Raw genomic sequence first — 143,032 nt, forward strand, 5'->3', positions numbered from 1 at the left:
TTAATAGACGTTAGTTTTTAGAGCAGTTTTAGGTTCACAGAAAGATCAAGTGGGAAATACAGAGATTTCCCTCTACCCCCAGCCCACCTACATGCACCCTTCCCCGACCAGAGGGGCACATTGGTTACAATCAGTTGACTTACACTGACACGTCACTATCACCCAGAGTCCAGAGCTGACATCAGTGTAACTCGTGGTGCCATACATTCTATGGGTTTGGACAAATGTACAATGACATGAATCTACCACTGCAGTATCATACAGAGTAGTTTCAGTGCCCTAAAAATCCTCTGTGCTCTGCCAATTCATCCTCCCTCCTCGCCCCAAACCCCTGCCAAACACTGATCCTTTTACTGTCTCCATAGCTTTGCCTTTTCCAGGAGGCTATAGGATTGGAATCATACCACACGCAGCCTTTCCAGATTGGCCTCTTTCATCCTTCCCCTCTCGTGAGTGGAACTGTTCATAATCTCATCCTCTTTCCCAGGTTACAAATGAGGACACCACGGCACAGAGCACTCAGGTGGCCTGTCCAGTGTCGCAGAGCCAGTAAGTGACAGAGCTCAGATTTGAGCCCGGGGCCCCTGCACCTGAGCAAAGCTCCTGGCATCAGGGACTACTGTCACCATCCAGGAACAAACAGCCCTTCCAACCCTGTCCCGGAGGCCAGATCAAGAGCCACCCGTAGTTCAGGGCAGGAGAAAGGGTGGGTCCCCATCCTGCCCATCCCTTGAGGCTCGCTTAACCTGTCCCCAGGCCACTGATGGGCAGACAGAAGAAAGCAGATTCAGGCCCTCTCTCCACAGCTCCTGGCAGCAATCCCAGACCCCATGAGGAAGCAGGAGGTGCACACAAGCAGGGAGGCTGGCCAGGGCCACGGTGCTGGCTCCCCAGCCGAGCAGGTGAAAGCCCTAGTGGACCTGCTGGCCGGGAAGGGCAGTCAGGGCTCCCAGGCCCTGCAGCCCCCTGACAGGACACCAGAGTCCCCGCTGAGGCCCCACGGCAATGGTAAGCAGACAGACAGGGATCCTTGGGCCCTCTTCCCCTCCCCCACCCTCCCCTCCCCCACCCTCCCCCATCCCTCCCCTCTGGCTTCTGTCCAGCAGACTTGAGGATACAGAGGCACCGAGAGGCCCTTCTGAACAGGATGGGAGGCAGCCCTGAGCTGGGCAGCCCCTCCCCCAGGTTGACCAGCCTCCTGCTGGTGGAGGGCCTGATGGACCTGCAGCTGAGGGAACACGACTTCACGCAGGTGGAGGCCACGCGTGGGGGCTGGTGCTCCGCCAGGACCATCGCCCTGGACAGGCTCTTCCTGCCTCTGTCGCGGGTGTCCATCCCGCCTCGCATCTCCATCACCATTGGGGTGGCTGGCGTGGGCAAGACCACCCTGGTGAGGAACTTTGTCCACCTCTGGGCCCGGGGGCAGGTGGGCAAGGACTTCTCGCTGGTGCTGCCTTTGACCTTCCGGGATCTCAACACCCATGAGAAGCTGTCTGCAGACAGACTTGTCCACTCTGTCTTCCCACACGCGGGGGAGACTGGCCTGGCGTCAGCAGCCCTAACCAAAGTCCTCCTCGTCCTGGACGGCCTGGATGAGTGTAAGACGCCCCTGGACTTCTCCAACACCGTGCCCTGCACAGACTCCAAGAAGGAGATCCAAGTGGACCAACTGATCACCAACATCATCCGGGGCAACCTCTTCCCAGGTGTTTCTGTCTGGGTCACCTCCCGCCCCAGCGCAGCTGGCCAGATCCCGGGGGGCCTGGTGGACCGGATGACCGAGATCCGGGGCTTCAATGAGGAGGAGATCAAGATGTGTCTGGGGCAGATGTTCCCTGAGGACCAGGTCCTCTCGGGCTGGGTCCTGAGCCAGATGCAGGCTGACAGGGCCCTGTATCTGATGTGCGCCGTCCCAGCCTTCTGCCGGCTGGTGGGGTTGGTGCTGGGCCACCTGCACCGCAACAGGCCAGGGCCCCACGATGCAGAGCTGTGGCCTCCGAGGACCCTGTGTGAACTCTACTCATGGTACTTCAGAATGGCCCTCAGCAGGGAGGGGCAGGAGAAGTGCAAGGCGAGCCCCCGTATTGAGCAGCTGGCCCACGGCTGCCGCAAGATGGTGGGGACACTGGGCCGGCTGGCCTTCCACGGGCTGGTCAGGAAGAAGTATGTGTTCTACGAACCAGACCTCAAGGTGTTCGGCGTGGACCTTGCTCTGCTGCAGACCGCCCCGTGCAGCTGCTTCCTGCAGCGGGAGGAGACCCTGGCCTCCTCGGCAGCCTACTACTTCACCCACCTGTCCCTGCAGGAGTTTGTGGCAGCTGCCTACTACTACAGCGCGTCCAAGAGGGCCATCTTCGACCTCTTCACCGAGGGCGGCATGTCCTGGCCCCGGCTTGGCTTCCTCACGCACTTCAGGAGTGCGGCCCAGAGGGCCATGCAGGCCGAGGATGGGCGGCTCGACGTCTTCCTGCGCTTCCTCTCAGGCCTCTTGTCTCCGAGGGTCAACGCGCTGCTGGCCGGCTCCCTGCTGACCCAGGGTGAGCACCAGGGCTACCGGGCCCAGGTGGCCGAGCTCCTGCAGGGCTGCCTGCGCCCCAACATGGTGGTCTGCGCCCGGGCCATCAACGTCCTGCACTGCCTGCGCGAGCTGCAGCACACGGAGCTGGCCCACAGCGTGGAGGAGGCCATGGCAAGCGGGGGCCTGGCTGGGCTGACCAGCCCCCCACACCGCGCTGCCCTGGCCTACCTCCTGCAGGTGTCCGATGTCTGCGCCCAGGAGGCCAACCTGCCCCTGTACCTCAGCCAGGGGGTCCTCCAGAGCCTGCTGCCCCAGCTGCTCTACTGCCGGAGTCTGAGGTGGGCGCCAGGGTGGGGCTGTGTGGGGCGTGTGGGCAGAGGAGAGAGCGGGGACCTGGAGGGCTCCTCCCCTCCACCACGTCCCTCTGTGTCCATGTCCTGGGGCTGCTGTAACAAAGGACCACAGCCTGGGTGGCTTAAAATGACATGTTATTCTCTCCCAGTTCTGGAGGCTAGAGTCTAAGATCAAGGTGTCAGAAGGGCTGTGTTCCCTCTGAAACCTGTAGGGGAGGATCCTTGGGTCATTCCTGGCCTCTCCAGCCTTCAGTGTTTGCTGGCAATACTTGGCTTGTAGACGTATCACCACAGTCTCTGCCTCCGAGGTCACACGGCCACCTTCTCCGTGTCTGTCTTCATGTAGAGCTCTCCTCTCTTGTGAGGACACCAGTCACACTGGGTTACAGGCCACCCCACTCCACCTCATCTTAACTCATTACCCTGCAATGACCCTATTTCCAAATAAGGTCACATTCTTGAGGCACTGGGGGGGTTATGACACCAACATATCTTATAGGGGGACACAATTCAACCTACAATACCCTGTAAACCATCCCAATGCTGACAGGCCACACCCATTCACTCCACTCTCAGCCCATCACCCTCTGTCCACTCTCTGGACCTTGGCGGAGGGAGGGGAAGGCTTAGGACAAGGGTCATTCAGGACCTCAGAGTAGCTTCTACATCCTCAGAAGGAGGAGAGCTAGCAACTGGTGTCCTGCACACGCATACAGACTGCGGGGCTGCTGGGAAGACATCCCTGTGGGTAGGAAACCCAGGGTTTACACCACTGAGCCTCCCAAGTCACTCTTGTAGGAAAACTCTGAGCATGTGGGTGTGCTGGCACGGATCTCCGAGCCTCACAGTGGGGGCTGCACTGGGATGGAGAGGAGGGGGAGGGAAAGGATCTCAGCCTGGGTGTCTGTGTAGCGCCCCCTCTGCTGCCTTGATGCCAGCCCTCTGCCAGGGGCCTCATCCCACCTGCCCATGGGCGGTGGGACTGTTCATTATTGCTGTTCCTCCTGACCAGGCTGGACACCAACCAGTTCCAGGACCCCATGATGGAGCTGCTGGGCAGTGTGCTGAGTGGGAAGGACTGCCGCATTCAGAGGATCAGGTAACACCGACCCAGGAGACCCTGCCCAGGCTGCCCACCTGTCTCTTGGTGTCCGGGGCTCTTTTCACATCCTCCTCTCTGCTCAAATGGCCAGGGGTGCTTTCAAAGTGAGGTGTCTTTGAGGCGTGTGGCTCAGGATGCAGGCTGCTTGTTTCTGCTCATTCCGGAAAGTTCCAGAGGCTCAGGTACCTCATCTGTAAGAAGAGGGAAAGGATACGGTATGGGTCAGATGCTATCGTGGATACAGAACCATTTCTCCAGATGCTGTCTGTGCAGACATACCGCCAAGCCTGATTTACTCTAAATGCCTCACAAAGTTTGCCCTCAAATGGTATTTTGAGCACAGGATTGCATCTTTAAACAACACCCAAATTTTTAAATTAAAAAAATTAATATTAATTAAAACAATTTTAAATTTAAACATTGCATCTTTAATAACATAATCAGATAGAGTTTATATGCTGACTGCAGAACAGATCTATGTGCTAATGAAATCACTCCTACACTGGGTTGGCCAAAAAGTTCATTTGAGTTTTTCTACATCATCTTATGAAAAACCCGAACAAACTTTTTGGCCAACCCAATAACATCCAAGTGTGAGTTAACACTCTGATTCGTAGTTGAATCGATGTGATGACCTGAGGGTGGCTTTAGGAGAACTAGGGAGGTGAGTTTAGAGAACAGGACCCAGAGAGTAATTTTTCATCCTCACACATCCTCCAGCTTTTGAAATAATCTTTATCTGAGGAGACAAGAATATAGCATGAGTCCGGAGCAAAAGTAAGTCTTTGAGGATAGTGGTTAGAGTAGTGGTGAGCTCCACGTGACCTTGGACAGACACCTCTGTGCCTAAGAAGGGTAAACGGTATGGGTTCAGGGGTCCCCATGACCACCCTCAGGTTCAGTGAACTCACAGAACTCAGAAAAGCCACTATACCCACAGTTATACGGTTCATTACACTGAAAGGATACACATTAAAATCTGCAAAGGGAACGGCCCTTGGGGCAGGGTCCCAGAGACCAGGCCAAGCTTCCAGCCGCCCTCTCCCAGCAGAGTTGAACAGAGAGCGCTTCCTACTCCCAGAGACCATGTGTGACAACACACATACGGAGCATTCCAACCAGGGAAGCTCACCCAAGCCTTGGTGTCCAGGGTTGTTACTGGGGGTTGGTCGTGAAGACACACCTGCCCACCGCATGCTGACCTTAGTCTCCAGCCCCTCCAGAGGTCAAGCTGACACTGCATGACCATAAATCCCATTGTGAGATAGACTATCCATCAAGGCCCAAGGCCCCCAGGTAAACAGAGACATTCCTACCAGGCAGGACATTCCAAGGGCTTAGAGGTCACCTCTCAGGAGCAGGAGCCAAAGTTAATCCTTTACTGCACACTGCCTCTTAGGGTTGCCACGAGGCTACATGAGTTAATTCACAGAAAGTTCTCAGGACAGGACAGCCACAGAGGAAGCACCGTGTAAGAGCCAGCTGTTAACTAGCAGGATCCTCTGGTTAGCCAGAAATGTAAATGCAATCTCTTGGAAAGAAACAAAATAATGACAATTTCTCATTATGAATATAGCTTCCTTCATGAGAACCTTCAGCAAAATAGCCAACTTTCAGTGTTTTGCTTAAAGGAATCTAGATAGTACTCAGAGATTTTTCTGAACAAAGCCCAAAACTTCTCTGGCCACACGCTCTCCTTCACCTCTCTATAGTTGGTCCTCAGTGCCACAGCCCTGTTTGAAACGTCCAAGGCATCCTTCATAAAATATTTTTTATAAAATGTTATAAAAGTCCTGGGGGTAGGGGATGGGGACAGAGGCTCTCTAGAAGCTGAGAACAGTTATATAGAAGGTGGTGGTCTGGATGAACAGTCTTCAAACTTTTTTTAAGCGACAGAACACTTTTTAAAAGTGGCATATGAGGGACTTCCCTGGTGGCACAGTGGTTAAGAATCCGCCTGCCAATGCACGGGACATGGGTTCGAGCCCTGGTCCGGGAAGATCCCACATGCCGCGGAGCAGCTAAGCCTGGGCACCACAACTACTGAGCCTGCGCTCTAGAGCCCGCAAGCCACAACTACTGAGCCCACGTGCCACAACTACTGAAGCCCGCGTGCCTAGAGCCCGTGCTCTGCAATGAGAAGCCACTGCAACGAGAAGCCCGTGCACTGCAACGAAGAGTAGCCCCTGCTCGCTTCAACTAGAGAAAGCCCACGCGCAGCAACGAAGACCCAACGCCGCCAAATATAATTAATTTAAAAAAAAAGTGGCATATGAGGCAGAATCCCAATTAGGCAGACAAAAGGGGGGCTGCTGGGATTGAAAGAAGTGGGGGGCAGAGCCTAGGCACTTGGTTTCCCCTCAGCCTCCTGAAGCTTTTCTGAAGAAACTTAGGGGCCGTTGAAACATAGCTTGAAAAGCACTGGGGATTCCAATTGTATCCCATGGGGCTGCCTCACATGTTAAAATGCCTAAGAAACTGTAAAGAACCTCAACAGATATCATTTCTGAAACTGGGTGTATGAAGCAACATTAAGTGGATCCCCAGCGTGTTCCTGGAATGCCTTTTTTTTTTTTTTTGGCCACACCACGTGTCTTGCGGGATCTTAGTTCCTTGACCAGGGATCAAACCCACGCCCTTGGCAATGAAAGCACAGAGTCTTAACCACTGGACCACCGGGGAATTCCCTGGAATGCCCTTTCAAGGCAGACACAGATGTACATTTTGTTACTTAAAAGTTAATTTTATAATAACTCTACCATTTTCGTTTCTTGGATTAGAGAAAGGGCTGGGGTCAGGGGTGTGCTGGAACCGACTTCAGCCACCAGTTCATGAGAGCTGATTGTTACATTTTCAGAATTTTTACAAGCTGAGAGTGCTTGAAATTGGCCATGATGGGAGTATTTACACCATGGAAATTAGCCAACCCAACAAATCATGATTTTTGTATTTTGTTTTTTCCTGACAGCTGGTTTTCCAGCACACCCCTGGCTGGGAATCCCATGGTAGTCTTCAGTAATTGCCCGTACCCTCTGCTGCGCTGTTGGGGTAGAAGCTGTTGTGCTGGATTCTGAGCATACTTTCCCCTGGGACCCTCTGCTGGTGTGAGGGTCTGTCCGCCCACTCTGGCCCTACCTTGCCCATCTCAGAGGCTTTCCTGGGCCTGGCTTACCTGATCTCCACCTGAGTCCAGGCCCTGATGATGCTACGGTGGCTGACGGGTTTGGATCCCAGGCCTCGTGTTGCAGGATAGGTGGCAAGATTTACAGACCTTCATTAACCACTCCTCTCCCTCTCTTTGGGCAGCTTGGCTGAGAACCAGATCAGTAACAAAGGGGCGAAAGCTCTGGCCAGATCCCTCCTCGTCAACAGAAGTCTGACCACTCTGGAGTAAGTAGGACCCTTCACCCCTGGGACAGGGAGAGAGTGTGAGCCATCCTGTGAAGTCCCCTAGACCACACTCTTCTCAGCATGGGTTGGAAGGACAGCTGAGCAAGCAAAGTCTTGACTCCTGCTCAGCTGCTGGGACTCACCCAGTGAAGCGCCAGAATTTTGGCCTTGAACCTGGTGTTACCATCTCCTCTTCACACTTGGCCCAAGCCCACTAGTCCATCAGATCCTGCTTTCTTCTCCCCATCACACGGGGCCATCTTGGGGAACTCCTTCCTTGATCGCCTAAATAAGGATCTCTGCCCCAGTTCTACCGAATGTGAAATCCTAAACCCTGATGCATTCTTTTCGAGGAGCATGGATTTAAAGGTCCATGTAACTTCTGTTCCTCCTTCCCTCCCTGGGAATTGGCTAAAAGAGAATGGTTCTTCCTCTCTCTTCCTCTGCCAGCCTCCACAGTAACTCCATCGGACCTCAAGGGGCCAAGGCACTGGCAGATGCTCTGAAGATCAACCGCACTCTGGCCTCTCTGAGGTAGGTGTCACCCGCTCCCTGTCTCTCTGCCCCCAGGAGGCGGCCCAGAGAACCCTCTCATCAGGTGCCACTCATGGAGTGGGAGGTAATTCAAAATGGCGGCCATGAGATACTGGCTTCCACCCAGTGGATGCCAGGGGATCTTGTATCCTAAGCAAGTTTCTAAGTTCAGCTCTTCCCTGGTCATTGTGCCTGTGTTTATGGCCTGAACAGGGGATGGAGGAGAAGAGGGGAGGAGGTATATGGAGGTTTGAAGGACAAAATAATCTATGAGGAAAAGCTCTTGTCCTCCATTGAGTAGGAAATCCCCAAGGCCATGGCATCAGAATGATCCCCTGCGGTGTTTTCCAAGACACTGAAATCCCATCTTCCAGATGGTTCCTATGGTGTGGTGTGGTTTGCTGGGCTCCTTTTAGGGGCCAGTGGTTGTATCCATCCTTAGCGGAGTGTGTCCTGTCATTTTGTTTTGTTTTGTTCATTTATGTATTTATTTTTATTGAGGCGAAATTCACATAAAATTCACCATTTTTTTTAACAATCATCTTTTTTTTTTTTAAACACCACTATTTTATTTATTATTTTTTAATTTTTTTGGCTGTGTTGGGTCTTCGCTTCTGTGCGAGGGCTTTCTCTAGTTGTGGCAAGCGGGGGCCACTCTTCATCGCGGTACGCGGGCCTTTTCACTGTCGCGGCCTCTCTTGTTGCTGGGCACAGGCTCCAGACGCACAGGCTCAGTAGTTGTGGCTCACGGGCCTAGTTGCTCCGCGGCATGTGGGATCTTCCCAGACCAGGGCTCGAACCCGTGTCCCCTGCATTGGCAGGCAGATTCTCAACCACTGCGCCACCAGGGAAGCCCAAAATTCACCATTTTAAAGTGTACAATTCAATGGCATTTAGTACATTCACAGTTGTGCAACCAACACCTCTATCTAGTTCCAAAATATTTGCATCACCCTAAAAGGAGACACTATACCCATTAGCAATCACTTCCCATTCTCCCCTCCCCTCAGCCCCTGGCAACCACCAATCTGCTTTCTGTCTGTATGTTTACCTATTCTGGATATTTCATATAAATGGAATCAAACAATAAGACTTTTTGTGTCTATCTTCTTTCACTTAGTATAATGTTTTCAAGGTTCATCCACATTGTAGCACGTGCCAGTATTTCATTCCATTTCATGGCTGAATAATATTCCATTACATGGACAGACCACAATTTGTTTATCCATTCATCAGCTGATGGACACTTGGGTTGTTTCCACCTAGTGGCTATTGTGCTGTACACATCTCTGTACAAGTATTTGAAGACTTTTTTTCAATCCTTTTGGGTAGATATACGTAGGAGTGGAATTTGCTGGGTCACCTGGTAACCCTATGTTTAACCTTTTGAGTAACTGTCAGACTGCTTTCCTCAAAGGCCATACCATTTGACATTCCCACCAGCAGCCGATGAGGGTTCCAATTTCTCCACATCCTCACCAACACCTGGGTGCTGTGGCTTTTAGCTGTAATTGGGACTATCGATGACCTTGTCATTATGATCTAGATACCATGGGCACCTTGTCCCCAGTCAGCAGGCAAGTGCTTAGAGACCCAGAGGAAAACCTAAGGCCAAAGCAGCAGTGGGAAGGGCCAGTTGTTTCCCCACTTCCTGGGTAGTGAGGGTGAGGGCATGCCAGGCACCCTCCTATGCTCCATCAGTGATGCACCTCTTTGCTTCCACAGCCTCCAGAGCAACAGGATCAGGGATGACGGTGCCAGGTCCATGGCTGAGGCCTTGGCTGCCAACCGGACCCTCTCCGTGCTGCAGTGAGTGGGCATGCTGGCTGGCAGAGAACGTTTCCTCTTCTCTCTTCTCCTCCAAGGGCCTGTCTGTTTTCTGCATGGAGGGATGGATGGGACAAAGCCCTGAGGCTTTCTGATCCATCTGGATGGCCCCTGGAAAACCTGATGTCCACTGCTTTTCCAGAGAACAGGTGTGGGGGAAATAATTAAAAATAAAGCCTCCTGCCAACCCAGAAAATCCTCTCCACAAATGTAGAAAAGTACGAAACAGCTTAATTCCTGGAATAAGCATTCAGCTAGCCTGCAATGAGCATCAAAGGCAATCCACCAATGGGATGGCAAAGACAGAAAAGAATCTCACCCTTTCCTACAGTCGAGCAGATACAACCCATTACATAAGCGTTTTCAAGAAAAACCACAACTTGCCCTCAAATGAGAGGACTGGACAGAACCATTTGTCACACTTACCTTATACTAAATTTGCCTGTTATTTGGGGGTAGCCATCTGTGTTTGCTACCTGCCTTTATCCCAAGGAAAATGAAACTTCTCACATCTTTATGACCAGCAGGTACTTACAGCTTGGAGCAGGTGTTCTCTTACTTGATGTGCACAGTTCAAAGAGATGGCTCCAAGGCCCTTACAAAAGATATTCCTAGGCTATAAACTTGCCAAGAGGTTTACTTCTAGCTCTTAAAAAGATTTACATACTCTCAAAGGGACAAGGAAAGGATTTACAATCCCAAGTTTTCTCAAGGAAATACTCTAAGGGAGGGGAGGGGAGGGTTTTTTTTCCCTTTGTAACCAGGGAAAATTCCATTTTGTTTAGAGTGTACTTAGCCTCACACAGAAGAGGTCCTGCCCTGCCTGTCCTTCTAGGATGAGTACAGGGGTTCTCCTGTAACATCTCCCTCCTCCAGATTTAGTATAAGAGGAAGAAGCTTTTGAAGACGAGGCACCTAAGTGAGGGTCTGCCCTTGGGAGGACTGTAGGGTTGCAGGACAGGCTGCTGGCTGGTCTGGATGCAGGCAGACTGCTGAGTGTTGAGAAGGCTGGTCAGGTGAGGGGCCAGTGGGACTTGTACGTGGAAATCTCCAGTTTGGAGGTTGCTGGATATTAATAGTGTCCGCTGGTCACTGCTTTCTGGCCCCTGAAGGGAAGGCCCAACGGTTCTTGTCTCTTAACTCTTCACATAAGTCTATTAGCAACACTTTGGCAACAATCCACAGACCTTTCCTGGAGACCCCTCCCCCCATGCTGCGATAAACAGAGACGGCACTTGAGTAGTCTCTGACCTCTCACCTTGAACCAGACTGTCCTTGGCCTGGGAATGGTTGTGACCAGCTTTGCTGAAGGACCCCTCTCCTACAGCCTGCAGAAGAACAGCATCGGGCCAGTGGGAACCCAGCAGATGGCAGATGCCCTGAAGCAGAACAGGAGTCTGAAGGAGCTCATGTGAGAAATGCAGAAGGGCCAAACTGGTATCCTCCATGCCTGCCACAATGCCCAGCCCGTCACAAATATTTGTGAACAAGGGGTTGGATGGATGGGTAGATGGATGGATGAGTGGGCAGATGAGTGGGTGGGTGAGTGCATGGATGGATGAATGGATGAGTGAGTGGGTGAGTTGATGGATGAATGAATGTGTGGGCGCAAGATAGCTGGCTTTGGACTCCAAAGCCCTGGACCAGGAGAATGGAGATCCAGATTCCCAGGAATGAGTGAGCCCCAACTGTCTCAGACTCACATTTACTGTCTTCCCAGCTGGTAGAAGAAAACACCATCCCAGCCACCTTCACATAAAGTATCACAAATACCCCTCACTAAAGAGTTGGCCCTGCCAACCCTGTCAAGGAATCAAGAAAGACTTTGCTACCTTGATCTCTTACGGAGGCTACCCACCAACCAGCCTCAGGCAGAAGAAACTGTGCCCTGGGCACCCTTGAGACAACAGAGACAGTCCTTCCCTGGAGGGCTTCCTGGACTCTGATCCCCCAGCCTCGCCCTACCAGGCTGCTCCACCCATGTCCCATCTCTTGCAGGTTCTCCAGTAACAGCATTGGCGATGGAGGTGCCAAGGCCCTGGCGGAGGCCCTGAAGGTGAACCAGGGCCTGAAGAGCCTGGAGTGAGTCTCCAGGGGTGGCTGTGGGCAGAGGGTGACTCCCCACCTGGGTTCCCATCCAGCAGGTGGGTGGGTCCTGGAGGAGGGCTGTCAGTCAGGACCACTTCCCTGTCAGAACCCAACCAACCACCGACCCTGGGCATACTGTGATCTTAGTGTCTCTCCCTCCAGCCCACCCCAGTGGACAGTCAGGGTCGGCGCTGGTTCTGGAATTTTCAGTGACAAGCACTGAGTGTACTTTAGAAGCTGGCACAGGTGGCTGCAGAGGGGGCTGGCTCCAAGGGCCTTGGTGGGGAGTGGGGAGCTCAGTGCTGTCCCCATAATGGGAACACTCAGCTGCACCACTTTCTCTGGGGGCTGCAGACACATGTCCCCCCCAGAAGCCATGTGCAGCCACTCAAATCAAGGCAGCGTGTAAACTTTGGCACTGGTTGTGCTAGACCCACCTGCCCTGACCTAGCAGGAGCCGGAATGCGGAGAACGGGATGAGAAGGGCCGTGGGGGCAGCACAGGTTTCCCCCAACTCCCTGCTGAACTCAGTGCCTGCAGCCCCAGGCTGGACTCCCTCCGCGTCCTGAGACAGCCACGCCAAAGTGCACCCTGTCCTCTGTCTGCAGCCTGCAAAGCAATTCCATCAGTGACCTGGGAGTGGCAGCGCTGATGGAAGCCCTCTGCACCAACCAGACGCTCCTCAGCCTCAAGTAAGTCCCTGCCTCCCTCTCCATCTGAGGGCGTCCCTTTGGCCAGGGGGTCTGAAGGGACTTTGGGACGTGGAAGGAAAGGCTGGTGCTGAGAAGCCCACACCCCCACCCCCAGGGGCCTGTGACGGGGAAGACCTATGGTTGGGCAGCTTGGCTCTGAAGCCTGGCATCCTGCGCTCCCCCTGCTCGCTGGGGAGGCAGGGGCAGCTCTGGCCCTCAGCTGGCCATATCTGCAGCTCCCTTCCTACGGGCAAGCCTGTAGGCCCCCAAGCATGCTGGCCCGCCCCTCCTTTCACACTTCTGAGGTCCTGTCATCTTATCCTCTTCCTCCTGGACTGTCTGTCCAACTGCTGACAGTCCTGGGGGGGGGGGTGTGGGGACATCTGGCTGGTGAGCCGTTGGAGGGGGACTTCCTAGAGCAGGCTCTTCCCACCTTGGCCCAGGTCCCACCTGGGGCTCTCAGCTTCTCACAGCCTGAGCACCTGGCAGGCCTCCCCTGTCAGTCAGCAGTTCAGGGTCCTCTCTTTCCTCAGCCTTCGAGAAAACTCCATCAGCCCGGAGGGAGCCCAGGATCTGGCTCGCGCTCTCCGCACCAACAGCACCCTGAAGAGCCTGGAGTACGTGAGGGGGGGCAGGCTGTACTTCCTAAGGCTCTTTATGCCACCCAGGGCCTCACTCACCCAGAGCTGGGAGCTGACAGCAGACCCTCGGCGCCCCCGCCATTGTGAGAGAAGGACCTGATTGGTGGGGGGGACTGGGAGACCTGTTGCCCGGTGGCTACCCTGACACAAGTCCCCCCTCTATGTCGTAAATTACAGGAGGATGAAGTGAGTGGCGACACTCTCCCTGCCCTGACCCCCTGACCCCCACTCCCTGGCAACAATATATGAGCAAGTGGGAGGGGCTCCCAGCACAGGGATCAGGAATGAGTGAGTCCCCGGGCGGCTCCGCCACCTCCTGGCAGGTGACCTCTCATGGAAGCTCACTGAGCAGAGCCTGCCCCCTGCCCCCCACCCCCCGTGGGGTTGCCAGGATGCAGTTCAATGGTCCAGGACACGTGCTGGGCACAGCACCTGGCACATTCAAGTGCCTCAAGAGCGTGAGCCAGGCAATCCCAGGAGACGCGATGCAGTCCTGGGGTGGGGGGTTGGGGACAACACGGCAGTGGTCTGGATCCCCCAGTGAGCAAGAACGGGGGTTGCACTGCCAGCTCCCACTCACTTGCCCCTGTTCACCTCCTCCCAGCCTGACAGCCAACCTGCTCCATGACCAGGGCGCCCAGGCCATCGCAGCAGCACTGAGAGAAAACCGCGCCCTCACATCCCTTCAGTGAGTCTTCGACGCACCCTCCCTGCCCTGTCCATTTGTCTGCTCACAGAGCTGCAGGACCACACTCAAACCAGGGGGAGGCAGAAGGCCAAGTTCGGCTTAGGGCGCCCCCCACCCCCGCCAGCAACATGGCCTCAGGGCCTCTAGGCTGTGCCCTGCCCCTGTGCTCTGCTCCCTGGGGCCGATCCACGGAGAGAGGCCAATGGTGGGAGGTGTGTGCCCACGCTGTGCTTCTGTCACATGCTTCATGCAGGGCCACCTGGAGTCTATGTGAGCCTGCCCCTGTGCCCTCCACTAACCAGAGTGCACATAGGCCCCTTGGGACTAGCCTGAGGGGGGCTGCAGGCGTTCTGCCCACCTTGGTCAGGAACCCCATTCCCTGCAGTCACTCTCCCAGGAGAAGCCCCTTCTTTCTGGAGCCCCTAGGACCTCCTGGGCTCTGCCCTGGGCCACGCAGTCATGTGTGTGTGTCTGCCCAGCCTGCAGTGGAACTTTATCCAGGCCGGCGCCGCCAAGGCCCTGGGACAAGCACTACAGCTCAACACGAGCCTGACCAGCCTTGAGTAAGTGGGGCCTCCGCAGGGGGGGAGAGGGGGCAGGGAAATCTGCAACCTCGGTGCCCACCAGGTGCAGGGCTCGCACCCTCAGCACACAGCCTCCTCTGCTCTACGGCCAGCAGGCAGGTTTCCATCTCATCTGCTATTAAATAAAAAACAGCTTTGTTGAGATATAATCCACCCATTTAAGGTGTACACGTCGCTGGTTTCTAGTATATTCACAGAGTTGTGCAATATCACTGCAATCAAATTTAGGACCTTTCAATCACCCCAAAAGAAACTTCATACTCATTAGCAGTCACTCCCCATTCCCCCCCGCCCCCACAACCAAGTCCCCCAGTTCCCTAATCTACTGTCTCTATGGATTTACCTGTTTTGGACATTTCATGTAAATGAAGTCTTTCATGACTCACGTCTTTCATTTAGTATAATGTTTTCAAGGTTCATCTGCATTGCAGCATGTATCAGTACTTCATTCCTTTTTATGAGTAAATAATATTCCACTGCATGGACAGACATTATGTTTATCCACTCACCCACTGATGGACACTTGGGTTGTTTCCACTTTTTGGCTATTATGAATAATGCTGCTATGAACATTCATGCACAAGTTTCCGTGTGGACACATGCTTTTAATTCTCTTGTGTGTACACCTGGGAGCAGAAATGCTGGGTCAGATGGTCACTCCGTGTTTAACCTTTGAGCCTCATCTGCTTTTCATGCCGAATACTTCTCCCTCAACTTTCAAGATATCCCTTCTCTGGCTGGTCCTTCTGTTTGACTCTGAATATGGTACTCCTCAAGGTTCTGTCCTGGGTCATCTTCCCTTGAATGATGTCTCCTTCTAGAAGCTCCTCCTCACCCAGGGCTCCAATTCCCTTCAAAGTCCTGGTGGCCCCCAGGTCTATAGCTCAGATCTCTCTCCTGAGCTCCAGACCCACGTGTCCACTGCCCACTCCACTTCCCACTGGGTGGACCTGACTTATCTCCCCCACAAGTCTGCTTCTTGGTTCCTCACCTTGTGAGGGGATCCAGCAACCAACTGTGCAAGCTAGAAACATCGCCTTCATTCTCACTTCCCACCTGCACCCCATCTCCAGATCCTGTCAATTCTTCTCCCAATGTTCCACCCACCCACCCTCTACCCTCACGGCCGCTGTCCAGGCCGCCAGCAGCACTCACCTGCATCACTGCCGCAGCCTCCACATCCGTCCATCCTCATACTGCTGGCCGAAGATCTTTCCCAAACGTAAATCTGTTCCCATCCTAGATAAGATGTTTTAATGGCTGCCTGGTGCCTGCAGAGTGAAGTCCAACCCTTAGCGTGGCTTCCAAGGCCCCTAAAGATCTGCTTCCTTTGTACCCCCTCAGCCTCATTACACACTCCAGCAACTCAACTCGATTTCTTTGGGTTTCTTAGATGTGCCAGGCCCTCCCCCCTCTCTCACCTGCAGGTTTGGTTTAGACCTATTTCTGCTGGGCAGCCTCTGTGACCACACTGGGGAAGGAAACTCCACAGGGCCCTCCCAGCACCCTGCAGTTGGTAACTCTCATCTCATAGGTCTCCCCACCTGAGTTCCAAGAAGCTGGAACTGGGCTTGCTGGCACCCAACATACTCAAATGTCTGTTAAAATTATCATTGTTGGGGCTTCCCTGGTGGCGCAGTGGTTGAGAATCTGCCTGCTAATGCAGGAGACACGGGTTCGAGCCCTGGTCTGGGAAGATCCCACATGCCACGGAGCAGCTGGGCCCGTGAGCCACAGCTGCTGAGCCTGCGCGTCTGGAGCCTGTGCCCCGCAACGGGAGGGGCCGCGATAGTGAAAGGCCCGCGCACCGCGATGAAGAGCGGTCCCCGCACCGCGATGAAGAGTGGCCCCCACTTGCCGCAACTAGAGAAAGCCCTCGCACGAACCGAAGACCCAGCACAGCCAAAAATAAATAAATAAATAAAATTATCATTGCAAACTGCTCCCTCAAACATACCAACGTCCACTTGAACTAAACTCTTAATCATTTATTGCTCCAGGGCCTGCCACTTTCCTCCAATGTGGAAGGAAAGGGGGGGAAAAAAGATGTAAAACACTGACCAGCAAGAATGGCCCGAGGATTGAGCGCTTTGATTTTCTGGATGGCTTTGCAAAGCACACCAAGCTCTTATTGACAGTATGTCCACGTGTCCCTTTTCTGGTTTGGCTCTGACAGTCCAGACTCATGCAGACCCCAGACCCCTGAGCACGTGCATTAGGTGGCCATGGGGCTGCAGTGGCCACACAGGAGGCACAGTGATCCCCAGGGTGACCCCAGGAAGATGGTCTGCTATGGTGTGTGTGGTCTGATTTAAATCTAGAAGGTCCATGCTCAGCATGTCCCGCCACAGCATTGGTCCCTGTTCCGTGCACCCAGAGTTCAGGCTCTATGTTCAGTTTACAGGAAAATGCCATCGGGGACGAAGGCGCTTCTGCAGTGGCCAGTGCGCTAAAGGCGAACACAGCCCTCACTGCTCTCTAGTAAGTCCTGATATGCACAGCAGCCCAGGAAGCTAGCTCTTAATCATCCTTTCACATTAACCGTCATTTTTGTTTCCTAGTCAAGGAAGGTGGGTTTGATTTTCCTAATATTAGCAATTGGGTCACCAGACATCTAGAAAAAACTAGGGGTGCAGGGAGTATTACCCCCCAAACTCTCCAGGAGACCACCTCTACTTCCTATATCCATAGCATCCAGATCTCTGTCAGGCATCAGTGCAGGCAGGAGATGCAGCATTCTCTGGACAGACCAGGGCCAACAACTTTCAGTGCTATTTCACCACTTTCAGCCCTAAGTCAAGGGGTAGTGGAAATGAAGGGCGAGTATGGATGCAGTTGGGCCCGGGTGGGTGTGAGGGCCGGAGAGGCTGCCTGTCTGTGTTGACTGCATCTCCTTTTACAGTCTCCAGGTGGCCTCCATTGGTGCCCCTGGGGCCCAGGCACTCGGGGAGGCCCTGGCTGTAAACAGAACCTTGGAGATTCTTGAGTAAGTATTCCAGTCTCTGGCTACAGCCTCTTGCCCAAAGAAACCAAGCTGTTGACTCACAATGAATAGATATGGAAGGGGGAAATGTACATGGAAACTCCCAAATCATTTAAATATCTTCACGTAGATCGGGAAGGACCCAGCTTCCCCAACCCCATGTCACCCCTTTTCCTGGGAGTCACTCGCTGGTCCTCTCCTTGGCCTTGCCCAGGCTGAACATGTCCCCGGGCCTGGGGTGGCCAGTGGCCACTGACCCGGTCTGCGAGAAGATCAAACCTGGGGCCCCAATCTCTGTGGGGCTCTCAGGATGTCTGGGTCATCCCTGCTCCTGCAGTTCTGTGGCTCCGAGCACACGGGCACCTCTGGATGGAGGGTTGCCGCTCCGGTCTCGGCCCAGCTCTTTCTTTGGAATGAAAATGGAGGATAAGAGTTCCAACAAACCACCAGGTTGGGCCGGCCTCACCCCTCCCAGTGTCCTGCTCCCCAGAGCCAATTTCCGTTCTGTGCCCAGGAGTGAGGAAGGAGCAACCTCACCGCACCCGCCACCCCTGTTGTTGCTAAGTAACTCATGGTCACCTGAAGAGGTACCGTGTTCACCTCTCAGCTGTCACTGTGCCTTAGGGTTCCTGTCTTTCCCAACAGCTTAAGAGGAAATGCCATTGGGGTGGCCGGAGCCAAAGCCCTGGCGAATGCTCTGAAGGTCAACTCAAGTCTCCGAAGACTCAAGTGAGTGGTTGTATAGACCTACCTGCATCTTAGAGCAGCAGATTTCTTCTCTTCTGGAACCTCCCCCGTGGCATAAGACGCTCTTGATTTCCTCTGTAGCTGCTTCCTTCCGAGTACAAATAGCTGACACTATTCTGATTACTACAGTCCATATTGTGGATGGGTTTGTTCACTTCTGCATTTTTGGTCTTATGTCCTCCATGGCACCTGGACGAGACAACCTGGCAGCCTGCAGACACAGGTCTCAGGGTTAAATGCCACTTCGCTGTTGCTATGGCGCCTGTGGACAAATCAGTCTCAGACTTGTCCCCCCAAGATAGTGCAGTGCTGCTTCCTGCGGAGTGTTCTTCTGTCCTGAATGGCTCACTGTGGTGTCTCCATCTTTTCTCTGCCTAGTCTCCAAGAGAATTCCTTGGGAATGGACGGGGCAATATGTGTTGCCACCGCACTGTCTGGAAACCACGGGCTACAGCACATCAAGTGAGTGGGGCTCGACAGCATCTGCCCGTTCCTGCCATCCTTGCTCACCCTTAGAATTTGCTCCCAGGGCAGACCCTGCCTTCCGCCTGAGTCTCGGAGCAGGCTGACTCCCAGGCCCCTTAGCAGCTCTGCAAGGGAACTCAGTATGAGGGAGCCATGCTGAGCCTTGTCCACGGGAGGAATCCTGGAAGCACAAAGGTTTCACACTGGGTTCTGCATTTTATGTAGTGACCATCTGCTCTTTACTAATGAGAATCTTCAGGCCTCCAGCCCTTCAGTCAATTTCTCAAGCCCTGTCCTAATCCTCTCTTCTAGTCTCCAGGGAAATCACATTGGAGAACCTGGTGCCAGGATGATCTCAGAGGCTATCAAGACAAATGCTTCCTCATGCACTGTTGAAATGTGAGCAAAACAAGTTCCTGGTGGACCAGGCAGAAGAACGGCAGAGACACAGCTGGGAGCTTTCCAACAAAAAGACCACTTTCCAGGTGCCTTCCTGTGTTCTGGGAATGATGCTGACCTGCAGGAGAGCTGGTCTCCTGCAAGGAGGCAGGAGTGGTGCTGCCAGAGGAGGACACAAGCACCTCTCCTGGTCCAGGGTCAGTCCAGGCAGGGGAGCGATGAACACTGTGCTACAGCACAAGGAAAGGAGGGTCTTCCTCCAAGGGGATCAGGAACAGGCCTCAGAACTCAGCAAGTAAGAAGCCAGTCGGAGCTATTTATATCCTGAGGTCTTCATGTGCCCCTACTTTTTCTTATCATTACTGCCCTTTTCCACTGACCTGGCTAAAATCATCCCCCTCACTCCGAAATGAGTTGCCATCTTCAAGCCCATGAAGAGTACCAATTTGGCATCCGTGACAGAGGGGACCTCTCTTTCTTTTCTCAAGACGAAAAAAAGGTTTTAGGAGTATGATCCTTAGAGTCATATGGAAAAATTATGAAAAAATTTTAAAGAGAAATGAAGGCTTTGATTATAGGATTCTGGAGACAGAGACAAGAAAAGTTCTCCAAGGTTTTTGCCATCTTTTATCCATTACAAAATCTCTGATTTTGGCTGCCATATGTCATTTGGAATCTGGTATAGTGGTTATCAATGGCACATTAAATGTCAATGCCATAATATCATTCTATATTAGGCTTCCCAAAGCACTATGTGGCTACAGCTTCCCTGTAAGGGCAAGAAAGCCGAGCTTCCATGTGGCATAAATTCCCTCAGACGTGTGTCTGTGTTGAAAGGAAAAACATTTCAAATGGACATCACAGCTCTCATCAACTAAATAACCAAGGAAAATGCTTATGAAAATTATAAAGTAATTATCACTTTTAAATGTGAATAGGAACTACGTTCCAAATGTTCCTTTAAAAATGAGTATTTGGGCAAGAATCATCATTGGATGATAAAACCATGGATGAAAGCCTATTAAGGAAGAAAATCACACAGTCTCCAAGTATCACCCCACAGAGGGGTATTTACAAAGGCTCCTTAAAAATGGAGACATTTTGGGACTTCCCTGGTGGCACAGTGGTTAAGAATCTGCCTGCCAATGCAAGGGACACAGGTTTGAGCCCTGGCCGGGGAAGATCCCACATGCCGCAGAGCAACTAAGCCTGTGTGCCACAACTACTGAGCCTGAGCTCTAGAGCCCGCGAGACACAACTACTGAGCCCACGTGCCACAACTACTGAAGCCCACATGCCTAGAGCCTGTGCTCCGCAACAAGAGAAGCCACCGCAATGAGAAGCCCGTGCACCGCAACGAAGAGTAGCCCCCGCTCGCCATAACTAGAGAAAGCCTGCACGCAGCAATGAAGACCCAACACAGCCAAAAATAAATAAATTTATATAAAAAAAAAGGAGACATTTTGCAAATGCTGCCTTAGCAAAGTGATTGAACTTAACATCACTGATAATGGGACAAATGGACATCATGTGCCCCCAATGTGATGCGCTGAGGAGGACACATCACTGATGTATTTTATTCTTGCCAAAAATGTCTACTTGAATCTAATCATGAATGAACAGTCAGACAAAATCCAAATGGAGGGGCATTCTGGGGAAAAAAAAGGAAAAACTAGCCTGACCTCTTAAAAAATGTCAACATCATGAAAAATACAAAAGGCTGGGGACTATTTTAAATGAAAGGATATTATTAAAGAGTCATAACAACTTAAGATCTTTGATTGGATCCTAGACTAGAGGGAAAAAATCAGCTATAAAGAACATTATTTGGAAGTTGGGGACATTTGAACATAGGTCTAGTTATAGTCTTTACTGGATTACTGGTTTTGAAAGATATTTTTGCTGGGTATAGAATTCCAGGGTGACAGTTTTTTCTTTCAGCACTTTCAAGATGTTGCTATACTGTCTTCTGGTTTGCACTGTTTCTGGCTAAGTTGAGAATGTGACAGACAGTAGTTGCAGTAGCCAAATGCTAGAGGAAGCTGTGCCTTTGCAGGAACCTAGCACTGGAGAAAACTCAGGGGCCAAAGCAGTAGAGAAAAAAGTGTGCTCTCCAGGAACTTTGAAAGCCAGCCACACTGGGAATTGGAAGTAAAGGCCCCTCTTCTCTCCTTCAAAGTCTCTCTAGCACCCTACTGACGAGGCTTAACATTTTGCTGGCTAGCAAAGGAGAGATATTTACTACGAATAGCTCCACTATCACAGAGCAGGCCAAAAGGTGAATTTGGAGCTGAGGCAATAAATTGATAATCAACACAATGGGATTTTGGAGGTCTTTTTTGTATTCCATTTTGGACAAACATGCCCTGAGTCTTCAGGATCAGTAATGTTTTCTTCTGCAGTGTCTAATCTGATCTTAATCTGAGCTTGCACAGTTGTCCTCTCATTTTTTTTAAATCTCTACCAGTACTGTGTGAGACTTTCTTTCCATCTTCCGTATCTCACAACCTGCTCATGCTTTCCTCTACTGTCTGAATATATGGAATATAGTTATAACTGTTTGAATGTCTCTTTCTACTAATTCTATCAACTGTCATTTTTGCATCATTTCTTGGTCTGCTTCTTGACTTTTCTTATTATACCTGGTAATTTTTGATTTGATCCCAGACATTGAAAATTTTATATTGTTGGGTATTGACTATTTTCATATTCCTTAAAATATTCTTGAGCTTTATTCTGGGACACAATTACCTAGAAACAGTTGGATCCTTTCAAAACTTGCTTTGAAGATTTGCTAGTCAGGATCAGCCATCCTTTAGTCTAGGGCTACTTTGACTCAACTTCTAAGGCAATGTCTCAGTATTCTGGGTACTCTACCTGATGCCCAAGTCAAGAGAACTGTTTTGGGCCGTATCTACAATAGACACTATAGAAATCCAGGTGTAAAAGACCATGAAATCAGCCTTAGCCTTCTTACCCCAAATAGCAGCATCAACCCAAATGGTTATCTGGTGTATATGTTTTCAATATACAATACATATTTAAGCAGAATGGCTCCTAATGCAAACTTTGCTTCATCATTACACACACGGTCACTCCCTCCCTCTCTCTCTCCCATAGATTCAACCCCTCTCATTCCAAAAGCTAGTTCCCTTCAGTTAAAAAGCTATGTTCATTTTCCTCTTAAAAAAAAAAGGCCCTCTGCCCCTCCAAAATGTTCAAAATGTTCTTTGATCCCACTTTTCCCTGGCTCTGCCTTCTCTTTTTACTTATGACCACCCACTTTCTAAACAGTCATCAATACTCACTTCAAATCCCAACCTCTCTTCAACCCTCACCTGCTATCTTGCTTTTCCTTGTTGAGGTCACCAGAGATTTCCTAACTGTCCATTTCAGTGACTTCTCTGACTCAAGCTCACTTACAGCAAGGACCTCACATTGTTCACCTCTCCCTTCTTGGGAAATTCTCCCCTGCCCTGGATTCCATAACATTACCATCTTCCAATCCTTCCACCTTCTCATTACCACTCTTTGAAAAACTAAACGTATTTCTCCTGATTATTAAAGGAAAAATATATTCACTTTAGAAAATCCAGAAAATACTTTCCCAGTCTCTCCTGGCTCCTTGTGGACTCTCCCCTTAGACACAGGCGTTTCTCAGGCTTCCACCCTTAGCTCTCTTCTCATCCCACATGTTCTCCCCTGAGGAATCTTATACACAAATGATTCTCAAACCTGAATCTCCAGCCCTCACCCCTTTCCTGCCTGTACATTTACCTTTTTAAAAAATTCATTTTCATCAGGACAAAATGTGTAGTAATACACAGTTTAAAAAGTCAGAGTACTAGGCTTATAATGGGAAAGAACAATCTCTTGTCCTATTCCTCCCCTCCCTGAATACCTCTCCACCCAAAGCTAAATGTCATACATACACTAGTTCTTGTTTTATCATTTTAGAGATTATCTATTGACTTTCTATTATGGGAAATGGCACTTGTACGTATATCACCGTATGACCCCACTTTCTGTTTCTCCATCCTTCCAATACAGTTACAGCATGATTCTTGGGTAAATCATTATTTAGTGTTTATTTTATGATTTTATTAGTACTGATGATCACTGCTGAGCCATTTTCTTCCTATATAATTTATTGTTCTTTCTAGAATTAAAAGTTGCATCATTTTAAACTTTCTATGTCACTACTAATTAATTTTTCCAAACTATCTAATAGAAAAGTAAAATCTGAATACTGTTTCCTACAGACATATCGGTTATCCTGTCAGTTCCATTTTCCCCTAATGACATTACTTCTTGAGCCCTTTGTCTTCCTGCTCCAGTGTGTCCTTATAGAAAGGACTTCTGTTCTGGGTAGGAGGCAGAAGCTTTTAGTTCACTTCCAATTCAACCAGTCCTGTGTTCTAGCACACATGAGTCCCCTGGGCCAATCTAACAGTTGTGATATTTAAGCAGTATGTTGCTAACCTAAAGGGACACACCTTCCTTTCAGACATTTGACACTGATGTTACAGTTTAAAATACTAGTGAAAGAGATCTTGTATTTCTTCTTCCTGCCCCAGATAAAAGCGAAACAGTTCTTCAGAATTCCCAATGGACATCCTTGATGGTTATCACCACCAATAAAAACTGAGGACTTAAAAAGTTCCTTTAAATTTTCTGCCAATATATGTATTTTAAAGCATTTTAAGAGGTCCTTTGATTACACAGCAAAAAACAAAAAACAAAACCAAAAAAAGCTGTCAGCAATGATCTAAAAGCTAGTTTTTCACTGACCTAATCACACAATCTTCTCTGGGTCCTAAGTCCGCTCTGCTGCTTGACCAAAACCAAATGACACCAAATCATAAGACACCGCATAGCACAGGGAGATCAGCTCGGTGCTTTGTGACCACCTAGAGGGGTGGGATGGGGAGGGTGGGAGGGAGGGAGATGCAAGAGGGAAGAGATATGGGAACATATTGTATATGTATAACTGATTCAGTTTGTTATAAAGCAGAAGCTAACACACCATTGTAAGGCAATTATACTTCAATAAAGATGTTTAAAAGAAGAAATGTTATAGGATGAAGAGTTGAAACTACAGAAATAGCATAGAAAATGTTAAATATTTTAATAAATATAATTTTAAAATTAAAAAAAAAAATCATAAGGCACCTGCACACATCTGACTCCCGGATCTGTCAGAGCAACAGAAGTACATTAATAATTACAATCCATACTTGAAGCTCCTTTGTTGAAAGATGCTGCTGAAGTAAGGAAACATCAGACCACGCAAGACTCTGCACAAAGTCAGTTAATCAAGGGATGAGGGATGACAAGAAGCAGGTGAGGGGCTTCCCTGGTGGCGCAGTGGTTGAGAATTTGCCTGCCAGTGCAGGGGACACGGGTTCGAGCCCTGGTCTGGGAAGATCCCACATGCCGTGGAGCAACTGGGCCCGTGAGCCACAATTACTGAGCCTGCGCGTCTGGAGCCTGTGCTCTGCAACATGAGAGGCTGCGATAGTGAGAGGCCCGTGCACCGCGATGAAGAGTGGCCCCCACTTGCCGCAACTAGAGAAAGCCCTTGCACAGAAACGAAGACCCAACACAGCCATAAATAAATAAATAAACAAATACATCGTAAAAAAAAAAAAAAGAAGCAGGTGAGACAATGACTAGCCGCTGAAGCTCTTGCCTCTACCTGTGGACGTGTTATCTGTGGTTTGGGTTGGGCTCCCATGTTAATGCCCATTAGAAGAAAGCATCACATAAGGGAAACAGAAATACAGTTTTTGTTTTTTAAAATAAAAGTCAGGTCAGACTCAGGTAAACCAAAGCTATGTCATCCAAGGAGATGCAATGACTCTCTTGTGCCTTAAAAGCCATGGCATCTGAGGAGGTAATGTGGCTCCCGATACACCTCTTCCCTGTTAGCTTATCGATTCAAAGATGGCACATCTCAAATTACTGGTGAATTGACTTAATGCTGAATGTTTTTTTAAAAAAAGGGAGTAATCTCTTATGTAAAATTGAGGGAAAGACAGAAAAAAGCAAAGATAGAAATAACTGTCACATAGTCTCCTGAAATTCACATGTAATATAATAACCCATGAACTCTTCTTAAATAAGTATTTATGTTATGGTACAAATAAATAATTATACTTTCAAATAAAACAATAATATAAAAATATGGTATTAAATAAATTTATTGAGAGAACTTCACAAGTCTTCTGACTTTATAATTGAAAATAAATGAAAACTCCTCTGTGCTTTCCATATTAACAAGACAAAACCAAACTCCACCTATCTGTCAATTCTCCTTTCACAGAAGGGAAATTCTTCTAGTGCTATTCTATCAAATTCAATTCCGGTTTATTTTTTTAGTTCAGAAACATGAATCCGTACCAAAACTTTTTCCTTAATTTGCTCCTTCCTAAGGAGGAATGTCAGCCTTCTGAGAGAAAATGGAGTAAGTATGATCTGGAGCATCTCTCTGTTGCCTGATTTTCAAGGAAAGCTAGTTTTCATCAGAGTTAGCTGACTTTCTTTCAGAAAATTTTAGTTAGTAAAATACATTTAAAGCTTGGTATTGTGAGCATGCAGAAGAAAGAAAATAAAGGCTAGAATCAAAAGCTGATCTAAAATAAACATTCTGAACTGTATGTGATGAATAGTCAGACACTCCCCCACAACTCCTGAAATGAGTCCTATGCCCAGTTCTAGCCCCAGGTTTGGACTTGAAGGTCCTGCTGACTTTTAGAGGAAAAGTGTAACAAAAATAACAGGCAAGACTTACACAGCGTTGGCTGTTATTTCTCAAGTTTTTGTCCTGTGGATGTGAATCACTAAGAACACATGCATTTCCCAAGTTTTAGGAGATAGATAAGGGAAAAAAAATCATCTTTGAGGTTTGCTCCGGTTCTTGTTTAAGCTTTGGAGTGTGTAGAGTAACACATAGGAGGCTAAAGCTGAAATGGGTTTTGCTTCATTAACAATGAGTCCTGCTGGCTTATCCAACAAAATGTCTATTTCCTTCTGACCCTTTAATTTCCCCTTTACCTACAAATCTGAGGGTTTTAATCTGCCTGGGTCCCTTGGCAAGAAGGTCAGAAGTCATTGTCACTCTCATCCAGGGGCTCAGGTTTCCGGACTCTTTGACTGGGCTTAGCTGGTGAGAGAGCAATGCTCTCGTCCTCCAAATCGTCGTCGTCTTCATCATCCTCCATGTCAATCTCACTGTCCTCTGAGTCTTCCTACAGGAAAAGACAGCAAATACAGCTGAGGGTCCCGTCCTGCTACTGACATCATGTCAGCAGAGACCCTACCTTGCTTTTTTACTAGTAGCTCAATAACCAGCAACACCCACATGAAGGAAGAGCTTGCCAGAGCAGCAGTCAGGCTGTGGGGGCATAAGAACGGGGCCAGTGTCTATATATTGCTGGCTGAAATACATATATTAATGTGTCTTCCAACCAGTAACCCTCAAACACCAACGGGCAAGCCAAGGCTGGAGCTGCAAGGTGGCTTTCCCGCCACCGTCTCAGGAGCACCACTGGATGTGCACGGAGGCTCACTGGAGGCCCAGAGACCCACCAGTGGACAGCAAGAAGGGCAGGGGCTTGGTGGGGGTTGCTTATTTGGGCTTCTGGATGGAAAGCCACTCAGCAAATGGGTGTAAGGAGCAAAATAAAAGACATTCTCTCTTTCATCATCTAGATCAAGGTGACCAACTCAACAAGCTTTTTCATACTGCAAGTCCTGTAGCCCCAGTAAACCAGGATGGTCGGTCACTCTATATAGACCATTCCCACCAGCACACATACATGCTGCAATCTCCTTCTTAAAAACACAAAATAAAAAACCCTAAAATGTAACCCCACCTTCCTCTGCAGCTACTCTGCCCTGTTCTCCTGTGGCCTCACAGCAAACCCCCTGAATGAGCTTGCACTCACGCTATCCCTGCTGGCTCCCCTCTCGCTGCCCTCTAAGCACCACTAGCCAGGCTCTCACCCCCCCGACAAGTCCCCCAAGACTGAAACATTCAATGGACTCAGATCCTATGGGTAATTCTCCGTGCTCCTGTTTGACCCATGGCTGCATCTGACAGGACTGCTCCTCCTCCCCCGGAACCCCCTTCCTGTGCTCCAGGCCCCCTCCTCTCAGGTGCTCGCCCCACTTCACTTCCTCGTCTTCTTGGTAGAGCTTGCCTGACCTGCTTCCTCACCCTGACCTCTGCAATACAGGGTCGGCCTTAGGCCTCCTCTCTTCCCTTTCTATTCTCTCTCCCCGAGCAATCACATCTATCCTCATGGTGGTCTTTGGGTGGCTCCCCCAAATTCAATCTCCAGCTCAGACCTGACCCTTGAAGTCCTCAACACCAGCATGTGGACATCTAGCAGGCAGCTCACACTGAGAATGTCCAAAACCAGACTCTTGATCTGCTCTCAAGTCCCTTCCTCAGGTCTGCCCCCCTCAGGAAATGAAAACTATGCTTTCAGCCAATTAAGCCACAACCAGGGCATTTCTCTCTTTCTCTAACACCTCATGTCCAATTAACAAAACCTAATGGTCCTCACCTTAGAAACATCCAGAATCTGACCACTTCTCACCAGTCTGCTGCTACCGCCACCCTCGCTTCTGAACCAGACCCCTGCAAATGCCCCCCACCTGGTTCCTCTGAAACTCAGGTCAGCTCTCCTGGGTCTCCAGCACCTCCCCGCTGCACTCAGAGAGCGCAAGTCCTCGTCACATCCTGCAAAGCTGTGCGTGGCCCCTGCTGCCTCTCCTGCTGCTCCTGCCCCAGTTCACTCACTCCCAGTCACGCTGCCGCCTCCAGCCCTCGAATTCAGGAACCACGTTTCCTAGGCCTCATTGCCCCACCACATCACCTTCCTCCTACCACTCAGCCCCCTGCCCAATGTCACCTAATCAGAGACCTTCCCCGACCAATCAGAAGACATCGACCTCCTCCCTCATCCCTGTCACTCTGTCCCCTGAACCTGCTTTATTTTTCTTAGCACCATGACCCCTGATGTATCTGCTTGATGACCGTTGGAATGTAAGCCTCAAGAAGGCAGGGGCTTTGTTCTGTTCACTGCTGTATTCCCCAAACCCCTAACGGTGCCTGGTACGTAACAGGCACTCAACAAGGACCTGGCAAGTGAATGAGTGAACAGGTGAAGGGCAAGCCCCTATGCCCAGGGGGATGTGTGGAAACAGCCTCCTTGAGATAAATAAGTGGCAACAGGCACAGAGGAGATTTTAAGCTACAAATAAGGCATTTACTCAGAAAAGTAGAAAGCTATACAAATGATCAAGCAAATCATAAGAAAAGAGGCCAGACAGTGTCATGAGTTTCCCCACCAGACTTTCCCTAATTCTGTCTCAGATGGGTAAGATGGATGGATAGAAGCTATTTAGCCATCCATCCCCTACTTTGTTAAAAAAATTTTTGAGGTAGTCTCTCTGCTTCTCTATAGACTGTCTTCTATGAATTCAAGGCCCTATCTTCTCTGTGCATCTTGCCCAGCAAATCTGAGTGACCTCTCCCCTCCCGTGAATTTCTCTAAAAGTATTCACCATCGGTACCTAATAAACGGAACTGTTGTACAAGAATATCAGCCCATGCTATGTGCATGCACTAGTGCCATGCTCCAGACACGCATGGCATTCAGCCTGATGGGAGGTCTGTGATCTCCATCAGTCCAGTCACCTTTGCCTCTTGGGCCTCACAGCCCTGCCAGGGACTCAACAAAGAAGGCATGCCCAGAGCGATGGACGGTGCGGCCCCAATAACCGGACCCCAGCAAGGATGCCTTGGTTCCCCATTCCATTGGTTTCCCAGTCAGTTATCCACTCAACAGTGCTCAAGGCATCAGCAACCTGATGTAACACTCCGGGCCCTGGTCTCGAGAGAGCCTGCCTTTCAGGTTCCCTCCCCAGAATGGAGCTGAAGAAAAGCCTGGACTTGACCCCAGCCCTCAGCAGAATCCCTTCTCTTCTAGGTTACAGTTCAGGGGCCTGATAACCTTCCTTGTTTCTTGGCTCAGTGTTCATCCCGCCTCCTCATTAGCACAGGGACCTCTAGGTAACTTCACCACTCACTGTGGAACCCATCTGAGTGGCTTCTTGCCCCAGACACAAGGCATCACTCTTGGGGAAGGCTCTCTGCTGACCCTAAGTCGCTCACACACACACAAATGGAGGTGAAAAAGAAAACCAACCTGTTTCTTGGAGCTGGGAGTCTTGCATTTACCTAAGAGAGCTGGTGCTGCTTCCATCTTTGGAAAGCGAGAATGGAAAGAACAATGAGAAGAAGAAAAAAAAAAGTAGGGCAAGCACGTTCATTTGAAAAGAAAAGAAATGAGCCAACAACTAGCAAAGAAGAGAGTCTAGCTCCTTGGGAGGTCGAACTCCGCCACAAACCCAGCAAAGGGCCGGGCTGAGAAGCAGCACCTCGCGCTAAACTGGTCAGATACACTTAGCTTCTCGGCCAAACTAGCCTACGAGGCTGGCCCAAGATGGCCAAGACCAGGACAGCTCAGGGAGCTGGTCGGGACTCACGTCGTCGTCCGAGTCTCCACCTTGCATTGTGCCCACGACGCGTTTGCTGGGTCGTCCTGAGGAGAACAAAAGCGTGAAGAGAGTATGAAAACCTTGTAGGATACAGGACAGGAAATGGCCTTCAAGATTTGCTTTCCTTTAGAAAACTGGGAAAAAGAAGAATCACATTAAAAAACTGACTTAAGTAGGTACTTCCCTGCTGGTCCAGTGGTTAAGACTCCGCGCTCCCAATGCAGGGGGCCTGGGTTCGATCCCTGGTCAGGGAACTAGATCCCACATGCATGCCAAAACTAAAGATCCTGCATGCCACAGATAAAGATCCCACACGAGGCAACGATGATCCCACGTGCTGCAACTAAGACCCGGCACAGCCAAATACATAAAATAAGTAAATAAATACTTTAAAAAAAATAAAAATAAAAAACTGACTTAAGTAGCATCCAGCTAATCAGAACTGTGATAGTAATAGATTTTCTGCATTTCCACTTTGAAAAAGAGGAAAAGGGCATTAAAATATAAGCGCAAATCATAAATCAGAAAAATAAATATGCATCCTGTAAATATTTTAGGGAAAAAAATCACTGAATCCCATTATTAGTATACATGCAATAGAACAGATGTGCTCTCTGTTGAAAAAAGAAATATATTCTCCTTTTATGGGCCAATGTCACTTGTACTTGGATCTATGTCTGAGCTCCAAAAAGTAAAAAAATTTAAGTATCACATTAATTTATCCTTCAAAACACCATCATTATCTAAGTAATTCTCCCCTCCTCCTCTGGAAGCCAATGTTGTCTAGATGTGACTTCCGCAAAAACTCAAGAGCCATCCTTGCTGGGTGAAGGCAGAGAGCTGCACATACCTGAAGGCTGAAAAACGGCCACCGGTGATGCCAGGGCCAGGCCTCAGAAGAAAGGCAGCAAAGGCAGCTCAGAGGCGCTCACTCAGGGCAGGCCTGGAGATGGCCATCAAAAGCTGTTTATGGGGGCTTCCCTGGTGGCGCAGTGGTTGAGAATCTGCCTGCTAATGCAGGGCACACGGGTTCGGGCCCTGGTCTGGGAAGATCCCACATGCCGCAGAGCAGCTAGGCCCGTGAGCCACAAGTACTGAGCCTACGCGTCTGGAGCCTGTGCCCCGCAACGGGAGGGGCCGCCATAGTGAAAGGCCCACGCACCGCGATGAAGAGTGGCCCCCGCTTGCCACAACTAGAGAAAGCCCTTGCACAGACACGAAGACCCAACACAGCCATAAATTTAAAAAAAAAAAAAAAAAAAGCTGTTTATGGACATGTTCTCTTGGTCAGATAAAATGCAACTCTTGTGTTGTTTGAAGAACTTATTTACAGCTTTTGGAAACGAACCCTGTTTCCTGATTTTACTTCTGCAGGCTGAGTGGTCAGCAGGAGAATTTAGGAAACCAGTGCCCTTACTATGTTCTACTGAGACAATTCCATACCTTTTTAGAGCCTTGGCCCCCATCTGCAGAATGGGAGTCATAACCTCTAACCTCTATTTATATCATGAAGCTCTTAAAAAATAAAAGGAAGAGAAAGGAATCAGAGCATCTAATTATCCTATAAAAAATGAAATGTAATAAATAAAAATAGCTGAGCCGGGCTTCCCTGGTGGCGCAGTGGTTGGGAATCCACCTGCCAATGCAGGGGACACGGGTTCGTGTCCCGGTCCGGGAAGATCCCACATGCCGCGGAGCAACTAGGCCCGTGAGCCACAACTACTGAGCCTGCGCGTCTGGAGCCTGTGCTCCGCAACAAGAGAGGCCGCGACAGTGAGAGGCCCGCGCACCGCGATGAAGAGTGGCCCCCGCTTGCCACAACTAGAGAAAGCCCTCGCACAGAAACGAAGACCCAACACAGCCATAAATAAATAAATAAATTAAAAAAAAAAAAATAGCTGAGCCTATAAGAGAAAGCAGTTAATATAGAAGTTAATATAAAACAATAAAGATGATTTATCACTTAGGAGTATTATATACATAAAAATGCAATTTTGTTCCAAAAATTAACAGGTAGTAGAAATGCTTTATAGGCAAATGTAGGGCAATTTAGTTTAGTATCTATCAAAATAACAATTTATATAACCTTTGACCTAAGAATTCCATTTTTAATGATGCAACCTAAAGAAACACTTGCACATGTGCGGAAAGATGTACATACAAAGGAAAGAGTGGAAATACTTAAATATCTATCAATACGGAATGCCCAAACAAATTATGGGTACAGTCATAGGATGGAACACTATGCAGCTGTCAGAAAGAATGAAGCAGATTTGTATTTTACTGACATGGAAAAGGTTCCAGTATATTTAATAATAATTTTAAAAAGCAAGTACAGAACCACACACAATCTGGTCCCATTTAGGTTAAAAAATGTTTCAGGTGATCTTTGTGTCCACATCTGAGTGTGTGTGGGTGTGTGCGCGCTCACAAGCGCACACGTGTATATGTGTGGAAAGGTAATTTGGAAGGACACACCCCAAGCCACTGGCCATGACCCGTGTAGGTGAGGGAGTGGGACATGAGGAAGACCCCAGGGGAGCACCCACATTTGCTCCACATATGTTATTGCTTGAATCTTTTGCAGTAAGAAGGTAGAAACTAGAAGAACTTTTTTTTTTTGGCCACACCCCACAGCATGGGGGATCTTAGGTCCTTGGCCAGGGATCAAACCTGTGCCCCCTGCAGTGGGAGCACAGAGTCCTAACTACTGGACCACCAGGGAATTCCCAGAAGAACTTTTTTTTAACAGCAGAGATGATCATGTAAGTCCCTTATTTGTGCATTAATTCTCTGACCATAAGGGATGTAACTGCACTGAGAGCAGTTTGGACCCAAAAAGGGCAGAATTCAGCTGATCAGCAGAGGCAGTGTGTTATGTGGCCTCTGTGAGAAGTACCAAACAATAAATAAGACTGGCTATTCTTGGGGCCAAAGGTAAGAGTATTAGCAGCAAAGATGACCACTGACCAGTTTAAGAGCCAAATCCTGATAAACAACAGGGCAGTGTGCTTACGAGCCTTGAAACCAAGCAGCCCTGACCCAATCCTGGCTACCATTTCCTGTGACAGGGCGTGGGGCAGAGGGCAAGCAAGAGCCACCGTGGTACCTTGCAAGAGCGCCTCCATGGCTGTCCGTGGCTTGGACAACCGTCTCTCTTCTAGTTCACTGTCGGATTCATCGTCCTCCTGGATGTCAATGTCGGAGTCATCATTACCTGGCAGCGACACAAGTAGGCAAAACAAAAGGGCAGCTCTGTCATTGCCGCTAAAACAGCTTCTGTCCAGTAAGGCTCTTGTCAAAAGCCATCTGTGCTTCTGAGCCTTTCTTTTTTTTTTTTTTTTTCTGAGCCTTTCTTTTGATGCATTTGATTTTACAAGGCTCTTGGGAGTTGCCTGTAGATACTTAGTGAAGAGTTAATGCAAACAACGATAGGCTAGTTTTTTTATAAACAATTTTCCAAAGCAAGAAAAAAGTGGGTCAGTTATATCAGTTAGAAACATTATTCCAGTATGTAAAACTAAAAAACTGACTAGCCAGCTGTCAAGGTAGCTGGGAGTTCTTCATTAGTTGGGGGGAAAAAAACATTCTCTGTTCAGTCTTAGGCCATGTTACCAGAACTCAAGCTCCTTGAGGATAACACGAGGGAAGTGGAGCCCACTGAAATGGTCAGCAACTGCACCAAAACAAGCCTGGAGGCAAGAGGGAGATGGGCCAGAAAGGGCCTGATTGGGCTGCCTGGGAAAGATGGCTACCTGGTGACTGGCAACGAAAACTGGTGCTCGTGATATTCCTTACTGGAGAAAATTCATTATAAAGGTAAAGAAAGGTCATTCTCAATGCAACGGCCTTTTACATTAATTTCTTAAATACTCCTCTGGAGTCTTGTGCAGGTTGAACATTTCCTAATGTAAACCTACAGAAGGAGAGTTTCCACAGTGGGGAGAAAAAACTTTCACTGCCCAGCCCAACTGCTCTGTGCCCAGAGAGTGACAGGGGTTTTAGAAGGAAGGAACTGGAAGAATGCAGTTGCTGTTCTGATCACTGACTCTTAAGACAGTCTGGAAGTAGAGTAATTGTTCATCTACAAAAATGCTTTGCTTAACCCCTGCTGTAAGAGAGTAATGAAATGACAGCTGCATCTAGCTGGGCACTGAGGGAAAGTTTCCTGCTTCCTTTAGCCCTGGAGAGAAGAGCTGTACTCTACAGCATGAAGGGGCAAAGCTGGGAGCTGGAGAAAGTGTCAATAAGGGCATCCTGCAAGGACTTCAGTACAATTGATCTGACAACTACCACCTTATAAAAGCTGTTACAGAGAATGTGATTAGATATTAACTAGATATTAACACAAATTAATGACCACAAAGTGAAATCACTCTTCAGATTAGTTCACTTTTTACCACCTCCAGGAAAATTATGACATTAAATCCTCACCCCAAGCAATATAAAGCAAATGATATCATGAATTTTAAACCAACATTAACACAGGTACCTTGGGCTCAGTACGATTTCTTCTGACAAGTCACAGCAATAGACTGAGGACCAAGCATGTAAACTAAAGTTAATACATGCTGACACCGAAATCACCGAGTTGTCAGTGACACGTTAAAATGAGTATGGCCAACTAGGGTCCCGGGATGATTCAACAGGAAAAGAACAGACTTTCCAAAAAATAGTGCTGGGGCAAATGGACAGCCACACGCAAAAGAATGAGGTTGGCCCCCTACCTCACACCATATACAAGAATTAACTCAAAATGGGTCAGAGACCTAAATGTAAGAGTTAAAACTATAAAATTCGGGCTTCCCTGGTGGCGCAGCGGTTGAGAATCTGCCTGCCAATGCAGGGGACATGGGTTCAAGCCCTGGTCTGGGAAGATCCCACGTGCCGCGGACCAACTAGGCCCGTGAGCCACAACTACTGAGCCTGCGCGTCTGGAGCCTGTGCTCCGCAACAAGAGAGGCCGTGATAGTGAGAGGCCCGCGCACCGCGATGAAGAGTGGCCCCCACTTGCCGCAACTAGAGAAAGCCCTTGCTCAGAAACGAAGACCCAACACAGCCATAAAAAAATAAATAAATTAATTAATTTAAAAAAAATTAAAAAAAAAAAAAAAAACTATAAAATTCCTAGAAGGAAACAGAGGGGTAAACCTTGGCGACCTTGAATTCAGCAGTTTCTTAAATATGACACTAAAAGCACAAGCAACAAAGAAAAAAATTGATAAATTGTACTTCATTAAAACTTTGTACAGCAAAGGACAGCATCAAGAAAGTGAAAAGACAGTCCAGAGAATGACAGAAAATATTTGCAAATCAGAAATCACCTAAGGGTCTAGTATATATAACTCATCAATAAAAGGAAAACCCAATTGAAAAATCTGCAAAGGGCTTGAATAGATCTCTCCAAAGAAGATATACAGACAGCCAATAAGCAGATGAAAAGATGCTCCATTTCATCGGCTATCAGAGAAATTCAAATCAAAACCACAATGAAATATACTTCATACACACTTAAACTGTAGACAGTTCCTTTGTAAGTTTCTCCTTTTAGATCAACACTGTCCAATAGAAATATGCCAGCCCCAGATGCAATTTAAAATTTTCTAGTAACTACATTAAAGCAAAAAGAAACAGGTGAATTAATTTTACTAATGTTTTATTTAACCCAATATATCTAAAATGTCATTTTAATAAGTAACCAATAGGAGACTGGTTCAAGATGGCAGAGTAGAAGGATGTGCTCTCACTCCCTCCTGCAAGAGCACCGGAATCACAACTAACCGCTGAACAATCATTGACAGGAAGACAGTGGAACTCACCAAAAAAGATACCCCACATCCAAAGACAAAGGAGAAGCCACAGTGAGATGGTAGGAGGAACGCAATCAAAATAAAATCAAATCCCATAACTGCTGGGTGGCTGACTCACAAACTGGAGAACACAGATACCACAGAAGTCCACCCAATGGAGTGAAGGTTCTGAGCCCCACGTCAGGCTTCCCAACCTGTGGCTACAGCAACGGGAGGAGGAATTCCCAGAGAATCAGACTTCGAAGGCAAGTGGGATTTGATTGCAGGACTTCAACAGGACTGGGGGAAACAGAGACTCCACTCTTGGAGGGCACACACAAAGTAGTGTGCACATCGGGACCCAGTGGAAGGAGCAGTGACCCCATAGGAGACTGAACCAGACCTACCTGCTAGTGTTGGAGGGTCTCCTGCAAAGGCGGGGGGTGGCTGTGTCTCTCCGCGAGGACAAGGACACTGGCAGCAGAAGTTAGGGGAAGTACTCCTTGGTGTGAGCCCTCCCAGAGTCCGGTATTACCCCACCAAAGAGCCCAGGTAGGCTCCAGGGTTGGGGCGCCTCAGGCCAAACAACCAACAGGGAGGGAACCCAGCCCCACCCATCAGCAGACAAGTGGATTAAAGTTTTACTGAGCTCTGCCCACCAGAGCAACAGCCAGCTCTACCCACCACCAGTCCCTCCCATCAGGAAACCTGCACAAGCCTCTTAGATAGCCTCATCCACCAGAGGGCAGAGACAGCAGAAGCAAGAAGAACTACAATCCTGCAGCCTGTGTAACAAAAACCACATTCACAGAAAGATAGACAAGATGAAAAGGCAGAGGGCTATGTACCAGATGAAGGAACAAGACAAAACCCCAAAAAACAACTAAAAGAAGTGGAGATAGGCAACCGTCCAGAAAAAGAATTCAGAATAATGACAGCATGATCCAGGACCTTGGAAACAGAATGGAGGCAAAGACTGAGAAGATGCAAGAAATGTTTAACAAAGACCTAGAAGAATAAAAGAACAAACAAACGGAAATGAAGAATACAATAACTGAAATGAAAACTACACTAGAAGGAATCAATAGCAGAATAACTGAGGCAAAAGAACTGATAAGTGACCCGAAGACAGAATGGTGGAATTCACTGCTGTGGAACAGAATAAAGAAAAAAGAATGAAAAGAAATGAAGACAGCCTAAGAGACCTCTCGGACAACATTAAACGCAACAACATTCGCATTATAGGGGTCCCAGAAGGAGAAGAGAGAGAGAAAGGACCAGAGAAAATATTTGAAGAGATTATAGTCGAAAACTTCCCTAACATGGGAAAGGAAATAGCCACCCAAGTCCAGGAAGCGCAGTGAGTCCCATACAGGATAAACCCAAGGAGAAACACGCTGAGACACATAGTAATCAAATTGGCAAAAATTAAAGACAAAGAAAAATTATTGAAAGCAGCAAGGGAAAAATGACAAATAACATACAAGGGAACTCCCATAAGGTTAACAGCTGATTTCTCAGCAGAAACTCTACAAGCCAGAAGGGACTGGCATGATATACTTAAAGTGATGAAAGGGAAGAACCTACAACCAAGATTACTCTACCCGACAAGGATCTCATTCAGATTCGATGGAGAAATCAAAAGCTTTACAGACAACCTAAAGCTAAGAGAATTCAGCACCACCAAACCAGCTCTACAACGAATGATAAAGAAACTTCTCTAAGTGGGAAACACAAGAGAAGAAAAGGACCTACAAAAACAAACCCAAAGCAATTAAGAAAATGGTCACAGGAACATACATATCGATAATTACCTTAAACGTGAAAGGATTAAATACTCCAACCAAAAGACACAGGCTCGCTGAATGGATACAAAAACAAGACCAATATATATGCTGTCTACAAGAGACCCACTTCAGACCTAGGGACACATACAGACTGAAAGTGAGGGGATGGAAAAAGATATTCCATGCAAATGGAAATCAAAAGAAAGCTGGAGAAGCAATACTCATATCAGGTAAAATAAACTTTAAAATAAAGAATGTTACAAGAGACAAGGAAGGACACTATGTAATGATCAAGGGATCAATCCAAGAAAAAGATATAACAATTATAAATATATATGCACCCAACATAGGAGCACCTCAATATATAAGGCAACTGCTAACAGCTATAAAAGAGGAAATCGACAGTAACACAATAAGAGTGGGGGACTTTAACACCTCACTTACACCAATGGACAGATCATCCAAACAGAAAATAAATAAGGAAACACAAGCTTTAAATGACACAATAGACCAGATAGATTTAACTGATATTTATAGGACATTCCATCCAAAAACAGCACATTACACTTTCTTTTCAAATGCGCACAGAACATTCTCCAGGATAGATCACATCTTGGGTCACAGATCAAGCTTCAGTAAATTTAAGAAAATTGAAATCATATCAAGCATCTTTTCTGACCACAGCGCTATGAGATTAGAAATCAATTACAGGAAAAAAAATGTAAAAAACACAAACACATGGAGGCTAAACAATACGTTACTAAATAACCAAGAGATCACTGAAGAAATCAAAGAGGAAATCGAAAAATACCTAGAGACAAATGACAAGGAAAACACAACAATCCAAAACCTACGGTATGCAGCAAAAGCAGTTCTAAGATGGAAGTTTATAGCAATACAATCCTATCTCAAGAAACAGCAAACATCTCAAATAAACAATCTAACCTTACACCTAAAGGAACAAGAGAAAGAAGAACAAACAAAACCCAAAGTTAGTAGAAGGAAAGGAATCATAAAGATCAGAGCAGAAATAAATGAAATAGAAACAAAGAAAACAATAGCAAAGATCAATAAAGCTAAAAGCTGGTTCTTTGAGAAGATAAACAAAATTGATAAACCATTAGCCAGACTCATCAAGAAAAAGAGGACTCAAATCAATAAAATTAGAATGAAAAAGGAAAAGTTACAACAGACACCACAGAAATACAAAGCATCCTAAGAGACTACTACAAGCAACTCTATGCCAATAAAATGGACAACCTGGAAGAAACGGACAAATTCTTAGAAAGGTATAACCTTCCAAGACTGAACCAGGAAGAAATAGAAAATATGAACAGACCAATCACAAATAATGAAATTGAAACTGTGATTAAAAATCTTCCAACAAACAGAAGCCCTGGACCAGATGGCTTCACAGGTGAATTCTATCAAACATTTAGAGAAGAGCTAACACACATCCTTCTCAAACTCTTCCAAAAAACTGCAGAGGAAGGAACACTCCCAAACTCATTCTATGAGGCCACCATCACCCTGATACCAAAACCAGACGAAGATACTACAAAAAGAGAAAATTACAGACCAATATCACTCATGAACATAGACGCAAAAATCCTCAACAAAATACTAGCAAGCAGAATCCAAGAACACATTGAAAGGATCATACACCGTGGTCAAGTGGGATTTATCCCAGGGATGCAAGGATTCTTCAATATACACAAATCAATCATGTGATACACCATACTAACAAACTGAAGACAAAAAAACCATATGATCATCTCAATAGATGCGGAAAAAGCTTTTGATAAAATTCAACACCCATTTATTATAAAAACTCTCAAGAAAGTGGGCATAGAGGGAACCTACCTCAACATAATAAAGGCCATATACGACAAACCAACAGCAAACATCATTCTCAATGGTGAAAAACTGAAAGCATTTCCTCTAAGATCAGGAACAAGACAAGGATGTCCACTCTCACTACTATTATTCAACATAGTTTTGGAAGTCCTAGCCAAGGCAATCAGAGAAGAAAAAGAAATAAAAGGAATACAAATTGGAAAAGAGGAAGTAAAACTGTCACTGTTTGCAGATGACATGATACTATACTATAGATAGAGAATCCTAAAGATGCCACCAGAAAACTACTAGAGCTAATCAATGAATTTGGTAAAGTTGCAGGATACAAAATTAATGCACAGAAATCTCTTGCATTCCTATACCCTAATGATGAAAAATCTGAAAGAGAAATTAAGAAAACACTCCCATTTACCCCTGCAACAAAAAGAATAAAATACCTAGGAATAAACCTACCTAGGGAGACAAAAGACCTGTATGCAGAAAACTGTAAGACACTGATGAAAGAAATTAAAGATGATACCAACAGATGGAGAGATATACCATGTTCTTGGATTGGAAGAATCAATATTGTGAAAATGACTATACTACCCAAAGCAATCTACAGATTCAATGCGATCCCTATCAAATTACCAATGGCATTTTTTACAGAACTAGAACAAAAAATCTTAAAATTTGTATGGAGACACAAAAGACCCCAAATAGCCAAAGCAGTCTTGAGGGAAAAAAACGGAGCTGGAGGAATCAGACTCCCTGACTTCAGACTATACTACAAAGCTACAGTAATCAAGACAATATGGTACTGGCACAAGAACAGAAATATAGATCAATGGAACAGGACAGAAAGCCCAGAGGTAAACCCACGCACCTATGGTCAACTAATCTATGACAAAGGAAGCAAGGAAATACAATGGAGAAAAGACAGTCTCTTCAATAAGTGGTGCTGGGAAAACTGGACAGCTACATGTAAAAGAATTAAATTAGAACACTCCCTAACACCATACACAAAAATACACTCAAAAAGGATTAGAGACCTAAATGTATGACCAGAGACTATAAAACTCTTAGAGGAAAACATAGGAAGAACATTCTTTGACATAAATCACAGCAAGATCTTTTTTGATCCACCTCCTAGAGTAATGGAAATAAAACCAAAAATAAACAAATGGGACCTAATGAAACTTAAAAGCTTTTGCACAGAAAAGGAAACCACAAAGAAGATGAAAAGACAACCCTCAGAATGGGAGAAAATATTTGCAAACGAATCAACGGACAAAGGATTAATCTCCAAAATATATAAACAGTTCACGCAACTCAGTATTAAAAAAACAAACAACCCAATCCAAAAATGGGCAGGAGACCTAAATAGACATTTCTCCAAAGAAGACATACAGATGGCCAAGAAGCACATGAAAAGCTGCTCAACATCACTAATTATTAGAGAAATGCAAATCAAAACTACAATGAGGTATCACCTCATACCAGTTAGATTGGGCATCATCAGAAAATCTACAAACAACAAATGTTGGAGAGGGTGTGGAGAAAAGGGAACCCTCTTGCACTGTTGGTGGGAATGTAAGTTGATACAGCCACTATGGAGAACAGTATGGAGGTTCCTTAAAAAACTAAAAATAGAATTATCATATGACCCAGCAATCCCACTACTGGGAATATACCCAGAGAAAACCATAATTCAAAAGGACACATGCACCCCAATGTTCATTGCAGCACTATTTACAATAGCCAGAACATGGAAGCAACCTAAGCGCCCATCGACAGACGAATGGTTAAAGAAGATGTGGTACATATATACAATGGAATATTACTCAGCCATAAAAAGGAACGAAATTGAGTCATTTGTAGAGACGTGGATGGATCTAGAGACTGTCATACAGAGTGAATATATGTGGAACCTAGAAAAGTGGTGCAGATGAACCAGTTTGCAGGGCAGAAATTGACACACAGATGTAAAGAACAAACGTATGGACACCAAGGGGGGAACGTGGCGGGTGGGAGGGGTGGTGGTGTGATGAACTGGGATACTGGGATTGACATATGTAAACTCATATGTATAAAATGGATAATAAGAACCTGCTGTATAAAAATTAAATTAAATTTAAAAAAAAGTAACCAATTTAAAAAAGTATTAATGAATAATTTTACTCTACTTTTATAGTAAGTCTTCAAAATCTGGTGTATATTCTCCACAAACAGCATATCTCGATTCGGACTAGCCACGTTTCAAGTGCTCCAAGAACACCAGTTCATGGCCAGGTACCGATGGTGCAGTTCTAGATGTGGAGCTCCCTGAGCGCCTTTTCCATCACTGTGCACGGGAACAACACCTGACACACAGTAGGCACGTGGTAGATGTGTGTGACATGCATAAGCATCTGCTCTCCACTACACCACAAAAATGGAGCCACAGCAAGGTTACTCAGCTGCTTTCTAGAAATTCCTGGGTCATTTTATAAATTCAGAGGATTCTTTAAGTTCCTAATGCTACAGTACTTGAATCCTACCGAGGATACAGTTATAAATTTACCACCAGCAACAAGGTTTAAAAGGATGGTGGGAAGATGAAGAGTCGCCCTTGACTTTTACTACAGGGCATCCGAACAGAGCACTTTGCCTTTTTAATCTCTGGGGCCTATGGCACTCTCCCATCTCTAATTACTCAAACTTTCTCTTCCTCAAACCTCTTACTCCAAATCCCAAAGCCAAATCTGAGATGACTTTACCTCCTGCTTAACAGAGAAGACAGTCTCCATCAAATGTGAGCCCCTCAAGCACACGGCCCACCTTCCAGCTCATCTCATCTGCCTCAGCTCCAGCCCCACATGTTCATACTTTTCCTCACTCAGCGAAACTCAATGAGTTTCTCACAGAAAGGCTGGGACTTTCCCCATCTGATAGCTCCCTTCTCCCCAGCTCTACTGATTTAGCCTTTGCTTAAACAGCATCTCCTGGTGAGGTCTACCCTGAATCCTCTTTAAAACTGCAATTCTATTACACCTTCCCTATGCCCCTTACCTGCTCCCCGTTTTCCCCCATGGCATTTTTCACCTTCCACAAACATCTTGCTTATTGTTTGTCCCCCAGCACGTCGTTAGCACATCAAATCGTTTAAGGCAAGGATCCCTGTCTGCTGTCCACTGGTATGTCCTTAGCACCTAGAAAAGATACTCAATAATACTTTGCTGGGTTGAATCAGCTGCCTGCAGAGTGGCCTGAACAAGATGCTCTCTTCCAGCTTTTGGATTCTGCTAATTCTTGTCCCGATTCACATCTATGTACTATTAGATTTTTCTGTTCAGAGGAGTCTTTCACAGATGGAGAAAAGTTCAGAAGGTCTTCCTTTATATCTCTCCTCCTTTATACCCCAGTACTCTGGTCAATGTCCCCACATGTGCAGAAAAGCAAAGAAAGACAGGGCATCTTAAGAAGCTTAGGATGAGGGGCTTCCCTGGTGGCGCAGTGGTTGAGAATCTGCCTGCCAATGCAGGGGACACGGGTTCGAGCCCTGGTCTGGGAAGATCCCACGTGCCGCGGAGCAACTAGGCCCGTGAGCCACAACTACTGAGCCTGCGCGTCTGGAGCCTGTGCTCCGCAACGTGAGGCCGCGATAGTGAGAGGCCCGCGCACCGCGATGAAGAGTGGCCCCCGCTTGCCACAACTAGAGAAAGCCCTCGCGTAGAAATTAAGACCCGACACAGACAAAAAAAAAAAGAAGCTTAGGATGAACAGAACTGAGAATGGTCCTTTGTAAATATTTTCCTAACTTCTTTGCTCAAAAATTACTAAATTAAGCGCTTTCCTTCATTAAGTGGGTTTAAACTGGAACTTATTTTTCCAAAAAAACTAAATCACACATACTCATGAGAATCTCTGTCCTTCATGAGATCCCAAACCTATGGATCACAAAATTAAAGTCTGAGTTCAGAAGAATAAAGCAAGATCACTGAGAAAGGTCTTAACGTGCTGGTCCAGGGCAGAGCAGGATGCAGCCAACCAACCGGGCTCTTACCTGTGCTGGGCCTCTCGGAAGGGGATAAACTCCATGCAGGCTTATCACTTAGGGCTGCTTCAGGCACTCCTGGCCGACCTGGAACCATAAAGGTGAGGGGCTGCTTTCGCTAGAGAGGCCCTTGGAATTTTCTAAACTTGCCCCTAGAGAATTTCACAGCAGTCCCTACTCTTCTTCCAGAGTTTCCTGACATTCAGGACAGAGAGGCATAGAACAAGTATGACAGGAGAGAGATACAAAGGGAAAAGACAGAGAGGGTGCACACCTGCTGTCCCAGGTACACTTCCCGCAAGCATGAGAGAATAAACCATCACAAGAAAAGAGAAACATGCAAGAGAAGTAACTCTGTGAGACAAAGCCATCAATTCTGCGTGAAGATCACGTGCTGCTACTGCTCCCAAGGCTGACTTGACACCTTGGTGAAGTTCATGGATGAAGTGTGCTACCCATTTATGGGGAACATTTCTTCCCAGAATCTAGGTCTCACAAGTAGGTAACCCCCATTTCTCTACAGGTGAGAGCCTAGATGAATGACTTTGGATTACTGGGGGACATATGACAGGTGTGTGTGAAGTGGGGGGACTACCTTCAAGTAAGTACACTTGCACTGCGTCACAATACTTGCTTTCCCTCAGTTTGCCCTAAAATAAGGAACCCTACAAGACCTCTAAGAGCAAATTTTCTTGTATAATTATATGCAACTCAAATTAACTGTATCAGTTAAACAGGGGAAAACAGTATCTCAGTTGGCACGAAAACCAAATGTACTTTAAATGCTATGTAATTTAAAACATTCTCTTGAGCTCCTGAGTGAATTAAAATGGTACCTGATATAAAAGTTGTGAGAAAATTGCCTTTTGAAAATAAATAAAATACGTGTGTAAGTTTTCCGAGGCTGCAAACTAGTCCAGAGTAAGCACGTCCATTTAAAAAGTGTGGGCTTGGAGCTTCCCTGGTGGCGCAGTGGTTGGGAATCCGCCTGCCAATGCAGGGGACACGGGTTCGAGCCCTGGTCCGGGAAGATCCCACATGCCGCAGAGGAACTAAGCCCGAGCACCACAACTACTGAGCCTGTGCTCTAGAGCCCGTGAGCCACAACTACTGAGCCCGTGTGCCACAACTATTGAAGCCTGTGTGCCTAGAGCCCGTGCTCCACAACAAGAGAAGCCACAGCAGTGAGAAGCCCGCCCACCGCAACAAAGAGTAGCCCCCGCTCTCCACAACTAGAGAAAGCCCACGCCCAGCAACAAAGACCCGACTCAGCCAAAAATAAATAAATAAATAAAATTTAAAAAAAATAAAAAATAAAAAAAATAAAAAATAAATAAAAATAAATAAAAATAAAAAGTGTGGGCTTACTTCTGCTCTTGAGCAGTCGCTTTTCTTCCTCCTTTAGCTTGTTCTGCATCAGACGGAGAGTGTTTTCAGCTTCCTATGGAGCAGGAAAAACAAGATCCAGAAGAAATGACACTTTCTGGACTGTTTTATTATTCTTTACCATGTAAGTACTGCTAAATTTGTGATATAGAAGCAAAAAAGACTAAACTACAGGAAGGGGAAGAGAACTAACACTGCATGGGAAACTCAACGCCCCTTCTCCGTCATCACTCTGGCAGCCTGATGAAAAGGGGGGCTCCCAGAAGTGACACCACTGGCCCAAAATGGGCCTCACTGGCCCCCAAAGCCAGGCTCCTCCCACTACACCTCACTGCCTCTGAAGAAAACTGACAACACAACAAGATGCCCGTCACGTGTGCCTGTGTGGGATGTGGACACAAGAACAGATGCATCAACTATGGGGCCTCTTGCTCTTAAAATAAAGCACGAATTTTATCATTTTTCTGCCCTGCACAATTCTAACCCTGAAAGGGGCTAAATGGTAGGAGTAATCAGATAGGAAAAGAAAGAAAGAAATACTAGTTTTAATTCCTAGGGTACAAAAAAAAAGCTAATACTTGTGGCTAATAAAATGTGGCCCTGATTATTGTCCAAAAAGACAATGGGAGGGACTTCCTTGTGGTGGTTCAGTGATTAAGACTCTGCACTTCCACTGCAGAGGGTGCGGGTTCCATCCCTGATTAGGGAACTAAGATCCCGCATGCCGTGCGGTGTGGCCGAAAAAAAAAAAGTTAGAAAAAGAGAGAATGGGAGAGGAAATTGGCTTTTAACAATGTGCTGTTGTTCTAAATGTTAAAAAGGAAGCACTGTTTCATGCATGAGATATTTTGAGGGACCAGGTGTTAGAAGCATGGGGAGTAGCTGTGAGCACAGAAGAAAAAGAGGGTAGGTACTTGCTGAAGGGAGGGTGGGCAGGAAGGCGCCCCTCAGAAGTAACCTGGGCCACCCACTCGCATCCTGAGGCACGTTCTTTGGTACGTTCTCTGAGTCCAGGGGTGGCCCAGACAATAGTACAAAATGATCAGCTTATTTTCACTGTCTCTTTACTGCTCTTTCCCAGACACCCAATGTTTAAAATGTCCAGAACTCCAGGGTCTTTTCATTGCCCTCAAAACGTGCCTGTCCTGGACCCTCCATTCCTCCATGGCCTGCCTCTGCCTTACAGCAAGAGTGGCAACGGGTTCCTCTTCCAGATAAACACATCCAGATGAAGGTGTCAGTTACAGCCAGCCCTCTTGGCAACAAAGTGGCGTCACCTAATTCAAATGTCCAGGTTTGTAATAAGGCTAGGATAACCTTTATACCAAAAGCTGTCAAGGACAGCATGAGAAAGGGAGACTGGAGACCAGTTTCACCGTGAACATAGATTCCAAATGCCTATTTTAGGGTTAAGCAGAAATATCCCTAAGGGATAAGGGCAATTCAAAATGATAGCAACTTCGTCCAAGTTCCTTTGTTCCGAGTCCATATTTATCAACTGATGCTGGGATTTGAAATACTCTTTCCTAAATGGCCTTACACATTGGGATGAAAGGAACCTGAAAGACAGCCGGTCAGTTTCTAGGTCATACATATTTCCCACAATAATCAATAAGCTACAATTCTTCTTCATAAAGCAGTTTCTGAAAAGCTACTCTGGGTGATTCAATAAACCAGGGCTTGAAAATCTTTAAGTGAACTGACCAAGCAAGATCTGTACCCAAGACATGTTACATAATTTGTGGGACTCAGTGCAAAATAAAATGCAGTTAAAAATTACTAAGAAAAAAAAAAAAAATTACTAAGAATTTCAAGACGGTGACAGCAGAGGATTAAAGCAAGCCCAGGCCCTTCTAAGCTTGCAGCTGTATCCAACTGCACAGGTCATGTCCCAGCCCTGTCTGTAGTCCTAACTGACCAAACTCTGGTGACAACCTACTACCAAAGATCTGACAACCTTGGAGCCCAGGCTACACAACCAGAAAAACAGAAGAATCACATGAGCAATCCTTAGTCTGATCAGGGAGAAAACACATTCACCTGATAGTCTTTTCACAGTGATATTTACAAACTGGCATGTCAACAAGTACAAAGTAACACACCAGAACGAATGGTCATACAGAAGGACTAAGCACTCACCTCAAACCTCTCTTGCTCTATCCTGTGATGATCCTCAAGTTGCTGTTCCAGATAAGCCAGATTTCGAAATTTCTCTAGATAAATGTCATACTGCTTTTGCAATTCGTCCTCAGTCTTCTCATATTCATCCATAAAGGCTGGCCTAGGAAAACAAAATGAAAGAAAAACTGAAAGATTAATCAATATACAAATATATAGTAGTTTGAAATTGGTATTCAGAGCTCCAGATTCCGTCCTGGTTTTCTTTGGAAAGCCTTTAATTAGAGAAGGTTCTTCATTCTTGCAACTAAAGCTAATTTCCCCTTTTCTCTTCCCTCCCCACAAAATGAACATACTTTCAATCAAAAATTAAGACATGCTCTTTGTAAAAACTAGAAATAATCCTGAAAGTATTAAGAATAAAATTAAAATTACTCATAATCCCATCACTAGGTATTAGCACTTAATATTTGACATACATCCTTCCAGACTTTTCTATGCATAGATACATACAGAAATGCATTTCTTTTGAACAAACATTAAGTATATTATCTTAAATGAAGCTCTGAGGTCTTTTTTCCTCACTCAATATGGCACATATTACAATACAGAGTTAAAGAATAATCATACATTATATACATCTCTAAAAATCAATAAATTAAATATATGCATTATCTTAGTTGGGCATAATATTCTGTCTGAATGTTCCAAAATTTAATCAGTCCCCTAAAAAGAGAAATATAGGTTGCTACAAATTAAAGCTAAGTTTTACAACAATATAAAACTTAAAAATAAAACCATAGCATAAAAACCTGTTTCAACTAGTTTGCTGAATTTTTTTCTCTTATTATTGAGCTTAAAGGGAAAACTTTGTTCTTTTAAAAATATAAACAGATAGGGACTTCCTTGGCAGTCCAGTGGTTAAGACTCTGAGCTCCCAATGCAGGGGGCACGGGTTTGATCCCTGTTCAGGGAACTAAGATCCCGCATGCCACACGGCACAGCCAAAACAATTTTAAAAATAAAAACATAAACAGACAAACTAGAAAATAATTTATAATCTCTTGGACTAGAGGAAAACACAGAAATTCTTCTATTAAAAATATCTGAGGCTTGTGGAACAAAAACCACATTCACAGAAAGATAGACAAGATGAAAAGGCAGAGGGCTATGTACCAGATGAAGGAACAAGATAAAACCCAAGAACAACAACTAAATGAAGTGGAGATAGACAACCTTCCAGAAAAAGAATTCAGAATAATGATAGTGAAGATGATCCAGGACCTCGGAAAAAGAATGGAGGCAAAGATCGAGAAGGTGCAAGAAATGTTTAAAAAAGACCTAGAAGAATTAAAGAACAAACAAACAGAGATGAACAATACAATAACTGAAATGAAAACTACACTAGAAGGAATCAATAGCAGAATAACTGAGGTAGAAGAACGGATAAGTGACCTGGAACACAGAATGTTGGAATTCACTGCTGTGGAACAGAATAAAGAAAAAAGAATGAAAAGAAATGAAGACAGCCTAAGAGACCTCTGGGACAACAATAAACGCAACAACATTCGCATTATAGGGGTCCCAGAAGGAGAAGAGAGAGAGAAAGGACCAGAGAAAATATTTGAAGAGATTATAGTCGAAAACTTCCCTAACATGGGAAAGGAAATAGCCACCCAAGTCCAGGAAGCGCAGCGAGTCCCATACAGGATAAACCTAAGGAGAAACACGCTGAGACACATAGTAATCAAATTGGCAAAAATTAAAGACAAAGAAAAATTATTGAAAGCAGCAAGGGAAAAACGACAAATAACATACAAGGGAACTCCCATAGGGTTAACAGCTGATTTCTCAGCAGAAACTCTACAAGCCAGAAGGGACTGGCATGATATACTTAAAGTGATGAAAGGGAAGAACCTACAACCAAGATTACTCTACCCGGCAAGGATCTCATTCAGATTCGATGGAGAAATCAAAAGCTTTACAGACAACCTAAAGCTAAGAGAATTCAGCACCACCAAACCAGCTCTACAACGAATGATAAAGAAACTTCTCTAAGTGGGAAACACAAGAGAAGAAAAGGACCTACAAAAACAAACCCAAAGCAATTAAGAAAATGGTCATAGGAACATACATATCGATAATTACCTTAAACGTGAATGGATTAAATACTCCAACCAAAAGACACAGGCTCGCTGAATGGATACAAAAAGAAGACCCATATATATGCTGTCTACAAGAGACCCACTTCAGACCTAGGGATACATACAGATGAAAGTGAGGGGAGGGAAAAAGATATTCCATGCAAATGGAAATCAAAAGAAAGCTGGAGTAGCAATACTCATATCAGATAAAATAGACTTTAAAATAAAGAATGTTACAAGAGACAAGGAAGGACACTACATAATGATCAAGGGATCAATCCAAGAAGAAGATATAACAATTATAAATATATATGCACCCAACATAGGAGCACCTCAATATATAAGGCAACTGCTAACAGCTATAAAAGAGGAAATAGACAGTAACACAGTAATAGTGGGGGACTTTAACACCTCACTTACACCAATGGACAGATCATCCAAACAGAAAATAAATAAGGAAACAGAAGCTTTAAATGACACAATAGACCAAATAGATTTAACTGATATTTATAGGACATTCCATCCAAAAACAGCAGATTACACTTTCTTCTCAAGTGTGCATGGAACATTCTCCAGGATAGATCACATCTTGGGTCACAGATCAAGCCTCAGTAAATTTAAGAAAACTGAAATCATATCAAGCATCTTTTCTGACCACAGCACTATGAGATTAGAAATCAATTACAGGGAAAAAAATGTAAAAAACACAAACACATGGAGGCTAAACAATACGTTACTAAATAACCAAGAGATCACTGAAGAAATCAAAGAGGAAATCAAAAAATACCTAGAGACAAAGGACAATGAAAACATGACAATCCAAAACCTATGGGATGCAGCATAAGCAGTTCTAAGAGGGAAGTTTATAGCTATACAAGCTTACCTCAAGAAACAGCAAACATCTCAAATAAACAATCTAACCTTACACCTAAAGGAACAAGAGAAAGAAGAACAAACAAAACCCAAAGTTAGCAGAAGGAAAGAAATCATGAAGATCAGAGCAGAAATAAATGAAATAGAAACAAAGAAAATAGCAAAGATCAATAAAACTAAAAGCTGGTTCTTTGAGAAGATAAACAAAATTGATAAACCATTAGCCAGACTCATCAAGAAAAAGAGAGAGAGGACTCAAATCATTAAAATTAGAAATGAAAAAGGAGAAGTTACAACAGACACTGCAGAAATACAAAGCATCCTAAGAGACTACTACAAGCAACTCTATGCCAATAAAATGGACAACCTGGAAGAAATGGACAAATTCTTAGAAAGGTATAACCTTCCAAGACTGAACCAGGAAGAAATAGAAAATATGAACAGACCAATCACAAGTAATGAAATTGAAACTGTGATTAAAAATCTTCCAACAAACAAAAAGTCCAGGACCAGATGGCTTCACAGGTGAATTCTATCAAACATTTAGAGAAGAGCTAACACACATCCTTCTCAAACTCTTCCAAAAAATTGCAGAGGAAGGAACACTCCCAAACTCATTCTATGAGGCCACCATCACCCTGATACCAAAACCAGACAAAGATACTACAAAAAGAGAAAATTACAGACCAATATCACTCATGAACATAGACGCAAAAATCCTCAACAAAATACTAGCAAGCAGAATCCAAGAACACATTGAAAGGATCATACACCGTGGTCAAGTGGGATTTATCCCAGGGATGCAAGGATTCTTCAATATACACAAATCAATCAATGTGATACACCATATTAACAAACTGAAGAAGAAAAACCAAATGATCATCTCAATAGATGCGGAAAAAGCTTTTGACAAAATTCAACACCCATGTATGATAAAAACTTCCAAGAAAGTGGGCATAGAGGGAACCTACCTCAACATAATAAAGGCCATATACGACAAACCCACAGCAAACATCATTCTCAATGGTGAAAAACTGAAAGCATTTCCTCTAAGATCAGGAACAAGACAAGGATGTCCACGCTCACCATTATTATTCAACATAGTTTTGGAAGTCCTAGCCAAGGCAACCAGAGAAGAAAAAGAAATAAAAGGAATACAAATTGGAAAAGAGAAAGTAAAGCTGTCACTGTTTGCAGATGACATGATACTATACTATAGATAGAGAATCCTAAAGATGCCACCAGAAAACTACTAGAGCTAATCAATGAATTTGGTAAAGTTGCAGGATACAAAATTAATGCACAGAAATCTCTTGCATTCCTATACCCTAATGATGAAAAATCTGAAAGAGAAATTAAGAAAACACTCCCATTTACCCCTGCAACAAAAAGAATAAAATACCTAGGAATAAACCTACCTAGGGAGACAAAAGACCTGTATGCAGAAAACTGTAAGACACTGATGAAAGAAATTAAAGATGATACCAACAGATGGAGAGATATACCATGTTCTTGGATTGGAAGAATCAATATTGTGAAAATGACTATACTACCCAAAGCAATCTACAGATTCAATGCGATCCCTATCAAATTACCAATGGCATTTTTTACAGAACTAGAACAAAAAATCTTAAAATTTGTATGGAGACACAAAAGACCCCAAATAGCCAAAGCAGTCTTGAGGGAAAAAAACGGAGCTGGAGGAATCAGACTCCCTGACTTCAGACTATACTACAAAGCTACAGTAATCAAGACAATATGGTACTGGCACAAGAACAGAAATATAGATCAATGGAACAGGACAGAAAGCCCAGAGGTAAACCCACGCACCTATGGTCAACTAATCTATGACAAAGGAGGCAAGGAAATACAATGGAGAAAAGACAGTCTCTTCAATAAGTGGTGCTGGGAAAACTGGACAGCTACATGTAAAAGAATTAAATTAGAACACTCCCTAACACCATACACAAAAATACACTCAAAAAGGATTAGAGACCTAAATGTACGACCGGAGACTATAAAACTCTTAGAGGAAAACATAGGAAGAACACTCTTTGACATAAATCACAGCAAGATCTTTTTTGATCCACCTCCTAGAGTAATGGAAATAAAACCAAAAATAAACAAATGGGACCTAATGAAACTTAAAAGCTTTTGCACAGCAAAGGAAACCATAAACAAGACGAAAAGACAACCCTCAGAATGGGAGAAAGTAATTGTAAATGAATCAATGGACAAAGGATTAATCTCCAAAATATATAAACAGCTCATGCAGCTCAATATTAAAGAAACAAATAACCCAATCCAAAAATGGGCAGAAGACCTAAATAGACATTTCTCCAAAGAAGATATACAGATGGCCAAGAAGCACATGAAAAGCTGTTCAACATCACTAATTATTAGAGAAATGCAAATCAAAACTACAGTGAGTTATCACCTCACACCAGTTAGAATGGGCATCAGCAGAAAATATACAAACAAATGCTGGAGAGGGTGTGGAGAAAAGGGAACCCTCTTGCACTGTTGGTGGGAATGTAAGTTGATACAGCCACTATGGAGAACAGTATGGAGGTTCCTTAAAAAACTAAAAATAGAATTACCATATGATCCAGCATTCCCACTACTGGGCATATACCCAGAGAAACCATAATTCAAAAAGACACATGCACCCCAATGTTCATTGCAGCACTACTTACAATAGCCAGGTCATGGAAGCAACCTAAATGCCCATCGACAGACGAATGGATAAAGAAGTTGTGGTAAATATATACAATGGAATTCAGCCATAAAAAGGAACGAAATTGAGTCATTTGTTGAGACGTGGATGGATCTAGACACTGTCATACAGAGTGAAGTAAGTCAGAAAGAGAAAAAGAAATATCGTACAGTAACGCATGTATGTGGAATCTAGAAAAATGGTACAGATGAACCGGTTTGTAGGGCAGAAGTTGAGACACAGATGTAGAGGACAAACGTATGGACACCAAGGAGGGAAAGCCACGGGGGGGGTGGTGGGGATGGTGGTGTGATGAATTGGGCGACTGGGATTGACATGTATATGCTGATGTGTATAAAATTGATGACTAATAAGAACCTGCTGTATAAAATAAATTAAATAAAAAAAACAAAAGATCTGAGGCTTAACAAAAATGAATTTATGCTTGAAAGGCAGAAGTTTTTAATGAGATAAATCTATCTGGTGGCCCTGATCCAGAGGCAGAAGGGGCGTGGGCTTGCCCTTGGCAAGGAGGAAGCCTTGATGCTCCCTTGGTTACTGTCTGCTGCCCCCAGGTGCTGCCTTCCCGCAGATCTCAGGACAGGAGCCAGAGTGTGGGCCAGGCACCAGTGTCCTGAAAAAGCAAGACACATTCAGAGCGAATACAGCAGCTGGAGAAAGAAAGGAGTAAAGAGAGAAAAATAAAGGGAGAATGAAAAGGGAGGAAGGGCAACACAGAAACAAAGCAAAGAAAGGAGGGTACAAAGTGAGAGAAAAAGGGAGGGCGCAAGAAAGAGGTGCGGTGGGGGAAGTGGGGGCTCCAAGAAAATGTGAGGCACACACTTGAAAGGGAAAGTCAGAAGAAGGATGAATTACCAGTGAGGAATTATAAAACTCTAAAATCTACTCAAACCAAGAAATGGGAGTATGTTTCTGTTTCCACCTAATTTATGGCAAGACAGAGATATGAGGAGCCAGGCCTTGTGTAACTTTCACCATCTGGATTTACTTACTTTGCCTTGCGTTCCCAGAAGCCATAAAAGCTAGAAGGGCGGTTCAAGAACTAAGCAGTTTTCCAGGCATATTGAAAGCAGTAAAGAGAATGAGTTTAGCAGTGTGCCTGTTAAAAACACACGTACATTCTGCAGCAGAGACATCTTTATGCCGGGCTTTTCCCACTGCTTGAAAGGTTAATATCACTGATGATGTATTCCCTCAGTCTGCTTTAACTTGCAGAGACAGCGTTCTACTCACTCTTCAGGTGTTCATATCTACCTGACACTCTGCAGAGTCTGGAGTCGCTTCCGATTTCTTTCCAGCTCTAATTTCCTCTTGTCAATTTTGGCTTCTAGGTTAGCTTCATCAGAGGCCACATTATTGAGCAGGTCTTTCGTCTTCTGAACCTGCACCTACATTTAACAGGAAATGAAGGAGACAAATGTGCCAATAAGGACCATGACCTGACTCTTGGAAGAGCAGGACTTCTCAACCTCTCAAGCCCAGCAACAGCTCACTAAACAGAATCAAGGGGAAGCAAACAGAGCAAACCCTCCCTCAAGCCATCACTCGTTTAACCAACTATTTCCAGGAGGAACATCACATAGGCCTAGAAAGAATCATCTACTTTTTTTTTCCATGAGAAGGTGTTTCCGAAGAGGGACCCAAAACCTCCTGCCACCTCACTTGTTTAGATGGTTACACGTCACTCTGAAGGGTTGGTTTGCCTTCATTTACATAGTTCAGGCTACTCCCCAGCTACAAATAACTGACTTATAGAATACATGCACACACAAGCTTTATCTTAGCTTTACTTAGAAGGGAACAAAAAGAAACGCCGCCTGGTCCCAGCTCTAATGCGCTGCCTGCTGGGACTGAGAGAAGGTTCCTCTCCCCCTCCCAGGCAGCTGAACCGCAGACTGAACTAAACAGAGAAACCACTCCATTATGAGAAAGTGGCTCCCTGGGTGGCTCCGGTGTGATCCAGCCTTGGGGAGGGAGCCTGGGCAGCAGTGTGACACAGGCCCCTGGGCAAGGGGGCAGCGTGAAGGGAAAGAGAGATCACTGGTGAAAACCACAGGCCTCCCCATCCTCCCGTAAGAGCAAGTTCATCTGAGGCAGGGCTAGTCTGAGTAAATGCACTGTCTTCACTCGTGTTGTCTGGGAAGTGGGCCAGGTCAAGGCCTGTGGCTCAGAGCTGCAATCTGCTGCCCTAGGAATGACATCTGCAACACAACCAGCCAAGTGTAGAACTGCTCCCCGCGCCCCCAGGCTGGGACTATCCAACTCTGCTGTTAAGTTCCAGATGGCCAAGGTGGGGTCCTCCCCTCCAGGACTTTACACATGTGTAGGCCCATGAAGGTTTACTGACTGTTTACCTGCAGGCCTCTGAAACACTATGCGGTCCACAAAGAAATCAGCTAAGGAGCCCAGACACGCTGCACGACTCTCAGAGACAGTGCATATTTGGAAGCAGTCACTTTTATCAACACTTTATGGCTTAATTTTTTTTGTCTAAGTACACTAACCATTTCGAAGACGCTTTCATGAAGATTAATCATATCACTAACTATTGATTTGCTGCAAGTACTTTAAAAACCCCAGCAGAGATGTGAGTTCACTCTCAGAGGAAGACAAGGTGGGTCTCCTTTCTGAACAGACAACTCAGGTTGATGGCAACTATTTCTCTGAATCAAAGTCAGATTAAAACCTAGTGAATCTATCTGACCTCAAAAATAAAGATTTTTAAAAAGGGTCTGTTCCTCAAAAAAGACAAATGTGATAAATACAAAAAATTGTCTCTAGCTTTCTGAAATAAATGGCCTATATTTCATAACCCCTTTTAAGTATCCATGTTGTTGTTTCGTTTTTGTTTTTAGAATTATCAAATATCATGTATATTTTCCAGCAACGAAAAGATATCTTAAGAGGTGTTCACCAAGAAATGAACTGTGCCCTCATTTGGTTGTTCCATTTTTAATATTGACTTAGTGCTAAAGGCACATTCATGCCATGCTAACCTGATTCAGCCAGAACACTGACAAGCACAAAAGTATTATCATTAGTTTTTTTTCTAATTTAGAAACAATCAGGAACTTACAAACAGCTGAAGTGTAATACAAAACATTTTTTCCTAACCTAGGTGAGAATGAGCTGCTGACCTGATGCTCCATCACTTCTAAATACTTTAATGTGTATTTCCTGCGAATAAGGCCTTTCTCCTAAATAACCACAACACAATCATCAAGACAGGAAATGAACTCTTGACGCACCACCCCCATCCAACCCTCAGACCCACTGCCCCATGAAGTCCTTAACAGCAGATGGGAGTGACCCCTGGTATTCAGTCATCAGGTCTCCTTAGCCTCCTTCAGTCTGGAATGGCTCCTCAACCTCTCCTGGATGTTCATGACAGGAACATGAACTTTTCACTGTTGAAGAGTAGGGGCCGGGGAATTCACAGAATGCCCCTCAATTTGCCTTTGTCTGATTAGCTTCAGATTACACATCCCTAGCAGGAATAGCACAGATATCACTGAACCCTGAATCCCATCAGGCGGGCATAATTCTGGTTTGCTCCATCACTGGTGATATTCCTTTGATCACTGGATTAAGAGGGTGTCTGTCAGGCTTCTCCTATGACGTTACTCCTTTCCTCTCTGTAATTAATAAGTATTTTGTAGGGAGCTACTTTGAAACTATGTGAAAAACCTGCTCTTCATCAGTTTTCAATGTATTCATTTATCAGTGAGAACTCAAGATCTCCCATTTCATTCAATGGTCTATAATCCATTACTATAATTCATTCATTTTGATGCTTATCCTGTCCCTGGTATGGCCAGGGGAAGCTGGCTTCTGTGTCCTTCTGACAATCTTTGAGCACTTCCTTGCTTTCTGGCACAAGAAGATCTTGTACTTTCTTGTCCCAGCTTTGGAATCAGCCATCCCTCCCGAAGAGCCCTGCTTCATTTTAGTGGAGAATGGCATTTAGAAGCCAAGATCTGGGTGCTAGGTATGCTCAGAGCTAAGGAGTGTATGAATGTGTATGTGGGTGTGCATGTGTATGTACATAAATATACTACATACATATGCTACACATACATACACACAACAAAATTTATTCCTCTATCTATCTACATATTGAAATGCATGCATTTAACCAACACCTCCTATTTCAGGGTTCAATCTAATTTTCTCCCTTTTCATATCTGTAACTCCATTCTCCAACAGTGAGAACCCTGGCTTCCATTATCTTTAATATATTTACTTATTTGATCAACCTGCCTGTATGTAACCATCTCCCATCTCGGCTACCCTGCACGTCTCACCCTGCTGAGGCTCTGACTCTCTGTGCTGGGCTGCGCAGGGAGTATTACTGTTTTATGATAAGAGTACTATAAAAACCAATCTTAGAGTTTTGTACAACTCACAGCAAATTCTTGTTTTATAACTATTCCTAATTTACGTAAGGCCCCCCTGTCTGTGTCTACTGAATAAAATGAATCTCTAATGATGACTGAATACCTACTATGTGCCACACACTGTCATAATGAATGCTCACAAGGACCCTATGTGGTGGGCACTGCCATTCCTCCCATTTTATAGATGCGGAAAGTGAGGCACAGAGAAGTTAAGTAACTTGCCTAAAATCACACAGAGGGATTCAAACCCAAGTAGTCTGAGTCCCCCACACTTTCTGCTTTCCAAATGAATGATTTAGGTGAGATAAGCAAATAACAACTGATCATGGGTAAGTAGTAAAGGATGACGATCATTCTATTTATACAGTGCTGTTTAAAGTTAAGAAGGGCTTCCCTGGTGGCGCAGTGGTTGAGAATCTGCCTGCCAATGCCGGAGACACGGGTTCGAGCCCTGGTCTGGGAAGATCCCACATGCCGTGGAGCGACTAGGCCCGTGAGCCACAATTACTGAGACTGCGTGTCTGGAGCCTGTGCTCCGCAACAAGAAAGGCCGCGATAGTGAGAGGCCCGCGCACCACAATGAGGAGTGGCCCCCGCTTGCCGCAACTAGAGAAAGCCCTCGCACAGAAATGAAGACCCAACACAGCTAAAAATAAATTAATTAATTAAAAATAAATAAATAAATAAAGTTAAGAAAACCTGGAAATCATTTAAACGCCCAGCAGTGAGGAACTGGTTAAATCAAGTATGAAGAGTCCATAAAGTAGAGTATTTACTAAAATTACTGCAGAATTTAAGAGAATTATTAAATTAATAAAACTGGCAAAATTTTATCAACAGGAGAAATTGTTCATATTTGTAATGAGGAGAAAAATAACAGTAAGTCACCAACTATTCTAGAATGCGCTCTAAATTTTTCACCTCCCCACTAACCTGTCCCTTCTTTGTTATGAGGCCTGGCTTGTTCTGTCCTGTAGAGCCAGGAACTGTTTTCCAGTCCCAGGCACAAAAACATTAAATAAAAGCGAAGTAATCTTACCAAAATATCTTTTATTGCAATTCTCATCACTTTTTCAGTCTCATTTATTTCCAGAGGTCTGGCAATTGCTTCTGTTCTCAGTTCCTATGGGAAACAATGAAGCGAAATTATTTTTTCAGAAGACGAATTCGCAAGACCAATTCCCCTGTCTAGATAGGGCTTATGGACTGGTTCTCAAAAGCTTCATTACTGTGTGGGTCTCTGATGCAAAAGCACTCCCACCATCACCTCCTCCAGTGTCTTCTGTAATCCTCTGGCCAGCCTGGCCTCTCTCCAGTGCTCAAGGTCCCCCTCTCCAGCCACAGGCCCCCCTGTACCCTAACACCATGGGAACCTGAACTCACCATCCAGAATCTTTTCTCCCAAATTTGCTTCTTTTACTTGCATTCCATTCAGGTGACCCCAAACCAAATGCAGCTCAACTTGCTGTCTGAACCCCCTGCCAGCCTGTACAATCTTCTTTGTGATCACGTTCCTCTAAGTTGCCTATCACTGACAACTGTAACTAATGAGAAGAATCAGCTCGGCCCTGCCCCTAGCACTAACCACTAACCATCAAGGGAGGCATCTGTGCCTATCATATTAGTACTGGAAATTTCCGAGACGTGGGACTTCATTGCGGATGCAGTTATGGGGTTCCTGGAGCACTTTATCAAATCCTGTCTTGTGCTTCCTTTATTCCACAGTGTACATTACCTCCCCCAGAGTGGAAAACTATTGAGGGCAGGGACCGTGACTTACGCAAGGACACAGAGCACAGTGCCTTCCTTGCCTGTGGTTGGTGTTGGTCCTCAATGAATATTTGTTGAGTGTATGAAAAACATATATTGGATAGGGGATCTTCCTCAGATCATGACTGTATACAGAATTTGAGAAGTCCTACATTCAGGGTCTCTTGGCTTCCATGGCAACAGTTTGGCCTCTGATTGCTCCATCAATTCATTACAGGACAGTGCTAAAAGAGCCCCCAGGGGAATCCTGGTGAGCCTCACAATGAAGCCAGGGCTCTGCTGGCAAATAGCAAGTGACCAGCTCCTGTCTCTGGGACTGTGAGGAACACGTGTAGAACATGTGCACCATTGCACTATAAACAGAAAACATGGAAAGCTGGGAGCTGCCTCACTGCTTATCTAAATTAGCTGTCAGACATTATGTCAGGTTTGTTCTGCCAACTACACTTCACCAGGTGGCAATATATCAAGAGCAGGGATGGTGAGCTAGCACCAAGTCCCCCGCTTCCAGTCTGTTCCTAGGGCAGAAATGAAAAATGCCATTACACTGTAGCAGCAATGCCAGAACACAGGCAAGGCAGTGAGAGAGCAGTCATGGATGATACACCTGATGGGAACGGAATGGACTAGGTGCATTTAATTCAAAAACATTAGATGTGAGCATGTATGCTTCAAATGCCATAAATCCTCACAGGTAAGAATTAAACAGTACTCCATTTCTTCTCCAACCAGTAGGTCCCAAAATCTGCTGCTCGTTGGAATCACCTGGAGATCTTTAAAAATCTGGCTCTCACCCCCAAACATTTTGATCCACTGGTATGGGGGATGACCTGGATGTCGGGTGATTTAAAAAGCTCTATAGGAGCTCCAAGGGTGTTTTAGGAACCCACTCTTCAACAGCTCCTTAAACACAGTGGACAGAGCATCCTCCTTGACTGGCATGGTCTAGAATAAGGACTGCAAGTAAGTTTCAACTGTAACATCAACTTCAAATGATTGGTAGTGACTGCCTAAATTAATGACTGGTTCCCAAACTCTGCTGTATGTTAGAACCACCCAGAAGACTTCAAACTCCCAGTGCCCAAGTCACATTTCATACCAATGACATTAGCATGGAAGCCAGACATCAGTAGTTTGTAAAGATCCCCAGGTGATTCTACTGGGCAACAAGATTTGGGAACCACAGGCTCAGAAGAGCATTTTGTTGGGAAGAATGCCAAGGCTGAGTGTACTGGGGGAAAGCATCATGATCAATAAAGTCTGCCACGGGCACAAGGAGGAAAGTTTCAGCAACAGGCACATTATTTGCCATTCCTGAACTAGATGTCAAAGGTATTAGAAACAGACCAGAGCCCACCAGAAGCACGAACAGCAGCAAACACCATATGCATATTACTTTTCCACACAGTAGCTCATTTAATCAGGTACCGTTTAATAAAATCAAAAGAACAGGGAAAAACAGAACTGGAAAAGAAACCTTGGAAATCTTCTTAGCTAAGGAGGTAATTGAGTTATCTGAACACTGCTTACCCTCAACTCCACCTCCTTGCCCAGCAAGTCATATAGAGATGCTCCCTTGGAAGTGATTTCAGAAGCAAGCTGCCTGGCTGCTTTCAAATCTGCAATCTGGAAGGAAAATATCAAAAACAGAAACTTCAGTGACAGGTTTTTATTAGGCATTCAGAAAGAATCAATCTGTTCATATCGGTTCCTACCTCCAGTCAGGATACTTGACTTACTTGACTATAGAACACATTTTCTACAAGACACATATTTACATCCTGGAGAAGAGAGTTCCCAGAACACCAGTTTAGGAAACACTGATCTAAGAACAAATTAGACCAATTCCAGGCCACCTGAAAAACCCAAATGTCAGGTCAAATGTACTCTGCCACCAGGAGGTGTGGGGGTTGTGAACGTTGACACGCTTCCTATAATAAGGGACCCTGGCAGTGGTGGGGTGAGCAAAGGAGGGGCAACCTGAGGGACACAGGCTTACCGCAGAACCCTGATGCCCTATGTTTAACCCTCCCTGTCCCCTCATTCTCTGCCTTCAGGCTGCACTTCACTGGGCTGCTGTGAGCTCAAATGAGCTCACAGGCATGAAGGCCTTACAAGCTCCCACAAGGCACTGCTGTGAAGATGATGATGATCTGGCCCTGGGCACAGCTTCTTTCTTAGGATCTACACGTCACACCCTCTTCCATGAATACGCTAAACTTCCAAAGAGCCCAAACATTTCCCAGCTCAGCTCCCTCTCCCTCTCCCCAAAACAACGAATTCCCACCCTCTTTCATTTTCAAACCACTGACAACTCTCGCTCTTCATTCACAGGTGGTGACTTCCTTCCCATTTCCTCAGTCCTCAGGACTCCTCTCCCATAGCTGCTTCCTCACCAGCAGTGAGTTCCCAGCTTCCTCTCTGGGAGTCCTCTCATCCGCCCCACTTCTCAGCACTGGAGTTCAGCAGAGTCCAGCCGCACACCACCGCCCCCACCCGGACCTCCCTTCCACGCACACTCCCCGCAAGCTCTCAGCTCTGATACCAAGATTAAAGCCGTGAGCTGGGGCTTGACATCTCCACTTGGACATCTCGTGGACGTCGCAAACATAACATGTCCTTAACCAAACTCCTCATCTTTCCTGCCAGACCTGCTCCTTCCAAACTCTTCTCCACTTCAGTAGACGGCAACTTTGTCCTTGCAGGAACTCACACCCCAAACTTTAGAGCCATGATATCTAATATCGTGCCTGCTAGTCACGTGTGGCCATTTTCAATGTTAAACCATTCAAAATTTAATAAAACTTAAAACTCACTTCCTTGGTTATGCTGGCAACACGTGGCTAGCGACTACCGTATTGCGTGGCAGAGACACAGAACACGTCCACCAGCATGGAAAGCGCTACCAGACAGAGCTGCTTCAGGACCTTCCTTGTGCTGTCTGCTTTCTTCCAACCTACACCCAATCCATAAGACCTCCCTTCAAAATATGCTCTAACCTCTGACCACTTCCTCCCAGTGAGGATCTGGCTCCTGTGTATGGTTTTTCAGGCCTGACCACAGGCAATCCCGGAGGCTTTACCTGGCAGGCCTCCTGGGGAAAGCTGCACTCGAACACCAGTACCCTACAGTCTCTGAAGAGAGTTGCAGTCAAGGAATCAGGCCCTCTGGCCAGTCATGTTCTCATAAAGACCTGCATTCCTAGGTCTCTTTATCTGAGGCCTTGGGTCCAGGTCCTCTTCAGTGCCTCTGCTGAGGCCTCCTTATTGGGGTAGGTAGGGCAAACACCTTCTCCCACACCTCAGGGGGCATTAAAACTGCCAGAGCAGTCTTATGAAACAGGGAGTTGACACTTCTTCTGGCTTTAGCCCCTTGCTTATACCACTGCAGTTAGTGATTAAAGACACAGCTTTCACGTTCAGCTTGTTGCTTTAATCGAGTCCTCCGACGCCTGGCAGCTCACTCTCTCCCCAAGCTCAGCTGAGCACCTGACGGCCACTCTGCTCAAAGGCGCTGTCACCTCCTGCTTTCTAACAGGTCTCTGGGCTTCCACCTTTCTTCCCCCTTCAGTCCGACTCAATCCAGCAGCCAGAGTGATCCTTTTAATATGAAGTTTCAAATTATGTACTTCTCTGATCAAAACTCAACGATTTTCCACGTCAGAGTCAAAGTCAAAGTCTTGACAGTGGCTTTCCAGGGACCACAGGCCTGGGGCTGCCTCCCCTCCCAGCTCTCATCACATGGCCCCCTTGTGTTTCCTCAAACACACACAGCACACCTTTCCACTGAATGGTTTGCTCCTTCCCTCCTTCAGATCTCTGCTGAAACCGTCACCCAGTCCCTGAGGCTGTCCTAGCCCTCCATTTAAGACATCTCCCCCGGCACCCCAGCCCCTTCCCTGCTTTACTATCCTCCACACATGCAGCCCATCTGACCTGTCACTCTTTCTGCTTTGCAGTTTACAGTCTGGCTCCCCCAACTGAGCCGCGGGAACAGAGGATTCCTGTCCTTGTTTTTCACGCCTGTATCCCCAGTACTTGAAGAGTGCCTGGCAGATAGCACGCTTTCAATAAAAAGTTGAATTTAGGGCTTCCCTGGTGGTGCAGTGGTTGAGAATCTGCCTGCCAATGCGGGGGACACGGGTTCGAGCCCTGGTCTGGGAAGATCCCACATGCCGCGGAGCAACTAGGCCCGTGAGCCACAACTACTGAGCCTGCGCGTCTAGAGCCTGTGCTCCGCAACAAGAGAGGCCGCGACAGTGAGAGGCCCCCGCACCGCGATGAAGAGTGGCCCCCGCTCACCACAACGAGAAAGCCCTCGCACAGAAACGAGGACCCAACACAGCCAAAAATAAATAAATAAATTAATAAATTAAAAAAAAAATGCCACGCCCAGTGCCCACTTTATAGGCCAGTAAAAATCACTATTTCTGGGCATTGGTAGTTTAAAAAAAAAAAAAAAAAGTTGAATTTATTGTCCCTTCTGCTTTGATCCAAATGCTGACAAGCACAAAACTGACAAATGGCCCTCAGTCAAGGAATAAGGAAAGAAGTGATGCTGTATTGATACAGCCCATTTCAGAGTTTGAGAAATAAACATTCCATTCCTCACTACAAGCCTTGCATTGTCCTTACCTTTGAGCTAAGGTCAAACTTGAATTTGCTGATATCTTCCTCTCCTATTTTAGAGTCCTCCATCCCTTTGGTCTTCATAGCATTATAAAGGACAGAGGTGATCTTCAATAGTTCTTTCACTGCATACCCGTCTGCTTGATAAAGCTTCTTAGTATTGAGTTTTATATGTGCCTTAGTGGCCTATTTTCAGATTAAAAAAAAAAAAGTTTAAGACCCATTCCACGTAAAATCTAAACCAAATTCCATGTAGGTCATTTGAAAATGTCACTGCCAACAATAGGGATATAACCAAATCATTTTAAGAATCAAACTTTCAAGTTACTCATATATTGCAAGTGGGTATGTTGACTGACACAATCTTGATGGAGAGCAATTTGGTAAATGACAACAAAACTACAAATGCATACGTCCTTTGACCCAGCAATTCCAATCCTAAGAACTTATGCTAGGGATATACATATTCACAAACAAAATGATGTGTATAGGCTATTTGTTACAGCATTGCTTCTAAGAACAAAAGTTACCAACAACCTAAATGCCTACCTGTATAAATTACATAAGTTATGGTATAAACGCGCAAGCAATACTACTCAGGTGTAAGAGAAGTTAAAGAAATTCTATGTGTATTTGAAAAGTTCTCCAAAATGTACTGTTACATGAAGACAAGATTCTAAACGGTGGTGTGCAGTATGCCACTATTTGTGTAAGAGGAAGGAAAAGGAATATACAGTCTATTTGCTTAAATATGCCTAAAGAAACTCTGAAAGATATTAAGAATAGTGATCACTGGGAATGGAACTGGGCTGATGGCAAACAGAATAGAAAGTCATTTTACTCTGTATTGTTTCATGATTTAAAAAAATTTTTTGAACCATAAAATATATTACCTATTCAAAAATAAGTAAATAAAATTCTTTTTAAAAATCTGCATGCTATTTTATTTCCATTAGAAAAATATTATCTATATAAAATTTTGGTCCAGTTTCTTCTCCTTTAGCTCTACTAGGTTTGAATACTTAAATACTTTAATTTTACTCAAGTAAAACCAGAATCATATATCTGACATGAAAAATAAATATTTTACATCATTAAATTAATAGGGTTTAATTAGGTGTGCTCTTTATTATTTCTCAGGAATAGTAACTCATCTTTCCTGTATGTTATTTCCCTTTACTTTTATTTATCTGAGTAACTACGTAATGCATGTCTTTTTTCCCACATCCAGTAATACAAGTGTTATGTAAGCATAATTTGTAACGTCAATAACTAGATTCATCATTAATATTCAATTTATGTTCAATTCCCCTTATTATATGGTATTTCCATAATAACTTCAGATATTTCAGTCAACCTTACACTTTGCAACAAAGACTGTAAAAATTAAGATGTTAATTTAAAAACATTATTAAAATTCCAGACTAAATAACCCTGGGCCCACTTAAAGTGATGCTGTCACAAGATGTCCTGGAACAGCTACTGCTTCAATTTCAACATGGCCTCCTTTGGGCAAAGCAGCAACCTGGTAAGCAGCTCTCACAGGAAAACTACTCTGGAAATATTGTCTGTAGATGTCATTGACAGTATGTCAGCCAGCAAAACAGTTGTTTTTATCACATTCGTGAACTCACAGCCTACTGCTTTCAGAATTTCACCCATGTTTGTAAGAGCCTGTTTAGCCTCTTCTGCCACCCCTCCTGGCACAAGCTGTCCACTTGCACGGTCCATGCCTAGCTGTCCTAAAACGTAAATGGTCCTGCCAACTAACACAGCCTGACTGTAGGGACCAATGGCCGCTGGGGCATGGGATTCCAAAATTCTTAACAAATAATGAATTAAAAACAAAAAACCCAGAAAACTTTGTTGGTAAAATGGCTCCACAGAAATCTGGTAATGGAGTGTGTTTAGAAATCTGGGACTTCCCTGGTGGCCCAGTGGTTAAGAATCCGCCTGCCAATGCAGGGGACATGGGTTTGATCCCTGGTCCAGGAAGATCCCACATGCCATGGAGCAACTAAGCCCGTGCACCACAACTACTGAGCCTGCGCCCTAGAGCCCGCAAGCCACAACTACTGAGCCCGCGTGCCACAACTACTGAAGCCCATGCGCCTAGAGCCTGTGCTCTGCAACAAGAGAAGCTACAGCAATGAGAAGCCTGCGCACCGCAACGAACAGTAGCCCCCACTTGCCACAACTAGAGAAAGCCTGAGTGCAGCAACAAAGACCCAACGCAGCCAAAAATAAAATTAATTAAATTTTAAAAAAAGAGAAGGAAAAAATACTTTTAAAAAAGAAATCTGAAAGCAGCTCTAACTAGGCTTCATCTCCTTCTAATGTATTTAATTTTACAACTCCATCAAAAAACTGTGAACCAACCATGAACTGGGCAATTGCCTTAATGAAGAAAACTCGGTCTTGTTCAGTCTCAACATCAGAAGGGATGTCAGTCTGAGGTTCATACCTATTGCAGAGAGAGAAAGAGAGAGAGAAGACACAGGGTAATTAAGTATAAAGTTCACAAAAGAGAAAGTAAAGCAACTGAGAGGACAGTGGCTCTGTAACGGGAAGCTCTCTGAGTCCCCAGCTAAGGCAGTAAGAGTAAGAAAGGCTTCAGAAGCAACACAAAATACCAAATATTCAAGAGAACAAATCTTCACCTAAAAATAGGTTTAACAAATTTCAAAAATCAAATTCGGGGCTCAGCTTACAAAATTAAATCTATCTCAGACTGCAAAGTTTCATTAAAATAATCAGAACTATTACTCTGGCTGCCTGCCCTTGACCCAGTGGAGTTCCTTTCTTCGAGTAACTGATGACACACTGGGGTCAGCAGACAGCAGCCCTTGGCCTCTTCCTGTACAGCCCGCAAACTAAAAAGGGTTTTTACATTTTTCAAAGGATATAAAAAACACAAGGAAGAATACATGACAGAGATCTTATGTAGCCTGCAATGCCTAAAATACTATCTCCTTAGCAAAAAAGTCTGCCAACCCTGAATCATATTAGATTTTTCACACAAAATGAAATCTAAATTATTTCCAAGCCAGGTACTCAGCAGAATGTGTGAGGAGGTCCTGTCACTCCCTGATGAAGGTGAGGGGATGAAGAGGAATGCGGACCAGCACCCCTGTGTCGGCTTCCTACTGAGAAACATTCTCCTTTTACCGCTGCTTGGTACACTCCCTTCTCCCACAGCGTTCTTTAAACTCAACTGATTTTTAACAGGTTACAACCGAGTCTGTCAAATTTTATTGAACTTTTCGTTTTGCTTCACAAAAGCATCCTGTTTCTAGGTGGCTAATGAATAACATCTCATATTCATTCTTAGACCTCAGTAAAGTGCAGTTCTAACCTTTTCACAAGCCAGAGAAGCACTTCAGATACAAGTCCGAAATTTGGTGTGCGGAAATTTTCCATAGAAATATGTCGAGGGTATCCCAAGGCTCTCATCATCTCTGTAAAGTCTGTCCAAGGTAAAACACAATGTAGTCAGTTCCTCGTCAAACAGCAACGACTTATGAACGTAGACACTTTCTTTGCTTTCTCTTCTTACTCCCAACCTACTGACACTTTTATGGACTATTTATCAACTCTCTAAGAGGGAAAGAAAAAGGGAGATAAAAGTTAAAATACCTAATCTGCTTCCTGAAAATCATTTATTTAAATTCAGTGGGAGAAGAGGAAACTGTACATTGCAATGCGGTTTAGGGATTGGCTGTGATTTAATTTCTCTCTTGGATACCTCATTTATCTCTTGGATAGCTTTCTCTTTACCACTCAAAATGAGAACTACCGGGCTTCCCTGGTGGCGCAGTGGTTGAGAATCTGCCTGCCAATGCAGGGCACACGGGTTCGAGCCCTGGTCTGGGAAGATCCCACATGCCGCGGAGCAACTGGGCCCGTGAGCCACAACTACTGAGCCTGCGCGTCTGGAGCCTGTGCTCCACAACGGGAGAGGCCGCGATAGTGGGAGGCCCACGCACTGCGATGAAGAGTGGCCCCCACTTGCCGCAACTGGAGGAAGCCCTCGCACAGAAACGAAGACCCAACACAGCCATAAATAAAATAATTAATTAATTAATTAATTTTTAAAAAAATGAGAACTACCTGGCCACGGTTTAAATGTTAACCGTGGGGTTTTTTTTGGGGGGGGGCGGTGGGTGATGATGGTAGGGTGAAGTTTATGTCTCTGTGTTATTTCTGAGTTGACTTTTTTTCCCCACTGAGCATACAGGACCTTAATAACACAAAATTTAAACATTAGTTGCATTGTATTTAGAGAAATCTTCAAGAAAATGATTGAACGATTGAGCAATATTTAGATGTATTATGAAACAGACTAAGAAACAGTAATACTAATACATGTTGATACCAGATGCTGCAGTCACTAAGCTTTCAGCAAGACTTGGAAATAAAACATCTTTTTAGTTCCCACGATGTGCTAAGACCTATATTCAGTGTGCTTCTGGCTAAGTAATGTCTGTCTTCACTCTTCTTGAAGGTGGGTATTCAAGATGTCCCAATGACATTCACAAATAAGCTACCTGGGCCTTGGAAATTAGGCTGGATTTCACAAGACAACAGAAGAGAAGGCATAAGCAGAGGAAAGAGAAGCAGAGGAAAGAGAAGCAGAGGAAAGAGAAGCAGAGGGCCTCTGTTGCTGTTTTGAGGGCTATTTAAATAGAGCAATGGAAAATAAAGCAGCAGCCCTCCCATCACACAGTAAGCCCTAAACACTTCTTGCCGCTAAGTAGCAGTGCAGTTGTTAATTCTACAGTATTATTGTCAAAATGGAGACAATCTGAGTAAGAATCTTACCATGAATTGCATAATGTACAGCATTCATTTAAGGTCACAATGCTCAGAAATCCCCTTCTTGTACAGTTTTCCCAACACAACTCCATTCAACGTCCCCTAGCAGAAGGCTGGCCTCCCTCAACTATGAGGAAGGAGAAACTTGTCTCTACAACATAAGGTCACCAAGAACCTCCAAATCCCAGAGGGCACAGATTCACACAATAGTGCTAATAGGCATCAATAAAATGTGATGCCTCTTCCTATATATTTCCATTATAGAAAAAAGAGCAATTCACAACTGAAAGGAGTAATCTTTAATGGGGAAATTTCAGGCACCAGCAATTGTTAGAAAATTGGCCTTAAAGAGGCCCCTCAGATCACACCAAATTGGCAATCACCTGCTACACCTATGAAGGTGGAGCCAGTTGGCTAAACTGCTTCAGATTCAGAAAATGAAAGCGTATAAAAGGCAACTGATTCATTCACACAGTCCTACCTTTTGATCCTCGTTTCCACCCAGTTCTAGCTATGTGACCTAAAGCAAACTACTTTACCTCCCTGCCTCAAAGTATTTCATCCAGAAACTTATACGAACCACCTTACTGCTACAGTGAGGACTAAAACAAGATACTGAATGTAAAATGTTTGGTGTGTAACAGGTGTCCCCCAAAGTAGTAGTAACTAATTCTCTTTTCCCCATTCTTCCACTTCCCCACCCTCCTAGCAAAGGCACTTGGGTTCCCTTCTCCTCACCAGCCCCTTTAGAAAAGATGCAAGCTTTGTAGGTTAGACAACCTGACTTCACACTTCAGCGCCAGCTCTTACCACGTGTGTCCCCTGACCTGACCTCTCTCTGCCCAGTTCCTCATCTCTAAACACAGGAGCACAGTTGTTCAGAGGAGTGAATGAAACGATGAACACACATAAGACAGTAACTAACTACCTGGCAGATCATAAAAGCTCGAAAAAACGGAAGCCTCAATTATTATTCACCAGCCCCTCCTCGGTTGTTGTTTGTTTCCCGGAGCTCTAAGCTAACCCAACTCAAAACGGTCTCTGCGTTTTCCAATACAGTAGCGAACAGACCCATAAGACAATTAAAATTAGATAAAATTAAAGCTTCGGTTTCTCAGCCGCACTAGCCGCATACACATACACAACCTCCCATCATCGCAGGAAGGGCTATGAAACAGGGCTGGGGCGCTCAGCCTGGGGGGCGGCGGGCCAGGAGCGCCCCCGAGCCGCAGAGGCCCGGGAGGGGGCTCCAGCGCGGGAGCCTCGGCGGGGCTCAGACAGGGGACCCGGCGGGCCGGAGCCCCGAGCCTCGGGAGGACCGCTGGTCACAGGGGTCAGGTTTGCCTTACTGCGGAGGTCGCGGAAAGACATGGCGCTCTGGTCCTCAGGACGCCGGAGTCTCAGCCGCTCGCCCCTCAGCGCTCACGGGTTTCTATGGCAATGCACGGAGCCCTCTACGGCGCGCAGCCGGGGCCAAACAGGACTGGAGGCGAAACGGCCGGGCTGTGTGCGCATGCTCCATGCCGCCAGAGAAAGGGCAGCCGGCAGGGGGCGTCCCGCGACGCTGAGGAAGGGGGCGTGGGGTCCCGCCCCGCCTGGCGGCCGGGCCCCCTTTACACAGTTTGCAGACATTTGGCACTGACTGACACGTTCTGAGGACCTACTAAGTGCCTGACGCTGTGCGAGGCACCCTACGTACTACTTCCCATTTCCTCCTAAACTCCTCTAGAAAGAATGTACATAATATCACGAAGCCGGGTCTCCAGCCTGGGTCCTGTGCCCAGTACACTTCTCTCTGGCATGTGTAAAATGGCTGGCCGCGCCCACGTCCGAAACCCGCAAGAAGCGCCTGCAGCGTGAAGCAGTTGAGGCCACAGACTGCGAGTCGCAGGCAGCGGCTGACCGCAAGGCGGCGAGAGCAGGCCCGGCAGCCATCTGCGCGTGCGCAGCCGTCTCGCTCTTCACAACAGGCCGGAAACTGGCCCGGGTCTTCGCGCGCCGGCGGTTGTCCTGGCAACCGTGAACTCTGGCAGCTGGAGCTGTCGTTGCGCCTGGTGGAGGGAGGGGGCGGCTCCGGGGTAAGGACAGCGCCCAACATGTGGCCAGATAAGCTGTGACCTAACTTGGGAGTCCTCTCTACTGGGCTGCCACGGTTGGGGATAGGCGACAGCAAGGGCTGGGGAGGTGAAGTGAGCTGAGCCCAGAAGGGTAGGCGAAGACGAGGGACTACCAACCCGTGGGACGCCCTCCGCCCCTGCATTGGTTTTGGCGAAGTAACAGACACATAAAGGCAGGGGACCTCAAAGAGAGTCCCGAAATAGATCCACATATACATGGTCATTAGAACAAAGATGGTAAAGCCCTTTAGTGGAGAAAGAATAATCTTTCAGAAATAGTTTTGGAACAGTTGGAAATGCAAGTAAATGAACCTCCACCCTTGCCTAAGAGTAAAACCTAAAAACTATTGGGTTGGCCAAAAAGTTCGTTAATATCGCACAGAAAAACCGGAACGAACTTTTTGGCCAACCGAATATAACTTTTCCAGAAGAAAACTTATGGGGAAAACTTTGTGACTGGGTTAAACAAGAATTCTTAGATATACCAAAAGTATCATCCTCTAAAAAAATGTTTTTTGATAAATTGCACCTCATCAAAATTTAAAACTGCTCTTCAAGACACTAAGAACATGAAAAGATAATCCAGAGTCTGAAAAATAAATTCACAAAACACATCTGATAAAAAGCCTTCTATCCAAAATACATAACAAACTCTCAAAACTCAGTAAAGAAAACCATCCAATTAGAAAGTAGAAAAAGGAACTTCCGTGGTGGTCCAGTGGTTAAGACTCCAAGCTTCCACTGCAGGCGGTATGGGTTCCATCCCTGGTCCAGGAACTAAGATCCTGCATGCCACACAGCCCAGTCAAAAATTGTTTTTAAAAAATTAAAGACAAGAAAGTAGACAAAAAACTTAAAACATATTTCACAAGGGAAGATATGGCAAATGTCAACAAAAAAATTAATCAATAGTCAATCTAAGAAATGCATAGTTTATTCGGGCCAGCCTGAGGATTATAATCAGGGAGACAGTCTTTCAGAAAGCTCTGAGGATGTTTCAAAGAGGAAAGAGGGAGGCTAGTATGTAGTGATTTTGACTAAGGGGTAGGTGCAGTCAAGCATACATCTTGGTAGAAGGCTACTGCTATTCACGAGGAGCAGATATCTTAGTTAATGGTTGTAGTGCTTTTCTAAGTATGGGAAGATGCAAGAAACTGAGTTCATAAAATTTTCTCCCACAAATATCTGAGAGCTAGTTCTGCCAGTTTTCCCAGAGCACAAAATGCCTCATCCTGATCTTGGCCCTGAATTTCTTTCAGGGTGTGTTGTAAATCAGTGACTGTAGTGACTAATGACTCAATTCTTGTAGAATTGGATGGTGAGCAACATTCTTTGTTTTACAATCTCCTCCTTTTCCGTCTTAATTTCTACCAAGGTTTGGGAAGCATTTCATGACCAGTTTGTCCCACGGCTCTAGGAATGCTCATACCCAGGTCAAGCAAGGATTTCATTGATAGGCCACGCAATGTGCTATCACTGGACTGTTAACAGTAGCCAAAAGCCTCTGGACCACCTTGCCTGTCTTTCTAGTCTCTTATGGTCCAGGAAATGGTTCTCTCTTACTGCTTCTTCCTGTATCTAGAGTTACACTATTAATATCATCAATCTTGGAACTTCCCTAGTGGTCCAGTGGTTGGGACTCTGCGCTTTCACCGCCAAGGGCCTGGATTCAGTCCCTGGTCAGGGAACTAAGATCCTGCAAGCCACGTGGTGTGGCCAAAAAAAGAAAAAAATCTTCAATGTTATAGAACCATATATTTGATCAATTGTTTCAAGTAGCCTAGTCATTTTTATCAGAGGCTCAGTCACACATTCAGTAATACAAGAAACTATAATCTTGCAAAATAAACAGAATACAAATAACATTACTAAGGCCCTAAGTAGGTATTTAAGCTAAGAACTTCCATTAGGTGTGGCCCAGTATCTCCCCAGATCATCTGACCCAGTGTGTTCTGCACCAATCGCTATCTTTAAGGGAAATGTTATATTGGCATTGCACACAAAGTTCACCAAAGATATCTGCATCATGACCCCTTACAAGATTGAGAAAGGAATGTTATCTTCTAAGGAGTTATATAACTGGCATCAGAAGAAGAAAAATTGAGCTTTATGGTTGAGCAGGTATTTCTGCTGTTGGGGAGGTCTGGTTAATGCATAAGGCAGATACACAATGCACACTACAGGGGAGAGAGGAGGCCCAAATGGGCAGAAAAAAATTTGTGTTTAAATCTTCTTGTCTTGCCTTAAAATATGAATTTTATTTCGTTACAAATCGTAAGCAAAGGAAAAGATGCTCAAGATTATTAGTCATTAGAGAAATGCATATTAAACCACAAAATATCACTACACAATTATTAGAATAGCTAAAACAACAAAAAACCACAAAAACCCTGACAGTGCCAAGGGCTTGAAAGGATGTGGAGCAACTTGGGCTTTCATACACTATTGGTGAGAATATGAAACTGTACATCCACTTTGGAAAAACAGTCGGTAGTTTCTTAATAAAGTTAAACATACACAACGTACAGCTCAGCAGTCTCTCTCCCAGGTATTTGCCCAAGAGAAATAAAAACTTATGTTCACACAAAACTTATACATACATGTTGAGAGCAGCTTTATAATTGCCCCAAACTGGAAACCACTCAAGTGCCCCTCAACTTATGAATGGATAAACACATTGTGGTACATTCACACAATGGATTACCACTCAGCAATTTTAAAAAAGCAAAGAGCTAAAATACACAAGGACAATGATGAATCTCCAATGTCTTATGCTAACTGGAAGAAGCCAGACTCAAAAGGCTTCGTACAAGGACTTGAGGACACAGTGGGAGAAGGGGAAGCTAAGACAAAGTGAGAGAGTAGCACTGACATACATACACTACCAAATGTAAAACGGATGGCTAGTGGGAAGCTGCTGCATGCCACAGCGAGATCAGCTCGATGCTTTGTGACGACCTAGAGGAGTGGGATAGGGAGGGTGGGAGGGAGGCTCAAGAGGGAGAGGATATGGGGATATATGTATACATTCACTTTGTTGTACAGCAGAAACTAACACAACATTGTAAAGCAATTATACTCCAATAAAGATATTTTAAAAGGGCTTCCCTGGTGGTGCACTGGTTAAGAATCCGCCTGGCAATGCAGGGGACGTGGGTTCTAGCCCTGGTCCAGGAAGATCCCACATGCCGCGGAGCACTTAAGCCCGTGCGCCACATCTACTGAGCCTGAGCTCTAGAGCCCGCAAGCCACAACTACTGAAGCCCGCGCGCCCAGAGCCCATGCTCCGCAAGAAGAGAAGCCACCACAATGAGAAGCCCGCGCACCGCAAAGAAGAGTAGTTCCCGCTCGCCACAACTAGAGAAAGCCCACACGCAGCAACGAAGACCCAACACAGCCAAAAATAATAAATAAAATAAATAAATATATTTTAAAAAAAGGCTTTGTACTGTACGATTCCATTTACATGACAATCTGAATGAGATGAAAATACAGACATAAATCAGTGATTGCCACGAAGAGTTGGGTGCAAAATAATTTTGGGGGTGATGAAACTGTTCTGTATCTTGATTGTGGTGGTAATTACATGACAGTAGCTGTTTGTCAAAACTCATAGATCTGTGCACTAAAAAGGGTGAATTTTACCACGTCTAAAATTGTATCTCTTGGGAATTCCCTGGGGGTCCAGTGGTTAGGACTGGGTGCTTTCACTGCCCTGTCGAACCTTGGGCCCAGGTTCGATCCCTAGTCGGGGAACTAAGATCCCACAAGACGCGTGGCATGGCGAATAGAATAAAATAAAATAGTGTATCACTAAGCATGACTAAAAACAAAAAAGCTTAAAAAAAACCTATCCAATGGCTTCCCATCGCTGTTCAAAGAAAACTCAGTCCTCTGAGCTGCGCCTGCTCTGTGCCTCCTCTGCTCCCTTCCCTCCATCTCCCCTCCCTGGCTTCCTGTTGAACACGCCCACCTTCTTCCTGCTTTCTGGTCTTTGCGCAAGTAGTTCTGTCCGTAGTGCTCTTCCCAACTTCTTCAGATCTTTGTGAAGAGGGCTCTCGGACCATCTACACTAAAGCAGACCGTTCCCAGCCCCTCCGTCACATCACCTTCTTTTATTTTCTTCGTATTATGACCTGGAAACATCTCCCTTGCTTCTCTTCTGTGTCTCTGATCTGGACATGTATGCGCCGTGGAAACATACCTTCTCTGTCCTACTCGACTCTCTCCCCAAGTCTACAATAGTACCTGGCACTACACAGGCTCTCAGAACATACATGCTGAGACTGAATGAGTGAGTCGGAGTACAGTGCCTCACCCCACTTATCTTATGTTAAAAAGCTGTTAGGGCTTCCTTATAAGTGAAGTGAAAGGTCTTTGAGGAAAGGCCACGTCCCCTGCCCTCCTCCCATGCTCTGTGCTGGCTGTGATGCCCAGTTCAGAGCTGACACAACAGGCTGCCTGAAGTCCACCAGATCTGGGCAAACTGGTGTGCACAGGGCACCCAATGCAGTCTCTAAAGCAGTCAGCTTTGTGACCTTGGGAAGTTACTCAACCTCTGGGGGACTTAGATTCTTCAATGTCAAAGTGGAGGTTGTGATGCCTGACACACACAGTGGAGGCTGTGATGGGCAGACAGCACTTGACATCCACTGTAGCTGGCAGGGCACGGAGGGAGCACCGAGCCTCCTCCCTCGGTTTTTACTTTTTTTAACAGCTTTTTTTTTTTTTAATTTTATTTATTTATTTTTGGCTGTGTTGGGTCTTCGTTTCTGTGCGAGGGCTTTCTCTGGTTGCGGTGAGCAGGGGCCACTCTTCATCGCCGTGCGCTGGCCTCTCACTGTCGCGGCCTCTCCCGTTGCGGAGCACAGGCTCAGTAGGTGTGGCTCACGGGCCCAGTTGCTCCGCGGCATGTGGGATCTTCCCGGTCCAGGGCTCGAACCCGTGTCCCCTGCATTGGCAGGCAGATTCGCAACCACTGCGCCACCAGGGAAGCCCTAACAGCTTTTTAACATAAGATAAAATGCACATATTTAAAGTGTGCAATTTAATAAGCTTTGACAAGTGTATACACGCAAGAAACTATCCCCACAATCAAGATAGAGAACACATCTGCCACCTGTTTTCCTGTGTCCCACCCCTTTGTAATGTCTACCTCCTGCCACCCCTTCTACCCCAGGCAACCATTCCTCTGCTTTCTGTCACTGTACACAGGTGTATTTCTCGGGTTTTATATAAATGGGATCACACAACATATTCTTTTTGTCTGGCATCTTTTACTTGGCATAATTATTTTGAGACTCATCCATGTTGTAGCCTATATCGGTAATTCATTCCTTTTTACTGCTGAGTTGTATATCCATTGTATGGATATACCACAGTTTATTTACACATCACCTGTTCCTGGGCATTTCCAGTTTGGGGCTAGTACAAATAAAGCTGGTATGAACATTCATGTAGAAATCCTTATAAAGACACATATGCTTTCTTTTCTCTTGAATAAATACCTATGAATGACATAGAGTCATAAGGCAAGTGAATGTTTAACTTTTTTTCAATAATTTTTAAAAAAAATAACTTTATTTATTTTTGGCTGCGTTGGGTCTTTGTTGCGGCACGTGGGTTTTCTCTAGTTGCGGCGAGTGGGCTTCTCACTGCGGTGGCTTCTCTTGTTGTGGAGCACAGGCCGTAGGCACGTGGGCTTCAGTGGTTGTGGCTTGTGGGCTCTAGGGCGCAGTCTCAGTAGTTGTGGCACACAGGCTTGCGGCATGTGGGATCTTCCCGGACCAGGGCTTGAACCCGTGTCCCCTGCATTGGCAGGCATATTCTTAACCACTGTGCCACCAGGGAAGCCCTTCAATGGACTTTTGATTTTAGAACAGTTTTAGATTTTCAAAGGAGTTTCAAAGATAGTACAGAGTTCCTGTATATTCCATCTCTCCCTCATGCCCGCAACTGTTAACATCTTACATTAGTATGGTGCATTTGTCTGATGAACCAATACTGATACATTATTATTAACTGAAGTCCAGATTTCCTCATTTCTAACCTACTGTCCTTTTCCTGTTCTATGATTTGATTCAGGACACAGCATTACATTTAGTCATCATGTCTTCTTAGGTTTCTCTAGACTGTGACAGTTTCTCAAACTTTCCTTGTTTTTGATGACCTTGATAGTTTTAAGTGGTGCTGGTCATTTACTTATTTTTATTGTGATAAAATATACATAACATAAAATAAAATTTGCCCTTATAAGTGTACAATTCGGTAGCATTAAATACATTTGAAATGTTCAACCACCATCTCTATTTAGTTCCAAAATATTTTAATCACCCCAAAAAGAAATGTCACACCAACTAAGCAGTCTCTCCCCATTTCTCCTTCCCCACAACCCCTGGTAATCACTAACCTGCTTTCTGTCACTTTGGATTTATTCATTCTGCATATTTCGTGTAAACAGAATAAAATATGTGGCATTGTGTATCTGGCTTCTACCACTGAGCAGTATGTTTCTGAGGTTCATCCATGTTGCCCTGTGTATCAGTACTTCATTCTTTTTACAGCTGAATAATATTTCCCTGTATGGACAGACTACAATTTGTTTATCCATCCATTAGCTGATGGACTTTTGGGTTGTTTCTACTCTTTGGTTACTATAAATAATGCTGCTATAAATATTTGTGTACAAGTATTTATTTAAATACCTGTTTTCAACTCTTTTGGGTATATACCTAGGAGTGAAATTGCTAGGTCATATGGTAATTCTACGTTTAACTTGTTGAGGAACTGCCAAGCTGTTCTCCATAGTGGCTGCACCATTTTCCATTCCCACCAGCAGTGTAGGCAGGTTTCAATTTCTCTACACCCTCATTAACACTTATCTTCTGTGGGGTTGTTTGGTTGGTTGGTTTTTTAAATTATAGCCAGCCTCATGTGTGAGAAGTAGTGTCTCACTGTGGTTTATTTTTTATAATTTTTTAAAAATTTATTTATTTTTGGCTGCATTGGGTCTTCGTTGCTACACGCAGGCTTTCTCTAGTTGTGGCGAGCGGGGGCTGCTCTTCATTGTAGTGCACAGGAGGCCCCTCATTACGGTGGCTTATCTTTGTCGCGGAGCACGGGCTCTAGGCGGGTGGGCCTCAGTAGTTGTGGCATTGGGCTCAGCAGTTGTGGTTCGCGGGCTCTGGAGCACAGGCTCAGTAGTTGTGGCGCACGGGCCTAGTTGCTCCGTGGCACGTGTGATCCTCCTGGACGAGGGCTCGAACCTGTGTCCCCTGCATCGGCAGGCGGATTCTTAACCACAGTGCCACCAGGGAAGTCCCTCACTGTGGTTCAAATTTGCATTTCTCTAATGACTAAATACATTGAACATGTTTTCATATGCTTGTTGACTATTTGTATATCTTCTCTGGGAAAATATCTATTCAAGTTCTTCACCCATTTTTAAATTGGGTTGTTTGTCTTTTTGTTGTTGACTTGTAAGAGCTCTTTATGTGTTCTAGATACTACACTCTAATCAGATATATGATTTGCAAATGTTTTCTCTTTCTGTAGGCTGTCTTTTCACTTCTTGACACTGTCTTTTGCAACACAAAAGTTTTCAACTTTTATGAAGTCCAATTTACCTATTTTTTCTTCTGTTGCTTGTGCTTTTGTTGTCATATCTAAGAATCCATTACCAAATCCATGGTGATGAAGATTTCTTCAAAGAGTTTTCTTTGAGTTAATTTTTGTATATGGTGTGAGGTAGGGGTCCAGCTTCATTCTTCATTTGTATCTTTTGAACATCTAGTTGTCCCAGCACCATTTGTTGAAGAGACTATTATTTTCCCTACGGAATAGTCTTGGCAATCTGTTAAAAATAAATTGTCCAGAGGTGTATGAAATTATTCTGGGCTCTCTATTCTATTCCATTAGTCTGGATGTCTAGCCTTATACCAGTTCCACAGTTATGGTTACTGTAGCATTGTATGCAATAAGTTTTGAAATCAGAACTCTTGAGTCTTCAAACTTTTTAAGATTGTTTTTGGCTTTTGGGCTCCCTTGTAATTCCACATGAATTTTAGGATCAGTTTTCCTGTTTCTGCCTACAAGGCCATTGAGATTTTGATAAGAATTGCATTGAATCTATAGATCACTTTGGGAAGGATTGTTGTCTTAACAATATTAAGTCTTCAAAACATGAACAGGATCTTTTTCCATTTATTTATTTATTTTTTTCCCAGCAATGTTTTCTAGTTTTCAGTGTTGTCTTGTACCTCCATGGTTAATTTTATTCCTGTTTTATTCTTTTTGTTCTTTGCTACTGTATAGAAATACAGTTAATTTTGCATGTTGATCTTGTATCCTGAGACTTTGCTGAATCTTATTAGCTCCGATAGTTTTATTAGCTCAAATAGTTTTTTTAGTGTGAATTAATCTTTGTCTCTGTATAAGATCATGTCATCTGTGAATAGAGAGAATTGAAGGTTTAACTTTTTAAGAAACTGTTTCCCAAATTGGTGGTACCATTTTACATTCCCCCAGCAATATATGAGAGTTCCGGTTCCTCCAAATCCTTCCTTACACTTGGTGTGATCCCACAGTACTCCATCATCTACTTAGGGGAAAATGGACAGAAAAATTAAGGGACCTATCCAGTCACCCAATACCACCTTCTCAGCATGCTCAAAGCACTGAGCCAGATCTCACCAAGTCTGCATCCCTAAACCTTCATTATCCATCCATGGATGAAGAAACTGATACCCCAAGAAGTCACCCCTGGGAGTGACTCCTCAGCCTGCAAGAGCTGAATCTGTTTGGCATGCCTGTCCCAAGCCAGAGGGACCAGGGACCTCCCCTAAGGTTCTGCCCCCTTCCCTTGTCCTCCTCCCACCCTGCCCCTGCCCTTGAGCATCATCCTCTCCCAAACTCAGGGATCTGGGAAACCTGGGAGTCTTCCCTGTGACATCACAGAGCTGGTTGCCAAGGGAGACCTGCAGATCCATCCCCTAGGCAGGGGAGAGCACAGCCCTGCTGCACAGGAGGCTCGGCTGCTCCTCTCCCACCTGGCTGGCCCTCCATGGAAGCCTTGGTCTGTGTGTTCTCTCAGCTGTGCATAAGAGAAGGTGCCAGGCTGCGGGGAGGAGTGGCAGGAGGAGAGATGTCCTCCTGTCCTGACCTGGGCCCAAAGCCACCAGGGTGGCCTCAGGGACATACAAGCTTGGGAGAGGGGAATGGCCACCAGTCCAGGCCATGTGACCCTGGGCACCAGAATGCTCTCTCTAGGGTAGGGGGCAAAAAGGGGTGGCAGAAAGAGCCTGCAGTCCTGAAAGAGATCTTGGTGCCAAGACTCAGGCTTCTCAGCCTCCCTTTTGGTTGGGAGGGAGAAGGAGTGCTTTGTTGGGTGAGGGAGGTGGGAGACAGGGGGTGGAGCCCATTTGACAGACAGGTAAGCTGAGGCTCTGCAGGCCAGGGGTGGAGCCCATCACATGAGCATGTGACTACACTGTCCCCTCACGGCCTCTGTGGCCCACCAGCCACCAATCTCCTGCTCTCCCCTCCACAGATGCAGTGAGCTGAGTCCAAGGACGCACCAGTCACCCCGACACGCCACCCAATATCTACAACGGGGGGCTGGGGGCCCAGCAGCAGCAGTGTCCCAGTGCCCAGGGAAGCAAGCCCAAGAACTTCCGGTTGTACCACCTCCGGGGTCTGGCTCTCTACCTACCAGGCCTCATGCAGCCTGCCGGCCAGTGTGAGACCCACTGGCTGGGCCAGCTCATGGCCGGGGGCTGCCTCCCACAACCTGAGGGCACAGTCTGGCCCCTGGACTTGAAACAGGGGGCTCTGGGCTCAGGTAACAGTCACCACTCAGCCCTTCTGGAAGCTCGACAGCCTGGGAAATACAGGTGAGCACCTGTTCAGGTGATGCAGGGCTGGAGACAGGAGGGGAAGACCCCGGGCAGGGTTGGGCTGGGCACTCAGATGGACCCAGGTGGTCCCTCTCCACTCCCAATCCGCCTGGGTACCTGTCCCAGCTCTACATTTGATGAGGGACCTCAGACTGCTCTCCCCCGCTGGCCAGGCCTCAGTTTCCCCATTTGTAAAATGAGGGGTTCGCGTTAGAGAAGGGTCCTTTCAGTTTGAAACGTGTTTCCCTCTTCCTCCTCCTCTCCCAGGTTTTCTTTAAGGAGAACTGCCCCCTCCCCTCCGGTTTTGAAGGATGCCAGGTTCACGGGGGTCATAGGCTGGCAGCCTCCCCCAGGTCCCTCCAAGTGACTCTTCTCCCCCCACTTTCCTCAGCTTCCAGTTCCAGCATGGACCCAGCCAAGGGTGCCCCCTCCCAGCCCGGTCCCCGTGAAGGCTTGGGGCTCAGGCCTAAGAGATCCTGGGGGGCCTCAGAGGAATCCACATGTCCCTCGTGCAAGAGAACGCACTCTGGGGCTCTGGAGAGGCCATAGGGATCCAAGTGCCAGGGCTGGTTCTCCCAGCTCAGGACAGGAGGGGAAAGGATGACCCAGGAGGAGGAGGAGGACACAGGTCCAGGGGGAAGGGCTCAGCCCCCACCAGTAGCATCCTCACACCGAGATGCCTGGGCAGCTGCCCAGCACCAGAGCCTAGGCCAGCCTCGGGAAAACTTGAAGGTGGAAGGAGGAGGAGGTCCTGCGGGAGGGACAGAAAGAAGCCTGGGCGTACCCTTGCAGCCTGCTCCAATTCAAGTCGGCCACTTGTACCTGGGAGGCTGGGCGGAGTGGAGAGTTGGGCTCCCAAGTGGCCAGGGAGCCTACAGGTCTAATTTCAATAAAAGCCAAGGCCTGCACCTTCTGTCCCTGGGTCTGTCTGTCATCAGGCCAATTCAGCCAGAGAAATGGCCCCTCGGCACCTGTGTTCTGAGAGCAGAGTTCCATGTAGATCCTGGGGGAATCCGAGGTGCTCCCACCCTTAGTTGAGGAGGGAGCCGTCCTCCTCGGGGCAGGACTCTGGGCAGGCTTCCTGGGTGGGCAGGGTCTCAGCAGGCCTAAGAGCAGGGCTTGGTGTTCTGGGTGGAAAGGGCAGAGGACAGAGAAAGTTAGGCCAGGTTTAGGGAGGGTGTCGGGAGGAGAGCAAGTTCCCAACCTGGGCAGAGACGTTGACCCCACGCCGCCCCTCACTGAGGCCTTGGTTGAGTTCACCCTCCCTGGGGACCCCTGGCTGCCCTGACCCTCCAGGCAGAATGGGCACAGCCCTTCTCCCAGCTGGGCTAGACTCTAGGCACCCAGGCATGGGCTCCTCTGTATCAGGAGGTCTTAACCCCAGCCCTGTTGACATTTGGGGCTATGCCATTCTTTGTTTCGAGGGCTGTTCTGTGAGTTGCAGGATGTTTAGCAGCGACCCTGGCCTCCACTCACTAGATTCCAGTAGTGCCCTCCACTCAGTGTGGCAACGAAAAACATCTCCGGAGAGTCTGATGTCCCCTGGGGGGCCGAATCTCTCAGGCTGAGACCCCCTGCTCTACATCACTGGGCCTCAGCCTGTGGGGACAGATGGGAGGACCTGGGTTTGCCTCAGTGACTCTCACCATTTGGCTGATTTCCTGTCCTGGCAGCCTGGGTCAGGCAAGGGCTGACCTACCCCTCTCACAGGCTTCTGTCAGACCACACATGATGGTGTCAAGGACATTCTGGACACCAGGACAGCTGGGCTCCTTCCAGACATGGGGGAAAGCTCCCTCAGGCCCCTGCCCTGCCCCTGTACCCTGGTACAGCAGATTCTGGAGACTTTGGCCCCTGGGTGCTTTTCAGGTTGTTCTAAGTGTGCATACGGCCCTGGGTGGTGGCAGCTCCTAGTCCGGGCCACCAGCCTCAGGCCCTGTCCCATAGGGAGGGCCGTCGGGGGGAGGCCCAGCCCTCAGGGAGCAGCGCACCCACGCTTTGGAGGGGTCCACACCTGGGCTGGGGTCTCAAGCCCACCGTTCACAGCTGTGTGGCTCTTGGGCAACTCCCAGCCCCTGAACCAGTCATTTGTCTAACAGGGTGACAGGCACGACCCCCTGCCCCCAGGGTGGCCAGAGGCTCCAAGAAGTTGGTGGAAGGACCTGGTCCCAGGCTTGGCCCAGCCAGGGGTTGGGACCTGCTGCCCCTCCTCCCGCCTCAGGCTCCTGCGGTGGGGTGCCCTGGGCAGGGCCCCTGCCTGACCACTGCACTGTCACCAGCTCTAGAACCTCTTCCAGGGCTGCATTCCTTGGCAGGGCAAGGTACAATTATGATCGTAAAAAACAATCGCCCTTTGAGCTGGAAGCCGTCCTTGGGACTTCAGGGGACAAGCAGCTCCTGGGCCGCCCTCAGCCATGGGGCAGGTCCACAGGCGCAGGGCCTGCAAAGACAGGATGTGACCAATTAAAGTCTATTTATTTGTTTGTAGTAAGACAAAACACTATAATCTGTTCAACACTGGGCTGGACACTGCAGTGATAAGGAGGCGAGGAGGGAGGGGCAGGGCAAGGCCTCTGAGCTCAATTACGAATGTCCAAGGCAGAACCTTCTGGAAGACTCTTCCCTTACCCTGAGGGGCAGAAATAAAAATCACATAATCTTTGATTCAGATTAGAGAGGACACCCAGTTGGGCCTCAGCATGAAACCAATGTCAGCGTGGAGGTGGGGAGTGCGGGGAGATGGAGTGCTCTTCCTGCCCGGGATCCACCGGTGAGGCCGCAGGAGCCCAGGGCCGGGAAGTTCTGAGGGAAGGAAGGACACGGTCACGGAGCCCCCACCTGGGGTGTTCCCGTCTCCTGCTCTCGTCCGGCGTGAGACTCTGTGCCATCCCCTCTGCTCCGGAAGGGCAGGCCAGGCAGCAAGCAGCTCTAGGGGCCCTGGCAGAAGGGACGCCAGGAGCACGTGCCGTCCACGCGCACACTTCCAGGCACTGTCTCTGCCCCAGAGGTGGAGGGACCACAAGGCACGTGACTGTCCCCAGCCCCAAAGGCCGGGTCTCACTTGGTCATGGTGGTGCTCAGCTTCGTCCCGTCTGCACCTGGCCAGGCCCCGGAGCTGCTGCTCATGGGGCTGGGGGGCTGGGGGAGACAACCCCCAGGCCCTCAGCGGCGCCTGCCCTCAGCCCAGCTCCCTGCGGCAGCTCAGCTGAATGGCACATCCACCACGTGACAGGCGGTTCCAATCGCTCGGGACAGAATGAAGCAGCCCGTGGGAAGAGGCTGCGGGAGGACTCAGCCTCCTAGTGGGGATGTGGGCATCTGTCTCGTTATCCGCCCGCACATGTGGGGAGCGAAGCCCCAGAGCTCAGTGTGTGGGTAAGAAGCCTCCTCAGCTGTGCCCAGCAAGTGTCAGCCCCGGCTGGAGAGACCGGGGCTGCTCTCTGCCCCCCGGGCTTCTGGGTGCTGGTTTTGGACCAGGGGCTGGCCTTCCCGTTATTTCGACCCCTCATTGTTCAGAGGCTCCTGTGTCTTTAGGGTCAAGTCTGTCCGTAACACTTGGGTTCCTCCCTCCCAGAAGTTTATTCCGACTTTGGAGGAAGGAGCTGGAAGGATCGGGCAGTGGAGGGGAAGAGGCCGGTGAGGGGTGTGGGGAAGGAAGCCCTTTCCCATGCCCTTGCTCCCAGGGCAGCAGAAGAAACAGACCACAGTGAACACTGCCACCCCCAGGTGCCCGTGGGGCTGGAGCACGTGCGGGGGCCCGGCCAGGGCTCAGCAGAAGTGAAGGTTTCCAGATTGGGAAGGAGGGCTGGAGGAGCCTGTGGGATAGACAAGAGGGGAGCAGGGGTGAAGCCTTCAGCAGAAATGCTCTGCTTCCCTCCCCTCCCCAGGGGCCTGGCCTAGGAGCCCAAAGCTGGGCCCCTGGTGCTCCTGAAGCGTGAGCCCTCCTCCAGGTCCAGAGTCCCTTCCAGTGACCACTGGCTCTCCTCGGTCCCAGCACAAACCACAGTACCGACGGGGGTGCCAGCCTAGGAGGCCACGGAGCCCTGCCGCCTGGGCTTGGCCCACGTCACAATCCGCTCTGGGCCGTGTCCATGCACAAGGGGTAGACCTTGGAGTCCCCATGATGCCTTCCAGCTCTGCCATTCCCTGAGGCCTGGGAGACCAGCTCCCCACGGTGCTCAGAAGTGGCCACGTCTAAGCAGAGCTCTCATCTAGGTGCCCACCACAGGGCAAGGCCGCTGCTGTTAAAGCCGCCATCTACAGTGAAGCACCACCAGGGACACAGTGGCACTGATAACCCCTGGGAAGGGGAAGCTGAGTGTCTGGGGACAGGAGTAGAAGGGGCTTGATCTTTTGGTAACTTTACAATTTTTGAACCATGTGAATGCTTTATTTTTAAAAAAGTAGTTCAGGTAGTGAAAAGATAAAGCTCTGGCCAGGGCTCAAGAGCTCTGCTTTCCCTCCTGAAGTTTCTGAGAGACGTTCGGGAACTATCTTGGCCCCTGGCCATGCTTCCCAGCACCCTGAGCAGCAGATGCCCATCCAGGGCCTCCTGTTTTCATTGCTGAAAGCACCACCTCCATTTCCCCAACCATCATCCCACTGGGCTCTGCTCCCCTTTCTGCACCCCCTGCTCTGGTGTACCTGGGGGAGACCGGGCACGCCCCTTGACTCTCTTCTCCCGAGCCCACGTAGCTCCGGGCCTGCAGCTGGGGCAGGCCGACGGGCCTGGCAGGTGCCCACTGGCTCCTCTGCAGAGGACAGCAGAAGTCAGATGGCCGGGAAGGCGGTTTCCACAGGGTGCCGAGGGGTGGGGCCTGGCAGAGACTGCCCGGCTGGCGTCACATGGTCCGACTGTACTCGATGCCGCCCTTGGTGGAGATGCTTGACCATGGCAGGAAGCTGCAGAGCAGGCTGTGGGCCTGGCGGTAGATCCTGTGCGGGATGGAACAGGGGCTCAGGTTTGCTAGCGCAGAGCCCAGGTGCTGGATGTAGTCCGTGCAGCTCCGTTAAGGAAGATTCCGACTCGCCTGCCCAACTGCCCCGGGGTGGCACTGTCAGCACGGTGACCATGGGGGCTGCATGCAGACAGCATGCCACTCTTGCAGGAGGCCAAGAGCCTGCTCAGCCTCTGCAGGGCTGGAAAGCCTCATCAGATGGAGGGGGCTCTGCTGCACAAAATAATGCAGGGCAGAGCCTGGGTACAAGGGACCTTCTGGGTGAGGCCCCAGGCACCTGGACACCCAGACTAAGGCTGGACAGGACTGGGTGCTGGGGGAGGGGTCTGGCAGAGCAAGTGTTCCTAGTTCTCCCCTATGCTCAGTCCTCAGAGTGGCAGGGCCCTGTCCCTGTGATGAGGAGGGGTCAGCAGTCCTGACCCTGTGGACACCCACAGAGACCCATCTTCACAGGAGCTAGGCCTGCAGGCTTTTGGGTCGCCCTTGTCTTTCTCGTTTATTTCCCTGTGAAATGGATAAATCCTGGACTCATTCATTTAACTTCTCTCTCTCACATACACACAGTATTTTGGGGATCACACCCTATGACTATCAGGAAGTCTCCTGGCCTCCACTGAACCTGTCAAGGGCCAGAGAGAGTTAAAGAGGAGGGAGCAGGGCAGGGACACACCTCTGGGTCACGCACCCAGCAAAGAAGGTTTGAACCCAAGTGTTCAAAAACAGCAAACAGTTTGTTTCACCTCACTTGCTTGTCTTCTCCCCCACCAGCACACAGCCCCATGAGAGCAGGGGCTTCTGGCTGTTTCATTCACTGTTGTATCCCCCACGCACCTGAAACAGGAGGCTCTCATTCGATACTTGATGGATGGATGGATCTTGGGCCAGGAGGCTGAACACTCCCCTCATACCAGTCTAACGTCCAGCGAGCGCCAAGTGCCAGAGCTGGCCTGCTTTCCCAATGTCCACACCCAGACCGTCATTTCCCAAGATGTGCCGGCCAGACCCGCCCACAACAACATCTGGTCCCGTGAGCTTGGCCTTGTGGATGCCATGTGAAGGCAACCACAGCTCCAGCTGGCGCAAGGGCCCTGCTAGGAAGCCACAATACCTCACCCCCGAAAGAGAAAGGATATAGGATGGTCCAGGGAGGGTGGCCACCGTTGATGTAGAGGACATAGGTGAAGCCATCTTTGAGGACCCCTCGGATGGAATAGTAATAGGGGAGATAGTGATGCTGCTTGAAGTCTCTGTTTTCGTAGAAGTTTATAGCCGTATTGTTGGTAGTGAGGACATGCAGGTAGATGGCTTTGCAGTGGTCCTGGGCGGTGGTTGATATGTGATCCTTTAAACTCTCAAGTAATAGGGAACCTGCGGAGGAAGAGGCGCAGGGCAAGTGGGAAGGAAGCGTGAGGCAGACAAGGAAGTCATCTTTGCAGAGGTCTCTACAGATCTCTCTGCTATTGGACTGAAGACCGACCTCCCATAACCACCCACTATAGAAGTCCCTAACATCTCACGGCCCGATGGGGCTTGTCACCTGAGGTCCTCAGGCATCCGGGACCGCGGATGCCAGCCTGCTAGTTCCCTCCCAGGGGCTGAAACCACAACAGAGACTCACTGATCTTTTAGACAATGAAGTGTAAACCTGAGCCCAGGAAAATGTGGAACGGACACAAATGAAGACTCTGCCACTCACTGGCTGTGTGGCTGAGGGGGATGGGAATTTGGAGTCATGCGGGCAGCCCGGCAACCCAGGTGTGGCGGGCACCCGATAAGTGGTGGCTGGCACTATTTTTCAATTATGTTTTCTACTCTTAATCAAGAATACCTTGGGTCTCTGTCATACAGAGTGAAGTAAGTCAGAAAGAGAAAAACGAATACTGTAGGCTAAAGCACATATATGGAATCTAGAAAAATGGTACTGATGAACCTAGTGGCAGGGCAGGAATAAAGACACAGACGTAGAGAACGGACTTGAGGACACAGCGGGGAAGGGGAAGCTGGGACGAAGTGAGAGAGTAGCACTGACATATATACACTACCAAATGTAAAATGGATGGCTAGTGGGAAGCTGCCACATAGCACAGGGAGATCAGCTCGATGCTTTGTGACGACCTAGGGGGGTGGAATAGGGAGGATGGGAGGGAGGCTCAAGAGGGAGGGGATATGGGGATATATGTATACTTACAGCTGATTCACTTTGTTGTACGATAGAAATGAACACAACATTGTAAAGCAATCATACTCCAATAAAGATATTAAAAAAAAATACCTTGGGATCAGACATAAGCTATGTGTGCGGCGAGAGGCACGATAAGAGGTGCCCATTCCCAAATGAGGACATTCGGGAGCGGTTATTAATCTGATCTTGTCAGATTTGGGAAGGAGGCCATGGCAGAAAAGACCTGGTGTTGTATGGAAAGAGGACAGGCTGAAGGCCAAGGGAGTGGGTGGGGCCGTGGGTCTTGGCGGAAGGGGAGGAAGGATGAAGATCTGGCCCCAGACAGAGGGACAGGGATGGAGGAAGAGACTGAGGGGTATTTATGAGAGACAATCGTCAGAACGGGGCGGGGGTGGGGGGCGAGTTGGCGGTTGTGGTTTATGAGCTCTGCCACCCTTACCTATGCCATGCTTTCTGAATTCCTTCACTACTCCCAGGCTTAGGATGTACGCAACCTGTGTGTCAACAGAGAAGCTGGAGGCTAGAATATCTCCATCCTAAAGAGAAAGTCAGAAACAGTCGGGTCAGCAGTGGAGGCCCCGGTCCCACTGCAGGACACAGCTCACTTGCCAACTTCCCAGCCATGACACCTGGGGAGACACTGGGGCAGAGGGAACAGAACAGAAGACAATATAGAGGGTCACCTCCACTCCCATGGAAACGAGAGGGTGTGGGCCCTTCTGCGAGAAACTGCAGATGTAACAGCACACAAAAAAATCGCTTCTCTTGGGGTGGGTGGTAGACCACACAAGGAGGGTCAGGGATGCCAGATGAGTGAAGTCATGGCGGGAAGAAGGAACTGCTCAGCGGGCCCTCAGCACGTGACAGTCCACCAGCCAAGAGACAAGACAGCCCAAGAGAGTGTGAATGTTTTAACTAGGGATCCTACCCAGCCCCAGGTGGTCTCGCAGTAAAGGGGGAGGCGGGGGGTAGGGTGGGCAGTGGTGCCCTCCACCACCCTCTGCTGCCAAGGCCAGGCCAAGTGACACACCGCCCCACGTGGGTCTCTTGGTTCCGGAGATGCAGTTCTGGACCGGGAGTGTCATGAATCTGACCAGCACAAGGTTCTTATGTTCTTCTACCTCACAAAGAACTAGAAGGATCTGCCATGTGTATGGTTTTCTCTCCCCCATTGAAAAGGACACTTGGTGACTCGGCCTTTGTGTCCCGTCCACTGCTCACTGAGTGGCTCCCACGTGCTGGGAGTGGGTCGGCTCCCCACTCCCCACCCCACCCTCCACACCACAGTTAGCCTGGACACAGGTGGACTTGCCATCGGTCTCAGGGAGGTAAGCATCCTTCCTGCTCTTGTGACTCGAAGCCCGCAGAAAGGCCAGTGTACCGTTTACCCGCCTCCCTACTTCAAAACGGCTGTGATTGTGAAGCCTGGGGTCGTGTTACTTAATGCATATATGACTGTGTCACGAACACACAGAAAGAAACCAACCAGGTATGAATCTCACATGCCATCTGGGCTCCCAAGAGAAAGGGTCACAGAGCAGGCAGCGTGACTGTGTCGTAAGGCCCCACAGTCCTGTCCAGAGGCACCAACTGCCAAGTCATTGCTGCATACACTCACCTCCTTATGTATCTTGGTCCTACTTTTTATTTCAGCTACGATCATTCCCACGATGGCGCCCCTGTAGGTTGCGGCGAGGGAAAAGAACTTCTTGTTGGAGGTGATATCACGATACCATGAGTCTGGGTAACTGAAGAAGAGACAAACTCAGATGAACCGGCCAGGTCAAGTCCAACCCCTGTCGTGCTTCAGAGAGTTGAACCACAGGGGACCCTAGGCTGCTCTGTCCACCACTCAGGGTTGACGAGGGGTCTGCCCATCGCTCAGTCTCCACCGAAGTGTATCACTCTCAGAGTATCATCTTCTGAAAGTGGTTATCTGTCCGGACAGGACTGGAAATTTGATGGGAAAACGATCTTTTTAATAATTTTTTTTTTTTTTTTTTTAATGAGGATCTTGAATCAGATGCGTATGTTTTTTTTGATTGATTGATTGATTGATTGATTTTGGCTGTGTTGGGTCTTCGCCTCTGTGCGAGGGCTCTCTCCAGTTGTGGCAAGCGGGGGCCACTCTTCATCGCGATGCGCGGGCCTCTCACCGTCGCGGCCTCTCTCGCTGCGGAGCACAGGCTCCAGACGCGCAGGCTCAGCAGTTGTGGCTCACGGGCCCAGCCGCTCCGCGGCATGTGGGATCCTCCCAAGCCAGGGCTCGAACCCGTGTCCCCTGCATTAGCAGGCAGACTCTCAACCACTGCGCCACCAGGGAAGCCCGGGAAAACGATCTTACAAGACACCGAGACAAGAGGGGAAAAACCTCTGATGATGCTGTCCCCTCGAGAGCAGTGCCTGGGGGGGCAGGTGGATGAGTTAAGATTGATGACCCCCGCAGCCTGTGGACACTTGGGTGATTTCCAAGAATTCTGTGAGACTTTTTCAAGACTGGGGGAAGTGGTGTGGGGAGAGCCAGGTTCACTGCAGAGTGGCATTTGAGTTTCAGGGACAGGGCCTCAAGGGCAAGGTGTAGCCAGGGTCACTGGGGCTGCTGACCAAGCGCCGTCCGAGGGGAGCAGGGAACAGAACAGTGATGCAGTGATGAAAAGGCAGACTCAGCCACAGCCAAGGAGGCTCGGTCAGGAGGGGGTATGGGTTTGTTTCCTAACGGACACAGCGGGTTAGCCCAGGATGCCTTTCATGAGACCAAGAGCTGGAGGAGGGTCTCAGACCCTCCTGGCGACACAGAGAGGTGCTCTACTCGGGTCTGCACTGTAGAGGCCACCGCCCGCCCACCGGAAGCTTCCACAGAACCTGAGCATCACCCAGCCTCCTCTCCTGGTCCTCATCACACTCCCGCCTTCTGACCCCAGCAGTGCCGGGTGGCGCGGCAGCCAGGAGGGGAGCTGCGACCACATGGTCTGATGGGACTGAAGTTCTCTCCATCATCTTTGGAACCTGAGGCCTCAGGCCCAGGAAACTGCAAGGAGAGGCAGGCAGGTCGGGCTCCTCAGAGGCACAGAGGCTCCGGCCAGTGAGGCTCTACCTGCCCCAGCTCACCCTCAGCGGGGTCTAACCTCGGACTTACTGGATTACTTTCCAGCGGTGGGACTGCTGGGATGACGTTTATTTTCTAACCTATGAAGCCGCCGCTAGCCTGTGGCCCCAGAAGGTGACAATTCACACTCCCATCAGGGACGTAAGGGAATCCCTCCCTTCCTGCCGGCAGCGGGTTAAACACGTCTGAGGCTAAGGCTCACGGAAATGAGATGATTGGCAGGATCTTGTTTATTTTTAATTTTTAAAAGTTTGCACTATTTTTCTCACTATAAGCTCTATGTGCACATTACAGAAAAATGTAGGAAATACAGACAAGCAAAACCAGACAAACTTGTAGATGTTAATCATCCACCCACCCGAACTACCGAACACATTTGCTACGAGGTACATATCCTCCTAAGCTTTTATCTTGCATGTGTTTTTAAATAAAAGGGGGATTGTGGTACATACTGCTTTCTAGTCTGCTTTTTCCACTTAATATCTTGTAAAAAAACTCCTTGTCAACATATATACCTCTAGGACAGGGTTTTTTTTCCCCCGGCAGAATAACATTATACTTTTGCATGCACATACCCCGATGTATGTAACCAATTCCTTTCTGTTAAGATACTTAAGTAGCTTCTCAATTTTCTGAATATTATAAGTAGCACTGCATGGAACATCTTTGTAACTAAAGATTCTCAGCAAAGCCCTTTTGGGGATCTCTAGGAACACAATGAAGTGCAAAGAGCCGGGTGGTAGTCAGGGAGCAGGGCCCGGGGCCCCGACAGGCGAGGTCACTCTGGGCCACCACGGCGCCTTCACAGCAAGCCTTTCAGCTTTGGCATCCGTGGCTCTGCTCACATACCCCCCGCCACTCCCCACCCCTCAAGCCACAGCTGGGGACACTGCTCAACTTACTCGATGGGGAACCAGTCGCCGCACAGGTGCTTCACGGTGTCTATGTCATCGTGGCAGAGGAGACGCAGGCTGACCTCGCTGAGGGAGCTGGATGGCACCACCTCTGTCATTCACACCTGCAGGGAGGGAGGTGTCAGGAGGGCGGCCGCACCCACGCTGCCGCCGCCTCCTCCTCATATAACCTGTGAGGCAAGCAAGGCGGGAAAGCTCGCACCGTCCCCCGGATGGAGTGTTCCTCCCCTTACAACACTCCCTGCACTAGGCATCACAGGCACACCCCCACCTTCGCCGTCCCTGCAGGGCAGGAAACCAAGGATCGGGAAGGCCTGGGAGGATGGGGACCCAGGGTCCCCTCGCTGCTCACATGGGATACTCCTGAGCCCCACAGAGGGCAGCCCACCTCTGGTCTGTGTTCTCTCTTCTTTTGGCCCTTCTGAGCTGCCCGCTGAGCGCCCACACCAGCCCTACTTCTACCCAGAGGTTCTCACGTCTCCCTCACACCTGCTGTTTTTCCACTGGTGAGGCACACGGCCCTGCCAGCCCTGACTCCTCCCAGCCTGGGCCAGTGGCTGCCAACAAACGACCCAGGGCTCAGCAGCCCCAGAGACCTGCTGGATTTAGAGTGGCACTTGCTGGGTGGGCCATTTCTCCTCCCCTATGTGCACACAGAAGGACTTCAAGACATGCCAAAAGTTCAAGACAGGGGCCACGAGTTGCAACGATTAAATCAGGAAGCTACATTCAGCCCAGGCAGGAAGGCCACGGGTGGACTCTGACAAAGCACCTGCACCCCCCAGGGCTCAGCGATCGCCAAGGAAAAGCCTAACCTCTCACCCTTGAGATCCTGCAGTGCCACATCCCCCAGGGATGGAGGCCAGCCTCCCAGTGCCTCCTGTGAAATACACAAAGCCCTCAAGCTTCCCACCTACAATGCTGGGCCTGAAGCCAATCAAGCCTCCAGGCCTAACTTCACGACTGCAGGTAACACTTGGCACCCGGGCACCATGACATCTGACACACACGGAACGGGTAGAATTCTACAAGACAACTGGCCTGGTCTCTTCAAAAAGTCAATGTCATTTAGGGACCTCCCTGTTGGCGCACTGGTTAAGAAATCTGCCTGACAATACAGGGTACACAGGTTCGATCCCTGGTCCAGGAAGATCCCACATGCCGTGGAGCAACTAAGCCTGTGCGCCACAACTACCGAGCCTGCACTCTAGGGCCCGTGCTCTAGAGCCCACGCACCACAACTAATGAGCCCGCGAGCCACAACTACTGAAACCCATGTGCCTAGAGCCCGTGCTCCGCAACAAGAGAAGCCACCGCAGTGAGAAGCCCGCGCACCGCAACGAATAGTAGCCCCCCGCTCGCTGCAACTAGAGAAAGCCCGCACCCAGCAACGAAGACCCAACGCAGCCAAAAAATAAATAAATAAATAAATTTATCAATTAAAAAAAGTCAATGTCATTAAAAAAAAAAATAGACTAAAAAAGACAAGGAGACCTACAACCAAATGTGATGTGTAAACTCTTCCTGGGAAAAATAAAAAGTCAAACAACATTTTGGAGAAACTTAAATATTGGCTGGACAGTAGATGATGAATTTATGATGAAATTATTATGAAACTATAATTAACTGACTTAGATGTGGAGGGTACAGTGCTTATGCAGAAAGTCTTAGGAGATGCATTGCTGAAATACTTTGTAGTGAGGTATCATGAGGTCTAAAACTAAACAGTTCAAAAATTTTTCAACTGCTTAGAATGCAAACGTGACAATACGCTATTAGCGGTTGGATCTAAGTGGCAGGTTGATATAAAATAGGAACTTACTGTTCACACATTCAATTTTTCTACATATTTGAAATTTTTCATAATAAACATTGGGGTTGGGGCAGGGGGTAGCCTGAAGTTACCTAAACTGACTCTAGAAACCACAGTTCTGTGAATGGGCACTGTGAGAGTCCAGGCAATGCCCAAAGGTCAAAGGGAGCCCAAATGCAGTGCCCTCCTGCTGTCCTGACCCTGCTCCTGATTGGTTCCCATGAGACACAGGCGTTTCCATGAGGGTCCCCGGGAAGGCCGTGTCCTAACCTGCCACCTGCCAGGGGCCGAATCCACCCTGAGGCTTGACCACAGGGCCAGTGGGGCAGCTGCTCAGTCTCTGAGCCCTGGACATGATCCCAGTAGGCTCTGTCCAGCAAGAAGGGCTCCTTTGAGGGGTGGCCAAGGGTAGGCTGGGCAATGACAGGTCTGCCGCCGTCCCCCTTCCCCTTCATGGCACCCGCCAGTCTGACACGGAACAGCTGGGGCGGGGGCTTTAAAGGTCAGGTCCACGGGGCTGGAAACATGGTGACCTTGGTGACATTGAAGCAGACATGGGGTGGGCGGGGAGGCAGAGGAGGTACTGCAGGAGCTCCATGGCTCTGTGCCCACATCGGGTTCTGTCTTTCCAGCTCTCGCCAGACCCTGCAGGGTAAGGACCATGCCACCTTGACAGGTCCCTCTGCACAGCATGGCTTGAGAGCTGAGATGAGAGGGGACCTGCTTTCTCTTCCTCCTCCGTGTTTTCAGCCAGCACCTGCGCGCTGCACACACTGCCCGCGTGGGGTCTGCCAGGTGGGGCCCCTCCTGTGACCCCCTGGCAGCGTAAAGGGAAGCTCATCGGGACAAGAAGCTGGTGAGCTCCTGCCTGAGGCCTGGTGGATCCCAACAGGTGCCCTTCTTGGGAAGACTCGTCACTCAGAGGGGACCTCTGAGAGCCCACTCAGGCAGGGCAGAGACAGCCGCCCATGTCCTTGTTTTCAGATGACAGGACCAGGGACCAGGCCATCGCAGACATTAATGTGAGAGGCCACTGGAGAAAGGGCAGCCACGGCTGCTGGGCTGAGTTCTCGGCTCCAAACACAAAACAAAACCAAAACACCAACCAAACAACAAAAAAGTCCTCCCAGACTTGGCAAATCTGACCTTCCCACATCGCCTGTGTTTTTCTTGTTGCTGGGACACACTTTCAGAAACCAAGATGCTGTCCGGCTCCATCTCTCGTGAACAGCTTGGCTGGTCCACTGCTCAGCAGCACCCCCCACCACCAATGGTGCCCAGGACGCTCTGGTGAATGTGACCTCAGGGACCTCAGGCCGGCCACCTCTTGGGAAATGGACTGTTGACCAAAAATGGCAACTCCTGAGTTTTATGAGTCATCTCTGTCCAGAATACATCCTGGCAGTCACAGCCAGGACGTGGCTTCACAGTCATCCCAGATTGTACAGTTCCAGGAGCAGAACGAGGCCCAACACATCACACCTGCCACAACAAAGCACTGCTTCCTGCGAGGTTTCTAAACAACCCACTGCACATGTGACCCTCTTTCCCCCACAAAGGGAGAGAGTCCACAAAAAACCTCTAAAAGCACCCACGGAGGTGCTGCTAATCTTGTTGGCATGAAAACAGCAGTGTGGTTGTGTAGGAAATGTCCATATTCCTGAAGAGATGCAAGCTGGACATACAGGGGTGAAATGCAGAATGTTCTGGAGCTGAATTTAGCTGCAGCGAAAAGTGGCAAAATGTTCACAACCATTGAACTGGATGATGGGTACACCAGGTGGATGTGTGAAAATGTTCCTAATTAAAATTAGCCACCAACCTGCCAGACTTCTCCACAGGCTGAGTTTCCGGCATGGACGGCAGCTTCCCCAGGTGACTGATGGAGGTACCTCTGCCATCCTGCACGAGGCCACCTTGCAGTGGCCACCCCGCCTCTGCACACTCCTTGCTGAGAACAGCACAGCGCGCCCCCTGCTGGCCGCGGCTGCCCACCGGCCACACGGGGGAGCCCTGGAGGGTTGGGTGCCTGGTTCGGAGCTTTCTGGGGGCAGGAATACCGTCCAGGACCCAAGTTAAGCGACCCCCAAACTCCACCGCGGTTTTAAAGAGGAGGGTGTAGACACCTGAGGACAAGGGCGCCGCTTTAGAAGCCGTGCCTGAAGCTGCCCGAGGGGCTAAGTCTTAACCACGGGGCCAGTTGGCGCCCCTTCTCCTTCCCTCGCAGCCAAGAGAGGGGAAACGCAGGAAACCCCTGTCAAAACCTCGAGCCTTCGCGACGGTCGACAACCCTGCACCATCCGAGGCCGAGGCCTGGCCCTCAGTGCAGTCTTTCCAGAGAAGGCTCCTGAGACAGGCGTCCCCCTCTCCCTGTGGCAACTGCCTTTAGGGAAAATCCTGGGGGACAAACCCCAATACATCACCACCTGCCTAATCCGAGTGGCCAAACAGGATGCCCTATACACGTTCTACTCAACACTCCAGTGAGGGCACAACCCCTGCTCTAAATTGAGCAAAGGAGTGTAAGCTAGAGCCCACTGTGAGCTCACCAAAAAACAGCCCCAACGTGGAAGCAACCCAAATGTCCATCAATGGATGCCTGAACCAATACAATGTGTGCATCCATGCGGTGAATATTTAGCACTGACACGTACTACGATGTGAATGAACACGGCAAACACGATGCTGAGTGAGACAGGCCGGACATAACGGGCCACATACTGCATCTTACGATTCCATTGCCATGAAGTGTCCAGAACAGGCAAATCCATAGGGACAGAAGGCAGATTAGTGGTTGCCTACGACTGGGAGTGGGGTTGGGAGGCTTGGAGGGTGATGGCTAAGGGTGTATGTTTCTTCCAGGAGTGGTGAAAATGTTCTGACACTGAACATGGTGATGGCTGCACAGCTCTGTGAATACACTGAAAACACTGAATGGTACACTTTGGGTGAATTCATGGTAGGTGGACAGTACCTCAATAAAGCTGTTAAAAAGAAAACAAAAGCCAGCCCCAATCTCGAGAGTAAACGTTTCTTTGGTGAAATGGATAAAAACTATTCTTCCTGAAGGAAGTCACAGTAGATTCCAGAAAGAATCAGAAACTTTCCAGCCTGCAAGTCAAACTGCAGGGGCTCAAGCTGGTACCTGGAGAGGGGCTCTTGCAGTGGGGCTGGTCCACACGCCACCTCCCCCAGCCCCCGCCTCTGAGCCAGGCCCACTAGGGTGGGCGATGGGGGTGCTCTGGGGAAGATGAGGCTGAAGGTCAGGGAGGCTGGAGGGAGGCACAGACTCACAGAGATGAGGAAGAGCCGCCAGTCCACCAGGGCCGATCTGGTCGCTTACTCCAGATTTGGGCCAATTTTAATATTTCATATTCAAAGAAAAAAAAATCTGTCTTTGGCTTGGAGTGTGTAAGAAGTGACCAAATAAAGTTATCAAGGCTCAACCAAGTGCATCTGTGTTGTCTACAGGTTTTCACGGGGTAAGCTGCTTAGGTGATTTTGAGAAAGGAAAGATCAGGCTCAGATTTGCCCCTGTCTGGGAAGTCAACACAGAGCACAAATCACCGGATGAATTTCAAATCAACTTTCGGCTCCAATACCTGACCTGTGCCAGGAAACTCCACATCGTCCTCTTCCCTGGAAAACCGGCTCCAGGTGGTTTGTCTGGGGTTTGATGGGCTGAAGCCAGCCTGAGAAACAGGGTGACATGCCTGCCCACCCTCACCACCCCTGGCAGAGCTCCAGGTGTCTCAATGGCTGTGCCCCACTCTTCTCTCAACCAACAGCAAACGTGTTCTGAGCTCCCGCAGAAAGGAGTTGCAGGATGGGATACGTCAGCTCACTCTCACCAGTCTCTCCTCCGGAGCTGGCAGGACAAGTGCAGGCAACCAACAAAACCGGCTGCAGAGCCTGGATCTGGGTGGTCATGGGCAGACACAGGGCACCCGGAGCCACAGGAAGCAAGGCCTTGACCTCTGGCACCTGCGGCAGGGGGCTGACTGCAAGGAGGCTGAGTGGGCACTTCCTGAGGGGACAGAAATGTTTTGTATCTTGATGGTGGTGGTTACACACACAAACACATATGTACACACACACATATATACACACATATTAAACTCATTGGGTACATTTTGTCATATGTCTATTAAACTTCAATAAAGTTGATTTTAAAACATTAAAAAAATTGAAGCTTGATAGCAAAGGGAGAGACTCATAATAAACGACCATCTCTTATGTCCCAGGATTTATACATTTTCCCCCTAGTACCCTTGGGATAATGCTCTTGACCAAAGGGGCAGGATTTGTTCCCTGTTCAACTTTCAAGAAGAACACTGGGCTCTAAGACACACAGCTATTTGTGGATTCTTGCATCCCTATTAAAAGTACTTCCGTGTTTTCAAAGGCCAGTTCTTCAGATGCCTTGATTTAAAAATAGAAACACATCACATTTAACTAAGGGAAAATGCAGCATGTCATAGTGTTAATCTGTCCCAGCCCAACCAACAGGAGTGGAGAAGGGGGCAGGAAGGCTTGGGGAATGGAGAATCTGGCGCCCGTGTGCCAGAGAGAAAGGAATAGTGCCAGGGAGGGCGAGGTCAAGGCGGTGGCGGTGCAGGTGGGAGGCTGGTGTGGCTGGTCCACCGCTATGGGAGAGGCCGGGGACTGACATCTGACACCTGTGGGGACCCCACCTGTCTGCCCGGAACTGATCTCCTATCACTATGGGCCACCCTAAGGGCTTAAGAGACAAGGATTCTGAATACTCACTAGAGAACAGAGGCCGGTGGGTGAAGCCAGAGCACAGCCCCCGAGTCAGCCCTCTGTCTTAAGGCCTGGGGTGCTGGTGGACGGGCACCGAAGCCACACAGGCCACCTTTCGGTACATTTCTCTACAAAGACACAGACACGCCGATACTATGAAAGCAGGAACATGCTGTACGGGAGAAGGCATAGTTCAGGCCTGCAGGGAGAGTTCTCCCCAGGTTTCCTGGGTTTTCATCCTGTCCTTGGCCTTTAGGGGTCAGTGAGTGAAACAATTCCAAGAGGGACAGAAACTGGATTCTCCAAGACAATGAAGGGCCCACCAGCTCACCTCTCAGTCCATCCTTTCTCCTTCCCCAAACCTTGTCCTTGTGGGCTGTCTGCAAGCCTCATCTTCCTTCTGAGCTGAAATGACCTCTCAGGTCCCTGTACTGAAGTCCATGTGGTGGCTGGGGGGTGGTGGTGCCTGATCACCTAGGCATCCCCTCCCCGATCACACTTCCCGAGTGCCTCCGAGTGCTCAGCCAGAGGGACGGAGTGAAAGCCAACATCCCAGGAGCATCTTCCATCCCCCTCCCACTGCCAAGTGTTGGGGATTCAGAACCTGGGGGCTTGGAATGGGATTGTTCCAGTTTTTGGAGGGGTTTCCTGGCACCAGCAAGATCCCCACGGTGCACTCCACTCCCAACCAGTGAAGAAAGCCATACACAACCCTGTTTCCTGGAAACCACTCCCCTCTACAGACTGTGTCCTGATGCCCCAGGTCCACAGGGCCTCTCCCTCCTTCAAAGGCACTGCTTCTCAGTCCCAAACAAGCCATACTTAACTTTTAAAAACTGCTCCCATCATCTTAATGGCTTGAGAAGTGCTCTGGACTCCACCTTGACCTCAGCAGACTGCCAGTGGTCAGGCCAGCCATGACCACATTGCCCCTAGAACCTTCCCTTCTTTCTTTTCTTTTACTCCTGTTGGTTCAAAACGGTCCTTTCTCCTTGCTGAGGCTAGGCCACCCTCCACTTGCGCTCTGGACTCTGTGCTCCCCATGTGCTCCCAGATCCTGCAGGGATGCTGGAGTCACCATGCCCAGGGTCAACCCCAGCTCTGCTGTCCACTGGGACATCTCTGTCCTGCTGCATGCTTCAGCTCTCCTATCCGTCGCTGGGAAGATAAATGAGGTGGCCACTAAGGGGCACCCCAGTCCCTGGCCCAGCTCCACATCTCCTCCCTCCCTGGCCCAAGCACCACCTTCTCCAATCTTTTCAATCTTCTCTTTTGCACAAATACCCTCCAGTGCACACCGTGCACCCTCTCCTGGACAAGCCTCCCGCCACCCTCTCTCCCTTCAATGGAACTGCCTGCACTGCCACATTTGCTGCCACCTTCTTGCTTTACTCCTGCCCCAGCTCCCCTTTGGCCTGGCCTCTGCTCCAGCACATGGTGACAACGCACTAACAGTCTCCCCCACTGCAGCCCAGCAGCCTCCCTCAGGAGTCACCTCCCTAAACTCACTACAGCTCACATCTCCGTCAATCCCCTTCCTGAGCCCTCAGTTCCCTGCACCCTGTGACAAAGCACCGCCCTGGTCTGTCCCCAGCACTCCAGGTTTCTTCTCAAGCGAAGCACAAGGAAGATTAGCACACACTCGTCCATAGCACAAGAATGAAAGACCGCTGGGCCCTCGGGAGTGTGAAATTCTGCAGGCGCCAGGCCTACCGGCTTGAAAAATCCAATAGCCATGGACTCCAAGCTCTTGCTTTCAGGATGGATGACGCAGAAAAGGAGATATAAGCCAGTGATGGACACAGGGCACTGCCCTGCGCATCAGTAAAATGGGCTGAAGGGCTCAGAACGGCAAGTGAGGGAAACTGAGCGCTTGGCACAGCTGGTCTGTTCAAATGAGCAGCCGCCCGTGGTGGGACAAGCCGTCTCTAAAGCGGCCTGGGCTCCTTCCAAAGTCTCAGAGTAGGAGGAACATGAATAATTTACAGGCGACAAGAAACAAACACCCAGCACTCCAGTTCCAAAGAGCCTCCCTCGTACAACCCACCTCATCGTGCCCAGAGGGGAGCCCACGTATTCCTCATACACAATTTAAGACACATCCCTTCTGGTGGCACAGTGGTTAAGAATCCACCTGCCAATGCTGGGGACATGGGTTCGAGCCCTGGTCCCGGAAGATCCCACATGCCGCGGAGCAGCTAAGCCCGTGCGCCACAACTACTGAGCCTGCGCTCTAGAGCCCAGGAGCCACAACTACCGAGCCCATGTGCCACGACTACTGACGCCTGCGCACCTAGACAAGAGAAGCCACCGCAATGACAAGCTGGCGCCGCAACGAAGAGTAGCCCATGCTCACCACAATGAGAGAAAGCCCGCGCGCAGCAACGAACACCCAATGCAGCTAAAAATAAATAAATAAATTTATTAAAAAAAAAAAAGACACATCCCTTCAAACATGAACTGATAACAGTGGAGGATTCCATTTGTGTGAAATTCTAAAACTGGCTAAAGGAACCGATGGCGACAGAAATGAGAATGTGGCTGGGGGGTCAGACGACACTGAGGGGGGCAAAAGGTGACCCACTGCGCTGGCGGTGACGTTCCACGTGTCCTTTGGGGTCACCAACTGTGTGCATCTGCACACTTCTCGATTTAAAAATAAGACAACAGGTGGTCCAGGAGCAGTCCCAGGGACAGCCCATTTTGGCTTTCTTTTGGGCCAAAGCTTCTATCACCTCCCTCCCATTCCACACTGAGAATCCATTCAGTCATTTGTTTACCAAAATTGTACTTAAAACCCAGGCCCTGCTCTAGGCACTGGGGTCACAGCAAAGAGCATCATTGGACATCTCTGATTATTGGGGGAGCTACTGAGCGGAGAAGGAAGGTGTGTGTTTTCCTGCACTATTACCTAAAAACTCTCAGAAACCCCTTCTTTTGCTTGAGGAGTTCTGAGGCAAACAGCACATCAATGAACAGGAAAAGTGCTGTCCACCAGGCTGGGCTGGGAGGGGTTAACACAACTGTGGGAAGGGATGCTCTCCTCCCTCGGCCACAGGAAAGGCGGGGAATCCATCCCCTTGCCTCAGTCAAGATGTTTTTCTTGGGCTTCCCTGGTGGCACAGTGGTTAAGAATCCGCCTGCCAATGCAGGGGACACGGGTTCGAGCCCTGGTCCGGGAAGACCCCACATGCCGCGGAGCAACTAAGCCCGCGCGCCACAGCTACTGGGCCTGCGCTCTAGAGCCTGCGAGCCACAACTACTGAAGCCCACGTGCCTAGAGCCTGTGCTCCTCAACAAGAGAAGCCACCACAATGAGAAGCCTGCGCACCTCAATAAAGAGTAGTCCTGGCTCGCCACAACTAGAGAAAGCCCGCGTGCAGCAACGAAGGCGTAACACAGCCAAAAAAAAAAAAACGATCATGTTTTTCTTGAGTGTTTGTTCCGCCTCCTCGAATCAAAGAGTTCTGGGAGGCAAAATATTGAGGCCTGAAACGTCCCATGTGCATGGGACACAAAGAAACAAGAGGATCATTGATTCACAACATTTCTCAGAGGGCCTGTGAAGCAGGAGGCAGCAGAGTCCAGGGCTAAGCAAAGCTTCGAGGCCACCAGATCTGGGTTCAAATTCACTGTCCAGCTCCGCCTGCCATGTGCGGGCTATGAGTCGCAGGGAGGGCTATAAAGTGGGGATGGAAGTCCTCATAGGAAGCGTGCAAAACGCCTGCCAGGCAGTGAGATGTAAGCCCTCTGCAAAAGGTGGCCGCGACTGCCAGGTGCCAAGTTCTCTGCCAGGGGCCGGCAAACCTGGGGACCCGCAGTTGGAACTCGGGCCATCACCAGATTCTCGAGGATGAGAAGGCAGAGATAAGGGCACTACGCAGCTCAGGGCACCCTGCGTTTCAGAGCTCTGCCCTTTAACTTTACACTATATCCCAAGATGAGACAGATCTTATTTTGTTTTAAATTTTATTTCACCATTTTGCTTTTCTACCTCATGTCCATGGTAAAATGACCAGATGCGGAGGGCATGTCCTCGGACCACTGTGCACGTATGCCACCTGCGATCCCCCCCACTCCTTCCAGAGGCAGAATCCTGTGGTTGTTCTAAGGACCAGCATCCCAGCAGTCGATGGGCGGCCAAAGGACTGCTCGTCTTTTGTGGCCCCACTTGGTCAGAATTGGGGAACTACAGCCCGGGTTTGGGGACAGACAAGGACAAAGAGGGAAAACAGAGACAAGAATGTGACCTGGGAGAAAAAGGGCCACTGAACTGGGGGCCAGAGATGTGGAGCCAAGAGCAAACCCTGAGGTCCCCTCTCCTGAAAGCTTCGGGCACGTCTCCTCTTCCTGGAACGGAAAAGAAGTGCAGGTGCGCCTCCGCCGCCCACCCGCACGTTCACACCCACGGACTCGGTCAGAGCGCGAAGCAGAGACAGCCGGGCCTGGGCTGGACGGGCCACAGGACGGCTGGGCAAGAGGCGCCGCTGTCCCGTGGCTTTTCAATTGGGGATCTTGGTCAAGCTGGGACAGGGCTGCCCAGAATGCTGATTCCCAGTTCAGATCGAGGGAGTGGGTCAACCAGTTGGGTTTAAAAACAAAACAAACAACAAAAAAACCACCTGTAAATACTAGGTTGGGGCTGATGGTGGTAAGTGTATGTATTTAATGGTAGTAAAATGTACGTATTAAATACACATCCTTGGACTTCCCTGGCGGTCCAGGGGTTAAAACTCTGCACTTACACTGCAGGGGGCACAGGTTCGATCCCTGGTCACAGAAGTTCCACATGCCGCAGGATGCAGCCAAAAATTAAATACACGTCCTTGACTGACACCCAAGACTGGACCCTATTGAGGGCTCTAACCCAACTGAGAGCGAGTGAGTTCTTCCACAGAAAACTTGGGCAGCTGCAGGCGCCCTCAGCACTGTCTGGGGCAGTGGGTGAAATGGACCGCTGGCTGCTCAGTTTGAAGGGGAAAAGCACAGCAAAGGGGGCATCGGGCTTCAGAAACCCTGCCTGCCCCTCACCGCTGCTCCTTCAGCGAACCAGCCCCACCACTGGCATTTCGGCACTTTTCCCATCTCACTCTGCTGGGTTTTTTTTAATGTTTGATTTTAATCTCTACTTCTCTGGATTTGCATTTAAGGTCCTTCAGAAGCCAACAGATATTAAATGTGAAAGTGGGTCAAATTCGGTATAAATTAACACTTGATCATGAGGTTAACTTTTATAATAAAAATTATTTTTAAAAGTAATTCAATCTCCTGTCAGCATTTGCCTCTGGAATTAAGGCAGACGTTGGTGTTCTACATCACTCGCTTCTGTATCATTTGAGCTTTTTTTTTTAAAACAATGAGCTTGGGTTGTTTTTATTATCAGAAAAAAACAAGACTTGCAGGTGGTATGTGAAAATTATGAACACATCTTTTATATTAAAATAATCTGGGTTTTTTTTGCTGTTTATTTATTTATTTATGGCTGTGTTGGGTCTTCGTTTCTGTGCGAGGGCTTTCTCTAGTTGCGGCAAGCGAGGGCCACTCTTCATCGCGGTGCGCGGGCCTTTCACTATTGCAGCCTCTCTTGTTGTGGAGCACAGGCTCCAGACGCGCAGGCTCTGTAATTGTGGCTCACGGGTCCAGTTGCTCCGCGGCATGTGGTATCTTCCCAGACCAGGGCTCGAACCCGTGTCCCCTGAATTGGCAGGCAGATTCTCAACCACTGCGCCACCAGGGAAGCCCTAAAATAATCTGTTTTAATTAGTAACAACTTGGGAATTTTACAGTGTCTCTTCAAAGTATAAGTAGAATGGTTACCCATTTTGCCCCCAAATAGACCCTCTTAGTGCCAACGTTTAAGCCACATACCCTTGGAACAGCATGGCATTTATGCACTGATGCCAGAAATAAACATTCTAAACACAGACCCACATTTGTAATGAAGCAAAGAGGAGGTAGTTGTGGATAAGGATGCCAAATAGACTTGTGAAAATATTTTAAAGAGTTCCTGTGCAACTGTTAAAAAGAAAATTTAGTGGCCATATAAAAATCAATTTTTAAAACTATTCATAGGTTTCAGGACAGCCATTTTAAAAAAAAAAGGTTTAAAAAGAATATTCCCCTTTTGTTAAATGCTGTTTAAAACTATGTTTTACTATGAACACATGTTCATGGTAAAATAGGAATCCATACACAATGTGAAGCAAAAACTTGAAATCCCCTCCTCACCCCAGTCCCAATAAAATGACGGTTAATAGTTTCTTGCGTTTCCTACAAGAAAATAAACTTTTTAAATAGGAGAGGGCTTGCCTGGTAAGAGGCCCAAGGGGTCTTCTGAGGTGGTGGTTGCCCTGGTACGCTCATGCCATGACCGCTGGTCAAGCAGTGTACTTTTCTGTGTGTATATTTCAACAAAAAAGTTAAAAATGGGAGGCCAGAGGAGAAGCAATACTGTAATTTGACAGTAAGAGTAGAAAGAGCAGCAAATATCTGACCAGCAAGACCTTCTGAATAGTTTACAACTAGAGTCAGGAGTCAACTTCTAAAAATAAAAAAAATTTTTAAAAAGTAGCAAACAGCTACTGAATGCTACAGAAACCATGGAAATATTGTTGTATTAACATTTTCCAGATAAAAATCATTTTCAGTAGATAAGGGACAATTACTTAAAGACTATTTTATAAAATGAAATTGCTTACTTCTCAGTTATTTTTAAGATGGGCTCAAATTTCACTATTTTGCTGCCCAAATACTTTGCTGCCCTATTTCAGGAATGCAGGAAACAAAAAAGAGGAACACAATTTGCTTTTTAATAACAAGAATAGAACTGGGAAGAATTTCTTTTTTTAATGTGGTCTGTTAAAGATGACAAAATACTTTTCTTTGGTCTTCCTGTGGAAGCAAAGGGAACAAACATTTGTTCTGTGTCCCTTTCCACAATCAGCTCCTCTTTGCTTCTTTACAACTGTGCATCTTATTAGAACGTTTAGAATGTTTACTTCTGGTACCAGTGAACAAATGCCGTGCTATTCCAAGGGTATGGGGCTTAAACGTTGGCACTAAGAGTCTATGAATTGGAAGAGACATTTTAAAGTCTCTACGTTGTCACACTCACAGGTGGTTCTCGCCATCAATATTCAGAGTGTTGGACCCCTCCCTGCCATGTAGGCCCTGCCTGAGCAGGAAGTGGGCCTCAGGTGAGGAGATGGGGAGTCTGAGATGCCCACAGGACGGGACTAGGGACTGGCCCTCATGCATGGTTACTCCCCCTCCACCTGACCATCCAGGCTCGGTGTTGTGGGCACCTCGGGGTGACTGTCATGTGTCTGCCAGCCTCTGCAGTGGGGCACTCGATGGAGCACTGGTTCCACTGTTGACGTAGACCCCAAACTACTTCCTGCAGAAAGCCCTGGCTCCCTGCTCAGATCCCCTTCCCATCACTCCACAAGCACTGAACAAACACCTTCAGGTTCAGAGTGGAATGTCAACCCTACTATGTATGTGCTCACTGGGTTTTCAAACACATAGGCCTCTCTTTAATCAGCACTGTAAGATATCTGGGCTTCAGATAACCCTGACCTGGCCTGTCAGCCAGCCTCTATCAGAGGTCACCCTAAAAAGAATGATATTTAGGGAAGGCGGCCTGATCCTAGAGTTATCAAAGACACTTAGAAATAGTCATTGAATGAAATTCAACATTTGGACTTAGCCAGAATGAGACCCAGGAGTTCCAGCATCATTTCGCAAATCAGCATTTTACTTGAAAGCACTGCACATGGACAGAAGCAGGACCAGCTTCGACACAGAGTCTATATCCCAATCTAGCTTTCTGCAAACGAAGAACTGAGGTGGAAAAGCCATGAGGACTTTGTGGATCCCTTCCAGAAAGAGATGTCAGGGGAGGAGGTGTTGGCGGTTAAGATGTAGAGATGCAGGAGCCACCATTTAAGAGAAGACATGGCCTGACAAGCAGCCAGCCTTCTACTCAGGTAGGAGAGCTGTCACCAACAAGGAGCGACCTCTGGGCCATTTTAGCAGAGCAAAGATATGCACTGCCCAGCACTCAGAGCTCTGAGGATTCTTCTCTACACTGTGTTCCCTGTGGCTGCTGCCAGGTAAGGATGCTGTGTCCACCTGGTCTAAACACACCTCGGGCTGCCAGAAGACAAACTGCTGCTAACAGGTCCACTGAGGCTGGGATAGTCTGCGGGGCAGAGCACCTGGTGAGCAATGACAGCACCAACCTTCTTAGTTCTACTGGGTGTCTTTTATCTCTCCAATCTCCTAACATCCAGGAACTTTCTTCCATCCCAGGCAGAGGCCAAGTTGCCAAGCAACCTCAACAAGTCACATCTGAAGTCCGAGTGGGTGCAGTTAAAATAAACATGGTGATAAAGTCACTGTAAGTTACAACGGGAGAGGCTAAAGATAAGACACACACAGACCTTTTAAAAAAGTGTCTGTATTTTTTATTCTGGCTTGTGAACACCACACTATGCCTTGACTTTGTTACTTACAGGTTTTAACCATCTTTATAGAAACCCAGCATGTCTGCAAGCTCAGTGAGATGGAACTCCAGCAAACTGTGGCCCAAAGGAGGAGGAGCTCACGCACACTGCTTTCTCAAAGGGCCAGTTTGCACTTTAATTGTGACGTACAAAATCCTGGAGCAGGGGAGATGAAGATCTATGTGCACAGCCATGACTGACTTTGTCCATTTGTTAAATGACTGACGTTTATATTTCAGCCACCCTTGAGTTTCTTCTGGTCTGGAATCCCTTCTTCTCTAACTGAGCTTAAATCAATTCAGGGATTCTTGTAAGAGAGTATTTGTTTTGCTCCAGCCCCTTTTAATTCAATGTTGTTCAAGACTCCCCTTCTCCCCACCTCGCAATCCAGTACTACTGACCAAAGAACTTCTAAGACTTATCTGTACATCACAAAGTACTACACGGAATGTGGTATTTCTATAGATGACCTGGAGTCACAGTGACTTTCCCGGTTCAGTCAGTTAAGCATTAACTAGAAGTTTTCTGCCTTCCATGCCCGGGTAAAATATCTGCAACCAGCAATGTTCTCTACAGTTCTGACTCTCTGATTAACAACCACTCCAGGTACCACAGGGAACTACCCTGTGGGGCTGTTATCCTTTTCCTTCAGGACAAATGAGTAAGAAAATGGCATGGCTCAAGGATTTGGCAGAATGAAAACAGACCAATGAAGCAGGCAGTGTCCATGTTTATTGCAGAGTAACTCCTTTCCTCATCTCCAGGCCCTGGGCTCCGTCACCCGCTGGGCACACAGATCTTTGCTGTTAGCGGTCTAAGGAAGGCGCTCAGCCTCCCTGAAAATCTTCCCGGGGCACAGACCACAGAAGCTATAGATTCCCTCTATTCCTTGGGAAGTGCCCGATAGGGCAGAGGAGGTCAGAGGTGGTGTAGGGGTCTGCATGGCCAGTCTGTAAACTACCAAAAACGTAAGGAATTCAGTTATCTTAACCAAAATGTACAGCTGAAGGAGTAAGATGTGGAGACGACCAAGAAAGAGTCCCAGGCTTTCAGGAGTTCACGGGAGGGCAAACAAGTCGGCAAACAACTACAATCCGTGCAACAAGTACTAAAGCAGAGGTAGGGCCGGGCGAGGCAGCGGCGAATCGCTGAACTGTGAAGAGGGCAGGCCCTGCACCTCCCGTAAGACCTAGGGTGTAGTAAGGGGCAGGCTGCCCTGCGGTTCCAAATTTCCCCACCAACTCGTCCTGGGGCCTCGCACGGAGGTGTCCCAGGCAAAAGGGTCGGAATCGTGCTTCTCGGCACCCCTGGAGTCTGGGGTCGCGGCCCCCTCCTCACCCCGTGAAGCGTGAGCTCTGAGGCCGTCCCGAAACACCGCGGAAAGATCTGGGCTCCGGCTGGCGTGGGCCGCACCCCCGGCCTCCCTCGAATGGACGGGCAGTTCCGCGCCCCGCCAGGGCCGCCTCGGTTCCCCTACACCCCGGCAGTCCCACCAGCTGCGCTCCCCTGCCTCCCACGATCCCCGCCCCCGGCCGGGTTCGGCGCCCCACTGCAGGCCCGAGCCCGGGATACCTCACCTCGGGAGAGAGCCGGCGGCAGCGGACGGCGTTGTGGGGCTCAGTGCATCCTCGGTTCTCAGAGAGCCAGGAAGTGGGGCCGCGCGCAGCCCTCAACGAGTTATGTAACCGGTAGGGGCCGCAGCCTGGACGGAGGCGGCTGCCCAAGGCACTTCCGCCTCCCGCTCCCGGCCGGCGGCGCAGGCCCGAAGTCCATTGGCCACCGGCGCCCACGTGGGGCGCCACCTCTCGACGCCGACGCCGCCATCTTAGGAGCTGGCAGCCGGGCGCGAAACCGAACACAGGAGAGACTGGGATGCCGGCGGTGGGGCTGGGGGCGCGCCTCAGGGGGCGCGTCTGCTAGCGGCTGGAGAGGCTCTGAGAGCCAGCGGAAGGTCCGAGATCCTTCCGGACCCGGCCGAACTTTGAACTGCCCGAGCCTGGCGGGTGTGGACGCCGGGGGCGCGGTCCGGTTGGTAGCCGGCCGGCTCGGGTTTTTCGGGCGGGCACAGCTGAGCGTCCCCGCGCAGACCCGGAGGCTCACAGCCCTCCAGTTCCCGGCCAACACTTCCCTCGTTTGGGTTTGGGGCTTGAGCTTTTCCATCCCCAGCGGCTGGAGGGTTGTCAAGCCAGGGAAGCGTGATCGGAGGATCGACAGCGGGTGGAGGGCAGCGCCACCCCGCCCAGCGCCGGACGTCGGCCGGCAGCCAGAGTCCAGCTTCCGCAGACAGGCAGTTAAGGCTGTCGCCGTGTAAATGGGCGGGGGTCAGTTGCCCTCAAGTTGGAGGTTCTACATCACAAAACCTAACTTAAATTTTGTTGCTAAGGGACTCGTGTAGAGCAAACTCTGATGTTAACTTTAAAGGAGAGATTTATTCTTTGCCTTCAAATAACTTACAGTGGTAACAGGGCCAAAGGATGGAATCGGAAGGCTAAAATGATCAACCCTAAAAGGATTTAATTCACATCCAAATGAATAAACGTTATCACAGATTAAAACAGTCTAAAATCACACTATCAGGACTTCCCTGGTGGTCCAGTGGGTAAGACTCAGGGCTCCCAATGCAGGGGGCCTGGGTTTGATTTCTGGTCAGAAAACTAGATCCCCCATGCATGCGGCAACTAAGAAGTCCGCCAACGAAGATCCGGCGCAGCCAAACAAATAAATAATAAATAAATAAATATTTTAAAAATAATAAAATAAAATCACACTATCTCATAAATGTTGAATGCATATTCTTTAACATTTTGACAAAGAAAATATACCTAAAGAGATTAGAAGTTTTAAAGGCAATTGGTATAAATAGATCAAGAGTAGTGGAACAAGGGGATGTAAAACAACCAGGATATTCTATTGTCTACATAATATGATGTTAGTGACCGATGGAATCTTGGTTTGTGTAAAGCAACTTATATTTCCTTTCTGTAACAGTTTCTGTAAGTTCCTATTTTTTTAAAGGCTGAAAAATCACGGGCAAATGAAAACATCATTTACAACTCGGTAGAGTCACAGTTTTAAGTACTGCAAACATGCTATTGTAAGCAAAGATACTGCGGTAAACGTGTTTGGGTCCACTCAGAGCATTTCAAGCGCTCTATACAATTATATTTAGTGTGTCACTATTATAATCAAACTTGAAAAAAAAAGCTTTAATATAAATGAAGATAGAACAAGCAACAGTGAGGCGGGTATAAAATGCATACTTTTAAGTCCTACATACTTTGTAGAGATGGGCTGCAAATTTAGCTTCAGTCTTTCCAGAATCCACTTTGAAGAGAACTGGTTGGGAGATCCAGCGAGTCAGTGTGTCAGAGGTGGCTAATTGTCCCCTAGTATCCACTGTCTTCCTCCTCCTCCTCTCCCTTTATTTATTTTTGATTGTGTCGCGTCTCAGTTGCGGCGTGTGGGGTCTTTCATTGCGGGCACACAGGCTCTTCGCTGTGGCAGGCGGGCTTCTCTCGAGTTACGGCACGCAGGTTTTTTTTTCTTCTCTCTCTCTCTAGTTGTGGCGCGTGGGCTCTGTAGTTTTCGGCACATGGGCTCTCTCGTTGAGGCCCACAAGCTCAGTAGTTGTGGCGCAGGCTTAGTTGCCCTGCGGCATGTGGGATCTTAGCTCCCCAATCAGGGATTGAACCTGCATTCCCTGCATGGGAAGAGAGATCCTTTACCACTGGACCACCAGGGAAGTCCCATCTTCCTTCTTTTTAAAAAGCAACTGCTTTCTCATATCCTCTTGTAGTACAATAGAACAGCACCCCCTATAGCAGGTAATAGCTGTCAAGCTGAGCTTATACTTCTTACCCTCCCTTGCAGCAATGTGAGGCTATATGCCAAAGTTTTTACTGATGGACAAGAGCGGAAGTGATGTGGACAACTTAAGTTCTTAAGCATGTCCTTAAGAGGAAATTGCTTAAATATTAATAATTGGTGAAGCTAGGTGAAAGGTACATAGGTGTTTACTGCATTGTTCTTTCAAATACTCAGAAGGTTTGAAAATTTTAAATTAAAAGGATGAGGTTTTAAAAAAAGAAAATTGCTTGTTTTCCTCATCCTTTCTCTCGCCTTCCATCATGTTCCCATCCATGGAACATGGGGGCAGTGGTAAGCCCCTTCAATTACACAGGAAAGGCAAAACCCTTCCCAGGTCCTTGTTACTCGAAGTGTGGTCTTGTGGTCCAGCAGCATGAGCATCACCTGGGAGCTTGTTTAAAATGCAGAACCTCAAGCCTCACAAGACTGAATCAGAATTTGCATGAAGCACTCTGTAAGTGTAGCAGAGTTGACAACATTCTGTTGTTTCCAGGGTTCTACATAGAGCACTAATAAGATCAACTGTCAAAACTGAGAAGGGCATCTATATCCATTCAAACTTTAAAAGCACTTTCTAAAAAAAATGAGAAAATAATGATAACTATTCCCCCAGGGTTTACTATGTGCTGGGCACTGTGTAAGCATCTTACACAGGATCTCATTTATCCTCAGGACAATGGTTTCAGTCAGGTACCATGTGTCACTACAAGGGATATTCCAGGTAGTTGTCCTCTTTAAAAAAATTCCACTCTATCCCGTTGTGTGGGTGGTATTGACTCCACCCCAAAATGGTCCCTACTTTGGTCTAACCCGTTAAGTTCAACCCATTCTCCCTTGGCTCAGCGACTGGCTCAGATAACCCAGCAAGTGGGAATTGCTGACCACAGGAATTGGTTCAGGAAAGGTCTAATCAGCACTGAGCTCAATACTGATTGGTCCTCCAAGTCTTTGCCTTCCTGGTTTTTCTCTATTTTTGATGTGTTTTGAGATATTTCTTCCACTTGATCTAAGAGACCACTGGCTTTATGATGACCATCCTCTCCTTCAATTTACCTACTGACTGTTAATTAATTAATTAATTAATTAGGCCACACCACACCATGCGGCATGCGGGATCTTAGTTCCCCAACCAGGGTTCGAACCTGTGCCCCCTGCAGTAGAAGCGTGGATTCTTAACCACTGGACTGCCAGGGAAGTCCCTACTGAATGTAAATTTAAAAACAAAACAAAACATGCTTTTCAGTTCCAGAAAGTTTTGCTATAATCGAATCTCCTCCAGTCATCGTATTTGGGTAGAGCTGCCATCTGTCTCTTTCAGAAGTTCTATTTCCTCAAGAGCTGCCTATTCTGAGAGTTCTGCCAGCTCCTTCTCCCTCTGGCTGCCAAGTCTCTTCAAGTGTACTGTTATTTTTCTCTTGCCTACTCATGACTGTTTTTACCCTCTGGCCATGGGTCAAGCACAGAGATATCTGCAGGCACTACCAGTGGGGGGCGTCATCAGTCTCTACTTCTGCATTCGAGCCACGTTCCAAGCTGCCAAGAAGAGTGGTTCTCTGTGGAGCTCTTGAAGGGAAACCCTCAATTCCTGCCTCCTCAGCTGCAGAGCCCTTTCCCAGCTTCGGTGATAGGGAGGTAATCAGGCTCTGCTGGGTCAGGGAGAGCCGCAAGCTACCATCTCCATGGGCAGGCTCTGCCGTTCCAGAGCCCCAGCTGAACTACTCTAATTATGGAATACATGCTCACTGTAACAAATAGGAATTAACTTTCTCTGCCGTTCCACAAACTTCCAAGGCCAAGATCTCTCCAGAAATTAAGGCAAGATTAAGCATAGTAATTTTCATCTCTCTCTCTCTGGTGCATAGAGGAATAAGGTCGGGTACCGCTGTCTTCTGCCAACCCTAGGTGATCCCAGCCACCCAGGGCCCTACTCACTGCTCTATCATAGATGGACTGTGGTTGGGGAGGCGGGGAGAGCAGGGGCTGGGGATAAGGTTTCCCTCCCAACACCCGGACATTCAGGTTGTAAGCAGTATTGCCACTAAAAACCTTGGACAGAAACCTGCAATATTTCAGATTATTTCCTTAGCGAAAATTCCTAGAATGTTATTTTTTTTTTTTTTTTAGGATTTTCTTATTTATTTATTTATTTATTTTTGGCTGTGTTGGGTCTTCGGTTCGTGCGAGGGCTTTCTCCAGTTGCGGCAAGCGGGGGCCACTCTTCATCGCGGTGCGGGGACCGCTCTTCATCGCGGTGCGCGGGCCTTTCTCTATCGCGGCCCCTCCCGTCACGGGGCACAGGCTCCAGACGCGCAGGCTCAGCAATTGTGGCTCACGGGCCCAGCTGCTCCGTGGCATGTGGGATCTTCCCAGACCAGGGCTCGAACCCGTGTCCCCTGCATTAGCAGGCAGATTCTCAACCACTGCGCCACCAGGGAAGCCCTGTTATTTTTTATATATATAATATATATTATTCTTAAAAAATATTTATTTATTTGGTTGCGCCAGGTCTTAGTTGAGGCAGGCGGGCTCCTTAGTTGTAGCTCCAGGGCTCCTTAGTTGCGGCTTGCCAGCTCCTTAGTTGTAGCACGTGGACTCCTTAGTTGCGACAGGCAGGCTCCTTAGTTGTGGCTCCACGGCTCCTTAGTTGTGGCTTGCCAGCTCCTTAGTTGCAGCATGTGAACTCTTAGTTGCGGCATGCATGTGGGATCTAGTTCCCTGACCAGGGATCGAACCCAGGCCTGCACTGGGAGGGCAGAGTCTTATCCACTGTACCACGAGGGAAGTCCCAAATGTTGGTTATTTTTAATTGATTTCATTTTCAATTTGACAACATTTCATTTTCATTTGAAAACAAATGCCACACTGCCTCCTGTCTCATACATCCTCACCAACATGGGATATTATCATTCCTTACCTCTCTGCACTCTAAGGGGAAAAAAAAAATCTCATTATTTTAATGTGTACTTCTTAGTAAGTTTTATCACTTTTTTCTATTTTTATTAACCATTTACATTTCATCTTTATATGATTTTTACAGATGTATGCAACATATTTTGGTTTTGGTTTAACTTGGGGGGATTTTATGACATAAACATTTTTTTAGAAGTACACATGCCCTGGACTTCCCTGGTGGCACAGTGGTTGGGAATCCACCTGCCAACGCAGGGGACACGGGTTCAAGCCCTGGGCCGGGAAGATCCCACATGCCACGGAGCAACTGAGCCCATGTGCCACAACTACTGAGCCTGCGTGCCACAACTACTGAAGCCTGCGCACCTAGAGCCCGTGCTCCACAACAAGAGAAGCCACCACAATGAGAAGCCCGCATACCACAAAGAAGAGTAGCCCCTGCTCACAACTAGAGAAAGCCTGCACACAGCAATGAAGAACCAACGCAGCCAAAAAATAAATAAGTAAATAAATAAATAAATATTTTAAAAAAGAAAGAAGTATGCATGCCCATGGTAAAATTTTAAAAGCAGAACAAAAGGATATATGGTGAAAAGTAAGTTTCCTTCCCTCTGACTCTGAGTAACAGAGTTCTCCACTGTTACCAGCGTCTCTGCATGCTCTCAGAGACCTTATTTACACGGACAATATGATATTTTCATAAATAAAAAGCAAGTGTGAGTGAGATGAGGGCTGAGCTTGGGTACTGGATGCTTGTCCTCCCTTCTTCCTTCACTTAAGGTTAGCTGGGCACTATATGCTGGGAGCTGTGGGTACCAGTAGTGACTGAGATGTGTTCTCTGCCTTTGAGAAGATATGTGATTACAAGACGGTTTGATGAGGGTTTCAACAGAAGCACTTACACAGAATAATGGAACTTTTTGAATGTAATCTGAGTGAACATGTAGTTTCTAAGTGTCTGCTATGTGCTACATACTGTGTTACAGTCCTTCCTCAATGTCCTCATTTACTCTCCCAATCACCCTGAAAAGTCAGTACTGTTGTCCCATTTTACAATGAAACACCCACCCAAGGCCTTTATAGCATGCAGAATGAAACTTCTCTCCCCAGGGGCACCATGAGGATGAAAGTCAAGAAACAAATTGGTTCTTCATTTAAAGACGTGATGTGTTCTCTTGGATCACAACCTTCCTGACACCCAGGAGGACAGCTGACTTACCAAAACCAGCCTTTCCAGGAAGACACCGAAAACATTTTTCCAGGATCCCAGAAACAGATCATGAACAAGCCACTTCATGGCAAGCCCTGTAGACAGTCAGCTTGTTGACTAGCATCTGCTTTGCCTGAGAGGACTCTGGACCTCCCTGGGAGCACTCCCAGGAGAGGAGAAAGGTTCCAGGAGACTGGCTGGAGGTGCAGTGGATTGTTCTGACTCATGGTTCTGATGGGTTCATTAATATTTACATGGATCATAAGAAATCTATTGCATTTCTTTACACTAACAATGAAATATCAAAAAGGGAAAGTAAAAAAAACCCAAAAAACAACAACCCCTTTTGAAATTGCATAAAAAAATAAAATACTTAGGAACAAAACTGACCAAGGAGGTGAAAGACTTATATGCTGAGAAGTATAAAACACTGATAAAGGAAATTGAAGATTATTCAAAGAAGTGGAAAGACATCCCATGCTCTTGGATTACAAGAATTAATATTGTTAAAATGGCCACGTTACCCAAAGCAATCTACAGATTTAATGTGATCCCTATCAAATTACCCATGACATCGTTCACAGAACTAGAAAAAATAATCTTAAAATTTATATGGAACCATAAAAGACCCAGAATTGCCAAAGTGATCCTGAGGGAAAAGAACAAAGCTGGAGGCATAACCCCCCCAGACCTCAGACAATACAAAGCTACAGTAATCAAAACAGCGTGGTATTGGCACAAAAACAGACATATGGATCAATGGAACAGAATAGAGAGCCCAGAAATGAACCCACACACCTACAGTCAATTAATCTTCAACAAAGGAGGCAAGAATATACAATGGAGAAAAGACAGTCTCTTAAGCAAGTGGTGTTAGGAAAGCTGGACAGTCGCATGTAAATCAATGAAGTTAGAACACTCCCTCACACCATACACGAATATAAACTCAAAATGGTGTAAAGACTTAAATATAAGACTTGACACCATAAAACTCCTAGAAGAGAACATAGGCAAAACATTCTCTGACATAAATCATAGCAATGTTTTCTTAGGTCAGTCTCCCAAGGCAGTAGAAATAAAAGCAAAAATAAACAAATGGGATCTAATCAAACTTACAAGCTTTTGCGAAGCAATGGAATCCACAAACAAAATGAGAAGACAGGGATTAACCAAGATGGCGGAGTAGAAGGACGTGCTCTCACTCCCTCTTGCGAGAGCACCAGAATCACAACTGGCTGCTGGACAATCATTGACAGGAAGACCCTGGACTTCACCAAGGAGGATACCCCACGTCCAAGGACAGAGGAGAAGCCACAGTGAGACGGTAGGAGGGGCGCAATCAGAGTAAAATCAAATCCCATAACTGCTGGGTGGGTGACTCACAGACTGGCGAACACTTATACCACAGAAGTCCACCCACTGGAGTGAAGGTTCTGAGCCCCACGTCAGGCTTCCCAACCTGGGGGTCCGGCAACGGGAGGAGGAATTCCTAGAGAATCAGACTTTGAAGTCTAGTGGGAATTGATTGCAGGACTGTGACAGGACTGGGGGAAACAGAGACCCCACTCTTGGAGGGCACACACAAAGTAATGTGTGCATCGGGACCCAGGGGAAGGAGCAGTGACCCTGGGGGAGACTGAACCAGGCGTACCTGCTGGTGTTGTGGGGTCTCCTGCAGAGACAAGTGGTGGCTCTGTTTCACCGTGGGGATAAGGACACTGGCAGGAGAGGTCCTGGGAAGTTCTCCTTGGCGTGAGCCCTCCCAGAGTCTGCCATTAATCCCACCAAAGAGCACGGGTAGGCTCCAGTGTTGGGTTGCCTCAGGCAAAACAACCAACAGGGAGGGAACCCAGCCTCACCCATCAACAGTCAAGTGGATTAAGGTTTTACTGAGCTCTGCCCGCCACAGCAACAGTCAGCTCTACCCACCACCAGAGCCTCCCATCAAGCCTCTTAGCCTCAACCACCAGAGGGCAGACAACAGAAGCAAGAAAAACTACAATCCTGCAGCCTGTGGACCAAAAACCACAGTTACAGAAAGACAGAGAAGATGAAAAGGCAGAGGGCTATGTACCAGATGAAGGAACAAGAAAAAACCCCAGAAAAACAACTAAATGAAGTGGAGATAGGCAACCTTCCAGAAAAAGAATTCAGAATAATGATAGTGAAGATGATCCAGGACCTCGGAATAAGAATGGAGGCAAAGATTGAGAAGATGCAAGAAATGATTAACAAAGACCTAGAAGAATTAAAGAACAAACAAACAGAGATGACCAATACAATAACTGAAATGAAAACTACACTAGAAGGAATCAATAGCAGAATAACTGAGGCAGAAGAACGGATAAGTGACCTGGAAGACAGAATGGTGGAATTCACTGCTGCAGAACAGACTAAAGAAAAAAGAATGAAAAGAAATGAAGACAGCCTAAGAGACCTCTGGGACAACATTAAACGCAACAACATTCGCATTATAGGGGTCCCAGAAGGAGAAGAGAGAGAGAAAGGACCAGAGAAAATATTTGAAGAGATTATAGTCGAAAACTTCCCTAACATGGGAAAGGAAATAGCCACCCAAGTCCAGGAAGCGCAGAGAGTCCCATACAGAATAAACCCAAGGAGAAACACGCCGAGACACATAGTAATCAAAGTGGCAAAAATTAAAGACAAAGAAAAATTACTGAAAGCAGCAAGGGAAAAACGACAAATAACATACAAGGGAACCCCCATAAGGTTAACAGCTGATTTCTCAGCAGAAACTCTGCAAGCCAGAAGGGAGTGGCATGATATACTTAAAGTGATGAAAGGGAAGAACCTACAACCAAGATTACTCTACCCAGCAAGGATCTCATTTAGATTTGATGGAGAAATCAAAAGCTTTACAGACAAGCAAAAGCTAAGAGAATTCAGCACCACCAAACCAGCTCTACAACAAATGCTAAAGGAACTTCTCTAAGTGGGAAACACAAGAGAAGAAAAGGACCTACAAAAACAAACCCAAAACAATTAAGAAAATGGTCATAGGAACATACATATCGATAATTACCTTAAACGTGAATGGATTAAATGCCCCAACCAAAAGACATAGACTGGCTGAATGGATACAAAAACAAGACCCATATATATGCTGTCTACAAGAGACCCACTTCAGACCTAGGGACACATACAGACTGAAAGTGAGGGGATGGAAAAAGATATTCCATGCAAATGGAAATCAAAAGAAAGCTGGAGTAGCTATACTCATATCAGATAAAATAGACTTTAAAATAAAGAATGTTACAAGAGACAAGGAAGGACACTACATAATGATCCAGGGATCAATCCAAGAAGAAGATATAACAATTATAAATATATATGCACCCAACATAGGAGCACCTCAATACATAAGGCAACTGCTAACAGCTATAAAAGAGGAAATCGACAGTAACACAATAATAGTGGGGGACTTTAACACCTCACTTACGCCAATGGACAGATCATCCAAAATGAAAATAAATAAGGAAACAGAAGCTTTAAATGACACAATAGACCAGATAGATTTAATTGATATATATAGGACATTCCATCCAAAAACAGCAGATTACACGTTCTTCTCAAGTGCACACGGAACATTCTCCAGGATAGATCACATCTTGGGTCACAAATCAAGCCTCAGTAAATTTAAGAAAATTGAAATCATATCAAGCATCTTTTCTGACCACAACGCTATGAGATTAGAAATGAATTACAGGGAAAAAAACGTAAAAAAGACAAACACATGGAGGCTAAACAATACGTTACTAAATAACCAAGAGATCACTGAAGAAATCAAACAGGAAATAAAAAAATACCTAGAGACAAATGACAATGAAAACACGACGACCCAAAACCTATGGGATGCAGCAAAAGCGGTTCTAAGAGGGAAGTTTATAGCTATACAAGCCTACCTAAAGAAACAAGAAAAATCTCAAGTAAACAATCTAACCTTACACCTAAAGAAACTAGAGAAAGAAGAACAAACAAAACCCAAAGTTAGCAGAAGGAAAGAAATCATAAAGATCAGAGCAGAAATAAATGAAATAGAAACAAAGAAAACAATAGCAAAGATCAATAAAACTAAAAGTTGGTTCTTTGAGAAGATAAACAAAATTGATAAGCCATTAGCCAGACTCATCAAGAAAAAGAGGGAGAGGACTCAAATCAATAAAATCAGAAATGAAAAAGGAGAAGTTACAACAGACACCGCAGAAATACAAAACATCCTAAGAGACTACTACAAGCAACTTTATGCCAATAAAATGGACAACCTGGAAGAAATGGACAAATTCTTAGAAAGGTATAACCTTCCAAGACTGAATCAGGAAGAAACAGAAAATATCAACAGACCAATCACAAGTAATGAAATTGAAACTGTGATTAAAAATCTTCCAACAAACAAAAGTCCAGGACCAGATGGCTTCACAGGTGAATTCTATCAAACATTTAGAGAAGAGCTAACACCCATCCTTCTCAAACTCTTCCAAAAAATTGCAGAGGAAGGAACTCTCCCAAACTCATTCTATGAGGCCACCATCACCCTGATACCAAAACCAGACAAAGACACTACAAAAAAAGAAAATTACAGACCAATATCACTGATGAATATAGATGCAAAAATCCTCAACAAAATACTAGCAAACAGAATCCAACAACACATTAAAAGGATCATACACCACGATCAAGTGGGATTTATCCCAGGGATGCAAGGATTCTTCAATATACGCAAATCAATCAATGTGATACACCATATTAACAAATTGAAGAAGAAAAACCATATGATCATCTCAATAGATGCAGAAAAAGCTTTTGACAAAATTCAACACCCATTTCTGATAAAAACTCTCCAGAAAGTGGGCATAGAGGGAACCTACCTCAACATAATAAAGGCCATATATGACAAACCCACAGCAAACATCATTCTCAATGGTGAAAAACTGAAAGCATTTCCTCTAAGATCAGGAACGAGACAAGGATGTCCACTCTCACCACTATTATTCAACACAGTTTTGGAAGTCCTAGCCACGGCAATCAGAGAAGAAAAAGAAATAAAAGGAATACAAATTGGAAAAGAAGAAGTAAAACTGTCACTGTTTGCGGATGACATGATACTATACATAGAGAATCCTAAAACTGCCACCAGAAAACTGCTAGAGCTAATTAATGAATATGGTAAAGTTGCAGGTTACAAAATTAATGCACAGAAATCTCTTGCATTCCTATACACTAATGATGAAAAATCTGAAAGAGAAATTATGGAAACACTCCCATTTACCATTGCAACAAAAAGAATAAAATATCTAGGAATAAACCTACCTAGGGAGACAAAAGACCTGTATGCAGAAAACTATAAGACACTGATGAAAGAAATTAAAGATGATACCAACAGATGGAGAGATATACCATGTTCTTGGATTGGAAGAATCAACATTGTGAAAATGAGTATACTACCCAATGCAATCTACAGATTCAATGCAATCCCTATCAAATTACCAATGGCATTTTTTACAGAGCTAGAACAAATCATCTTAAAATTTGTATGGAGACATAAAAGACCCCGAATAGCCAAAGCAGTCTTGAGGCAAAAAAATGGAGCTGGAGGAATCAGACTCCCTGACTTCAGACTATACTACAAAGCTACAGTAATCAAGACAATATGGTACTGGCACAAAAACAGAAACATAGATCAATGGAACAAGATAGAAAGCCCAGAGATTAACCCACGCACCTATGGTCAACTAATCTATGACAAAGGAGGCAAAGATATACAATGGAGAAAAGACAGTCTCTTCAATAAGTGGTGCTGGGAAAACTGGACAGCCACATGTAAAAGAATGAAATTAGAATACTCCCTAACACCATACACAAAAATAAACTCAAAATGGATTAGAGACCTAAATGTAAGACTGGACACTATAAAACTCTTAGAGGAAAACATAGGCAGAACACTCTTTGACATAAATCACAGCAAGATCTTTTTCGATCCACCTCCTAGAGTAATGGAAATAAAAACAGAAATAAACAAGTGGGACCTAATGAAACTTCAAAGCTTTTGCACAGCAAAGGAAACCATAAACAAGACGAAAAGACAACCCTCAGAATGGGAGAAAATATTTGCAAATGAATCAACGGACAAAGGATTAATCTCCAAAATATATAAACAGCTCATTCAGCTCAATATCAAAGAAACAAACACCCCAATCCAAAAATGGGCAGAAGACCTAAATAGACATTTCTCCAAAGAAGACATACAGACGGCCACGAAGCACATGAAAAGATGCTCAACATCACTAATTATTAGAGAAATGCAAATCAAAACTACAATGAGGTATCACCTCACTCCTGTTAGAATGGGCATCATCAGAAAATCTACAAACAACAAATGCTGGAGAGGGTGTGGAGAAAAGGGAACCCTCTTGCACTGTTGGTGGGAATGTAAATTGATACAGCTACTATGGAGAACAATATGGAGGTTCCTTAAAAAACTAAAAATAGAATTACCATATGACCCAGCAATCCCACTACTGGGCATATACCCAGAGAAAACCGTAATTCAAAAAGACACGTGCACCCGAATGTTCATTGCAGCACTATTTACAATAGCCAGGTCATGGAAGCAACCTAAATGCCCATCAACAGACGAATGGATAAAGAAGTTGTGGTACATATATACGATGGAATATTATTCAGCCATAAAAAGGAACGAAATTGAGTCATTTGTTGAGAAGTGGATGGATCTAGAGACTGTCATACAGAGTGAAGTAAGTCAGAAAGAGAAAAACAAATATCGTATGTTAATGCATGTATGTGGAACGTAGAAAAATGGTACAGATGAGCCAGTTTGCAGGGCAGAAGTTGAGACACAGATGTAGAGAATGGACATATGGACACCAAGGGGGGAAAACTGCGATGAGGTGGGGATGGTGATGTGCTGAATTGGGCGATTGGGATTGACATGTATACACGGATGTGTATAAAACTGATGCCTAATAAGAACCTGCAGTATAAAAAAACAAACAAAACAACTAATACTAAACTTTCATTGGGTTATTTGTATGGAAATATGTTAATATAAATGTTTCAGACATTACATGAAATTTCTAAAAATCTTATATTTGTATTTGTATGGAAATATGTATGGAAATATGTTAATATAAATGTTTCAGACAGTACATGAAATTTCTAAAAATCTTATATTTGTATTTGTATGGAAATATGTATGGAAATATGTTAATATAAATGTTTCAGACATTACATGAAATTTCTAAAAATCTTATATTTGTATTTGTATGGAAATATGTATGGAAATATGTTAATATAAATGTTTCAGACATTACATGAAATTTCTAAAAATCTTATATTTGTATTTGTATGGAAATATGTATGGAAATATGTTAATATAAATGTTTCAGACATTACATGAAATTTCTAAAAATCTTATATTTGTATTTGTATGGAAATATGTATGGAAATATGTTAATATAAATGTTTCAGACATTACAGGAAACGTCTAAAAATCTTATATGTTCTGGTATAATGTTATAAGTAATAATCCTAGTTATTACTTTAAAATGTATATCTCAGAAATAACTAATTTTCTTGTCAACTGCATTATTATGAACTTTCATCAAATCTTTAACCATGGTCATTTTTAAGTCTTTTGTCATTTACAGACAGTTCTGGGTGTACTCTGATGATTTTGCAAATATGTTCCTATAAAAGAGTTTCATCTTCAAGAAATTCATGGAAAAGACTCTGACAAGTACAGGTTTCTGGTAACTGACTGTACTGCTGAACTGAATGAATAAGCATTTTCAGAACTCTAATGAAAAACTGATGAACTCATAAAAGTGCTAACAAAAGATCAAGATGAAAAAAAAGAAATTAATTACATGGGACTGAGTGAACTGATGAGGATGAGTATAATTTTTGTGACTTTCTGTCTGAATTAAAAAAAAAAAAATCCCACAAGGACTCAGAGGAAAAGAATATACAAATCAATTTTCACTGCAAAGTAAAGGAGCTGTTACAGTGGAGGATTACTGGACTGAATGTCAATGTTATGACATAGTATAAGTGTGTTTCATGTTTGGTAATTGCAATCATTGTTGCTTTTGTTGTGGTCATCCATGTACAATGCTTGGTGTCAGTCTATCTATCTCTTGTAAAAAAAAAAAAAAAAAAAAAAAAACTACAATGAGGTATCACCTCACTCCTGTTAGAATGGGCATCATCAGAAAATCTACAAACAACAAATGCTGGAGAGGGTGTGGAGAAAAGGGAACCCTCTTGCACTGTTGGTGGGAATGTAAATTGATACAGCCACTATGGAGAACAATATGGAGGTGCCTTAAAAAACTAAAAATAGAATTACCATATGACCCAGCAATCCCACTACTGGGCATATACCCAGAGAAAACCGTAATTCAAAAAGACACATGCACCCGAATGTTCATTGCAGCACTATTTACAATAGCCAGGTCATGGAAGCAACCTAAATGCCCATCAACAGACGAATGGATAAAGAAGGTGTGGTACATATATACAATGGAATATTACTCAGCCATAAAAAGGAACGAAATTGAGTCATTTGTTGAGACGTGGATGGATCTAGAGACTGTCATACAGAGTGAAGTAAGTCAGAAAGAGAATAACAAATATCGTATATTAATGCATGTATGTGGAACCTAGAAAAATGGTACAGATGAGCCAGTTTGCAGGGCAGAAGTTGAGACACAGATGTAGAGAATGGACATATGGACACCAAGGGGGGAAAACTGCGGTGAGGTGGGGATGGTGGTGTGCTGAATTGGGCGATTGGGATTGACATGTATACACTGATGTGTATAAAACTGATGCCTAATAAGAACCTGCAGTATAAAAAAACAAACAAAACAACTAATACTAAACTTTCATTGGGTTATTTGTATGGAAATATGTTAATATAAATGTTTCAGACATTACATGAAATTTCTAAAAATCTTATATTTGTATTTGTATGGAAATATGTATGGAAATATGTTAATATAAATGTTTCAGACATTACATGAAATTTCTAAAAATCTTATATTTGTATTTGTATGGAAATATGTATGGAAATATGTTAATATAAATGTTTCAGACATTACATGAAATTTCTAAAAATCTTATATTTGTATTTGTATGGAAATATGTATGGAAATATGTTAATATAAATGTTTCAGACATTACATGAAATTTCTAAAAATCTTATATTTGTATTTGTATGGAAATATGTATGGAAATATGTTAATATAAATGTTTCAGACATTACATGAAATTTCTAAAAATCTTATATTTGTATTTGTATGGAAATATGTATGGAAATATGTTAATATAAATGTTTCAGACATTACAGGAAACGTCTAAAAATCTTATATGTTCTGGTATAATGTTATAAGTAATAATCCTAGTTATTACTTTAAAATGTATATCTCAGAAATAACTAATTTTCTTGTCAACTGCATTATTATGAACTTTCATCAAATCTTTAACCATGGTCATGTTTAAGTCTTTTGTCATTTACAGACAGTTCTGGGTGTACTCTGATGATTTTGCAAATATGTTCCTATAAAAGGGTTTCATCTTCAAGAAATTCATGGAAAAGACTCTGACAAGTACAGGTTTCTGGTAACTGACTGTACTGCTGAACTGAATGAATAAGCATTTTCAGAACTCTAATGAAAAACTGATGAACTCATAAAAGTGCTAACAAAAGATCAAGATGAAAAAAAAAAGAAATTAATTACATGGGACTGAGTGAACTGATGAGGATGAGTATAATTTATGTGACTTTCTGTCTGAATTAAAAAAAAAAAAAATCCCCCCAAAAAAAAAAAAAAAAATGAGAAGACAACCTACGAACTGGGAGAAAATATTTGCATACGATGTGACTGACAAGGGCTTAATTTAAAAAATATACAAACAGCTCATACAACTCAATAACAACAACAACAAAAAAACCCAATCAAAAAATGGGCAGAAGACCTAAATAGACATTTCTCCAATGAAGACATACAGATGGCCAATAGGCACATGAAAAGATGCTCAACATCACTAATTACTAGAGAAATGCAAGGGAATTCCCTGGCAGTCCAGTAGTTAGGACTCGGCGCTTTCACTGCCGAGGCCCAGGTTCAATCCCTGGTCAGGGAACTAAGATCCCACAAGGGCAGCACGGCTGAAAAAAAGAAAGAGAGAGAGAGAGAGAAATGCAGATCAAAACTACAATGAGGTACCACCTCACACCAATCAGAATGGCCATCATTAAAAAATCTACAAATAACAAATGCTGGAGAGGGTGTGGAGAAAAGGGAACCCTCCTACACTGTTGGTGGGAAGGTAAATTGGTGCAGCCACTATGGAAAACAGTACAGAGGTTCCTTAAAAAACTAAAAATAGAGTTGCCATATGATCCAGCAATCCCACTACTGGGCATATATTACCCAAGGGGAAAGGGGTCGGGGAGGGATAAATTAGGAGTTTGGGATTAGCAGATATAAACTACTATATATAAAATAAACAACAAGGTCGTATACTGTATACCAGAGGAAAATATATGCAATAGTCTGTAATAAACCATAATGGAAAAGAAAAAAAAATAAACAAAGTAGATCTACATGGGCAAATATAAAAAAAATCTCTCTAGATATACTTAAGTGTAAAGAAGCAAAGGCTATAACACATTTGTATTGTAAAATAAACAATGGGAAAAAATTTGCATGAATCAAAGCCAGTACAACTATGAACCAAATATTTTGCTTCCAAGGGGAGGGATAAATTGGGAGATTGGGATTGACATATACACACTACTATATATAAAATACATAACTAATAAGAACCTACTGTATAGCACAGGGAAGTCTACTCAGTACTCTGTAATGACCTATATAGGAACAGAATCTAAAAAAGAGCAGATATACGTATAACTGATTCACTTTGCTGTACAGCAGAAACTAACACAACATTGTAAACCAACTATACCCCAATACAAATTAATTTCAAAAAAATAAAATAAGTTTTGCAAGGCAAAAAAATAATTTGCTTCCAAAAAAATTCCCTTTGGGTGTAAAATGATGCAAGTGTATAAGCTGGATCACCAAGAATGATACTGATTGCTGCAATTAAAACCAAGACAAAAGTGGCCACTTAGCCTGGACTAAGAGGGTCAGGCCAGTATATTGGGAAGGTCTGATTCTCCATTTTTATTGTCAGTGTACCCTGAGACTGGGCTTACCAGTCAGGCTCACAAAAGACTGAGGCTTAAACCAAATTCTGGTTTACTTGTTTATAGTCAAGAGTCACTGGAATGCTCTTAACCCTGCTCCAGACACCTCCTTCTCTCTTAGTGTTCCTCGGAAAATAGACTGCTAACCAGAAAGTTCTTGGTGAGCAGCGTATAAAGAGGAAAGAAAAGAGAGCCTTAAGGGAGATCTTTTACTCAGGCCTTTCTCAAAGGTCAGGAATGCTTGCCCCACAAGTCCATGTTCCTTGTGTCTGAGCAGTGCCGGAGGGTTGCCAGACTCTTGCTGACTCTTCTTTCTCTTGGCTCCATTCAGACTAGGCCGCTCTGTAAACACATTACTTTTCAGATCCATAAATCACGACTTAACTTCCCAGGCTTTCCTTAAGATTACTTTGTAAAAAATTTTTTATTATTTATTTATTTATTTTGGCTGCACAGGCTCTTCGTTGCAGCGTACAGCCTTCTCTAGTTGCAGCGCACAGGTTTCTGTAGTTGCGGCACGTGGGCTTAGTTGCAGTATGTGGTATCTTAGTTCTCCGACCAGGGATCGAACTGGGGCCCCCTGCATTGGGATCGCAGAGTCTTAACCACTGGACCACCAGGGACGTCCCGAGGTTACTTCTTATTTCTGCAGAAACACGATTTTATCTTCATTTTCCCCATTTAATTCTCAAAATTCAGCCTTATTCCCCTCTTTCAAGTTCTTGGGAAACGCCTCATTACAGGAAGCTATCTGTGGATTACATTGAGGTATCTGATTGCTAAAGTGCCAATACACAACAGCTTTATTTAGAAACCTTTTCAATTATAAAGCTTATACTTTTTGAGCAGTTCTTTTATGCCAAGTGTTATGCAACATATTTTCTTTTAATCTTCCCAATAATCATCTGAGGCAGTTACAATCATTACTCCTATTTTGCAGATATGGAAACTAAGGCTTAGAGAGGTTAAATAATTAACCCAAGATGTTATAGCTGTTAAACTGTTAGGAGCAATTTCAACCCAGGCAATCTGACTCCAGAGCCCTGGCTTAAATAATCTGCTAATTATGGAAGAAATACATACTCACTGTAATAAATAAGAAAAATATAGAAAAAAGTATAAAGAAGAAAAAATTACCCTTTGCTCATCATCCAAAGATAATCACTCAACATTATTGTTTCCTTATTGCTCTTTTCAGTATATTTTCAATAATTATGATGGCATTTTATGTACAATTTGGTATCCCATTTAAAAACTTATATTGGGGTCTTCCCTGGTAGTGCAGTGGTTAAGAATCCGCCTGCCAATGCAGGGAACACGGGTTTGAGCCCTGGTCTGGGAAGATCCCACATGCCACGGAGCAACTAAGCCTGTGCGACACAACTACTGAGTCTGTGCTCTAGAGCCCACTCGCCACAACTACTGAAGCCCACGCACCTAGAGCCCGTGCTCCGCAACAAGAGAAGCCACCACAATGAGAAGCCCACGCACTGCAACGAAGAGTAGCCCCCACTCGCCACAACTAGAGAAAGCCGTGCACAGCAACGAAGAACCAAAGCAGCCAAAGATAAATAAATTTATAAAGAAAAAAAAAACGTATTGGAAGCATTTCCCCATGTTATCAAAAACTCCTTATATATATAATCTTAATTGGATGCAATCTTTCCTCCTGAAAGAGAGGAAAAATACTTAGAAATTAGGTCATTTTTCTCCAGTTTTTCTCTACTGTAAATAATTCTGCAATGAACTTCATGTTTTCCCATCCATTTCCATTCATCTTTTTCCATATTCAACATATTTCCTTAGGATAACATGGCATTTATTGCCAGCTGTCCCCAGTGTCTACCTCCTCCTTCTTTCTCATTGTAATAGAACTTGTGCTTTTTAGCTGGGTGTGGGCTACCAGAGTGATACTATGCTTCTTAGCCTCCCTTGAGCTAGGTGTGGTTGTGACCACGTGACTAAGATCTAGCTAATGGAATGTGAACAGAAGTGATAGGTGCAACCTCCCAAGTTCCACCCTGAAAAGGAAGGGACATGCCCTCCCTTTCTCCTTCCTGTTGGCTGCAATGCAGGTGTGATACTGAGCCATACTGGGTGAGAGTCATGCTTAAGATACTAAGCACTCTAAGATAGTGGAGCACAAAGCAGAAGGAGCCTGGGTTCCCAGCAACTTTCCAGAGCATAGCTATCAGACCAGCTTGGATTGTATGTGGGAGAAAAATATATTTCTATTTGTTTAAACCAATGTTATTTTGAATTTCTTAGTATAGTTAATGAAATCAGATGCCCAGTTAAAACATAGATTTTTAGAATTAAATTTACAGAGTCAAATGGTATGAATAGTTTTCAACCACACAATGCATACAATAGGGGCAAATTACAAGAGTATACTGAGTATACTTGCTTACCCACCGACCAGCAAAGTAAAAGCTTTTGTCTCACTAAACCCCCTCTATCATTCAGTATTAATAATTTTTTAAATGTTGACTAGCAAGATGGGTTTCATTTGAGTAAGTTCCCTCTGACTATGAGCGCATCATCCACAGCAAGGCAGAGCAGGCTTTTACATCTTGTTTATCCTTTTGCTGTTAATTGTAGCTATAATCACTTTTACAAAACTTTTTTGATTGTTTTTTAAATCTATGTACTGGATTGTTTAAGTGATCTTCAGTCCTTTTATACATTTGCCTTTCCTATTGTGATTTTCCCATTCCTATAGATCCTTGCCTCTTTTCTATTTAAGGAAGACTTTTCAATTATTTCTTTTAGGGCAGGTTTAGTGTTGCTGTATTCTTTTAGTTTTTGCTTAGGACACAGCAGGCTTTGACTCACTCCCTGGAACTCTTCTCTGCACTCCGGCTGGCTCAGTCCCCCGTCCCTCCAGGTACAGCCATTCTTATGCTGCAGGGGAGAAAGAGGCAGGCCATCACTTTGCTCCTGGCCACGCCATCTCTGTAACTCCTAGGCCAAGTGTCTCAGACAAGTCTGATCTCAGAATTCTCAATCTGATGGGCCTTTTCGGGGAAAATGAATTATCTGAGCACATAGTCCTCTAACCTACTATCCAACCCATCGTTTCTTCTCCGTCCTCACTGTGTTTAACCTGCATTCTCTGTAGATCTCATTACCCTCCAGGAATCTCTGGTTGCAGCTTCTATTTGCAAGAATTAATCAGTATCAGTAGATCTAGAACCTTTCTTTGGAAACGTCTCTGGCCTCAGTGACTGAAAAAGAATCCTGCTAGAGTTGATACGGAGCAAAGCCACTTTCTGGTAATGGGATTAACGTACTGGGGGTACATTTTAGAGCCCTGAGCTTCTTTCTGATGAAGGACCTCCTGCCCAGCTAGAGGTGATCCTAGCTTCAAATCATGAGAGCCTCTTATTCTTGGTGAAAGTAAAACCTGCAGGCATGAGCTACAGCCATCATTCCCCAATTAGAGACAAACTAGTGAACCCAGCTTTCTAACTGCTCAGTCAGGCATTTTGGATACTTATGAGAAAAGCCTCTTGCTGAAGTCGGGAAAAAAGATTATTCTTGCTTGTCTAGACTCCTTTGGTGCACTGTGAGAAGACCCTGTCAACTTCCCATTGGTAGTAAAATCTCATGAAGGATACACTAAAGGCTCTAAGCAGTGGTCCCCAACCTTTCTGGGCCCAGACACCGGTTTCATGGAAGACAATTTTTCCACAAACAGCGGTTGTTGGGGGGGGGGGGGTTGGGGAATGGTTCAGGCGATAATGCCAGCGATGGGGAGCGGCAGATGAAGCTTCGCTCGCTCGCCCCCTGCTCACCTCCTGCTGTGCGACCCAGTTCCTAACAGGCCACGGACCGGTACCGGTCCACGGCCTGGGGGTTGGGGACCCCTGCTATAGGAACAACAGACATACTTATTTTTAAGTAATAAACCCTAAAAAGCAGTACCATCTGGGAATGTTAAAAACACCAAACCTGGGAATTCCCTGGCGGCCCAGTGGTTAGGACTCAGCACTTTCACTGCTGAGGACCAGGTCTGACCCCTGGTCTGTGAATCAAGATCCCGCAAGCTGCGCAGCATGGCCAAAATAACACCAAACCTAGTGAGTAATTCATTCTGGAAGTCATGTTTAAAATTACCAAGGAAAAAATATATACTTAACAATAAATAGTGATAATGTCTGGGTGATAAGAATGTGGTGCTTTTATTTTCTATTTTTTTATCTGTATTTTCTAACTTTCTAAAATGTACATATACTGTTTTGTAATAATAAAAAGTTACTTTTAATTTTAAAAAAGATGATGTGATCTTCAGAGAGAAAGCAGATATTTGGCTATGGAAAGAATTTTAATACATACAGATTATTATTATTATTGGTATGTTAGGGGCTGAAATGAAGAAACTTGTCAAAGGGTTGTGGCAGAAGAATTTTTAAGTTTGGATTATTAAAATCTGTCACTTGAACTTCTAATGGATATATGGTCAAGCACCTCTGATTTTTTAAAAATCAAGTTAGAAAAATAAATAAATAAAAAATCAAGTTAGGTATATAATTCAGTCTTATTCTTTCAATCTTGGTCTATCATAGACTTTGTATCTCATCTCTTTCCTTTTAGCAAGATCAAGCTTTCAAGCTTCTTCTTTCTTGATCTACTTGTTTAGTTTTGGTAGTCAGAAGGCCTAGGGAAGATTTTGCTCCTCTCCTGTTTCAAAGATAACTCTCTGGTTACCCAGTGAGTTAATACCACAGGCTTAATTTCTAGTCATTGGAAACTGGGTTTATCTCTTTGTAATAATGAGAACAGGATTCAAAGGAAAGGGCCATTAGAGCCACTTGTTCTTGGTGAAAGGGCCACAGATCAAAATCAGGAGGATCTAGCCCCAAATGAGATATCTCTGACATAAGAATACCATAAAATTAAGTACAAAGGAAGAGGGGAAAGAGGACTACTTGAACAGCTGCGTGATTACATGGTGAACATGTACCAGGCCATTAGCTCTTCTTCAACATTTACACTTTGGGTTGGTCTAGCCTGTAGGAAAGTTTGTCCTTATCATTCTTCCACCTGTCCTTTCAGCACCTTTTTCCTTCCTCCTGGGACCCCCAGATACCTCTTTTGTGACCCATCCCCACAAGGCCTAGCTCTACCTGTCAAGATGTCACTTGTGGCAGATACTGTTAGTTAACCTGTCTATTCTTCGTCCTTCTTTTTATTTTCCAACAGAGCCCTGATTTTGTGTAGGTAGATGGTCAGGAGAGACTGGGTCCCCTGGAGGTGAACCATGATGGGTGTAAACCAATACAGTAGCTAGTCTTTTTACTCTTGATAATGATTGGTTTAGGACTGGTACATGACACAATGCTTGTCGGCATGTATTACGTGGATTCCATTGCCATCTTCCCCAACATGCTAAGGATGGCAGAGGAGAAATATGGAAGTATTGGGACCATGATGGTGTCATTACGCCATTGAATTAATCAACCTATAACTGCCCTACCTTTGAACATTTTGTTGGGTTTTCTGTTACTTGCAGCTGAAACTATCCTATCTGATATTCCACCAAATCCCGTTACTTATTTTGTCAACTCTGATAATATTGTTTCAATTAATATGCAACCACTCCTTGAGTAACCTTTTAGGTACAGGAACATGCCTGGCACAAGAATAAGAAAATATATTGAGACGTATTCAGAATTTTCTATTAAGGTAAATATCACCCTTGTTTTTTCAGACACCTTTGTAAACTGACAACTTCTTTGAAACTACCCTCTGAGGAAAGGCTTCTGAGTTCTTTGCAGCTGAGGAAAGCAAAGTTGTATATAGGCCAAAATTACACAAGCAATTAGTGGCAGAGCTGCGGAAGCAGCTCAATTTTCTAATTCCAAATCCCTACACCACGGCACCCAGTGCCAGTAAAGTGGAAAATATGTGGCAATGGGGCAGGTCGAATGTGAGGTATTAAGAGGCCTACAACGTCCCGCGAAGCAATCCGATGGCTCTACTACCGCTTGAAGTCCGCTGTGGCTCCGAGCCTGATACGGCTCGGTTGGGCTGCAGTCGCCGGGCACAATGCCCCTAGAATACACTGCGTTGGAGACGAGCAACCGGCCTGCGCCGACCTGAACTTTGTCCACCCAGGAGACACCCCTTTACATTCCATGGCCACGCAGTCCGCCCAAGACACAGCGGACTACTCAGGCTAAGACTAGGACCCGCACTCCTGGCCACTCAGGCATCTCACCTAGGCCGGACCAAAGTTTCGGACCCACAGGGTACTGCCGGCCGAACCCACATTTCAGTACCGATACTCTTCAGGTTCCGGATTCTCTCTGTCTACTTGCTTTCCTTCTTCCCTGAAACATTACGTCCCTCTGTGGTCACGCTAACGCTCCACTTCACCAGGTCCGCCGGCACGAAGCTCACGGGGGGAGACCCAGACAGCGGAACCGGAAATGCTTGGAAAAACTGAGGGAAAACTACATCTCCCAGAATGCCGGGTGAGCCGGGGGCGGGAGGTTCTCCATTAAGGCGCCCGATTGGTCAACACTCAAAAGGGACTGCCCCCTCCTAGGTCACGCTAGCCAATCAGAGGCAGATCTACGTAAAAGCATGGGGGCCGGCCGCATCCGGCGGCTTTCCCGGCAGGTCCAGCGTAGGGGAGCATGGGAGCGTGGGAGCCTAACGGTGGCGCCGTCTTTCGGTCTCGAGTCTTGGCTGGGCGTCGCTTTCTGTTGCTTTTGCCTGGATAGCGGGAGGCTTCCTGAGATCTTTAGTCTCGGAGCCGTAAGTGGGGCCCGGCCGGCCCGGGAGTCGGCCTTTCCGAGGCTGGGCCGGGGAGAGGAGTCATAGGCTCAGGTCTTAAAGGGTGTGGGGATGCGAGGGGGTGCGTGGAGGAGCTTGGCAGCCGAATTGGCCCCTCCAAGTACTATTTTCTGCCCCCCCAGATCTGTCCCGAAGTCCCTGTGGCGACTTGAAGACACTACCACTCCTCAAGATGGCATCCACACTCCCTGCAACCGGGGCCCAGGTGAGACCGGGTCCCTTCTCTCGGTCCAAGTTCCGGTCGCTCCTTTCTGGCCTCTGCCTGGCCTCTTTTGGAGGAGGGTGAGGCATGCCCGTGATGCGAGGGCTCCTGATCCCCAGAGAGCCCTTTCACCAAGCTGTCTTTGTTCCTACCAGGCATATAGGAGAAATGGCTTATCAGAGCCTTCCTTTTAGAACCACCAACTGGGAGCAGGGCCCATTGGAGAAGGCTATTACAGGGTACCTCAAAGTGTCTTTCTGGAATGCTGCTCAAACTTACAGATTTTTAAGCTTCATTCCACACCTGTTGAATAAACAAACAAACAGAAACTCCAGGTGATTCTTAATCACACCAGAGCTGTATTGATTTATAAGTTTGGTAAACTTAGGGAAGGAGGAATAGGCCTGGATATGATGCTGCAGTGAGCTTAGCCATGAGTGTGACGAAGAAGAAGAAGAGGGACCAGCAAAGGGAAGGATGTTGGGAGAACACTGGACCTCCTGTCCTGTCATGAGTCTTCCCGGGCTGCTCAGTCTTCTCCTTTCCCTTAGAGCATCCCTACGTAATGGTTTCCTTAATGGTTCCCTGAGAGTTGTTCCCTCATCTTTTCTCTTCTAATAGGCTCTTCTAGAACTTCTCCCAGTTTACCGTTTTGGTCCTTATACCACTACCTCCAGTGGTCCATTTTTACTCTTTCCTTCCTAATCCCCACCTCCAGCCCTCAGAACCCATTCATACCCCCTCGCCAGCACTCAGGGACCTTTTCCACCAAGCCCTTTTCTCCCTTGCCTCTGATGTTTCTAGCTCTTCTCAGCCTTCCCAGACTGAGTAAGGGGGTAGCTTTCCAGTTTCTTGTCCTGAGATGGGCTCTCATGTTGTTTCAGGGACCAGTGCTGTTTGAGGACCTGGCTGTATATTTTTCTCAAGAGGAGTGTGTGAGTCTGCACCCTGCCCAGAGGTCCTGCAGCAGAGACACGCCACAGGAGTGTTTGGAGGATATGGCCTTGATGGGTAACATAGTTGTTTTTCCTGCATTTTTGAACTTTGGTCATTTCTAGGATTAGGATTGCATATCTCTTCCACATGTTGGTATGGAGGAGTGGGACCTACCCCTGAGTGATTTATGTGGTCATGACAAGAACTTGCATGAGAGTGCAATTTTCAAAGGGTGAGTTGATTCTTAAAAGGCAAAAATTGGCAATTCCCTGATGGTCCAGTGGTTAGGGCTCGGTGCTTTCACTGCCAGGAGCCCCGGACAGGGAACTAAGATCCCATGCAAGCCATGCAGCAGGGCAAAAAAAAAAATTAGGGACTTCCCTGGTGATGCAGTGGTTAAGAATCCACCTGCCAAAGCAGGGGACATGGGTTCGAGCCCTGGTCTGGGAAGATCCCACATGCCATGGAGCAACTACGCCTGTGTGCCACAACTACTGAGCCTGTGCTATAGAGCCCGTGAGCCACAACTACTGAGCCCACGAGCCACAACTACTGAAGCCCGCACGCCTAGAGCCCGTGCTCTGCAACAAAGAGAAGCCACAACAATGAGAAGCCCGTGCACCACAATGAAAAGTAGCCCCCGCTCTTGCAACTAGAGAAGGCCCATGCGCAGCAGCAAAGACCCAACGCAGCCAAAAATAAATAAAAATAAATAAATTTATTTTTTTAAAAATTAAAACTTTTTTTAAAAGGCAAAAATCCTGTCTAATACAGTGACTGTGGTTTTGCATAAGACTTGGTAATCTTTCCAGATATTTGTTACGGTCAATTCACAATTTTACTTGTGAAACTCCATTAGTATGGGTTACTATTATTTGCTAAAGGTTGGAAATCGCTTTAATCCTAAGGGGATGGTGTGCCTTTCTCACCTAAGAGGAACTATAATGTAGAAACATTCCTATGCCTGAGTAGATTTTATCCTTGACTAGGGTTGACTATTTGAACTTTCCCAGAACTCACATTTTATATTTTCTACTTCTGTCTTCATCATTTTGTTTTCCTCTACCTTCTTGAACATGTGAAGCATATTTATAATAGCTCTTTAAACATTCTTTCTACTAGTTTTATCATCTGTGTCATTTCTGGGTCTGCTTTTGTTGATTGATTTTGCTTCTAGTTACGGGTCATATTTTTCTGCTTCTTTACATGCCTGGTAAGTTTTGATTGGATGTTGGACATTGTGAGTTTTATGTTGTTGTATGCTGGCTTTTGCTGTATTTTCAAAACAATTTTTGGACTTTGGGGTAGGGTGCTAATTTATCAGTAAGTTACTTGGGATCAATATGATCCTTTCAAGGCTTGCTTTTTGCTTTGTTAGGGTGTGTTCAGAGCAATCTTTAGTCTAGGGCTGATTTGGCCTGCTGCTAAGGCAGTGTCTTTCTAAGCATACTGCCTGATGCTCTGTGTGGTAGGGAGTCTTTCCAATTTGGCTGGTGGGAACATGAACTATTGAACTATTATGTGAATTCTGGAGATTGCTCTTTCTATTCCTTTTTGGTGGTTCTTTCCCTGACCTGGGGTAGTTTCCTCAGATGCATTTACAGACTAGTACGCAGCCAGAGTCTTAAGGGGACCCCATCTAGATGCCCAGAGCTCTCTGCCTGGGCATCTGCCTCTTCTCTGGTATTTTGCTGTCAAATTCTAGCAGCCTTGGCATTCCTGAACTTGGTCTCCTTGAATCAGCAAAACCACTGCAGACTGGATTTCCACACACTACCCTGCAGCCCAGAAACCCTTTCCAGGCAGTGAGCTGGGGCAGTCATAGGGCTGTTGCTTTGGAAGGAAAGATCCCTTTTGGATTGATATATTGGCTTTATAAATTAAGAATATTTGGGAAAATATTAAAGACTAATGCTTTTGGGCAGGCCTGAGTTTTGTCAGCCATCCTATAGCTTCCTGGTCCTCTGTGTAACTAGTTTGTTCTTTCCCCAGTACTACTTGAGGGTGTTTATGTTTTGCTTTGTTTTGTTTTTATCAACAGGAGGAGAAGGCAAGATTGAGATTAATCAGAAGCTAAGGCTAGAATCTATGGGACTCGAAGAGCTTGCCCTAGAAAAATACTCCATTGCTGTGCCCCTTGTCTATTACCCAGAAAATTCCTCTGAGCATGGAGTTGGAAACCTTGAAAGGAAAATGTCAGGTAGAACTCCTGCTTTCAAGAAGAGGTTCATAAGCCTTTTAGTTACCATTGAAAACCACACCCCTTTGATAGAACTATCTCAGTGTTTAGGAACCAGAGCACTTTCTGAAATTCTTGAATTTCCCGGGGAAGAAGCCAAAAATTCATACAAGTGTCCTGAATGTGACCAAAGCTTCAGTGATAGTTCATACCTTGTTTTGCATCAGAAAATGCATTCAGGAGAGAAAAAGTATAAATGTGGTGACTGTGGGAAGATTTTCAATCACAGAGCCAACTTGAGAACACACCAGAGAATCCACACCGGCGAGAAACCATATAAGTGTGCCGAGTGTGGCAGCAGCTTCCGCCAGCACTCACATCTGTCTCGGCACATGAATATCCATGTAAAGGAGAAACCCTACACCTGTGGCATATGTGGAAGAGGTTTCATGTGGCTCCCAGGATTGGCACAGCATCAGAAAACCCACACTGCCAAAAAAGCCTGTGGTAAATATTTTGGTCAGAAAACAAATCTGGCTTTGCCTGAGAAAAGGCACGGGTCAGCCAGCCAGCACCCATGCAGTCCGAGCGGGAAACGCTTTGGGCAGCCCTCACACTTGGCCCTCCCCGAGCGGGGCCACGAGGACAACCCTGAACACTGCAGCGATTGCGGGGAAAATTTGCTTTCGTTCTCAAAATTCGAACCCTTAAAGTGTCCTGAGTGTTCGATGACCTTTCTTCGTATCTCTGAGCTTATCTCCCATCAAAGCATTCACAGAGGGGAAAAGCCCCATAAATGCAAACCCTGTGCAGAAAGTTTTATTTCGGACTCAGAGCTTGCATGCCACCAGAAGAACCACACAGGAGAACCTTTTAAATGTACCGTGTGTGGGAAAAGTTTCAGGTTGAAAACACATCTCATTGTCCATCAGCAAACCCATGCGCAAAACACCACGTAAATATAGCAAGTTTTCATTAATGCTTGTGCTTCTCAGTATTTATACTGAAAACTGGGGCACAGTTACCCTTTATGTGCCAGGTACTGTGCTAAGCATTTTATACACATTCCATGTAATATATCATTTAATTTTCACCACCACCTTGATTTAGGCACCATGATTTCGGTTTTATAATGGAGGAAGCATAGTCAGTGTCACAGCTACTGAACAAAGCCAGAACTCTAACTCAGTAGCTCAGTTACTATCCAGATTCCATTTGTATGAGCCGGAGAAAGATACAGAACTTATAAAAAAAAAATTCGGTTTTCACTAAAATGAAGGTTATTGCTAGAGTTCTTTTAATTTTGTTTACATGGTTTCTAAGTAAGTTTTAGAAGGCAAATTTATTTATTGTTTGCTAGTTCTGCAGATCTAGGATCTAGGAAAGTAAGTACCTTTGTATCTATTTTATACTTTTTTTTTTTTTGCTGTAACAATCAGAATGTAATGTTTGTGTGAGATTATTGTTTTACATATGAATTTCTGGAGGGGTTTGGAAGCTTTTTTCCCTCCATGTGAAGTGTTCCCAAATGGGTTGGACTAGTTAGTGTCGAGATGGCTGTTAGTATCCGTGAAGTTAGTATCCATTCTCAGATCTGATGCCACTGGCCTTTGTGATTCAAGTGTTTGGAAGGAATTTTAGCAATCTGACTACAGCCCTTTCTGGTGCCTGGACTTGAGCAATGGAAAGGTACTTGCTTCTCTCTAAGAGGATTTACCTCCAAGTCTTTACCAAAGCACATCACCTGCCTTGCTATGAATAACAGTAACCCTTGTTTAGTGTGTATGCTCAATACTTCAGGTATATTAATTTAATCTTCAGAATAAATCTGACAGAAAAGGACTATCCTCGTTTCGTAAATGAGTAAGTAGAGCCCCTGGAGGATACAATCAGTACATTGCCCAAGACACAAAAGTAGCAACATGCTGAAGCTGGCATTTAACCTCTGGTCTCTGCTGTCAGAGGCCATGTGTTCAGCGACACTGCGTTATATGTTGGCATTTGCACCACATGTTAAAACTGCAGGCAGCTGGGGGACTGAGATGGGTGGGTGAGGATGGTCATCATGGAGGCTACCCTGTGCACGTGCTTCATTCCCTTAGTGCTTCATCCCAAGCCTGACTTACGTGTATGGTTACAAAGCAACTGAAAGACTGTTCAGGACTTGAGGTTCAAACTCCATCCCTATAATCAGAGATTGCAAACTCTACAGAGTATAGTTTTAGTTTAGTTTGAGTTTAGTTTAGGTTTTAGTTGAGTTTGGTTTAAGAAAAAAGTTTTTCTTCCTCATATCCAAAGAAAGATACATACAGAAAATTGTTAGAGCTTAATCAAAATACTTGAAAATATATAGATACTGCTGTTACATGTAAATACTGGAGCAAAATATTGTTAAATGGAATGGTTATTAATGTTGAAGAACCAGGGGATCTTGTAAATGTTACATTCATGTGGAATTTCTCTTTAAAGCAAAATTGTGTACCTCTCAGCAAAGCAGCATTTAAAGGGGTTTTTGATTGGGATGTGAGAATGGTCTTATTCTATATAAATGGTATAAAAGTATGGCATTTACTAAAATGGGATTATCACTGGGAAACCTCAGGAGTAATAATAGGCCTCTTTAGGACTAATTGGAGGAAAGTAGTACCTGGAAGGTAGGGTCTTTCTACTGAACAGCAGATTGAGAACTGAATGTACAAAAAGGTGCTGGCTACTGCTGTAAGCTCTTAACACTGATTAGAGGCAGGAAGATACTGTTGGTGAGGAAAAGGGAAACCAATAGCCCTAACCCAGCTCACCCACTCCTTTCCCCCTTTTCCTCATTCTTCTTTTGGCTCATTGTTTCCCATGTCTCCACTCTTAGGATACAGGACACCAGTCTGCCGGGCCTTTGGGGTCTCAAATAAAAAAGCGAGGTCTTCTATAGGTTCTTCTTCAGCAAGTCTCTCTGTCTGAGGTGGTTAGAGTTGTGTAGAAAGATGGTCTCCAGTTAGGTTTCTTATCAGCCAGCTCTGGGATATAAACACCTTTGCTAAATATCAGAAAGTACTGCCTCCCTGCTTTCCTGCTTCTGCCTTCCGTGGGAGCAGCTGGCACAGTGCGCCATTGGCACATAGTAGGGGCTCCCATATTTCAGTTAACTGAAGAGTTGCAGGGTCGGGGATGAAATTGGGAAAGAGGTCCCTAGTAGCAGAGTTGCTGCAGAAAGAAGTAGAGAAGACTATTTTAGAAGGCGTTTGGACAGAGTGGCGCTGACCTGAAACATGGAAGCTGTTATCCTTTCCTTTGCTCCTAAGAAAGTACAGGGGAAGGTGAAAATTCATACCATCAATGACGTTCTGCACTCAGCATGGGAAGTTACCTTTCCAGATGAGGTTTCCTTCCCAATTAACTTCAGTTTTTACATTTTTATTTTCTAGATTTTGGAAGATTATGCCAAACCTCCACAAGAGATTAGAAAAATATCTTTTACAAAGACATTAATATATACATGAGTATAATTAAAATGCCTTTTTGGTGTAATATTGTTAATGATTGTTATGCGGAGGAAAAAAAAATCCCTGAGTGTCAGCTACTGTGAAAGAGGCATCTTTTAAGTTGTTGCTTTATTGTGCACTTGCACCTAAATCCATTTGCTGGATGTAATTCGAGCTGCTCTGAGCCCAAGGAGTTGAAGGAAGCGGTCAGTATCCATCAGTGAGACCCATGCTGGTTTTATGCAGATGGCTTTTTCACCCTCTATTTACAGTGTTAACTGACAGATTCCACAGATGGTCATTAATTCAGAGACATCATTAGCCTACCATGTTTTTTTTTTTTTTTTTTTTAGCCACAATGCTCCTTTTTTTAAAAATTTATTTATTTTTATTTTTGGCTGTGTTGGGTCTTCGTTTCTGTGCGAGGGCTTCCTCTAGTTGTGGCAAGCGGGGGCCACTCTTCATCGCGGTGCACGGGCCTCTCACTATCACGGCCTCTCTTGTTGCGGAGCACAGGCTCCAGACGCGCAGGCTCAGTAGTTGTGGCTCACGGGCCTAGTTGCTCCGCGGCATGTGGGATCTTCCCAGAGCAGGGCTCGAACCCGTGTCCCCTGCATTGGCAGGCAGATGCTCAACCACTGCGCCACCAGGGAAGCCCCCATGTTACTTTTAATGAATACTTGGATGAAAGTTAATACAGGGATGAAAGACTAAATGCAGGAGTTTATTGCTAGGAACAGTCGGTTCACAACATTTTGCAGCATGGATGTTAACACAGGCAGAGTGAAAACTTTGTACTGAAGAATTCAATTGTTGAACAAATTTCTTTGGTTTTGTTGTTGATGCAGTGACGAAAATGTGTATTAAAGTCCTTAATGTGATTGCTGGACTATCAGGTTCTCTAACATCCGTCATTGATGAAACAGCATTATTCCAATAGCCTGCAGATGTTAAGTTTACATTTTGTAATTAAAGAAACTGTGGAATTTAATTGTTATTCTTGAAGGAGTTGAACTCAAAATAGTTTTGTTTACAGCGTTGTTGCAGTAGGTAATAGTCTATTACATCTCTGCATTTAACATAGAAAATGACTAACCCAGTAATTCAGGGAGTTAAAACTAAAAACAAGTGACATTTCACAGCAAATGCTGTTTTGAGTCTTTGACTCCTGTGATTCCATATAATTAAGTGGCATTATTCTGATGACTGCAGCATGTCTTACAATCTGATACTGCAGATTTTGCTCAAAGTAATCTGCCAATTTACTGCATATGTGTACTAAGCAGGTTATAGTTTATCTGAATAAAGAGTCTATTTGAAAGTGTTCATTAAACTTGTTAAGCCTATAGGATTTCCGTTGGAAAGTGTTTTTGCTTGGACATTTGTTTAAAAAGTAACTAAATAATCTTCATTAGAAGTGTTTATATTCATCTGTTTTAGTTTTGTAGATTGAGAGAGCTATTGATCTGATATCAGGATGACCATTATCCATCTCTTCACGGCCCGTCTGACTACAGGTGTTTTGTCTTATTTTTTGACATCCTTCCTTGTATTAACAATCTAGGGAGTGTGGGGATATGATATAAATATACAGTTATATAAACCTGAGAATATGCTGTAGTCTCTAGTTCCTTTGGATACCTTAGAAGTAATATGTTTGTTGGAGGCACTTGTGCTGTTCGTTTAATGTTTTGATTTTACAGTTTTTGGTGTATTCTCATCAGTCTTAGCTCTAGAGTTCAAGCTCTCACTGGGCAGTGATTACTGTCTGATGTGCAATTTGGCATCTAATAAATGCTTTTTTATGATGATGACAATGAAGTGAACTTTAAAATTTTTTTTTACACTTTAGTAGTTTGAGATGTCGATGAGATGTGACATTGTGTGGCAGGATTGTGGCTTGGAAGGGGTTAATGAGTAACTTCGGCCGTTTAATAATGGAGGTAAAATCTTTTGCTCCCAGAAGTCAGAAGAAAACTGCAGCACTGCTCCCGGGAGACGGCATTAGACGTCATTAGACGTCATCTTCCCTTTCAGTCTTTGCTCCACGACGGCTATACCTCCGGCCACGCAGGCCACCAAAGCCCTGCGTGGGCCGCCGTCTAGAGCGGGGGTTGGAGCTGAGGACGCGTGGAGTAAAGCTCCCAGAAGGCTTTGCGAGGCCTGGGAGAGACCTTGTGCCGCTCGGCCACCAGCCGCGCAGGCCGGCGGAAACACCAACGAGACGAGACGCGCTAGAGCGGCCCACAAGGCTGGGAATCGAAAGTCCTACGCTTACTTCCGTCGCCGTCTTGCGGCAGCACAGCTGCGCGTTCCTGGAGCGGCCGTAGTAGGCGGGGGACCCAGCGGCTGCTCGGCCAGACTCCCGGCCCACCTCCGCCACCCAAAGAGAGGCGGCCTCTGTAGAAGCCGAGCGGGGCGGGTGAGAGCGTCTGCGGAGCGGCTCCTCTGGTCTCTCTCTCCGCACCAGCGGGAAGGTTACGTGGGTGGGACTGTGGGGGGCCAGCCCGAATCTCGCACTGGTGACGGGAAGAGGAGCCCGGCGCTACCTCCTGGGCCCTAACCCTACTTTGGCAACGCGAAGCTATGGGCTCGCCCTGTTTGTCTCTTAACTTGTCGAAAGGGACGCTTTGAGCTTCTCACTTGCCCTGGGTAGAGTGTCTTCTGCCAACTAAAAAGTGTCGCTGCCTGTCCAGTTCTGCAAGGCTTGAGTCGTTAGCCACTGCAGTCACTGACCTTCAACACGACCCGAAAGGAATTCAGGGCGAAGATCAGGAATGAGGCACTCTGTGCTCTGGGAAAACTGGCAGAGCCGGCCTTCAGAGAGTGAGATATTTTAAGGAGAAAATTTTATGAACCCAAATTCTTGCATTGTCCCATACTTGGAAAAGCACTAAAAGCATTACTAAGATATCTGTTCCTTGTGAATAGCAGTAACCTTCTATGGAGGGGCGTGCTGCATACCCCTTCGTCAAAATCACATATATTCTCCTCCTAAGTTCTTCAGGACAGTTTCTCAGAGCTATCTGAGAGGCTGCCTCCCCAGCTGTAGTCCTCAGTAAGACAATGAATAAACTTGACTCACAACTTTTAAGTTGTGTGTTGTTTTAAAAGTCGACACTTCTCTCTGGAACCAGCGCCAGTCTCCTCACCTGATTTCTGTGTACTCCACAGCCGAATTCTAACATGCTTTTGGTCAGAGTGTATCTTGGGATCACCTGAATCCACAGTCCCCACCCCCCCTTTCCCGCCCCAACCCCCAAGCGAGCTTAGCCACTTCCATGACTACAAGTACCTCACTTTATGTCTAGCCCCAATTTTTCTTCTCTCCTGCACTCTAGATGCCTGTATTCAAGTGCAAAAAAGAGATCTTCCTTTGGTGTCTCTGAGGCATGAAAACACATGCCCAATGGAATATTACTCAGCCATAAAAAAGAACAAAATAATGCCATTTGCAGCAACATAGATGGATCTAGAGATTATCATATTAAGTGAAGTAAGACAGAGAAAGACAAATATATGATATCACTCATATGTGGAATCTAATTTTAAAAAATGATACAATTGAACTTATTTACAAAACAAACAGACTTACAGGTATCAAAAACAAACTTACGGTTACCAAAGGGGAAATGTGGGGAGGGGGTAGGGATAAATCAGGAGCTTGGGATTAACATACACACACTCCTATATATAAGATAGATAACCAACAAGAACCTGTGTGTATAGCACAGGGAACTCTATTCAGTATTCTGTGATAACCTATATGAGAAAAGAATCTAAAAAAAGAATGAAAAATGTATATGTATAACTGAATCACTTTGCTGTAACCTGAAACTAACAAAATGTTGTATATCAACTATATTCCAATAAAATTCAAACAAACAAGCAAACAAAGAAAAAAAAATCAAACACATGCCCAAAACTGAACTCATGCCTTTAAGTCCTTTTTTAAAAATATTTATTTATTTATTTATTTATTTTTGGCTGCGTTGGGTCTTGCTGTGTGCGGGCTTTCTCTAGTTGCAGTGAGTA

The 143,032-nt window shown here is 46.2% G+C and overlaps 5 protein-coding genes across 18 annotated transcripts; 3 read left to right on the plus strand and 2 right to left on the minus strand.

The window, feature by feature from the left end:
• Positions 1 to 785: 785 nt before the first annotated feature.
• NLRC3 (NLR family CARD domain containing 3) lies at positions 786 to 19,015 on the plus strand. The gene is made up of 17 exons (XM_007181553.2): positions 786 to 1,008; positions 1,107 to 2,856; positions 3,884 to 3,970; positions 7,280 to 7,363; positions 7,814 to 7,897; positions 9,623 to 9,706; positions 11,052 to 11,135; positions 11,723 to 11,806; positions 12,421 to 12,504; positions 13,038 to 13,121; positions 13,750 to 13,833; positions 14,313 to 14,396; positions 16,815 to 16,898; positions 17,320 to 17,403; positions 18,046 to 18,129; positions 18,526 to 18,609; positions 18,925 to 19,015. The coding sequence occupies exons 1-17, from the start codon at positions 831 to 833 to the stop codon at positions 19,013 to 19,015; spliced, it is 3,198 nt and encodes a 1,065-aa protein (XP_007181615.1). The 5' UTR covers positions 786 to 830.
• Positions 19,016 to 25,196: 6,181 nt separating this feature from the next.
• Positions 25,197 to 69,362, minus strand: CLUAP1 (clusterin associated protein 1). 8 transcript variants are annotated; one of them, XM_028166341.2, is made up of 14 exons: positions 69,249 to 69,362; positions 66,440 to 66,551; positions 65,464 to 65,548; positions 63,091 to 63,270; positions 59,987 to 60,082; positions 57,726 to 57,809; positions 53,544 to 53,677; positions 46,557 to 46,698; positions 44,400 to 44,472; positions 43,041 to 43,118; positions 32,693 to 32,800; positions 29,572 to 29,627; positions 29,232 to 29,288; positions 25,197 to 26,261 (listed from the first exon to the last, which is right to left on the minus strand). In XM_028166341.2, the coding sequence occupies exons 1-14, from the start codon at positions 69,268 to 69,270 to the stop codon at positions 26,115 to 26,117; spliced, it is 1,374 nt and encodes a 457-aa protein (XP_028022142.1). In that variant the 5' UTR covers positions 69,271 to 69,362; the 3' UTR covers positions 25,197 to 26,114. The 8 variants fall into 8 exon arrangements, with proteins under 8 accessions (XP_028022142.1, XP_057386071.1, XP_007181620.1 ...); XM_057530088.1 differs by lacking the exon at positions 69,249 to 69,362 and adding an exon at positions 67,906 to 67,948; XM_007181558.2 differs by lacking the exon at positions 43,041 to 43,118.
• C15H16orf90 (chromosome 15 C16orf90 homolog) lies at positions 69,340 to 80,458 on the plus strand. Its single transcript, XM_028166393.2, is given in 4 exon segments — positions 69,340 to 69,406; positions 69,684 to 69,918; positions 79,535 to 79,900; positions 80,278 to 80,458. Coding segments are annotated over 4 exon segments (849 nt in total).
• A 4,292-nt stretch (positions 80,459 to 84,750) lies between these two features.
• NAA60 (N-alpha-acetyltransferase 60, NatF catalytic subunit) lies at positions 84,751 to 131,810 on the minus strand. Of its 4 annotated transcripts, XM_057528870.1 has the most exons (7): positions 107,731 to 107,892; positions 97,653 to 97,774; positions 96,734 to 96,909; positions 91,058 to 91,173; positions 88,668 to 88,797; positions 87,489 to 87,585; positions 85,051 to 86,235 (listed from the first exon to the last, which is right to left on the minus strand). In XM_057528870.1, exons 4-7 carry the CDS (start codon positions 91,165 to 91,167, stop codon positions 85,844 to 85,846), a joined length of 729 nt encoding a protein of 242 aa, XP_057384853.1. In that variant the 5' UTR covers positions 91,168 to 91,173; positions 96,734 to 96,909; positions 97,653 to 97,774; positions 107,731 to 107,892; the 3' UTR covers positions 85,051 to 85,843. The 4 variants fall into 4 exon arrangements, with proteins under 4 accessions (XP_007181616.1, XP_057384855.1, XP_057384853.1 ...); XM_007181554.3 differs by lacking the exons at positions 96,734 to 96,909; positions 97,653 to 97,774 and adding an exon at positions 84,751 to 84,907 and having other exon boundaries at positions 86,001 to 86,235; XM_057528872.1 differs by lacking the exons at positions 96,734 to 96,909; positions 97,653 to 97,774 and having other exon boundaries at positions 85,050 to 86,235; positions 91,058 to 91,239.
• A 190-nt stretch (positions 131,811 to 132,000) lies between these two features.
• ZNF597 (zinc finger protein 597) lies at positions 132,001 to 140,318 on the plus strand. 4 transcript variants are annotated; one of them, XM_057529785.1, is made up of 4 exons: positions 132,001 to 132,237; positions 132,327 to 132,409; positions 133,291 to 133,417; positions 135,384 to 140,318. In XM_057529785.1, the coding sequence occupies exons 2-4, from the start codon at positions 132,377 to 132,379 to the stop codon at positions 136,478 to 136,480; spliced, it is 1,257 nt and encodes a 418-aa protein (XP_057385768.1). In that variant the 5' UTR covers positions 132,001 to 132,237; positions 132,327 to 132,376; the 3' UTR covers positions 136,481 to 140,318. The 4 variants fall into 4 exon arrangements, with proteins under 4 accessions (XP_057385768.1, XP_028022248.2, XP_057385770.1 ...); XM_028166447.2 differs by having other exon boundaries at positions 132,001 to 132,165; XM_057529786.1 differs by having other exon boundaries at positions 132,019 to 132,082.
• The last annotated feature ends 2,714 nt before the right edge of the window (positions 140,319 to 143,032 follow it).

The sequence above is a fragment of the Balaenoptera acutorostrata genome, chromosome 15 (assembly GCF_949987535.1).
Source record: "Balaenoptera acutorostrata chromosome 15, mBalAcu1.1, whole genome shotgun sequence".
Classification (NCBI taxonomy): domain Eukaryota; kingdom Metazoa; phylum Chordata; class Mammalia; order Artiodactyla; family Balaenopteridae; genus Balaenoptera; species Balaenoptera acutorostrata.

Excerpts from the sequence above, each read along its gene's own strand:
- NLRC3 (XM_007181553.2), top strand. The coding sequence starts at position 831 with ATGAGGAAGCAGGAGGTGCACACAAGCAGGGAGGCTGGCCAGGGCCAC. Across the intron at positions 3,971-7,279 it reads TGCCGCATTCAGAGGATCAG|CTTGGCTGAGAACCAGATCA; the intron begins GTAACACCGACC and ends CTCTTTGGGCAG. Across the intron at positions 14,397-16,814 it reads ACGAGCCTGACCAGCCTTGA|TTTACAGGAAAATGCCATCG; the intron begins GTAAGTGGGGCC and ends CTCTATGTTCAG.
- CLUAP1 (XM_057530088.1), bottom strand. The coding sequence starts at position 67,933 with ATGAATGCTGTACATTATGCAATTCATG. Across the intron at positions 60,083-63,090 it reads AGTTTGACCTTAGCTCAAAG|ATTGCAGATTTGAAAGCAGC; the intron begins GTAAGGACAATG and ends TTTTCCTTCCAG. Across the intron at positions 46,699-53,543 it reads CAGACTCTGCAGAGTGTCAG|GCCAGCCTTTATGGATGAAT; the intron begins GTAGATATGAAC and ends TTGTTTTCCTAG.
- NAA60 (XM_007181554.3), bottom strand. The coding sequence starts at position 91,167 with ATGACAGAGGTGGTGCCATCCAGCTCCCTCAGCGAGGTCAGCCTGCGT. Across the intron at positions 87,586-88,667 it reads GGACCAAGATACATAAGGAG|GATGGAGATATTCTAGCCTC; the intron begins GTGAGTGTATGC and ends CTTTCTCTTTAG. Across the intron at positions 86,236-87,488 it reads ATTCAGAAAGCATGGCATAG|GTTCCCTATTACTTGAGAGT; the intron begins GTAAGGGTGGCA and ends CTTCCTCCGCAG.
- ZNF597 (XM_057529785.1), top strand. The coding sequence starts at position 132,377 with ATGGCATCCACACTCCCTGCAACCGGGGCCCAG. Across the intron at positions 132,410-133,290 it reads TCCCTGCAACCGGGGCCCAG|GGACCAGTGCTGTTTGAGGA; the intron begins GTGAGACCGGGT and ends ATGTTGTTTCAG. Across the intron at positions 133,418-135,383 it reads GGAGGATATGGCCTTGATGG|GAGGAGAAGGCAAGATTGAG; the intron begins GTAACATAGTTG and ends TTTTATCAACAG.